We start from the raw sequence: 144179 nt of genomic DNA, 5'->3' as shown, positions 1-144179 counted from the left end.
ACAGACCAGTTTCATAGGAAACAGGGATTTCCCCCCTCCTTTTGAGGGTTATCAGGTGGTTATGCATCAAAAGTACCCAAAGTCTAGTAACTGCTGAATGCCTGCAAAACAAGTCAAGCTGACATCCTGGCTGCAGCAATGTGGTGACACTGTGGAAGTCTGCAGGTATTTATGAACAAAAGGAAAGAGGGAGGCGGCTGCTGCACGGCAGACAGGTGACAATTAAATCATTTTAAACACTAGCTTGATGTGCTAGGGGAAGGCTAGAAGGCATTTACCATGCTATTCCCACCATGCTAAATACTAATTAAAGACTTGGATCTCACATGGCTCTCTCATCCCGCAGCACTTTGGTGTTTTCAGTTTTTCAATAACAATTTAACACCCTCATGCCAAGCTGTGGAAAATTATCTTGCACTGCAGCATCTGCTCCCAAGCTCGCTCTGTGTTTGTGGTATTAAAGCCTTGCCTTTGTACTCTGCTTTGTTAGGCAGCTGAAGGACTGTGGGATCTCTCCTTTCCTCAAATGAGAGGTGTTTGGTTGAGATCAATGTGTGTTTGCATTATTTTAATGAAAGCTCCCAGGGTGACAGTCCTCCCTTAGCCTCGTACAGGGAACACCATTCTTTTCTGTGAGGAGGATGAAAACGTGCCCTCATTCTGAGAGGGAGGAACTTCAGGAAAAGAGGAGCAGTGACGTCCTTTTGCTTGTGGTTCCAATTTATTGTGTATATTCTGCTCTTCACGCACACTGATGTGAGAACATTTTGCTGAAGGTACTTTTTCAGTTAGAAAGAGCTGTAAAAAACCAGGGCTGTATGCTCCTCCTTAACTCGTTTTGAAGCCTGGAATATCATTTTCCCAAAGTAACTATATAATGTTAGGTGTCCATCTGTTGTAGTTTAAATTTAAGGGGGGCCCCCAGGGAGTGCCCCCCGGAGACCCCCGGGGTCTTCTGGGGTCGTGGTGTTCCCGTGCTGGCAGGCAAGGAGACTTCAGACGCCGGTGGGGTGCTGATGAGGTGAGGGTTTATTCACTGAGGGAGAGGGAAAGAGGGGAGGGGGAAGGGGGGGAGAGGAGAGAGGAGCGTCCGGACGCCTCCAGGGGTAGAGGGGCAAGAGGGACAGAGCCTTCTGCCTTGGCATTCTTATCACAGAGGTTCAAAGGGGCGCGGTAACATTCTCCAGCCAATGAGGTTACAGATACAGGATACTGCAGGGAGGATACAGACTTAGGACAAACCATACATTTTCCAAGGGTGAGCCAGAGCAAACCATTTCCATAAAATGCAATCCCACAAGTCACCCTTTTTTTCTTTAAAATGTGAGAAGAGAAATATGACATATGACAATTAACAATTTAAAAAATGAAACAGTAATTACAGTTTTGCAGCATGAAACTAAATACAATTGCAGTAAGGATTATGTTATAAGGTGAACAGTTGATCTGACCTTGTAATTGCAGTAGACGGGTTATGTGAGTTTATATTGCAAGATTTGAAACAAGTTAACAAATTTGTTTGAGCCTTTCCAGCGTGACTGGCCTAATAGTGTCTAGTCTTTTCCAACTGGCTTTTCAGACCACCACAGCCCCCAGCTTAGGCTGAGGCGCTGACTATGCTCCCACTCTAGGGACAGGAAAACACGTGGAGTTCCCCGGGCTCCACACACGGCTTCAGATTCTCCAGGTGGCCTGCTGCAGTTCCCCCATTGGGGCCGGGCAGGGGCAGTGAGGAATTTAAATCAACTCAAGCTGCCATTGATCTGTCACGGAATTCCCGTAAGGCTTGAACAGCAAGTCACCGACACTCACGGATCTGAGCCAAACCACTCCTTTCACTTTCCAACTGGTTCAACCAAAACAAAACACCCCCAGTTTTAGGTCATCAAAAGAAAAACAAAAGAAAAAACTACAAAAACCGTCAAATACTTTCTCAGACACCAATTTAGGTTATCAATCACCCTCAGAACTAACTGAGGACAGTATAAACCCAAAAGCGTTACAGATTCAATAGTCTACACTACTGAATCGCGCCTTACAAGAAGACAATTTAAAAACTGCTTCCCTTGGATCTACACTTGTGACCTGAAAAGGCCTCTGCTTTCTAAAACAGAAAACAGGGGAATCTGCAATATTTACACACACAAAACTAGAAAGGCATAATTGTAAAAACTACTTCATGGGGATGGGAAGGAAATGGAGGGGTTTGGGACACCCTGCTGTTTGGCCAGAACAGCAAGGTACAGGGGCAGAAAAACAGGGAAAGGGAATCAAAGTAGCATTAACAATTATACAAGGCTGTAAAACTGGTATTACAACTTCACTTTAGCTTTGGGGTTTGGTTTCTTAGCGTTTACCTTGTGGGACTTGGAAAGCAGAAGATGGGACTGAGAGCACGTGGCCATGGTGGCCATGGTGGCCATGCGGTCACAGCGCAGCACGTGGTGTTAGCTGTGCCGTGCCGGGTTTAGCAGGAAGGGGTTAACTCTCGGGGGTTTGTTAAGGGAAAGGGGGTTAGGGAGAAGGAGCAGCGAGGGGAGGAGGGAGTAAGGGTAAGGAAGGAGGTTACACAATTTACAAAACCGAGTTTTGGAAGGTGCGGGGCTTGGGCACAACTGAAGACTGCTTTTTCCTTCTCTGATGGCTGTCTGGCTGAGTTCCTTTCGCTGCTGTCCAGGGCTGCTTGTCCGCGCGGCTTCTCCCGGTGCTGGGGCCCGCGCGCGCTGCGGCGGGGCCGGGACCACGTGTTGGCTCCGCCGGGACTGCCCCGCGCCGCGGCCGCGCCGGGCCGGGGCCGCTCCTCCGCCGGGGCCGTGCCGTGCCGGGGCCGCTCCACTGCCGGTTCGCCGCCCGCGCCGCAGCTGCCGCGGGCCGGAGGGTGCCGCGCCGCTGCCGCGCAGCCCGCGCCGCCGAGCCGAGGCGGGCCGGGGCCGCGCCGCAGCCACGCGCCGCTGCAGCGGTCCCGCCACGCCAGGGCTCACGCCGGAGCCTCGCCGTGGCGGAGCCGCGCCGCCCGGGCCGCGCCGCCCGACGGGGCTGCGCAGCCCGCGCAGCGCCGAGGCGGGCCGGGACCCGGGCCCGCGCCGGGCTGGTCGGCGGTGGTGGGACAGCCGCGTGGTGGCTCACGAGGTCTCTGCGCGGTGGGGGAGGGGCCGCCCCGGGCCGCGATGGCCCAGAACGGCCGCTCCACCGGAGACGGCACCGAAGCGGTGTTACCATGGTCCATCTTGTCTCAGGGTCGCTGATGCTGTTGCCCGACGTTGGTGCGTCATCTGTTGTTGTTTAAATTTAAGGGGGGTCCCCGGGGAGTGCCCCCCGGAGACCCCCGGGGTCTTCTGGGGTCGTGGTGTTCCCGTGCTGGCAGGCAAGGAGACTTCAGACGCCGGTGGGGTGCTGATGAGGTGAGGGTTTATTCACTGAGGGAGAGGGAAAGGGGGGAGGGGGAAGGGGGGGAGAGGAGAGAGGAGCGTCCGGACGCCTCCAGGGGTAGAGGGGCAAGAGGGGCAGAGCCTTCTGCCTTAGCATTCTTATCACAGAGGTTCAAAGGGGCACGGTAACATTCTCCAGCCAATGAGGTTACAGATACAGGATACTGCAGGGAGGATACAGACTTAGGACAAACCATACATTTTCCAAGGGTGAGCCAGAGCAAACCATTTCCATAAAATGCAATCCCACATCCATCTGTTAGTGCCTTGAAAGAACATATTTTTCCAAGGCTAGAAAGTCAGGCTACATTGGGTTGGCAGAGTTCCTGATCCGCTGTTTTTTCTCAGAGCAAGCAAACAAACCAGAGGAGGCTGCACATGTGGCTCCCGACAAGCAAAACACACAGGAGTGCTGTCAGAACATCTATTTATCCTTGGATAAGGAGTCTCACACCAACAAAATGCTGAGCTGTGGCTTTCAGGTGAGATTAAAGGCCTTTTGTGTCCCCAGGGTGCACTCCAGGTCACATTTGCTTTCAGAGGCTCTCTTTAATAATTCATTATTTCTTCTGATCATAGAAGTCTTCTAATCAGAGAGATCTCTTTCTGAAAGAAAGCCTATCTTGATACATTTTGCTGTTAATTTCTGTAAATTTTACTATTTATGTCCTCCTGAAAGAAAACTGTTATGTGTGAGGGAAGTGTTTAATTAGGAGTGAATGAACTATTCCTGTGCTAACCAAGAGGCGCCCCAGGCAAGAGCAATGGCAAGAGTCAAAGCTTTTATGTCAGATTGCATCCGGATTTTGTGACTAAGAGGTGGGATGCCCTTTACAACAACTGTGGTGTTATGGTCAACATTCCACAGATTTAAATTTTTTAGCCTTTCTTAAACAAGGGTGGCAAAAAAACCCCCAACAAACTAATCTTCATAGAATTCTTTCTATTCAATATATATGAAATAGCTCCCAGAGATCCTATTCCTTCAAGAGAATGTCACGTGTAGATGATCTTGTAATGAACTGTGTCCCATTATGACGTTATTTTCTGTATCTCAAGTCATTAGTAAAACACAGCTCTAAACAGGTGTAACAAATTAAAGCTGTTTGTGCAAGCTTGAATGCATCAATGAGAGAATTTTAATTTTGCAAAAGAGAGATAAAAATCCTTAAGTATTTAAAACCAAAATACCTTGGTGAGTAGTGAGCAGCTGATGAACTGGAAACAAAACTTCTGGGAACACTGTCACTTGAAAAAAATTATCTCTTTTTGAGCTTTCTTTCATCAGTCCAGGAAGTTGATAATTTGTTTGTTTCTCAAAGGGTTGCATTTTGGTTTAAGATGTAACTCCAGAATTTTTCATCATCTTTAGTTTCAAGAGACCTCTTATGATTGGCTGATTTTCTTTACTCAGGATTTTATATAGTATTATTCATGTTGTTAAAAAAAATACTGAAAGCTGCTCCCCAAAATGATTCATCCCAAGATTTAGGGATGTTTAAAATATTCTCTACTTTTAAGTTCACTTTCAAGTTCATATAACTGTCCAATTATACTAATTTCATTTACATTATAACATTGTTCCTATGTTATGAAAACCTATTATTACATTTCACAATCTCATTTTAAAACTATTACATTTATCTTTGCATTTCTGTGTAACTACCACGAATACACTGCACCTACAGCCTGTGATTAGTTCTTTTATACTCCTCATCATATTAAGAAGTCAGTATAGAAATTTATATCACAAGAAACCTGCTGTCTCCAACATTCATTTGTTTTTATTTTTATGTTTATACATTTTTTTTTAATTTAATGCATTTAAATGCTTTGTAGTGACAAAATTCCCTTGTTTTTTGGGAATCCCACTAAGCTACGCAAAATTCTCTGAGTCTTTTGAGTCTGGTTTCAAAGTCCACCTTGGCTGTGAGGTTTCATAAAGCATCCAGAGCACACAGGGTGGGTGAGGACCTTGATGATCAGAAGACACAGCACCTATGGGAGAGCTGCAGCTCTCCCTGTACTCTGCTCAGGTGGTTTTCCCACCAGGAATTTTGGGAATACTGAGCACAGCCATGGGTAGCACAGGCCATGCAGGTGCAGTTTGTGTTCACCTGCTCATGGAGAGTGCTGGAGCTCTGGACATCCCAGGCACATAATTCCACAGCAAAGAGGGGTTTCAGTCAAAGGACACCAAGTGAAATATAGTCCTTATTTTCTTTTGTATTCCTTAGCTTCTTTTTATTCCTACTGGTTATATATTTTCTTTGGCGAGGACCTTTCTCATTGCTTATTAAACAGCCTGTGTTCCCTTCTTTTTTATTGAAATCTTCCTCCCCTCTCAATTGCCCTAAGCACTAAGCTTTTAAAGGACACAGCCTGACATTAGCATGATATTATTTTTAAACTGTTTTTTTCTGTGTGGCTTAGGATTTTGCAAGACAATGTGCTTGAGGGAGCTCATCTAAGCTGGACACTTCCATTTTTCTCTCATGCAATAACACCTTAGGAATGATTTTGCTCCATCTGACCTGGCTTCTCAAATTCATGATTTTTAAGACAGCCACTCAGCTCTCATGGGTAGAAAGCACATTGCTGGTGGCCAGCTCATCTTGTGCCAGGGGAAAAGGCAGATTCACAGATCAGGAGACTCCCCAGCTGGCCTGCAGGGGAACTTTTCCTCCTGTAAAGCAGCATTGCTTTGGCTCATCTGCAGCAACAGGTGTGTGTTGGTGACAGCAGCTACTAAAAAGTCTGAAGTACCCTGTTTATTTGATACTGAAGCGTGAAAAAAACAAGGTGTGTTATCTTTATCAACCCAGCCATGCAGCAAATGCAATGGAGGGATTTGTAGCAAGTCAGAGCATTTAACTATTGAAATTTCTTGGAATTGAAACTGATACAGACACTTGAAAGGTTAAAGATGCCAATAGCAAGGACATTTTGACAGGACTTGTATCTGAATTATCAGAAAGTCAAATGGTCATTTGCTTAGTGAGGCAAGTCTGATAAGGGTGGCAAGTAGAAAACTAATTAAGGCACTAATTAGGAAGAGGATTGAGAATGTCCTTAGTATTGGATATTGTTGCATATTTACATGATCACATCATGACACAATTTTTTATTCCTCGAACAGTGGTAGGAGGCCCTGAATGGCAGCAGAGTCCCCTGAGCTCAGTCCTGCCTGGAAAGGGCCTCGTGGAAGAGCTCCCACCCCAGGATTTGGAATTCAGCAGCAGGGGGGACTCTCCCAGTATTGTCTTCAGTTTCCTGGGAAGTCAGGCACACAGCAAGGAGGTGCCAAATTTCTGGGAGTTGGTTCCAGGGCAGTCAAATGCCAAAATGGGTGGTGATGTTGTTCTAAGGCTTGGGCCAAAGTGGGTGACTGCAGATCTCTGCAGCAGAGGCCAGGACTGATTGACACCTGCTGGGCCCCAATCTGGTGCACTAATGTGGCAATCATTTAGCCATTATTGTTTTATGTTTGCTGCCAAGAGGGGAGTTACTTCCCCCCCTGTATTTTTCCCTTCTCAGATGTTTGCATCACATTATATCCCCTTCACATTTTTTCCCATTTACAGTAAACAAATGTAAATGACAGATTCATCTCATAAATCTGAGTTGAACATTTCTACTGTCAAGCATTAATGCAAGTTCCCTTTCAGACACAATTCTCCAGGCTATAAGCAGAAAGAGAGATGGTGGAGGTTTCTCCTTTTAGTACACTATCATTATTCTGACAACTTAATTTAGTTTCTTATCATCTGTCTCTCTCTGTAGCACCAGCTCCTACATGCATAACTCATTTTTCTCCAGTAGACACCACTGTGGGGATCATAATTTCCTTTATCCTGCACCCAGGGGCACTTTCTTCACCCTGCTCTTGTCAGCCCTAGGCTCTGTTCTCACAATCTATCCAACAGCCCCAGGCAGGAAAAGCACAGCACTTGCCCCCAGCACTCAAAACCTTTTTGATTATGTCCCTCAACTGCCCTGCTCATGATGAAAGGATAAATAAATGAGCAGCCAGGCATATTTGTTTGACATCCTTGTAGCCCTGCAGACAGGGTTCTGGGCTCAGAGAGGCTCCCAGGCACAGGGAGGTCCTACTCTGGCAGGGACCCCACCACCCATCCCACCCTGCTGGAAGATGCTGTCCATCCTCCAGCTGAGTTAACCTGGGCTGCTCCTCAGCCAGCACCTCAGCTGAGGCTGCTTTCAGCTTCTGGCAGGATAAACTGAAATGAAAATACACTGCTGACTTTGGAACTTGCTGATTCTTCCCCCCATGGCTCTGTCAAAGCTTCCCTCACATGAAGACAATGTAGCACAGGGTTGCTATATTGCATTTATTAACTGCATTTATTTCTATTTATTTCTATTTAACATGAAACACAGTCTTACAATCATCACTCCTTAACCAACCTCATAGACATGGATTTTGTCAGATTAAAAGTATGCAGATCTGTAAAAATGTGATCCACAGGTACTCTTGACTGGTTTCACAGCTACAACGTGATTTTTAAGAAGAGAGATCATGTTTGTTTTGTACATCTGCTGTTTCTTTGCTGTTTGGGGCCACCAGAAGAGTCATCCCAGAACTACTTAGCAAACAGGAAATGTAGACACTCTTTAGAACTTCCTAACCCAGCAGCACTCAGCTCCCTATCCCCCTCCCACCCCCATTACCAGTTTATCCTCATTTATAGGTGCTCTGAGCAGACCCTTTATTAATTTACCAGATTACTGAACTGGTTTTTGTATGCCATCAGGGAGTTCTTCCACTTTGTAATGTAGGCCCAGTTCCCAGAAGGAACATTTCCAGGGGAGGGTTGTTAGTGCCAGGCACCCCCCACTGTTTGGGTCAAAGCTGCTGAGCCTGTTTAATTCTGCTTTTACAAAGTAGAAATGTTCCCAGGTCTTACTTAAGGGAGCATTCCCTTGCTGTGTCTGTGGTCTTTAATTCCTTCTCTCCATGCACAGCAGCTTTAGGGATGTGCAGCAAATGAAAAGGTGCAGATACAACATATCAAAAGTCAGAGATCTTGTAAAAACAAATAGAGGGCTCCATTAAGAGGATTGATGGGCTAAATTCAATATATGCACTGCAATATTACCTTTGTGCTTAAAGACCCTTCCAGTAATTTCTGACAGCTTTTGGGGCAGGATGTTTTGCAGCTGTTTAAAAACATGCCAGATACGTGTTCAGCTCCTCTTTTAGGGCAGAAAAAGGGGAATTCCTGGCACATCCTGCACACATTTCATATCACAGCTGCTGCACAGCAGAGGGAAGGTGGGTACAGAAAGATGAGCCATAATTACGTCCTACACTGCTGGACAGGGGCAGCACTAAGCAACCTACCAGAGATATTTCAGGCTCAAAAGGCTCTTAGACTGAAACTATTACCTCTACTAGGATGAGTAGTCTGAGAAACAACACCCTGAAGGCAGTGTGTAGATATGATACTGCACAAGAGGTTGTAAAAGGTTCCCTTTAACACAACTTGCATAAAAAGGGTGGCTTCTCTGAAAAAGCTGCTTACTAGTAACTCTTGCTTCTGCCACACATCCATTTACGAGGCTTTTAAAGAAAGCTTGTAGTTTATCACTCCCAGGCATGCTATTTATGTCAGCAGTGGGCAGATACAGCCAGTCCTCTCTATGCAGCTTGTTAAAAGCTTTTAAAAATACATGAAGAGCCAGGTGGAATAAAGGTCAAGTAAATAACAAGAGTGTACAAAATACTTTGCATTAAACATTTAAGCTAGTGGTTTTCCTGGTTTCTTTATTTCATGCTGTTCCTTCATAATAATTTAGGAATAACTTTGCCTGGTGTTCTTCTAAGGAACACATTGCAGATGGGCCAAGAGTGCCTAAGCAGAATGGGCACAGTGGAAACCTGGTGATCTGTCAGCTCACATTCCTCTTTTAAGCAGAATTTGTCATCTCCTGGTAACACAGCACTGCCACACACAAAGGCTGACACACTTTACCTATTAAGTGACACAAAAAACAAAACAAAACAAAACAAAAACAACAAACCAACCCAACAACAAAAAACAACAAACAAACAAAACCAAAAAAACAAGTGTTTTGCAACCAGAAAGGGAATTTCCAGAGGCCAAGCCTAAAAGACAGTTTGATTTCTCTTCATTTCTGGCTTTATTTTAGTGTTTATACTTTACAATTCCCATTAAAACATTGAATGGCAAATAAGGAAATCTTGAGCAAATAGGCCTTTGAATTCAATTATAGGGTTTATTATTGTTTCCTCTTGTCACTATGTAATGTCACTGAGTCATGGTGACCATCTTGCCAGTTATTTTCAAGGTAAAAAACATTTCCATTCAAATTTCATGGGGCAAAAAGCCAATTGTAATCTGAAAATTTTGACTGTCTTAATATCACCTCATGATCTGGATATCACAAATTTTGGTCGTTTCATGTGTGTATCAAATTTGGGCTCAGTACCCAGCATGGACAGAAATCTAGCACTGCACCAGGAAAAAAAGGAAGAAGTTACCAACTTGTGGCTCCTTTGTCTGACCTTATTCATGGCAGTGTGCATTTGGGGATCAGGCATTATGTTTGAATGGATACTTCAATATGTTGGTTCAAGAGAAGGAAAATTGTGTAAAAATTACATAACCAAATTTTGAGAAGTCTATCAAAAAAACCCCACCTTGTCTTTAGCCTGTCATCATCATTTTCAGGTAGGTTATTTTGCTTTTCCAGATCTGTATTTCCATATAGGAACTCTGACATCTAAATTTAATTACCCCAGCCAAAGGCTTATGTCACTAGATAATCAGGTACAGCTGTATTCAATCTAACTTCCTTGCTGGGTTTTGAAGTTATAAATATTATTGTCACAGGGAAAATGTCAAAAATCTACCATACAGGCCTCAAATGTTCAATACCCATGAGTTTCCCAAAATGATCTTTATTAGAAATAGCAAAATCAGAAAATATAATTTAATTGAATCCTGACTGAGCCCTTCAAAAATGACTAAAATTACTCAGTTTTGGGCCAAGCTCTTGAAATGCAGTTAGTTATACTTCTGGCATACCTTAAAAATGTATTTGAATAATATTAGGTATATTTATACCAGGATTATAGAACTTCAGCAGATAATAATTGCAGTACTGAAGAACGAAGTGGTCAGGTTAAACCCTTCCATGAGTGAGTATGGAAACAGGGCCCCAAATCCTATTTCATGATTTGTTTGGACATTCAAGTCACTGAGTCTCACTGAAAATTAGGAGGGACCTAGAATCCTTACAATGTTGAAATACACAGCAGTTGCTTCTGGGAAGAATGAAGGAGGAAAATTATTGTTAATATTTTTGAAGATGTTAGAAACAAACCAACCAAACAACCAAACAAAAATACTCCAAGCTTTCCTCACCAGAGAAACTGCAGTAAAACCACGAAAAGCAAATTGCTTGAAGTAATTATGGGTTATATCCCATGATTCTGTCATGGATAACATGCTGGGTTCGTCCTCACTGTGTGTGATGGTTGCTTCCAGATGTGCTGACATCAGTTACTCAACAGAATTTCAGAAAGTGGCCAAATTTTTCTCTTTGTGAAGACAAACTGCCTTTAATTTTCTTTTCCCAATCTGAAAGGTCACAGGGATCACAATTATGGATACATTAACTTTCTTGGCTCTAACAAATCTCTCTGAGCTTCTGTCAAGACTGTAATTAGATCTGAAACTTCTGCTAGACATTTAACCTTGGTTTTCCTTTTCTGCCCCTTTTTTTTTTTTCTGTTCTGTTTCTTCATGGTTGCACACCTGTGGGTGTGCAAGAGAAAAGCAAGATGCAGCCTCACACACAGCTTGTTCAGGTTGCCATTAAATTGTGCCAGCTCCCTGCCCAGCCCTCTTGGTGGAAGTTTCTTCAAGATAAAGTCAGCAGAAAGGAACAAAATGCTTCTGTAAACATCTTGGTATCCTCACATCTGGTACTGGCTTCTGACAAAATATTGAAATCTGCCCAGAAACTGTCTTGCTAAAGGTGCAGGTTCCTTTACTGGAAGGCTGGTAACCTCTGGCAGTGAGACTGGAGATAAAGCAGGATTACATTTTAAACCTCAGCACTAAGATTTACCAGGGCTCATCAGTCATTTTCCTTTCTTTTCATCTTTTCTTCCTGCACTGAATTGGAGGCTGGGAAAAAGGGGATTGCAAGTTTTATGCCAATAAATCCCATTCTTGTCTAACACAGCTGGATTAAATGCTCTTTGAGCTTTATGATCCGGAATTACTGTCTCCTATAGCTATAGCATATATGTCTTGATAATTATTCCACAAATTTCATAAGCCTCTGTCTAGCTGGGCCTCCAACCAGAATGGGAATTATAACCTCATCTGAAAAAAGGGATTATGACTACAACCTCCCCTGCCATCACAGAGAAGTTGCTCCCTGAGGACTCACAAGACAGAGCTCACAGATGCTTAATTTCATGAAAGCACTAAGTCACAGTGACACGAGTGCCAAAAGGAAGAATTACACCCGTTTTTTTAGCTGCCTGCAGAACATACTTGAAAACAGTTGAGTCCCAGTTACCAAAAGGGGATCCACAGAACAGTGTCAGGTTAAAAAGTCTTCCTTCACTGTCACAGGGCTCTCCCTGCCCTCCCTACCCCTGCAGACAACGACCAGCTCATGTCCCAGCTCATGGAGGCTCATTAGCTCATTCCTACATGCCTGAATTATTTTTCAAAAAGTAGAAAAAAAGCCTTTTCTGTGACTGTTAAGATGGTTACCCATAAATTTCTGGAGAGCCATGAAAACGCTCTGCAGGGACAAAATAATTGCTGATGATTCAGTCAGAAAAGAGACAGTAAAGGTTAATTTCCTAGAAAAGAATATTTCTCTAATTGACATGCAGTATGTGGAAACTAAGGTCAGAATTCTACAGTTTCAAAATTGAATCAGAGAACCTTCTGAAAAGGCCAATATAAACCGAAACCTATGTATTAAAATTTTTAGAAATAAAAGACTTCAAAGAGAAGTATCCCTTTTACTACAGCAGGTAAAACAAAAGACACTGGTTTATGGGGGTGGAAAAGGACTTCTTTAGTAAGAACCCTGGGACCTTTATGAATAAACATAAAGCCTTTTAAAAGGTGCTCTGTGCAAAATCCACCCAATTCTTCTTTTCATCTGAACAGACTGTCGCATTCAGAAGCAAGAATAATTTGGCCTGCAGCCTGCTTCTCTTTTGCTCTCTTTTTTCTCTTTCTCTTCCTCTCTTTGTCTCTTTTCCTTTAATTCATTTTTCCCTTTTTCATTAACCTCTCTAATTTCTCTTTCCCCTTCACCCTGCCCCTTTATCCAAAGCCCACTGGCCCTATAATAAGTCAGGAACAAACATGCCAAGTGTGTAATTTACTAATAAAACTCTCTGACTGTTTGCAGACCCTCTGAATTTTGCCATTCCTTTTGCCTAGTGAGCATTTACGAATCTTAAGTGCTTTACCTTAAAACAATACCTGTGACAAGGCCAGAGTGACCTGCAAGAATCTACGTACAGCTCTGACATTTCTGAGAAACCACTAGAAAACTGTCAAGACATGACAAGCCACCAGCTTCTGACACTCCCCAAATGAGACAATTGACAAAGGAAAGACTGGAAAGGCCTGGCAGCAACAAGATGCAGTGGAAATGCTGGAGAGAGAAGATGAACAGGAGGGTTCCAGAGCTGAGGAGAACCCAGAGCTTTGCAGTGAGGTGGCCCAGCAAGGTGCTCTGGGCTGCGAGGGTCTAAGCACTGGAGAAGCCATCCTGCCTCTGCAGAAAACCTGGGGACTGCTCTTGGCTCCTTGAACCCATCCCAGAGAAAGCTTCAGGAGACAGTGGAGATTAAATGACCAATATGCAAAGAACAGTGCCCAGGTTTGTATTTTGTGCACCTCAGAGAAAGCAGCAGTAGCACTGCAGGAGAAATGCCACACGTCTCAGGTCATCTACTTCTCTCTACTTTTTTTGTCTCTGAGCTGTCACATTCCAGGGGTTGTGTAAAATCCCCATGATTTCTTTCCTCCATGGAAATACTTAATTTAGAGTCCACTGTCCATGGAACATTAGGATTGCAGCCAAAATAGATCTTATGGGATTACAGGCTCTTCAAAGAGAACTGATAATTCCCCAAGGAGAGGTACTGACCAGAACTGCAACCATGTGCATCCCCTGTTCAGATTAAACCATAATTGCTAAAAACAAAAGGAACACCACACTGATATTGACACCTTTAACCTACTCATGACTCAAAATCAACAATCTGCAGGCAAGGATAAATTCCAATCACCAGTGGCACTGGAAGCAGGCACTGATGCTCTTTGCTGTCCCTCCCTACACATACATGTGAATTTTGAATACTACTTTTTCCTGCACAACACACAAAATGCTGCAGAATAATGGATAAATATCGAGGAATGGTTTGATAGAGCTAGAAGGCAGCAGACAAAGCAACAGTGAAGTGTGGTGACTGGGAAAGTAAAAAATATTAGAATAAGGAATTGCAAACTTCAGTAATATGGATGAAGTGAGAGATTTAGGTTAATTAAGGCCTAATAAACCCCAGCATTGGTAGTAGCTATTAGATTTCCAAAACTTTGATCATAATCAAATCTCTGGAAGCAAAGACATGGGCTCCTTATGTGAATCCTAGAAAAAAAATCCTTTTTTTTGATGTTGTCTCTTATATGAACATGTTTGAACACTGCTACTTATTGCCATTTAAAATTTATTACAGTTATTGACTTTAAATGCCTATATACATTCCCAACTTTGTTGACTAAAATGAAATATTGCATCTATGTCTTTAGTTGCTAGGCATAACCTCCATTAAATATAATGAAGACTTTCAGGATGAAGTAATATTTGCTGCTTAATAAAAGTGAAGTTGGCCAGTGATAATTTATGTACTTTGTAAGCAAGGACTGCCACAGAAAGAGATGCTTTGATGTGGCTCAAATGAGAAAAAAAGAGAAAGACTTCAAGTCAATTATATCAGCAGCTTCATTAAGGCACTAGAGGAACTGTGGACCTCATTAATTAAGTTTATTTATACTTCTCTCCTTTCTTCCCTCTCTTCTTCACCCTCCTGCCACCTTTGTCTCACAAACACTCCTATATCATGCCAACATTCTGTGTAGAGTTAAAAAATAACTTTTCATCCTTGGCCAAAAGGGGAAAAGTAATTTTCCTGCTCATTTTTGCTATCACAGTTTTGCTGTTATCACTTTGCAGTAAGGTGCTGGGCTTCCATCAACCTTGGCCAGCAGAGATTTCCAATCTTCCCAGTAAAAAGCAAAAAAAAATGAGAACAGCAAGTAGAAGCAAGTACAATTTGTGCAAGAGATTGGCATCCCACTCTTCTTTTGGTCTTCCCATGTTCAGACCCAAGGCTTTAATTTGAGCCTGTCTCTGTTTCTGGGTCCTGAGGGGCTTTCCATCCATGTGCTGCCTCCAGCCTTGTCTCTTTTCTGAGGGACAGCTGGTGTGGGACAGGGTGCAACAATTCTGGATGTTCACAAGGCTGGAGCTGCTCACCACCCTCTTCTGGGTCACATTCTGACACTGCCTGAAGGGCTGCACACAGAGGTGAATCTCTGACTGTAAAGATGGGACCTGCATTCAGGAACATCCTCCCTCCATGTGAGATTTCTCGAGAAAGCTTGGAGATCACATTTTGTAATAATGCTGAAATAGCAGCATAATTTCCAGAGGCTGGGGGAACCTTCTCTCTGTGCTGGCCAAAAGTAATGCTCAGTGAGATGCCTTACTTCAGTTTTGGTTTTAGTTTTTTAAGACCACAGTGCTCACCACTCTACCACAAATACTGTCCTTCACTGATAGCACCGCCCTGTGCTTTGTCTAGTCAACACCTGGACCTTCACTGGAATAACCAAACAGCTCAAAATCACAATTCTAATTAAAAAAAACGTTCCTGAATGTCTCTTCTTTTGGATCATGCATGTGGGTGCTGGAGTCACCTGTTCCATCTGCATTTTCCCTCGCAGCTGATCCACTGGAGCTAAGCAGCACAACATTAATCTAATTAACACGAGCCTTGAACCCCAGCACAGGCAACAGGGAGCACCTAACCCTCAGGAGAAGCAAATTCACTTTTATTGAGGAACAATTTCCAAGGAAGGGCCTGAGGTCAGGTGTCCAGAGCTGCCTGAGGGCTGGTTTCCAAAGAAACAGGGAAGTTTTCTCAGCAGCCCCTGCACTGCTTGAGCATCTCAAACACCACACCCTCCACCACACTCTGAACTCTGCCTGCACTTGTCTCTAACAGCAGCCAAAGACCCCAGGCCACAGCAACCCAAACTCCAGGACTGAAATACGGGGTTTAAAAAGTGACCCTGCTCTTGCCTGCCATTGAAGTTCCTGCATTTTCATTTCAGCAATACTTGGCTGTATAGAAAGCTCATACAAACACAGCATCTTTCACTTCCATTGTTCCACAGGGATTGTGTAATATCTGGAGGTTGAGGCTGCACTGTTGAGGTGTTAAGTTGATATTTTGAAGAGTTTCAACAATTAGCCCTGCCTGGTTAGTGCTGGCAGGGAGTCACCAACTTCAGTAGGAGCAAAGATGAGCTCAAAGTACCTTTAAATAAAGCTCACACTACTTATATTTCAATTCATTTCTGACAACCCCTCTGCAATCAGAATATTTTAACATTGATGCAGCACACATTCATCATTTTAGGGACTTTTTTTCACAGAATCAGCCAAAATGGGAGACTGAGAAAGCTCCACCTGAGTATTTGCTAATCCATGAAAGGACAAATTCTGTATAGACTTCATATTAAATATTAAAATATTGAGACACATGCTAGCATTAATGCTTTTTTTCTTACAGCAATATTTATACCAAGTAAGTCACTGATAAAAAGCCTACATACTACTTCTGTAAAAAAAAGTTGCATATGTTAGGATATAGAGTTTATTTAAGCTAGATAGACTTTGAGATTATTTAGGCTCTAATCTTTGATAATATCTCACTACAGATTTTATGTCCTGATCTTATACAGAAACCTCAGATTGCTTAAGTAGAAAAAGCCATAAAAAATCTTTATGGACTTGAACTGTTTCTGGTGTTTTCTATCCACAGAAATTGAGGAAGATGTTTTGTTTGTCCAAAAAAGGATTAAAATTTCATTGCAATTTCACTTGCTCTGTAAGCTTGGGGTGAAACTGGACACAGCTGTTTCACTTATATATTTGAGTCAATTTGTGTGATCATTTCAATCCTCAGAACAGGAGAGAATCTCACAGATAAATTAGAATTAGTGCAATATGTTTTCATGGATTTTTTTTCAGTCAGTTAAATTGGTTTATTTTTTATTCCATGTAGAATGAGTGGGTATGTTAAAAACCTACCATATTTTCCAAAGCAAATTACTATCTCAGACTAATACCAGACATTCACATTATTTGAATAAAATGTTCAATATTGATGGCAGGTGATTGTTTGTCTTTGCATAGTGTCCTGAACACAAACAAATCTGCTAATAAATCTTCTAAGAAAAGGTTTTCAGCAGAAACCGTCCAATCATCAAAGCCAAAGCATTTTAGAAAGGAGAAGAAATGAACAAAAACGTGGAAAATATATCTTCATACCAAACTTTCAATAATACCTTGTTTTAACATTTTTCTAATTAATCTTTTCAATTTTGTTTCCAAATTTCAGCATCTCTGACTTGTATATGGATTAAAATTGGGCAAAATGTGTGAATGGCTGTTAAATAACTCAGATTTGAAAAGAAACCTTTGGATTCTGGTAACGAAATCAGAGCATAAGCAGACAACTTTTGGGATTGGTGAGAAACAAGGATTAGAGGTGGGAATCAGGCAGAAATCTGCCCTCATATTACCTGTGCTCAACCACTCATTGTGACTGCAGAGTCCCAACAGGGGAGGCTGTTCATTTTTACACATTAAACACAGCTCCTTTTTTGTTAAAACGTGTTACCTGATACAAAAGATATCAACTTTTTGCTGCAAAAAAGGCTGCACTTTTTACAGTTTTTTATCAGTTTAAGGAATGTCTTTTTTCTTCTAGGCCTTTCTGTGTGTTCATTTGTCATTGTTTGCCTATGAAACACCTCATGAAGTCCATTTTTTGTGTGAAGGCTGTGTACTCCTTTCATCCCTGCTAGCTTAAGAAGAAAAAAGGCAAGAAGAAAGAGGTGGGGGGGAGAAAAAAGGCAACACCTTCCCACATATTCCACCAGGAACCTCATCTGGAAACTCCCAGAAGATCCACATTTGGCTCACCAGGAACAGGACAGAAATAGCGATAACGGCGTCTTTGACGTGCTGGAACTTTTGTGCCACCAACACAAAAGCTGCACAGCACAATTTCCCATTTTTGCATTGTATTTGCCTCCCACAGAATCCCGTGCCTCTGGAATCTGGGTTGGGGGGTGGTACCCTCTGAGTGGGGAGCAGGCTGAATAATAGGAGGAGGAGGAGGAGGAGGAGGAGGAGGAGGAGGAGGAGGAGGAGGAGGTGCCTCCCAACCCTTCCTCTCCTGTCCTGACACAGAGGGAACCCAAATCTGAATGCTGTGAATGCACAGTATTAATTAGGGCTTTGAGTTTTAATTCCATTTTGCACAATTCACTCCTCAGCAGCCTCAGGGGTCGATTCAGGTGTAAAACAGAGGTACCCTGTGCTGTTTTAGGGTTCCCCAGAATTCTACAAAAGGCTGCCAGACCCTGGAAGGAGCTGTAGAAGACACAAGTCTTCCTGGAGCTGCACGTGGAGGCCAGGCCCAGTGCACAAAAATGGAAATATCAATGTACAGCTGGGCATCAAAATCCCTCTTCTCTATTTAAAAAGGCAGACTAATGAACCCATTGAAATAAATTAATTTTCCTGGGTAGTCAGGCTGTTTTCTGCTACCTGTTGCTTGCTGTGCATCGGCAACTAAGTTTTCATCCAGACTTCCCACAGCACTTTTGGGAATTACTGCACCTGTGGGGTAGGGGGACAAAGGATGAAGCTGCAGCTTTTTAGATGTCACACAGTGGTGACGATGATAATATAATAGCTACAGATATTAATTATAGCATCATTTTAATACAGTAGCTAATGCCACAGTACAAGTAAATGAAATGTCAATATTTTCCATAACCATCAGATAATGCCCCCCAAAATCAAAAATACACATCTGCCCCTCCAACTTTTTTTGAGAGATGTACAAGCACAGGCTTAGCACTAATCCCAGTGTCCTCATCCCTGCAATACCTGCATTCCTTACTCCACACATTCCCTAGAATAATGAGGCCCATCAACTTTTGATGAGACTGTGGGAGTTGATATTCCCAAAATACAACATTACACTATCACATAATCACTACTACTTAATACTGCTCTGAGAAGGCTATTTCTGTGAAAGCTGCTGGGAATACAATAGCAACATAGGAAAGTCAATACAAGGCAGCATTTCTCTGATCCTGCAGGGATGAAAAAGACAGTTAGAAACAGTAAATAATTATAAATCTGCTTTTATGGGACTTCAGAAACCAACAGAGCTGGACTAGGACCAAGAGCCAAGCCAAAAAATGTCTTATCTTACCACATGTGCCCCAAAACCACCTGCTGGCAAGGGGACTCCATTTGGACAAGGATTGGCATCTGTGGACAAATTGGGCATTGCAGCAATATTAGAAAAACACTTGAGTATCTTCTAGCAGCACAGAAATGAGATCAACTCATTTGCTGAGAAAAGAGGTGGCTGGCAACAGACATGCAAAGAATCAAAAAGTACTCCTCCTTTCTTGAATTATCACAGTTATTTTTCTTTTTTATTTTCACCAGGAAAATATAATCAACAAGCAGCTTTAGAGATCTCTTGAAGAGGTAAAAATGTGATTCAGGTTCTCCTGGCAAGATTTTATTCAGCTTGTCACATACCATTACTGACCTAGGGTGATCTGCAGACAAACAGAGATGGAAAAAGATGCAAACAGAACCCTCCAAGCTTCCACTGGGAGAAGGAAGAGGATTCAGAGTTCACTGTGCTAATGCATTATGGAAAACAACTAAGCATGTTTAATTAAAACCTCATGAACTGCCAAGCTCTTAGGTTTTGATATAATCTTCTGGTATGAAGTTTAGGGAGGGTTTGTTTCTACTGCTTACAGCTAGAGAGAAATTCAGCAGCCAAAACAGACCCTCCAACTGCTCTAAACCTCTTGCAAATCCATTTCACTTTGATGAAAGGTTGATATTTATTTGGTAGATGTTGTGGCTTTGCAGAGACCCACGTGGTACAACATCTGTGTATGGAGGAGGTGGAAATACTTCCATGGCAGCAGAGTTGTAAGATTAATTTTAGGCTGAAAAAAACAAAAACCTGAGGAAAGGACCTGTTGAGCCCAGGGGGGGAGAAAGAGGAACAAAGAATTTTGGATTGATTTTTGTTATCCTATAAATTTTAGTTGTTACTCCACCTGAGCTCAATGAAAACAGATGCTTAAAAGGCATGGACAGTGGGAAGAGGTTTTGGGAGGGACTGGGGAGCAGCAAGGGCAGCAGAAAGTCTTGCTGCAGCTTCCAGCACTGATCCCAGCCACAGTTCTCATCATAGCTGGGCTGTCCAAAATGGCATCTCCCAGGGAACTTTAAGAATTCCAAGACCCCTTGTTTGGAGGGGTGGAAAAGGGAGATTCAGCCTTCTCAACAGGGTAATTCCTCAGTACTTGGTGTGCAAGGTCAAGCCTGGCCTCTTCAGTGGCTCAGACAGGCTCATTCAAGTAGAAAACAACAGGTGGAGGGGAGATGGATCTGGGACAGTTTTCACTGAACCCTCTGTGCCCTGTAGCCCAGCACAGACCCCTCTTCCACCCTCTGTCCCCGAGTTTGTGGCCTAACCATGGGTTAGTTATACATAAAATGAAGGAACCATCCCGAGCCTCCCATGTTCAGACAGCTTGCAGATTCTGGAAAATCAGGAAAAAAAATTGGACCTCCCTGCAGGACTCACATCTGTGATGTCAAGCAGCCCCCTCCAATTGCTTCCAAAGGGCAAAAGGATCAGGGCAGGAATCACAGGCAGCCTTTGAGCCTCATAACATGACAGCAGCAGAATCACAGACTATGGACCAGGGAAAATGGTGTAATCTTGCCTGTTCTCTCAAGCTCTGCACAGCACAGGGCCAAATGATTTGTTGAGGTTTTGTAGAGATTCAGTTTCAACGAAAGGCTGTTATTTAAAAACAGCAAAACACAATCTACTGTGAGTTCCAATGTGTTTCAGAAGCTTGCTGAATAACAGGCCTAATAGAATAGGCTGTGTCTAACACATGGAAGCAAAACTACAGGCACAACTAAATCCTATCAGGATTTAAGATCAGCTTTGATACAGTCTTAGTCTTGTCTGTTTATGTATTTACACAAATCCAGAAAGTATTTTTAGAAAATTTTAAACCATTGATAAAACTGTAAATTTCTTGTTGATTTTTAACTTTTTTGGGTTGGTTTTTTTTTTGGGGGGGGGAGGGAGGTGCCTTAAATTCCTTCAATATTTATACGTGTAGAAGGCATGGAGCTTTGAGCATCTTGGTTTTTCTCAAGTCTTTGAATGAAACTCATCTGACAAAGAAATCACTTTAATCTCACGGTAGAGCCTTAGATTACTCTAAATCTCTGCAATCTTGAGTTACTTGATAGATCAGGCAGTTGGGAAATTTTAAACCTATTGTCATAAATCCCTATAGCCTTGGAATATTCTTTCATATTTTGGATGGCATTTGCTTATTTATAAAGAAGGAAATCTACTTTTCTGCTTTCCAATTCAAATAAATCAACTTTCCTATTTAATGGTTGAATTACAAAATCCTTTTCTCAAACACACACACAAAAAAACGCCAATAATCCTTAGCCCTCTTTAGTCATTCTCTAGAAGAAGTGTAATGACTTATTGTTCCTACTTTATCTATAAACTCAGCATTTGACTTGGCCAAGGACATTAGACAGAAACTTTTGAAGAAGTCTGAGATTTCAAAGTGCTCATCTCCCTAAAGGCCATCTTTTCTTCTCTGTCTGTAGAAACCAGCTAGTGCAAGGTGTTTCACTTTAAGATACATTTATATTTTATTGCTGGTAATTCTATTGCTCATGGCTTGCCTCTGAAGTAGAGGAAATATTGCTTTCCAGGTAATTTCATTTCTAATGCTGACTATAAAAGGGCCATGACAAAGATTGTGCTGGGAAAATGTTCTGCTAAAAGCCAATGTCATTTAGAAAAGATCAAGTGCTTCAGGTGAAACTTAAAAGAAATGTGACTTAAGAGTCAGGCTAGTTCATGTAGAACACAATTTTTAAAATTATCTGTAGAGCAACTCTATTGAAATGGAGCAGAGAAGCTGTAAAGGTCACCGATTTCATTATTTAGGAACTATTTAGGAGATAACTCTTCTAAACAAAACACACACATTAATTTAAGGCCACTTTTTCCCCTCAGAAATGTTGGTTTTCATCCAGGCTGCAGGAAAGCAAAGAACAAGGAACCAAGGCATGCAGGATGATTTCCAAAGCCATCAGTGTGGTGGGAGCTGAGGACCACATTCATCTTTCAAGTAAATTGGTGCTTGTGATCCCAAGGAAGTGTATCCTAAAGGTGCATAAACGGGCTCTTCTGCCTTGGACAAGCTAAGGAGACATCCCTCAATGACCACTGGAAATTGCACCTGGAGGGAAAGAGGGACAATCCAGCTCTGCTTTGCAGCAGATGCTCTCACTGAACCCTTGGAATGCCTGTTTCTGAAGCTGCTGCTAGTGCAGTGCTGTTTGATGGCACTTAGTTATGCTCCTGTTAAGAGACAGGAGCTCCCTCATTTGTTTTGTGGGCAAGGGGAGGAAGATAACAGTGATGTATGGGTAGGACTTAAATAAAGGAGATAAAAAGACAATGAGCTGTAAACCAGCTAGATGAGGAAATGCAGGAGCGAGGAACTGCTCTTTCCAAGTAATTAATTGCTGTAATTGTTGTCTCCCTGCACAAACCCTCCCAGGTCAGTTTTATTATAAAACTAGTGCAATTTCACACCTTCGAGAAAACAGTTTTCTTCAGGGAAGAAGGTTTATTTATAGGTGAAGAAATATCAACTAATTATAAATTATTTTAACCAACATGTATCAGTGTGTTTGAGTACCCTTGTCATCCCAGAATGTAAAATGGTGGAATGTCCTCACTGCTGAGAAAATGGTGGATGTATCCAATGCTGTGTAAAATGGTGGAATGTCCTCGCTGCTGTGTAAAATGGTGGAATGTTCTCACTGCTGTCCTCCCGTTGCTTTGCCTTTCTCTGGCCATACTCAGGCTGTAAAACTGCCTTAGCTTGGGCTGGTATAAGTTTAGAGCCCTCCTGCACCACCAAGGCTGCACAAAACAAAGAGAGCTCTGGTAAATTGAGTATATTGGCTTTAAAGCATAATAAAAGGAACATGGAAATGATAACACTATGAGACTGAAGCAAAGCTTTAAGGAGGGGGACACAAGGACAATAATCAGGCTTTGCTTCAAGGTCAGCTTGTTAAGCCAAAGAAGTATCAAGGAGAATATTATTGCCTCTACCATTCCAGTGGTTTAAAAGCACTGGGGATGTATGGAAACCAAATGCTGCAGTCACAGCAACATGGATGAGATGTTTTGTCTTCCTATTTCTTTCCCATTTTGTCAGAAATACCAGTCTGAGGACCAACTGGCTTTGTACCTTACTGGGACTTCTTTCAAAATCAAATAAACAGGTCAACATCACAAGCCTGTGTCCACTGTTCAAGAATTCTTTTAGAAGCATTACATTCAGTATCTCTGTAATAGGTTACTGGTGAATAGGTGCTTATCTCTGAGTCTTCTCTTAGTCAGGGCCAGAACTCATTAAACCTTCATTTCAAAACCCGTGCTCTAAGCTCATACCAAGAGTATCAGAGATTAATTCTCTCCTTCATTTATTTTTAAAGCTTGCTAATAAATTTCAAAGGTAGGAGAGCTGACGCTTGAACATACTCTAAAAAGCAAGACAGCAAAAACACTCAAAACAAATCTGCGGAAAACACTGCTATCTAACACAAAATTATTGAGGAAAATCATCCCTGAATTTTTACCACAGATCACACACAAAGAAAGAGAAGTTAGTCTAAGTTGCACTTCTTAAAGGGAAGGTCTTAACTATTCATTTGAACGTTCCTTGCTGTAACACAATCCTGTTAATTTGCAAGTGTTCAATTCCAGTTAATATTATGATCCATGTATATGGTAGAAGAAAATCTGACTGCTGTGGTAGTTTCCTGCCAGTAGGTAAATGTTAAATTCTGTCCAATGTCCAGTGAGCAGCAGCAAGCTCCTGAAAAAACTGGTGCAGGCAGAAAGGAGGCTGGTGAATGATTGAAAAAGACCTCAAAGGACACTAAAGCCAGGGGTCAACCCAACACCACCACCGTGTTTGCCACTGAACTGTGTCCTCAAGAGCCACATCCAAATGGGGTTTTTTTTAACACTTCAGTAATGGTGCCTCAACAACTTCCCTTTTCCAGTGCTTGGCTGCCCTTTCAGTGAAGAAATTTTCTCTAATATCCAACCTGAGCCTCCCCTGGCACAGCCTGAGGCCATTTCCTCTCATCCTGTCCCTGTTCCCTGGGAGCAGAGCCCGACCCCTCCCAGCTGTCCCCTCCTGTCAGGAGTTGTGCAGAGCCACAAGGTCCCCCCTGAGCCTCCTTTTCTCCAGGCTGAGCCCCCACAGCTCCCTCAGCCCCTCCTGGTGCTCCAGCCCCTTCCCCAGCTCCGTTCCCTTCCCTGGACACGCTCCAGCCCCTCCATGTCCTTCCTGTCCCCAGGTTCCAGAAGTGCCCCAGGGTCTGAGGTGTGGCCCCAGCAGTGCCCAGCACAGGGGACAGTCCCTGCCCTGGCCCTGCTGCCACCCCATGGCTGGCACAGCCCAGGTGCCTTTGGCCTCTTGCCCACCTGGACACACCTGGGCTCATGTCCAGATGTTGTCAACCAGTAAACAACTGGTTCATATATTTTAGCTCTGTTAATTCAATCTGACTGAATTAAGTAGGACTCTAGTAACTGTTTGCAATAAGTACAGGTGGACTGCAGGTCTTCAAAAAACTTCTCTGCCATTTGTTTTAGGCATGGGAATTGAAATATGTTTTATTCCTCACTCAAACCCCACCATTTAATAAAAGAAGGAATGAAAAATAGGGCAGTCAACATTTGCCTGAGGGTTCTCACCTTGAGATTTTGTGTTAAAAAATGCTTAGTTCCCTCCAGTGCCTCAGCTTCAGAAAAAACTTAACAAAGAGCCTTTGCTATTTCCATTGCTTACCCTAAAATATCCTGGCCTCCTGCAGGTTTGGAGAGCAGGTGAGTATTTTACAAACATATGTTTTATGTCAGACAATATTTGAGTTAGCACAGGCTGTTAGTATCAGGCAGATGAAAAGATTTACCTTTGCAGGGAACAAGGAATAAAGCTTGTTCTTTTTAATTGGCAAAGTGTGCAATAAAATAGCAACACGGCTTTTGGAACAGTAAATCTTTTGACAATGCTGTTTTTGTATGGAGAAGGACTGAGATGGGCTTTAATGCATGAGGTTAACTGTCAGCCCTTTTTCTATCAAGAACTGCCTTACCATTATCAACCCCCCCTACCTCCTTGTCTTTCATAAGATACACAAAGGAAAAAAGGTTTCTGAGAAACTATTTCATATCTAAATTTCAAAAAGCCTTTCAGTGAGGATTTGCTGGGGTCCAAGGTATAATCTTTGAGTCAAGAGTAGGAGAGGACTAGCTCCCCTAGCTCAAGAATGTAACATTAAAGGCAGGTTTTTTCCATCTCTTTATTGTTTGGTTTTGGTCTTTTAGTAGTTCCTTCCCCCTTAAAACAGGGGGAGTTTTAAGCCAGCTCACTCAATAATTATTGTAGCCAAAAAACATATATACTTTTATTACTTGCAGAAAGGAAGTTTTAAGGTACTTTTTTTTTGGATTTTGGAGTTCTTGGTACCATCCATCCACGTGGGGTCAATGTGGGAGACTTCTGCAGTCCTTGACTGTCTGGCCACACATGAAATCACATTTCCTAAACTGGAAAAAACAAGATGATGCATTTCTTTCTGAGCTCAAAATCCTATCCTCAGGAGGAACATCAAATCTGAGCTGTCAGAGTCCACTTTAATTTCCTAATTATTTTCAACAACTATCTCAATGTCATATCACTGGACATTTTAAGGGGTGTTCATAAAATTAATTTCCAAACCTTCAGCTTCCAGAGCTCTGCTCTCAGATTGATTTTAAAATTGTAGTTCCTTGAATTGTTGATGTTATTTCAAGAGCATATCTGAAAGGGTCATATTGTAAGTCCAGAATGTTTTCCTATATATTTTCATGCAGGACTCCAAATGTGTAAAAGATAATTCTACTTCTTATTTGAAAGCCTCTTTGAAATTCCAAATCCTATCAAGGATTCATTTTTTGACTGTTACTCAATACTTAATTTCTATTTTACTGCTCTTCCACGGTTTTTCACAGGTTCAAGCCTTCCTCTGTGTGGCCATTCTTGCAGAAATGTTGTAGCTCAAAGGACACATGGTCCAGACTTGGAATGCACATGAAATTTGAGCTCTCCATCTTTCAAAATTTGTGAAATTTTTCCAGATTTTATCCAGGGCATGCTAATGAAGCCAGAAGAAACTTGTATTTGGTACCCCAATGCTTGGGACAGACCACCTGTGCCATGGTCCTGTTCCTCCCAGGATGACTTGGCAGAGCAGGGCAGAATTAACACTCCACTTATCAGTCCTCTACTCTCTGTTGGTAGACAGCCCGAGTCCAGGCACAGCAGGATCTACCAAGCAACAAGACTGGAGCCAATTGTCAAACTGCCAACAGAACAAGTCACTTGGAACTTTGGAGAAGTCCTTGTCACTGGTTTAATAGCCAGAAGTCTGTCTCAGCCTCAGGGTACTCTTCCTCAAGGCAGAGGTTTTCTTTCTTTTCCCAGGATGGGCACACTCACCACGGAACAGAGCAGTGGCACAGCAGTTCCTCAGACTGCCAAGGCAGTTCTCAGTTCCCTGTTGCCTTCCTTGAGCTCTGTCTGGACAAAATCCCAACAGGTTTATCTCCAGTAGCAGTAAAGCCTGTGGTGACAATAGCTTCAGTATTCTCTCATTAATAATCCACTGACAGATTAAGCTTTGCAAATTTGGCAGCCTCAAGCCTTCCTCAGCTTTCGGATATCACATAAATAGGCACACTGCTTTACTAAAATCAGGAAAATCAGCTCTGGTTCTTTGTTCTTACCAATTGTCCCATCCAGTCAGACCAGAGGTTCCTTCTCATCACCAGCAGGGACATTTGATGATGCTTTCCAGGGCAAAATACTCCAACAGCAATTACTGTGGAGCATTCCCCAAGGTGGAGTTTCACTCTGACCTCCCCCCAGCTCATGGCTGAGCCAATTTCTCACAGCTTGGTTGGTGTTCATGGATAGATGATTGAATTATAGAGGTACTTTGGTCTTGAAAACAGTTTATCTCTGTTTCTGCTAATTGTTTCCACACTCATTTTGTTCTGCTTTTAGGACTCAATAATTATTTCAGATGTGTCACACTTTATCTGGTTTGTATTTGTTAGACAATGATAGATTCTTGTTTCAGTACTCAAGGTTTCATATTAAAGGTTTCATCCAAAAGACATTGCTCTTTTCTTTTGAACACATCTAGGCAAAAACATTCACATTCATAATTAAACTACTATGCAAATATGCTCTTTTCCTAGAAAATGGTGCTTCCTTAATATCAATACCTGGAAAGTGAGTGCTATTTAATCCTTAACCTTACATTTCAATCCACGGAAGGAATACATCACTATTTACTAAATTGTTTTCAGGTACTTGCTTATCCAGCACAATCAAGATTTTTAAGACTTTAACCTGGAATCAGTTTCCTTTGGGCTTGTAGTTGCATTCAGGCAAAGCTTGACTGACTTTTTACTTGCTTCTCTTGGAACTGTATGCATTGTGTTTCCTTAGCACTGTGAGAGGTAGTTTTGGTTGGATTTTTTGTTGTTGTCAGTTTTGGTTTGGTTTTTTCCTCGTTTGTGATTTTTTTCTGTTGTTGTTTTGGGTGGGTTTTGTTTGTTGTAATTTTCTTGAAACTAGAGTTCAACTTGGACATGTAGAAATGGAGCAGTGTTATTTACATGAAAATATAAAAAAACATACAGATTTTAGACTCTGTGGCCCAGAATCAAATACAAATATATTCCTGTTCACTCTCCCCTACATGAAATGTTGCTGCAACAACCAAACCCATAACAAAACTATGATTCCTTACGTGCAAAAATCAAAGGCTGCAGGTCAGACTTGGAGTCCCAGTGCCAAAGAAGTTTCTAGTTTATATGAAATATTCATTCTGTGCTGTGAGCAATCCAGCTCAAGACCAGCTCTCTGGTAACATTCGGCAACTTTGACTCTGTACAAAGTTTCTCAAACTGATTTTACTGGTTTGTTTCCAGCCAGCTAACATAAATGAGATGGTCTAACTTTGTCAGCACCCACTGGTGGGTCTGGCTCTAACTCTCAATAAAGAAGTTATACTTGATGAAGTCAACGTTTTTTGAAAACCATAGATTTTCACGGATAGAAAGCAAAACATGTCAAAACTAAATTGTGGGTGAAAAAGGTTCACAGAAACCTTATTCAAGATGCAATAATTAGAGCAATCAATGCATTTTGATTAACTGATTACCAGCTTTCACCAGCTGTAGAAATGACCTTCTTCTATAAAATCAGAAGTGCATTCAGATTAAATTGGGAGCAGATGGAAAGTTGTGTTACTGGCATTTCAGTTCCTGAATACCCTTCAAAAATGTGTGGTACTGCTACACTGCAGTTTAATTTGAATAAAGCAACAAAATCAGTCTCTCTTCACTCCACAAATACAAAGATAACCATCCTAAAGGTCAGCCTGGCATACAACAAATATTGACAACAAGGAGTGCATTGCTTTCTAGATGTCATTTTGCAGTGTTCTCAGCACACGTAATTGTGACTGAATACAATTTCATTCAGAAAATGATACTTGGGAAGAAGAGACCTACAAGGAGTTTATATGAGACATCAAAGTGGAATCAGACTGTAACTCATGGATCCCAAATTAGTTTCAGCAGGCTTTCAGCTATGCTTTACAACATGATTTGGACCACAAACAAATCCTGAAGGAAAAGACAGCTCTCGTGAATTTATATTTGGGTAATTTGTTCTGGATAAATCATTCAGCCTTTAACGGCCTGAATTTGGATTTTGTACTTTTATTTGATGTTGACCTAATCTGTTTGCACTGAAATGGCAACCAGCATCCTTTTGCTTTAGGATATTAACATGAGCATTCCATGTATTGGTTTTAAGTGTTCCGTTTCTGACACACAGAGGAAGAAAATTGACACATCTTATAGAACTGCTTATGTTACTTGGAAAGAAAAGTTTTCAGCAGAACCAGCTGTTTCCCAGTTTCACAAACTTCTTAAAAGTCAAGCTGAGTTTTAAGTGGCTTTGAGCACACGGATTTGGATCTTGAGGACATCTGTTTTAACTGGTCCTTATTTAAAGTGTCTTCAGGCTTTTCCTTTAGAGCCAGAGCTCTAACTCTGCAAGGGATGTGTGTTGTTTCAGAGGCAGCTGCTGTGTGGATAGTTCACCCACAAAATTCACCAAAGGGAGCATCCTGAACTCTGTGCCACATTCAGTATAACAGCATAACTGTTAAAATGGTGATTCTGTACAGGATTTTGCATCCTAATAAACCCATGGAAGTATTTAGTATTAATTGTCAAAAGCTTTACAAAAAGGCTAAAATTCAGGGATTTAAAATGACAGAACTGTTTGTTATAGAGACATCCTGGGTGAATATTCTGTTTACTGGCACACAGTATCATTTAAGTCTGTGTAGTGTCACTTGGACTCAGCGATGAAAGTGGGGAAGGCAGAGATAATGTTACATTCTGAAAAAAACCTAGCCCTGAAGAATTGAGATGCAGTGCAGTCTTCAAAATGCTGCAGTGTAAAACAGTTTAACCAGAACTTTTGATTTTAAATAGTAAGAAAAATGTAGTTCAAATCTATATTTAAAATATAATTTGAAAAATTTTATAAAATACACTCCATTATAAAAATCCTCTGACCTGTAGTTTTTAAAATCTCTTGATTAATCCAAGACGATTGTTACTATTATCTGGGTTTGGGGAGTTCTTTCAGAGTCCTTTCATAACATGTTGCTTTAAGATGCTTTCTGTAATAAAGTCTCGAAAGGTAAATATTTAATCAAGGGATTGCTTTTCTTGTCAACCCTCTGATAATATTTATTAAATATATTACTTTGTCTGAGCAGCAAAACAGAGATTTTCCCTAAGCTCCCTTGCATCTATAACCTTGCTTTAAATGAATACAAACTCCTGCAGGGTTTGCTGTATAAGAACCAGGTACATTAATCAAACTGACAAACCATTTTCAGTGTTATTGTTCTGCACAGCACAACAGCAAACTGATATGAAAGATTTGCATTTATTAACATCCATTCACATCTTTTACATTCATTACTCCAGCACCCTGGCAGTAGTGCAGGACTGCAATACGTTTGCACAAGTATGGGTTTTTTTTAAACTTTTACATGTTTCAGTATCTGAGAGGTGAGAAACCCTGACTTGTGGTCATCCTGACCTTGTTTTGGAGAGTAAAGAGGGGAGAGAGAGAGCCAGGACACACATGGCAGGGCCAGACACACCCTCAAAGTGCCATGGATCAGCCACGTCCTCCAGCATTCCCAGAAAGTGCTGTAGAATTAAAGCTTAGCTTGGCTCAGTGTCAGGAGATGCTGCTGTGCTTATCTGGCGTTCAGAATAGCACTGGGCCTGGCTCGACGTTTGTTTCACACACAGAAAAATTCTGCAGGCTTTCAGAGGCTGAAACAAAACCTCAGGAGACCTAAAGGATGGCTTTGGTCTTCACATCCTAGGCTAGCAGGGGTGGCTGTCCCAGCTGGGACAACAAATACCAAACAATCCACTGTGGAGGTCTTATCCTTGTCCTAGAAGATAAGGAGGAAAGATTGCATAATTAGAGGGAACCTAAAGTTCTACTGCTCATAGCAGTTTCCAAGGGAAGCCTGTTAGGAGGGGCCATTTGAAAAAAGGGAGATTGGCTCCATCCTTGCAATAGCTCCCTTTACCTTTGCAGGATACAGAAGGGAGCTGTGCCAGAGTTTCTGCACTGCCCAGACCTGCCAGCACCTCCTGGGAGCCCATCCCCAGGCATCCTGCAGGGATGAGGAGCCAGGTTCCTCTCACCCTCCCCAAATCTCGGGCAGCGGGAATGAGAGGTGACAACAGAAGGCTCAGCCAGGCATCCTCCAGGTGAAGCTGGGCCTGCTCCAACACCCAGTGCCTTGTCCTGGAGAGGTTTGTGTGGAGCAACCGGGGAACCCCCACACTGCTGGGAGCTCCTGGAACACCAGGGAGGCAGGGGCTGGCTGTGATCCCTGTGGACACTCCCTGGGCTGGACAGCAAAGGCTCTGAGGCACAGGTGAATTTGGGACAAGGTGAAGGGCATTTCTGAACCAAGGCACCCCACACGTGGTGCACAGCCTGGTGCACAACAAGGTGCACCAAGCAAGGACTGAGGCAGAGCCTCAGGCTGTAGGACTGACATCAGGGCTCTGACAGGCTTGCAAGAGTTTTCCCTCTGGTTTACAGACTAACCAGTACTGTGGGACTGGAGCTGAGAATTAAATAGTTTAACAGCTTTAAATCTGAAGACTGCTTTTGCTCATTCTGCTAAAGCTCCCTATTAGGCACCATGGTAAAGTCAGCAAAAAATGCCAGGGAATCCCTTCCCACGGTGATCTGCACCAGTAACACCCATTAATTTCAATAAGAAATCATTGCACAGCAAACAGTAGTTATGATTCTGGTTTTAGATTGGGCAATTTGAAATTTTCCTCACTAGGTGTCAGAATAATTTGTTTTATATAAAAACCTAAAGAGGCAGGAGTGGAGATAGACTCGTTCACTACCAGAATACTGTTGGATTTTTTTTTTTTAAATTTCTACACCAGCCTCCTTTCTACAAAGCCATTTACAATTGACTGAAAATTTGCATACTCAGAAAAGCTATTAGTGAAAGCAATGTAATTTTTTCTTCTCCAGTGCCCTAGCAGAGTGCCTAATTCAGTGTTTTGAATAAATTGAACATTGGGTTGATTTATGAATCTAGAGAACATTTTTCTTTTATTAATCAACTACCATTAAACTGAATTGTCTGCCAAAGAATTTAAATTAAAATGACAACAGTCCTATTTAAATTTTATCCACACATAATTGTGTTGAATTAAATAAATATTGCATTTCATGGGATGAGTTTTTAAAGTGTCTAAAACAGAGACAAGTAGTAAAGACTGAATATAATTCAGTGATTTTTGCTATGAATACTGAAGTCTTTTTATAGAAAAAAAGATTCCTGGATGTACCTATAAATTGTTTTCCTTGTCTTCCCTCCTGAAGAAGAAAAAGAAAGAATTCCTGATGCCAGCAGATGAGATACCAAACTGCCACCTTCCCCAGGTCTTTTTTTGCCTACAGTTTTGGATAATGATATGTTGTAATTTAGATTTAGATACAGGTATAGTTAGAGACCTACAGACCACTTTCCCTTCACAGCAGATTGAACTTTGAATATGTGTTTGAATATGGGTGCCTGTACTTAAATTAAATTAAAATTTTAAAATTAAAATTATTAAATGAAATTAAATTAAAAATAAAGGAGCCCATTATGTCCCCCCCTTGCATCATAACAGGTTTTTTTATTGGAAAAAGAATGGTCACACTGTAGCCATATAATTATTTCTTTTTGAATTGGCTTGTGAACCTAAAGCTAAAATACTTTCCAAGCAGTTGAATCCTAGAGCAACTAATGATTATATTTGGGATTTTTGCCAGTTTTAGTTGTGGGTTTCCTAGGTGCATAAGGAATTTATATTCCGTGGGTGATATTCTCTTAGTATCCACTATTAACTATATGAACTGGTTACTTTGATTCACTTTTTTTCAGCCCTTCTGTAAAATCTTAAGGGCCAGGAACCTAAATAAATTTAAATATTAGGGCAGAGATAATAGGAAACAAAGTAGCTGAAGTTCATTATAAGCAGGCAGCATCTGTTTGAGACTTGCTGATTGAAGGTTACAAAAGTGACTTGGCAGAGCAATTATTGGGTTGTTCTCTGAAATGTTACAAAGGCTCCCTAAGAGTGGGACTTCTCCATGGCATTTGTACAGCACTTGACAAAACACTGTACAAAAATAGTGCTGCTTTAAACTGGGCAAGGGAAACAGACTGAGGTTCCAAACAACAAAAACATGGTGCACTACTTGAAACTCACATTACAGACTGAACACTGGGATGGGAAAACACAAGGCACCTAGAGAACAAGTCACAAGTCACTCATTTCATTCAAGTTACATTACTAGATCAGTTTTCCACTCTTCCCAGAGAAGCTATTTCCTATAATTTGCATATTATTTCTCAGAAAATGCTGCAGGAGTGGTTTTTTTTTTTCCTCTGGCTTTGTGCTGCTGTGAAGACAATGAAACCTACAGTTCAGAGATTAAAAGGTAGACAAGGACTACCCCCAGCTTGGCTGCACAAGCCTGTATGAAACCACATTCTAGATCAGCTCATCTACCTGAGAGTTATTTGGACTGAAATAAAGGTTTGGTGTGACTGGGCCAAAGGACTCACATAAGAAAAACAGGTTTGGTAAAAATTAAAATACAATGGTGCCAATCCTCCTTCCCCCACAGTTAACTTGTGACACAGGTGAGATGGTGATGGGAGAGGAAAAATCCTTCTCTTATTCTCTCCTCTGAGATGAGACACCGAAATGCTCTGTCCTTCAGCAGTGCAGAGCAGGTCTCTGCTGGATAGTGCCTCCCATCCCCCTGCCAAAACACAGCCAGGGCTCATAAACCAGCATGTTTTCACTGCAAAATGTGCTAAGTCACATTGCCTGAAGCCTCACATCACCCTAGAACATCTACGGTTTTTACTGCTGTCTTTCAGGGGTCATTTGACTTATGAATAATCAAATATTTCCTTCTGCTTCACTTGTCATCTGCCCCTGCCATACGAACTCTTTTATGGGTTGTAAAACTTCAGTTTTCTGCTGAGTGTCAATAAATAACCTCATGGTTATTTGTGATGGCATACAGGTGTACAACATAGAAGCAAAATGGCACATTAAGTGATACCTGATGTCACTAAGCACTGAATAAAGCCAAGTGGCCTGGTAGAGCCTGGTCAGTTCCCCCATGACTTCCCCTCCTTCTGTTCTCTACAGCATCATGTGCAGAACAATTTGTCACAGCGGTGTCTGTGAAAGAAAGAAGTTTGATTTTATCATTAGAAAATTCAGACTGTGATAGCCTTAACTACTAAAGAGAAATCTTTAAGCCTTTGAATGTAATAAGGGTGTTGAGGCATAAAAAGATTATGAAATAAAGCTTGCAGAAGTTTAAATGACTCTGGAAACAAAGTTTTCTCCTCACAGAAACCCAACTGAAGCAGGAATCAAATCAACAAAACTGCCTGTGATGACACAAAGATGAGGAGCTGTGAAGTTGATTCACATGGTTCTGTTTCTTTAGAATGCACTCTGTTTTTGCACTGTGACCCCTCAGATAATCCCGCAGCACATTCCAGGAATTCCATGACCTCTGCAAGCAGTGAGCACTGGGTAGCCAGCGAGTTCCTGAGGGCAGCTCACCTTTGATAAACCCCAGAGCCCGGGCTCCTCTTCCCCTGGCTGCTGTTGCTTATTTTCAGCCTCTCAAACACAACCCACAGCTATCTGAAATTCACTTGGCAGCAGTGCTGAAATATTTGATTTATTCTTTCCCGGGCCAAGCTGGAGAAGCGTTTTCACACAATGTAGTGTTCCCTTCAGATTGATTCCCGTGAGCACTTTTAAGAGCAGAGGAGAGGGTGGCAAGTTGTTTAAATACACCCTAAAAATGCAGGAGTGTGCACCTGTCCAGCAGGAACTCCCTTGTTATTCATGGCCTCCCACTCTCTTCAGGACCAGTGTCTGTATTTCCATCTCTGCAGAGGAGAGCTCTCTTACACCCTCTCCTCACAGCTCCTTCCCTTTATATAGCAAATGTCTACAAGTGATCTCCTTAAAGCATTAGGATAACTTCCTGATCAGAAGGTTAAGACACTTGCCTATGGTTCAGTCACCAGAATTTTGGTCCCTCACCAACTGAATATAATTATGGATATAAACTTTAGACCATGTAGTCTTTGTAGACTTTCAAGCTCTGACTGGTTGGATCTCCAAAGAGTTCTGACATTGTTTTGAGCAGGAGTTTGGACTAGAGTTCTCATGAGTTCTCCTTCACCCTGAATTATTCTAGGTTACAAGATCAGGAAAAGATTAAACTTTAAAGATAGGGTTTGTAGTTTGTTAGGGCATTCCATGCTGGGTTCTGTAAGCCTGAGTGTAATGCAGCTGAGCACAGCACAAGCTCTAGGCTGTGAAGCAGAGCTGTGGATAAACACTTGTATTGCTGCAGCATTTCTGTGAATATCACACTGGACATCTCACTCTGATGTTTTGGAAAGTATAGTTAAAAGCTTTTTTTTTTTTTTTTAATAATTTTCCAGCAATTTGCCAAATTTTCTCCCATCTCATCTGCTGAGGATGCTGAAGGACCATTTCCCTCTATTAGTGGTTAATAAAACATAAATTTTTCCATTTATTCCCCACACAAAGTTGCAAACAGTACCAGGAAGAAGGGGTTACTAATTTCCTTCTGTCCTGGAACTCTCCATGTTTGAGGACCACACTGTACACCTCATTCCTTTAGTATGAGAAGTCTCTAGTTGAACAAGAATTTTAAGACATTTACTTGGCACTTATTTCTGATCTCTGCAGGAAAAGAATCCTGTATTTCCCAGAGCTGAATGTTTATGTTCATAATATTTTAGAGGAGCTTATTTGAGGGAAAGAGCAATATCAAGAGGAAAGCTTTTCATCTAATGCTGCCTTTTCCAATTAAATATTGTGAATATCGTTCAGTCAAATGTCTTTTTTCAGTAACATACCTATGTAGGCTGGTAAAAGCAGAAGTGACTCTCACACATCTTCTTGAAATGGATGAAAAGAGACTGGGAGATAAGAAAAAAATCATTTTCCTGTAGGTGAAATAATTTTACAGATGAAACATGTCTGAAGTGAGTTTATCCTGCTTCTACTTTACATTGGGCACAAGATACAGTAGTCTTCAGAACGAACTATTCATCATTATTAACAACTTAAACCAGAGTTTAAAGGGTTTATCTTTAATCAATTATTCAAGAGTTTCATGGATTAACTGCTGAACTTCCTTTGCTTTCTCACCACGATAGTGGACCTCCCAGTCAGGTAAAAGAATATTACGAGCAAAGAGTTAACTACCAGAGCCCAATTGTTTTGGTGAAACCATGAAAGGTCAGCTTTCTAAAAACATGATGTTCTGCCAGATAAATAAGGGACAGAGAAGTAAAACTCAGAGAAATTGAAATTTGAGTTGTGTAACTCTACACAAATACACTAAAAGCAACAGGGGAAGAGAGCTGTTGTTGCATTGGAATTGAGAAAAAAAGAGAAAAATCTTAAATGTATAATCCTGAAAAGCTTCTTCCCATCTAAAAGCCCTTCACAACTTGTTTTCTGAAGCATGTATGAAGCAGCCATGAGACACAATCAAAGGGGAAGAAACTTGTAATTCATTTTTTTTCAGGAAACAATTAGACTTCAGAATTATTATAAAGGTATTGGAATATCTTAGTAAAATTAATTTTATGAGTCAGAAATTAAAAAGTAGCAGCAGGTTGCTCCAGTGAAAACAATATTAGACCTGGGGTTTTCCTACCTTCTTTTTCTGTGCAAGTTCATTACTGGCAAATATCAGTTAGGTGACAGCTACTGGAATTTTTACAGGCTGTATTCCACTTGGGGATAGGTATTTCTAACATCATACCAAATGGAAAAAGCACAAGTTTGAGGATGCTTTAATTCCTTTGCCTTGCTGGTGGCGGACTTCCCTGTGTGATATGTTCCTCCATTAGCACCTCTGCACAACCAACAGAAGAGAGAAGTTGTTTTTAATTGTTCTTGGCCCCCTCAGTCTGGCCTGAGGCTGGGGAATATTTCTTGCAGCATGTAAATACTTGGAGTAAATACTCTGGAGATTGCTCCTAGATCTACAGTCCTCATGTGCTTTTAGACCTCTGCAAGTGTGGGGTGAGAACCCAAGCCCAGCTGGACAGTGAAATCCCAGCAGGCATCTTCCCTATGCACAGGACTATTTTCCTTTTCTGTGGACTCCAAGGCATGCTGCACTGTTCAAAAAGAGAAACAGGAAAGTTAGGAAATATGGATTTTCTTAATTTACTGGAGCAGCCTGGCTTCACCACTCTAATCAAGATGCTGGGGATCATTTAAAGGCTTTAATTCAATTTCTTGCTTCCAATTAATAGAGAAAGAATTTAGAGTACTTATATATAGCAATTACACATTGAATTAATGACCTAGTAACAGGGAATGAGACATTTCCTTTAGTATAAAAAACTGGCAAATTTGTAGGTTATGAAACCTTTAAATCTCCTTTCCTTTCAGGCTGGCTATTGATGGCACAGAATATTATATAATATATGTGGACACAAATATTACTGTTTGCAGTGTAAGCCTCTCATACAGTACAGCTGTTGAACAAACTGCAGCAGACACTGGACTCCTGTTACCACCAAAATCATTTTGCAATCCTAAATCTTCTCCCCTTTTAAATGCAACATACTCCATTCCTTAAACCTCAGTTACTGCAAGGCAGGTAATCCAGTGGCTTTGTCAAGAGAAATTGTCATAGACATGAAGGAAGTGTTTTAGGTGGAGAAAAAGATGCCAAATATAGTGTTCAAAATTGTTCACAGCCAGGTATTTCATATGGGAAGGAATCAGCTGTTTCAAAGAGATGGTGCAAAATTAAGTTTGTGCGAAATATTAAGAAACACTTGTTTTTATTATCCAACACTACTAGAAAACTTCCTTGGGGTGAGCCACTGACACTGCAATGCAGGCTTCAGACGAATATCAAAAGGTAGATGTTTTAGTGCTTATGATTTCACTATTTGGAAAAACAAGTGTTTTGTAAAAAATCGAGTTTGCTGAATTTCATTGGAGCTATCTCTCTCAGAGTCTGTACAAAATCAGGTAGGCTGGTAGATAATATTTAGTAATCTGGTGAAAAACTTTGCCTTGGTAGGCAAGGAGATGGGAATTTTAAAATTATATCAATCTACTTAAACTCTGGAATTGAATGGCTTTGAAATTAAATAATCTAACTGCTTTGATTTACTATATGGACTAAAATTACTCTCATTATAAGGGTGATTGCTGTATAATAGTCAAGAAGCCACAGACAGGGATGCAAGATGATTCATTTAAACAAAATCCAATGAAACATTCACTTTTTAGCAAACTAAGACTGTTTTTCTAGACTTTGTCAGGGTTTGAACAGCTTTGATCCACGTTCTGTAACACTGGAAAATGCAATTCAGGGATACACCCAGAAGTACTGTATTTAACATTTATTTAACGTCTGAAGAATGATCCTGCTTAAATGAGCCACTCTATAGTATTTAAATCATTTATCTACAGCATGCTGTACATAAGTGCCAGGACCAAAAGGGGCTGCTCCCATGTGTGTACAGGAAAAAGGACACAGCACATTTAAGTAATAAGATCATGTAGGCATTATTCAATGCACTAATCGAATCAGGTGACTCTACATGGCTTGTAGCAGATGCACATCTCCTGCTAATATCTGTAAAAGCCTCATTTGTTTGATGAGAGAGTAATTCTAATAGGCAGAGCTGAAAGATAAACAGCAAAGAGCTGAGTGCCCTGTTTGTACCACATATCTTCAGACACAGCCTGTTTATTTTAACTTACCTGTTATGCAACAGAAAAGGATTGACTCTCTGTATTAATGGATAAGATACTGCCTTAAATTGATAATGTGACATTTGAGATCTGATTTACTGTGTTCTATTCCCTGCATGCACATACAGGGAGCAAACTAAGGGTTTTGAGTATATGAAAAAGGTCACAGATGAGAGCAGCATACACTGAAGATGAGATCAAGGCTCTTAGAATTTTCAGGAATTTTATCTGCCTCAAAGTCTGAATGCTTGAGTGGACAAGTCCTGTAAGAGGACTCTGCATACTGGAATTATGGTGGATATATGATGTAACCTGATGAACAAGAAATCTTAGGAGGAAAGAGTATCAGAAAGGCTCTAAGCTAGCAACACTGCACTAAAATGAGAAAAAGCCATTTGAAATACAAATATCTTTAGAATTATTTTTCAGATCACCTTTAAAAAATCAGTAAGATAGGGGGGAAAAATCTAAATATCCAGTAACATTTTTAAGGAATTGTAGAAGACTTAAAACTAGTCCAGAAAGATGGACAGTCCTTTTTTGAGTAAGGTCTTTCTACATTAACAATAAAATCACATTTAGCAGCAAACTGCCTAATAATCCACTTTAGTGTTTGCTTATGTGAACTTGCTTTAACTGCCACATACTTACCATACATACCATATCAGCTAAGATGTACCTAAGCCTTTTTTTTTTTTTTTTTTTGCCTTTTTCTTGGACAAACAAGTGAGGAGATCTGCAGCTGTTGATGATATTTAAACTTAGTAACTAAACAGAGAAATTGGAAGGGACAAACCTTCTCTTTAAAGGTACTCCAGCAAATTCTTGCAGCTGAGGCTTCCACTCCAGCACTTAAGGGCAAAAAAGGCACCACCACCCCTTTGTTGTTATTTTTTCATCTAATTGACAGTAATATTGGAAAACAACAAGAAGGAATTTGAGAGTTAATTCAATTTTAATTGAAAAAGCTGAAGAATTGTGGATCATTTTATCTGGGAAAAGAGAAACTGGTAAAACAGACAATGAGAGATTTTCAAGCAGGAAGGGAATCAGGACTAGGAAGGGTGCCTTTATGTTGGAAAGGTCACAGGCTTCAGAGACTTTGTTTTCAGACCTTGTGTGTTCACACAATCACTGAAAGTTAGAGAAGCACAATGAAATGATTCTTTTAAAAAGGGGAGTTCTCCAAGCAGTCCCACTCAGTTACTTCGATTTTGCATTTGTTTTGGATAGAAACCAGGTACACAGAGAGCTGTAAAGGGAGTTTCAGCAAACATTAGTGATTCATTGGATTTTTTAAACTTGTCTCTAACTGGGTTGAGGACAACCTTTTGCTTGGTCAGAAAAGTCACATTGTCCAGGTTAAACACAAGCATGGGTGAGGTCAATAAAAACCATATTTAGCAGAATTTCTCTGGATTTAGTAGATTTTTCACTGGTAACACCCATCTTCTGCACCAATGACAACACCAAAATGTCAATAAAGCTGAGATGAATCACCATGAGAGCTGATATGGCCATAGGCCAAGAGCTGTGGACAAACCTTCTCTGACATCCCACTTGAAACTGGTGTGTGAGCTCTGCAAACCTGGAGGAAATGGTGAAGTTTTGAATTTGTATCTCACTCAGAACAATTTTACCTCACTCTTGCTCAGGGCAAAGGTAACCTTGAAGTTTCACGTGGCACATCAGCTAAAAAAAAAAAAGTTATCTTGAGAGCACTCAGAAAGCTGCACTGGAAACAAAGAGATTTAATCCCCAACCAGAAAAAATGTTTTGAGCCCCATTGTGGAATGAGTGTAAGTGAAGCCAATGGTATTATGTTAGCAATTTACTCAGCCTCCATATCATCTCAGGTATCTGGAGCATCAAAAATAATGTACCATGGACTAGAATTACTGCACTTAGGCATCTTTGTTGCTGCAATAATGTACTAAAATTATCTGCAGCTCCACAATTAAAACCTAGGCTTCAGAGGCTCTGTGAATGTTAGTGTATCTTCAAAGCACTTTACAGATCAATCCTTTTCAGCATCACTCCAAAAGTGGAAAGAATTACCTTTATCTAATTGAGAAGCAAGCTGCAGCACAAAGACACAGTGAGTCATCTGCCAGTTAAGTGCCTGGATACCAGGGGGATGATACAAGAACAGAGAACAGAGTGTCCAGAGCACGTCACATCATCTGCAGCTGGTTTCCAGAACATTAATCTCATCTCCTTTCTATATTTAGTCTTCCATATACTTGTTCTGTAAACCATTTTCCATACCTGTGCTACACAGCTATTCAGCCACTTCCCAAAAGTGCCTTTTCCATCTGCTTCTCTTCTTTTTACATGACCCTTAGTTCCTCTTCTATCCATTGTTTCCCACTGCCAGTACCTGAAAGTTGCAACCATTTCCAGCTCCCTGCATGCCCCTGAATCCCCTTTTTCAGGGAATCCAGGCAGCCAGGCTCCCAGCAGCTCTTTGGAAGTCACAGTGCTAGTGGGCTGAACACTGAAAATGGGCCCTGCAATTCCTCTAATCCCAGAGAATGTTACTTTGTACTGAGCCTACAAAGGCACAGTCTGAAGCCTCTTTTCTTCATCAGCTTACATAAAGTTCTTCAAACCTTTCCCATATATTAGCAATATTCAAAATGTTTCTTTTGGGTAGCCAAGCAGTTGACATTTTCTAAGCACTCCTGCTGAAGTTACTGTTCATTTCAAATGACATTTTCCCCGAGCCACTGAAATTTACACCAATTATACACAAACCCAAATTTTGTAGTCACATACATCAAAGATGGCCTTTGTTTAATGGCACAGGGTGACACTGAATACCATCAAAATCAATGAGACCTTCACATGCAAACAACCATCAATATTTATTTCTGTTCTCAAGGATGCATCTCAGAGTCTAAATTTAGGCACTCAGGGAGGACACGGGACAAAGACAGAATCTTTCTCATAAAACACAGACAATATCCAGTGTTTCCCACTGCTTTACCAAGACTGATCTGCTTCAGCAACCTCAGCTGCCACCTATTCTACTCAGATCTAGCCCAGATTGCTGTGCTTAGGTTCAGGACAGTTTGGAAGATTATCAGGCAGATTCCCAAGCCATTTTCAGCCCATGCATGGTCTGTAAAAGCCCTTTTGTTCTGGTGGATAATCAGATCTAAAGCTTCACATATTTCCTACACAAAATACAGATTAAACAAAAATCTACTGCTTTCCACTACCCATTTCTTTACCTGTTTAAATCCTATTAAAGCACCTTCACAGCCCAAGGCTATGGGGATAAATATATACTGAATATTATTTTCTCCTCTTCAGATGCCTTAGTTCCTGGTCTGCAAAGTACTGTGATATCAGTAAGATCACAACAAATCTGTTGTCTAAAATTACTGTCTCCTTGTATCTTTTTTGAAGGGCTCTTCCTGCTGGATATCAAGTTCTGTAAAACTCTGCAAGACACTTTTTTTTTTTCTGGGGATAAGGTGACCCTGAAGTTTAATGGGCTAAAATGTTGCTGTAACTCATGGTTTTATCTAGCAGCTATTATCTAGACCTTTGATAATAGTCTAAAACCACTTCAAGCATATACTTTTAGTCCTGGTCAACTTCAGAAAAACAGGTATATGAAATGTTTATTAACATTCTGCAGGTGCTGTTCTTGTACACTTTTCCTAAGCCTCTGGCCCAGCTTTGTCTGGAACAATCCTACACCGACCTTTGCTGTGTCCTTGCTCTTAGGACAATTCCTTGGATTTGAGTCAGATTATAATCCAGACAGAGGAACAGATAAAAAACTAGGCTAGTCCCCTGTGCTGTTGGATATCTCAGTAAAAGTTAGCACAACAACATAAATTTAGATCAGGTCATGGAGTGTAAGATCTCTGAAGTCAACCCATCCAGGCAGAAATATGTCCTGGTAGCATAGCAGCATTATTCACTTGCTCCTAAACATTCTCTTAATCTTCAAAGGATGGCAGCAAAAGAGTTCCATATATGAGGAACAATTACAAATCCATTCAAAACCATGTATTGTACCACCATGAAAATGTCAAACATCCTGTGATATTAAAATATTTCCCTGCAGATTTACATTTCATTGTGTTGCAGTGAAGAAACCCCGTCCTGCAGGAACTGCAGTGGTTGTTGTGATGGAATTTGGACAGATGTTCTAAAGTTGCCTTGATTCTTAAATCTGGCTTCTGAGGCTACAAACAGCACATTGCAATAACCCTTACAGCCTCCCTCAGCACAGGAGCAGGGAGTTATAGGAAAATTAACAAAAATAAGTGGAAGTGAAATGGTTTTGGTCAGTGGTGGCTTCAGTCTTTAAGTGTTTGACTGCAGTTCCTGCAGAAGGCAGGTCTGGGATCCTCAGCCACTGATAAAAAAAATCATCAACAAGCACAAGAAAGGATTCAATCCCAAAAAGTTCCTGATTCAAGAATAACATTTTCTCCCTGGCTAAAGTTGTTAAAGACCATTTCCTTTCAGGATAAGCTAGCATATTGTCTCATCAGCATGAAAAAAAAGGTAGATTAATGCTGACACAGAAATGGAAACATGTCTTCTAAACCATGAGTATTTTCTCATGGAGCTGAATTACAGGTCACCAACCAACCTCTTCCTGCAGCATTAAACCAGTGATACCCTAACCTGTGTTTCTGGACTCCCCAGCAAGGGCACACAAACTCCTGGCCAGGCCTGTTCACCAGAGTCTCCAATGAGGAGCAGGGGGAAGCACCAGACTCAAAGCTGGCACGATTCCATTTGCTCAGCTGATGTAGCAGGAAGGCCGGGAGGAGGGAATTTGTTTTCACTGCTGTTACTGCACTATTTCAACATACTTTTAATTGTTCTAGCATTTCACCTACTGAGGGCAAGGTAAAGGCTTTCCACAGCTTGAGATGCTGAACGGCAGCTTCAGCCCAGCATTTGCTGAGTTTGATTTTACTCCCTGGGTTCAACGTTGTCATCCTTGCAGCCCTCTGAGAGGTTCAGGACAAGCCAGAGGTTTTCAGTTCCTCAGCCCCACTGCTGCACTCCTCTTCTCCCACTGTCTGCCTCAGACAAAGTTACCTCTTTCCACAGCCATCAACCTTGGCTCCCCAGCTGCCATGATAATCCAAAGGGGAACAGGGAGGTGCAGAGCAGACAGTGTGGGATGCAGATTTCATACACAGCCTGTCCTTCACAGCCTCACAGAGGCCACATGACCAATGCACCCCACACTTTTAACTGTCTGAAACTCAAAGCCTAAAGAAACTTTTACAATGGCCTGCCTTTATGCTCTGTTACACTCAGAGGGCATAATGAGTCCATGCTATGAGCTATCTTACTAGTGCAGCTGTCACAATAATGATTTTCCTTTTTTCATCTTCACAGCCAGGTGGTTCAATCCTGAGTCAGAAGAACCTGCTTGCAATTGATCTGGCTGTCATCAATTCACGGAGTAGTTCAGCCTAGAAAAAGGATTTAACATTTGCACCCTAGGTATAGAAATGATCCTGGATGCCCCAAGTAGTTCAATAAAACAATTTGCTTTTTCACAAGATAATTTGAATCAAAAATAATGCTTTTGCCTTAAATATCCTTTGTGCAGGCAAAGGATCAATTTAGACAGTAAATCATATTCAGAAACGTCCCTATACTGTAGGATGAGTTCTCAAAGCACAAAGTGAATCCTTTCCATCAACAAAGACAAAAAGATATTTAACAGAATAATTGTGCTAGCTTACAGTTCATGCAGATTTTCACTGTCACCTGCAAAGACAACTAACTCCCTTCAGCAAGTGGGGAGGTGCTGCTCTGATTTAGACAAGGCACAACACGGTGACAGGGCAAAGGTGCCCCTGTCCCATCACCCACAGATGTCCCTCCTCCTGCTCAGCTGGGTGGCACAAGGGGCTCACCTTCCTGCCTGACACCCTGCCAGAGGTCTGTGCAGACAAAGCACAAACTGCATCTGTCTGTGCATTCCTTTTCCTGTCCACTGAGCACTGCTCCTCTGGGAGCTAAAGCTGTGTAAGAGCTCACATTTGGCATTCTGAATATTCTCCTTTTACAAACTCTAACCTTTCAACACCTTCTGTTTTGTCAGGCTGGAAATTTGTCACTTCGCATGTCGATTTCTGTTGTTTTCTGAAGAGTACAGCTTAGACTAGCAGCAGTTTCTTAAATATACATAGAATAATTGTGTGGATTGGAAATACATTACAGTAGAAATCCCGTGGAAGTGGCAATTTACAAAGTTTTTTTTCTGAAAAGACAGAAGAATTTGAGATCGTGCAGATGGCATGCTGACAGAAAAATCTAGATTAATTTGCCAGTCAGATTAAAAAAAAATCAATCTACATACCAGCAACTTTTCTGTATATGCCTCAGAAGTTTTCTTTTTTGGCATGTATTATAGCTTCTATGAAAAGCCACTAAAATAACAACTTTTATTTTAATGCAAATTCCAAAATTCCTTCAGAAGGCTTCTCTTTGGCAATAACCACTGGCTGGAGCATTACACATTAAATAATTGCTGACAAACCCAAAACAGTTTGCCAGGTATTTAAGAATGAGCAATATTAGCATCTTTACTTAGAACAAAATGAGAGCTAAGCAATTTATACCTACAGGAATTTCTATAAATAGCATTACCTGCCAGCAAGTCAGTTGTCCCCACTGATGGGGCTGAAAAACAAATAATAATAAATTTACTCTTTTCCAGGCTCCACATATATTCAGGAGAACTGCAGCTCTGAATGAGCATGTGAGAGAACATTCCCTTGGATGCCATTTCTGTAACACACTCCAAAATAAAGTCCTTCTCCACCCTCACCCCACGAAAAGTGAGGTGTTGTATGTCCTCTGGAGTCACCTAAAGCTCCATTCCAACTCAAAATCAGATTAAGTCTCAAATGCAGGTTGAGCAGATAGAAACCATTTGGTAATCTCCCATCAGATTATCAGTTCATATGGTTTTAATTTTCCTGGCTAGAGCACTCTGTTTATCTTCTCCTTCTTGGCTGAAAGGGTTTATATTTGGTGCACGACCCCTTTCTACAGAGGAATTACAGGAGAGCTTTCCGAAGATTTTCAGATCCAGAATTGCAGCCTGTCGCTTTTTCTTCACACAGCTCCTAGCCCAGCTGTGAATTTGTGGGGGTGGATGTGTGGGGGAGTTGCAGTCTTCTTTCTTCTTCTTCTTCTTCTTGCTGATGGGAAACCATAGGCAGCAGGAAAAAAATCACATCAGGTTTACAATGCTGAGACAGAGAGAAAAGGCAGCTCTAGTATGCACAGCACCACGGAGAACAGCAACAGAGGGTGACAGCTCCAAGGGAGAGCTTGGACATCCCAATGACATCACTCAGGGGTTGTTACTCCTGCTGTCTACAATTCCATGTAATTTTAAAAACACCAGTGTTGATGAGTACAGGATATGTTTGTTTTTTAAACCAAGAAATGGGTCACAGCTCATCAGCTCATGTGAATTTTGACAATGGATCCAACCAGGAGCTCTGAAAGCAGAAGAGCTTCTCCCAAGCACACAATAGGAAGGAGAATTTTAAGCATAAACCTTTAAGTATACTTCAAGAAAGGCTGCTTGTTCAATGAACATAAATATGTAAGAGGCACTTCAAAAGACGCCTGTTTTTCAGGAATATATCTAAGGTAGTGAAATTGCACTAAGAAACTTACCTAAAACTTAACTAGACCTAGAAACTTAGCTAAAAAACCAGTTCATTTTCTCTGTGTTACGTATTCAGACTGCTGGTGCCCAAGACAAAAAAATCCATTTTCAACACTTATCTCTGACTCTGTAGTGCCAGGATCAGCTGAAGCCAACAGATAAAAACAGAGTTTGCCAAGGCCAATCTGCTCATAAAAACCCAGATTTTCTATTAGGGATTATGTACCCCCAAACAGCATTTTTCAAGTGCAAACCTGGATTAGTTCATAGGGGATAATTCTGAAAATATTGTCAACATTTATAATGGTACAAATTGACTAGATCATCTATAGACACAAGCAAACAATAAGTACTCTCCTAGAATCCATGCTTGTTCTAATGAGAAAGATCATGGCTGGATTTAGTGAACTAACAGCTAAATGAGAAAACAGTCCATCACTAAAAGCTGGCTCTGATTTTCTGAGCAATATCTTAGTATAAAGAGAATTTATACCAGGCTTGATACAGTCAGGAATCCTTAGAAAAATGTGTTATAGCCTTTGCTCTGTATAAAAGTGTCCCTTAAAAAAAGTCCAGATGAATGAAATCTTAGCATTGTTAAAAAAATAGGCTGATTGTTCACTATTCTTCTTCAGTGAGAAAGTAAAGGAAATACTTTAAAGCTCCACTCATGTCCAGAATTGGGTCAATCATCCAGAAAACCACTTCTTCCTTAAATCAAGTCTGCACCAAAACTACTCTCAGGCTGAATCCTTACGAAGGAAGCACCAAATCCACCCTTCTGAGTCCAAAAGGATATATTAATTTGATATTAACATAAGAATACCTGTCAAGAATAACACAGGACTTTATCTCCCCTGGAAACAAACTGCAAACTTGCAGGAAATACACTTCAAATGGCAGCTGATCACAATGGTCTGATAGAGGTGCTGTGCTGGGACTTGGGCAATCAAGGTTCACTTTCTGATTCTTCACAGGTCAGCTGGACTCTGTCCACAGTTCTTCCATAGGAAGGCTTAAAAATTCATCCTTCACCTGTCCTTTTGCCTTGTCCAAGAGACATTTCAGGACTCTGTTTAAGGTTTTGCTATTTACTTTTATTATGACAGCTCAAAAAACCCACAAACGTGGGAGACCTGGTCTTTCTGGGCTAAAGCAATAGGAGATGAACCTTCCATTCATTGCAAGGTGATATTTCCAAAGTTTGTTTTTTGGCTTTGTGTGCTCAGAGGTATGTGTGCAGACTGGAGTACTCCTATCACCTTGGAAACATTTTTGCACTGTTTTGAAGCATCCACCAAATGAAAATTCATATTCATAGCTAGCTTGACCTAACTTCAGCAGTTTCTTTTATGACATGCAATAGGAATGGAAAAGCCACCACAAGTCTGTCACAATGCAGTGTTAGTGCTGCTTTCATTAGAAGTTGAAACTATAAAATCAAAAGCCTCACTTCCAGCATGTAAAAACCCAGCATTTATTTGAGAGTCACTTTTTAAAGAAATACAGTCCCAACTGTCATTCCCAGCTATTTAATCACAAGAGGCTTCTTAGGAATATAAAGCAGGAAATGCTTAAGTTAAGTTAGAGTCAGTATCTACAAGCCTTCCCTTAAACAAGCAGTGTATATATATATATATATACATATACATATATTCCTGAGGGCTGTTCAAACATGGTATCTGAATAAATGAGACTGTTAATGGATGAAGAGCACAGTATGCACTTGTTATCCACATTGAACTAATCTATGACAAAAAGATCTAAAGAAAATTTGAAGACCACAAACAATAGCCTGCAGCAAAGGAAAATCTCAGAGTGAACTTTTAATACCTCACTTATTTTCCTAATTTTTTCATTATAATCTTGCAATTTAAGTGAAGACTCCAAGCTGTCATTTCACTTCTTCTCCTTTCCACCAAAATTTTCCCCTACCTCTTGAATAATTCCTACGTGTAATATTCTGCTTATACTGGATAAAACAATAGAGGAAGATGCTTTTTAAAACTAGATACTTGCAGTATTCTTGAAAATACTTGCAGTATTTTCTTTTCCAGACTCTGCTACATTCTCCGTAATTGTATGTATTGCACACCTTGTGATGGGGAGGTGTAGTTCTTTTTGGCTTCTGTGGGAGAAAAGAAGGTGCTCAGCAGCTTTTCCTTCAAACCCACCCCTCTTCTTCTTGAACAGGACAGACTTCTTCCAAATGTCTCAGAGTCTTCTCTTTCTTTTTATTGCTTTAAGTTTTGTCGGAGTCCATGTTTCCATGGATCCTCCACAGAGAGTGAAAAGTACAGAGATAGAATTAAAGCCTTTAGAAAAATTAGAATATATAAAAGCTTTAAATGCACAAAGTAGAAATCTAACCCTTAGCTTTAAGCTTTGCATGCCCTAAGTCCTAGTTCAGTGTAGAAGGACACAGCTTCAGGCCTAGTGATAGAGTAAAGACATAACAAAAATAGGGTAGACTGCTGTTTGTAACTCGTATAAACTTAAAGACATAACAAAAATAGGGTAGACTGCTGTTTGTAACTCGTATAAACTTTATGCAGGGAAGATAGAGTTTTTCATATATAATAGGATAGAGGTTTTTTACAATAACAAGATATAACTTGAGGCTAGCAAGATAGTGTTTTGCGTTAATAGATATGTTATGTGCGTAGGTTCTGATACTGTTTTTCGTAGTTTTACGAACTTTAGAATTGTACCTAGATTGGTTAGTGTGTAGATAAAAAATATGAATATGCATTTTGCAATTTTGGATAAAAAGCCTCAGGGTTGGAGGTGGAGGCATCGATTGATCGATCAATTCGATCCATCGATCCAACCTCCACTCTTTGCAACCTGAGGAACGATCCTTGACAGGGAGCCGAGACGGGATTTTAAGGTATTATACATCGCGGTCCCCGCTCTAAGGGACCTGGGCCCCGGGGTTCCCCCTTTTCCCCTGCAGCACTTGCTACCGGTGCGCTGGTTGGGACAGTCGGGGACTCTGTGTGGGGAGGGACCCCGGGGCCCCACTGCCCTCGCGATCCCGCGGACGGGAACCCTGCGCGGCTCGGACCCTCCATCTGCCCTCGCGATCCCGCGGACGGGAACCCTGCGCGGCTCGGGCCCTCCATCTGCCCTCGCGGTCCCCCGGACGGGAACCCTGCGCGGCTCGGACCCTCCATCTGTCCTCGCGGTCCCCCGGACGGGAACCCTGTTTGGCTCGGGCCCCCATTGCCCTCGGGAACCCTGCGTGGCTCGGGCCCCCACTGCCCTCGCGATCCCCCGGACGGGAGCTCTGTGCGGTTCGGGATTTCCCGTTGCGTCCGCGTCCCTGTGGTCGAGGGCTCTGTGTGGGTTTGGAATTTCGGGGTCCCTTTTGTTATTACGATCCCTGTGGCTGAAATCCCTGTCTGAAACTTGTGATCGATTCCTCTCTGTTAGTGTGATCCCAGCGATTGAAAATGCAGACAGTAATAAGAGGTTGCTTTACCCTGAGGCTATGAATTATTAGAGCTCTGTTTGTTAGGAATCTTATGCTTTGTTTGCTGTCTCATTTGAGTTGTATGTGTTAAGATTTCTATGCTTTAGTTATTGTCTTGTTCAGACTTTCTTTGCCTAGGTTTGTAACTGGTTATAGAATAAGGCCGCTCTTAGAACTCTCTGCCTTCAGATATGTGCTTTTGTATAAATAAATTACTCTATTTAGAAATCAAGATGTGGTAAGATCTTTAGAGACTTTATACCCGTACCCAGCCTAGGCAAAGTTTTGTGCAAGTCAAATGCTCAGTACACTCTTTTTCATGACATAAAACAGCATATGGTCCTGGGTACCTTGAGCATGCTCCTGAGAGAATCCCTGTTTTCAGAGGAGAGGGTTTGCTGCCAAACTGGCAGGCAGCTTTTTAGTTCCCAAGCCCAGTGACACTTACTCAGTATTTATGATCTTTTCTGTGACACAGAACTCGGGGATGCTTTCAGAGCCTCATCCCCAGCTTGCCTGTTGTATCTGACAGCTGGAGGACAGATGTGCAGAGAGGCTGGCAAGGCACAGCTGGCTTTGACACCAGACTGCCCCAGGTGAGCAAGCTGTGTGCTGGCAGCATGGCAGGAAGCCAGAGGTTTGGGGTCCTTCAGTTTTGGTTTTCAAAGTTGCAATATCAACTCTTACCTCTTTCTCACACAATTTCTGCAAGAGCTCTGTGTAAGTCACTACAATGTCCACATCACACTCTTCCCTGACAACAATGATTTTATCATTTCTCCTGATTTGAACAAAACCAAGACCCTGTCAGTGCTGCTTACCAAGTTTGTTAAGCATCCTCATCTGAAAGGCTGTGAATCACTCTGGGTAATTTAGGTCCCATGTCCTACTTCATAAAGGAAGTTCTTCAGCTTGAAATTTAGCACGTATCTCTCCAAATCAGAAGAGGTTCTAAAGAAGATAATTACATGCACAGAATAAGGAAACACAAAAGCTACAATTATATATTCAGCTACAGCTCTGGTTGTGATTATTATTCCGTGTAATCTCTTGGAAAACACCATCCCATTCTCCACTTCCAAGCAGGTTGCAGTGAGAGCCTCTCCAAAGTCTCCTCCTTCCTCTGTGGGGCAGATTCCCTCCCTCCTCTATCCAGCCAAGGTTCCTGGTTCCAAGTTTCTTCCCCCAGAAGTACATAAGTAATGTTCTTGATGTGCCACAAGAGGTTAGTTCTGTCTGAAAAAGAGGTGAAATCTCTCCAAGCCACAATTTTTTAGCCATGTAGGTTTGGCTGACTTTGCCTTACCCTCCATACATAGCATCCATGTCAGGACTCACCTGGCTTTCAGCAATGCATTAATGCCAAAAACTTAAATGTATTCTTAATTTGCATTTCTCCTTCTGCATGTCCAAGTTTATGGCCTGAGGACACCTTGATAGAGGAAGGTTGAGGCTCTGAAATGTTCTCACATATCAAACTTCCAAACAGAACTTCCTCACCATTTATGTTTTTAACCATAAAGCCTCCCAGAAGCTACAGTCTCTTGTGCTATCCTACCAGCATCCCCATCTTTCTGCTTTGAGATTAATTTCTCCCTGTCTTGTTAGACACATCCTATTTAGCTACTACTCCCTTTCTGTTAGGCCCCTTTGGCAATAGATCTTACACATTTGCTATCAAACAGAAATAAAATACTTATATTTTATTACAAATTTAGGGGAGTCAGACACATTTTCTGCTTTCTTTCATTTAAGAGATTGGTGGGAGAAGGTGTTTTGTTTTTTCAATACAAATATCCTCGGGGTATAAAGCAGCACAGACATCCTCTGCTCACCACTGCTGACAAGAAGACAATTGACAAATTAGCCAATCTTATCTGCACCTTACTTCAGAGGGCTGAAAAGGGACTTGGATTGTAAAGGGGAAGTAATTAGTAAAATTAGCATAAAGCAGACCTTGAGCTGGATTATTTAGTACTGTGGCAGGACAGGTATTCTTTGTTCTCACAGCCTCTCTGGTGGGGAGAAGGGTGGCAGTGAGGAGATAACTGCAGTGTGCTGGGGCAGGATTCATACAGAGCAGGGATCTCTGCAGCCAGGGCTGCCAAAACAACAGAGCAGGGCACTGAGCCTCCCCCACCTGCAAGGCCTTTGGCTGCTCAGGCCATTTTTAAAGCTTTTCCTTGGTGCATGGGGAGGGAAAAGTAGGCAGGGGAGTCCAAACCGTTTGTTTTCCTTCCTCTAATTCTGCTGAGCATCAAGGCATTTAGCTGCTGTGTTTAGAGATAAAGGCTTGCCCATCCTCTTTCCCATTTTCAACCTGCGAGGCAAATTTTAGGGGGAAGAAAATAAATCATAATTTTCCGAGCTTCTCTTTGTCTGAGGTAGGAGTAGGAAATGCTTTCCTTTCAGGGCAATTCTGAGCTCTCAGCAGCAAAGAAAGCAGGTCCTTGATAAGCAGAGGCAAAACTAAGTACAGGGTAATGAAAAGAATATGAATTGGTTGTGGCACGAGATTTGCTTGCATTTTTCGTTGCCCAAAATCTCAATGTTGCAATATTTACCTACAAACCCTCCTTCTGTATCCCTAGAGATAGGAATGAAGTCAGCTGGCCTGAAGCACAGCAGTGACAGGAAGCAGAATCAAATCGCTTCCACATCTGGAACTTGGTTAGGAGAGCAAGGTAGTAAAATATTTCCTTATTTTCTGTGAAAAAGGCCATGAGTGCAGGGGAATTGCTTGTAGCTAAACCATCTGAGTCAGAGTGAGCTGCTAGAGCTGCAGTTTCTCTGTGGAAGGGGAAGGGCGAGTACTTGAAGCAAAGCCTTGGTGGCCCTTGTGTTTGTTTTACATCTGACCCAAAGGATCAGTTCCTAATAAGCCTCTAGCAGGATGTAACAAGATAACAAAAGTGTTAAGATGCAGCATAGCTTGTGTTGATGCATGGGAGACAAAAATAATCAGTTTCAGGGAGCAGCTCTGAACACAACAGGAAAGTGATGTTCATAACCCCTTGCTGTCTTACCACAGAACAAACACACACAAAACTCAAAAAGAAAGTTTTCTACAGGAGTTAGTGTCTGCCCCAGACTCAAAGAGAACTGACAGACATGGGCTCACAAATGGTGCTGTGCAGGGCCAGGAGCTGGACTCAGTGATCCTTGATCCCTTCCAGCTCTGCTTATTCTGTGACCTCTTCCCTGTAGCTGCAGTTTGGCAAACACACCTTCAAGGCAGTAATCTTCTTAATTTAATCTGAAGGCAGGACAGGCACATACCTCAGGCTGCTCAGGATGAGTGCACACACCTAGACCGTGTTTGTTTGTATGAATACAAGGACACTCTTCCTTCTCAGAAGTCTGTTTCCATTTTTTGCTTTAGAGGATTCCCAGGAAATACATGAAAGCTGAGCACAGTGTTCAGCCATCGTAGCAAAGAGACATATGGAGAGAAGGAGTGTTACTTCAGAAGCTGCTTTTTTAACCAGGCAAATATGCCAGCTGCTTTTAAACTCTTCACAGGTTTTCAGTGCTGCAAATAATCTCGAGATGCAGCTCTTAAAGGGAGTGTAAGCAGGTGGTCAAAGTTCAGGAAAAACTCCACTTGATGCATGTATCATCTGCTTATTTCCATTGATGTGAATATTACAGCGTGTTCAGTATTATAAATAATTGGAAGTGCAACACATTTATAGATCTTCAGTGGTTGGGCTCTTGAAGGGTTTACGAATTAGGTTTGAATTACTCAAAAGAGGACAAATTTATACTATTTAGAAGAGTTCTGACGTGCAGAGAGCTTTTAGAAACAGAACAGAGTTCTGCAGAAAGAGAAATTTCCACATAACAGATGACATTATCACCTAATGTGCCTCTGCAAGGCACTTGGCTGAGGGATAGGGACATAAATAAAATGGGAACTGGGCACAGATAGATACAAAATCTGCTAGTACAGACAAACTAAGTCTATGGACAAGTGAGAAAAAAACCAAACAACTTCAGAGCCCAGAGTTCATCTCCACAGGTAGAGGAACCATTTGTGGTACATCAGAACTAGAGCCACACAAACTCCCCCCTCAGCTTTCTGGGAAACTCAAAAGCATATAGAACCTCAGAAGGAGGATTAAACACTCCAGAAAACTTTTAAATAATTCAGATAGCAAATCATAAAAATGTCCCAAACGCATTGATGTAGCTGTGTCCAAATATCCTTTTGAGAAAATGAGATCTGAAAATGATAGTCGCAATCACACAAAGTTTCTATTTAGACAGAACAAAGATAGTTTGCATGAAAAATCCTTAAGATCTAATTAGAAGAGAGCAGCTTCAGAAAAAAAATATTCAGATTACCAGATTGCAACTCATTAAAAACCATCCTTGTCACTTCCCATAATAAATCTTCCTTGGACCAGACCATACTTAAAGGAAACTTAATGAATTTTCTACTGCAGTAATTTGTATGAACAAGCTACTACATTACAGGTTACATATTTTATAAGTTATAATTGAGTTTCTGGGCTTTTTTTAGCTTTAATAAGTCATAAAACTGTTTGGTAAACAGTACTTTGAAAGTTTATGACATGCTGAACACTACCAGCTGGAACAAATGGACTTAGACACTGAGAACACTTTCCATGTAGCAAGGAGTAAAATCAGCCTTCCTGCCTTTTACATATTGGTTTAATTCATGCTCCTCAGCAGAAGGCACATTAACATGAAGTCAACAAAATTTGACTTCACAGAAATTTAAGCCATTGAAAGACAGGCTCACTAAACCAGCAAAAGGTCAAAGGATTCTGAAAAAGTAAATAAAATAAAATAAAATAAAATAAAAATTTGCATGTGGTTGGGAGAAGAAATTTAGAAATGGCGGCTACATGGGACAGAATTTGGTACCCATTTGAGGTATTTAGGATGTGTTTTGTATTTTAAGAAGATGGGTAATGGTGGGTCATGCATGGGCTGGGATGTTCATCATACCTGTAACCATCTGTCAAAAAAAAAATTGCATGTACTTAGTCCAAAATGTAGAAAGTCTGGAAGGAAACTCCTAATTTCTCAACCGAAAAACATTTTTCCTCAGAAAGAGGAAATAATACTTCAACTTCTCTGCCACCCCCTGAGAAAGAGATCAATTGTTTTGGTTGAAACATTCTGGGTCCTCATCTTTTCGTTCCCCTGCACATAAACTTAGTCCGGGTTGGTAATTTTGGCACAAACAGTCCAAATGTTTGAAGCTTTTGAGCAACTGGAAACAATATGTTAATGGAAAGACACCTTAAGCTCATACCCCCACCTGTATCAAAAGCATTTCACGTGTGCTCCAATGAAAGAATGAGCTCCCCACACACAGTGGCTGCTTCTGTTTGAGCTTCTTTTCATAAATATACAAATATGCACCCAGATATGTTCTCTCTCAGTGCACCACAGAGAGGCAGTTTCAGATTATAAAGAAGAGGAACAGAAACTGAGTGAGCTCCTATTTCTTTTGACTTCTAATTTGGTACATTTCTGGTAACTTGGGCAGTTTTATTCTCACTGAAATTAGATGTGCACTGGGTTAATGAAAGGAGCACTCCTCGGCTCTGCTCCAAGAACTTTCATTCCCATATTCTCACAGGGAACAATGAAACACTTGTGGAATTTTTTTTTAGATACATTTTTTTTCCCCTAAAATCCCACAGTTTTGTGTATGCAACCTGGATCACTGTGCATCTGTGTCTCTTGACATGAAGCATACCTGTGACCACAGTATTTGAAAACCTTGATAATTTTAAAATTAAGCACAGATGTTTATCTTGTTTAACCTGCTGCTGCATAAAGTCAGGAGTACCTACCTGTTTCCTCATATATGCTTTGCTTTTTCTGTTTTGGGGTTTGTTTTTTTTTTGTTCAGCTGCACTGTTATTCTTTAAGGCATTGAGTCAAGAGATGAAAAATCTCATTTTTTTCTTGAAAAGAGAAAAAAACGTATTGAAAGAGAAGCCTATTGGGAATGGTGTTTTCAGGCTCCTTGAAACCCGGGATCTTACTTTATTAAAGGTGCAAGCAGCAAGATCCAGAGAAGAGCTAATTAATCCTTTACGTTTTCTCAGAAGGTAACAAACCAAATGAAAGGGAACACTTCATTTCACAACAAACTCTGAGACATCATGTTCACCATGGGTTATTAATTGACTGCTAATGAGGTATAAAACAGTATTTTTATTTGTGTCACCACCCTGTTTAAGACATATCTGTGAGCAGAGCCTCTGCTGCAGATTGTTTCTATTATGATTTCTTTGATTTAGAATGCCATTTGACCAAAATCAATTTTTCAGCTGAGGCAAGTAGCTTTCCAAAGATGGGTGATTGCCCTTATAAGTAACACCAACAACAATAAAACATGACTCCAGTACAGACCTACCTGACTGATTATAAATTATGAAAAAAAAAAAAAAGATAAAGGTATTTGCCATTTGCATGGCTTTCTCCTAATGTAATTAAAAATAATCAGGAAATTGGTACTTCATATCTGTTGTTCTCATCACTTCATTTCCTCGCTGTGTGGTGCACAGTGATTATTTGGAGTGTGGCACTATTTTTAATGGGGCAAAGTGTAAACATTCCATCAAAGCTTCTGCCACAGATTAAGGGTTTCATGGCAGCTTTGCAGCCAGTGGTTACACGGATTTTTAGGAAAAAAAATTCTCCTGAGGGGTTAGGAATGTTGAAGACACAACATTCACCACTGCTGGCAGCTTTGTTTTCCTTCTTTGAAACCCTTTTGTCATTTTTGTTATGTTGTTTATGCCTTGGGAGCATCATGTGTTAAAAAGCAGAAGGGTGGCTCGGGCTCATGGGCTGCTGATATTTTAAAAGGCAACTTGAAGAACCAAGATTGCTTAGGAAATAAAAATGACAAAAACAACTTCCTGAGCTACAGGACAGCTCTTATTTCATAACATTGCCAGAAAAAGGTTATAAAGTCATAAAACTTGCAGCCATTCCTCCTTGGAAGTCATCTCTGTGATTATTCATTACCACAAGGCAGGTCAGAGACAACTACCAAAATTCCCAGAGTCTTGGAGAACATGACTGAAAGACCCTTAATAAAACAAGAAGAGAGAGGAAAAAAAAATCTAAGCCTGTTCTTCCTAACAGGATGAGATATGCCAAATCTAGCATTGGGCTAAAATCCACTGTTTAGATTTTTAGGAGCTTACCAAATTAGCCAAAATGGAATCAAAGGAGCAAGAAATGATCTAGAATTTAAATAGCTAAAGTTCTTGGGAAATTTCATCAGCATCTGAAACCATTTTTTGAGAAATACTAATTAAATTGCGATGCCTCATCCTGGAGAGAAATATAATTTTCCTTTTCTCTAAATGTATTTCCAAAGTTTAAAATTACTGTTTTTATCCTTTGCTCGGAAATCTGTTACTCTACAGACAACAACAGAAAATTGGTGCTTTGGCTGCTACTCACACTTAAGTGCATCCTAGACTTGTTACTGTGTTACAGATGGAATTTGATAAATTGTTCTTGGCAGCTGCAGAGAAAGACAAACTTGTTGAATTTATTTCTGACTTTCCTATTCCTCTTAGTCCATCCAATCTAGTGCAGTCAAAATACCTAGCAGGAGTAATAACTTGCTTTCATGTGGCACATTTGTCTTTCAAAGGCACAGCATTAAAAAAAAATATATATATATATGAAGAAAAAATTAGACTTTTTCACCATGGTCACAGTGGGAATAGCTGGCAGGCTAAGGAAAAGGATTTCTGAGTCTCAGAGCATCACACATTTTAGGGGAGAGATGGAAATCGTCAGTTCAAAAGAAAATATCAACCACCCAGTGCTTAAAGAGGCACTCCCAACAGTTTCTCATGTAGATTTGTTGAATCTCCCAGACTTTACATTTTGAGATATTTTCATTCACTTTTTATTTTGTCCACTATATTAATACATGTGTAATCTCAAAGGGATTAGTGATGGTGAAAGGTAAAGTTCATTAAGGCCATAAAATTCACCAGAGTCTCTAGGCATAAGCACAGTGTTAAAGTAATATTTTACAAACGAAGCAAAATGTACAATTCCCTTCAGATTTGTTTTTCATTACCTAGATTAATACTTCACTTCTCTGCCACCCCCTGGGAAAATCTCACAGATCTCAGACTTATTTGAAGGCCTTTGTCTGGGACAATTTGAGGATTGTAAGTAAAGTAAAGGAGAGTCTCAATTTTTTAGGAAGTGTCTAATATAGTTTAGGAGCTACTACAAGTAATACAAAAAAAGTGTATTGGATTTGCATGGCCTGGTTTTGGAAGTCCACTTCACAGAGAGCTGGTGCTGCTGAGATGGACTCACATCAGGGAAGTCCATGGAAAACCCGTGGAACAGGGGAATGACTCCTCCCCGAGCAGTGGGAGAAACTGCAGGTGATGAACTGACCAAAAGCTCCTTCCCTGTCTCCCTGCACCACTGGGGGAGGAGGTAGAGCTGGGAAGGAGGGAAGGGTGGAGGGAAGGTGTTGCTAAGGTTTTACTTTACTTCTCATTATTCTGTTCTAATTGTGTCAATGTAATAAATTCAGTTAATATCTCTACTTCAAGCCTGTTTTGCCCATGAGAGTATTTGATGAGGGATCTCTCTCCCAGGCCTTATCTCAACTCATGAACCCTTGGTTGTATTTCTTTCCCCTGCCCAGCTGTGGAGGGCAGTGAGAGAGGGGCTTTAGTGGGTGCCTGGGACCAGCACAGAGTCGACCCATGACAGAAGAGTTTTCAGCAGTTTGTAAGCCTTGTCTGTAAATTAAGACAAACTGTGCCATGGTTCTTTTATCTTCTGTTTAATTTTCTCTTTAACCTGACTGCTTCTGAGGGCAAAGACTGTTCCTTTTTCCTGCAGAGCACCTGACCCAACAGGGCTTTTGGATTCAGTCCAAGGCTTCATACTGGAACATTCCAATGGAACAATTTTCATGTTCCATTGGTTCCATCCATGGAAGTTTCAATGATTTATTGTGTCATAGTCCTGCAGTCCTATTCACAACATAGATTCCACTGCTCGTTCTTCTTACAAATGGCTGCTTTTCTTTAAAGTTTGTTTATTCTTGTAAAAAATTGCCAGTGCCAATAAACGCTGTAAATAAATGCAACTGATCTCGTGTGGGGCCTCCTGCAGTTCTCCAATGAATATGGAATTTCACACCTCTGATCCTTTGGAGTGGTTTAGGATGACAGACACATATTTACAGAAGAGGCTCTTGTAGACAATTAGCTTCATCTGGGCAGTGTTTCCAGGTAACTTGGCTGCTTGAAAAGGTCCCAGTTAAGGCTGAGTGTCGAAAGCAGGGACGGGCACTGGCAGTTCTTCACCCTGTCAGCAATTGATTTTTCTATTTTGTGTGGATGGATTCAAGGACAAATACATCAGAGTAATAAACTAAAGGACAAGATGACACTTGAATGTGTGTTTATACTTCACGGGCATACCTACATTTCTAAAGTTGGATTAATCTCAGCTCCTCTTGTGGTAGCAGTCTAAGCACCTTGTTTGGGAGAACACCTGTTTTGCCTTTGTTTTAGTGCTGTATTTCACACCAATTTCAGTAATACCATACCAAATCAAAGCTGTATGATAGAATTACCAGGGCTTACTTTCTCCTAGAAGCAATGTACACAGGGGTGTACACCAACAACATATTGCTCACTTTGGGGGATTTAATTCCCAGTGGCATCTGGGAAAGGAAAAATCAAGTTCTGCATGTAGGAGTAGGAAGGAAGAATCCCAGCCTCTTGCTAATGTGGGAGGCACCTTATCCAGAGTGAAAGTTTTGACTTCCTCTGTAGATTGAGCAATTCAGTCTGAGTTACCCTAAAGTAATCCAAATTTAGTTTCAGAAGCAGCATCACCAGAAATAGAAAATGCAGTTTAAACTTAGCCTCTTGGTCCTCCTGCATGTCCAGTCCTCCTCTCAACTCCTTCATTCACTCCTTAAAAATGGTGATGGAAGTAACTAAAAAATAAAGTGCACAAAATCAGGAAAAAAAAAAAAGTTAAATCCATAAATTAATAAAAATAAGGAGCTGAAAGGAAGGAGAGAACTGTATAGTGTCATTCTGAAGAGCTGCCAGGGACAATAAGAATAAAAGATTCTCAGTATCTGAGGAGAGAGGCATAAAGGAATAACAAAATACTCATTTTTAGTCACATTTGCTAGATGCTTATGAAAGTGATCTTGTAACAAACAAGAAAGGTGCTTTGAAGTGGAATTCCACATAAAAGGGATGGCAAAGATTGGCATACTTAGATATTGCTTCCGTTTTTGTCTTTGCTAATTGGCATATTGCACAGGGCTGAAACTATTTTGGGTTCCTGCAGTGCCAGCCATTGATCTAATAGCATTGATTCTTAAACTTTTTTATAACTCTACAGGGGAATCAAAAATTCTGCAAGACCCATGTGACTTGTTTTCTCTGACTTTGGGAAACAGTACAGAACCAATAACGAAACCAGGAGGCAGCTGGGAGCAAGCTGAAGATTCAAGACTTCAGGGCTGATACATTATCCTGGAATTGGAGGAGCAGGGTATCCCTGAAGACAAGCCAGTCATGGGGTGACACAGGTTTGGGATCAGTTTATTCCTGATTTGCACCAACACAGATTTTTCTTACACCACGAGTCTGAAAACCTGATCTCAGAACAGGTGAATATCACAAAAACAGAGAAGGATTTCATTCTTGACTGAAGTTTATTTGTGCTTCTTGCAGCTATGCTTGGATAGTCATGTCAGTTTTCTATCAAACATTAATTTCAATGGGTAACTGGAGATCTAAACAAGACAAAAATGCCTGGATTTTTTTTTGAGTTTGTCACAGGGAGAAACTTGTGAACGCATTGAACATTTTGTAACCCAGACATCACAGTATGAGAGTCCCATAAACACAGCTGCTCCATGGGAAAATCATTAGCAGCAGCTGGAAGTACTAGAGACTGAAGAAGCCAGGGGAAAAGCATGCTCTGGCAAACGAGAAAATGATCTTTAACATTTTCTATAAGCACATCATCTCATTAAGTTCTTTTAAAATAGATACACACAGACACTTCCCCACCATGTGAAGCCTCCACAGAAATCTTTTTGTGTAATTATGCCTCAACACATTTTTCTTAACATGTATCCAATTATGTGTAATACCTTCTACAACACAGTAGAGAAATATGAGACAATAAATGACTTGGGTAGTTTCAGTGCAGCCATTAAGCTGTCATTCAACTCAGAGTGTCCCTCAGCTGGAAATATGCACAAGGGGAAGGATCCTTTTGTAGGTATGGTACATATTGTTCATTTTAATTTAATTTTTGAATGAGTTAAACCCTTTTTATGAAGGAAGTTGTGAGGATTTGGGTAAAATTTGAATATTTTAAAGACAAGCTTTGCTATGAGATGTTGGGATTATTTTAAAAGCCTTAAGCTTGGGAGTTTGTCACATGGCCTGGTTGATTTAACAACATATTCAATGGGATAGCAATGGTTATCATATCTTCCCTTCTGAAGATAAGAGTCAGAGAAATTCTACAAAGCTTTTGAATCTTTGCTTTTGTAATGTTAATTTCCCTGATCAGCAAAGGTTTATAACAGTGGAATAAACCTAGAGTAAAATATGGAGATAAAGTCAAACATCATGAGAGAAGAGACTGGGAGGTGAGGAAGTGTCTGGGAGATGGTTAAAGTGGTCTGCATGGAGATCATACATTAACCCAGCTCAGATTTTCTGGCTTTTTATGGACCTCTCTGGGCAAGGAAGCAGCTCCATAATCTTTCAGATACAAGATTTTGCTGATAATTAATAATCTTACCTTGCTCATGTAGCTCTTTTCTCTTTCAGGTAGGATCATTATTAATGTTCTTTAAATATTTAACAATTTGCTTGGCCTGAGATGAGACAAACTGTTCTGTGCAGTTTGGAATTTGAATAGGTAGACTACATAAATCATGTACAAGGGGCAAGAAAATACCTGTGCTGGGGGAGGTCAGAATCCAGAGGTGAAGGGACCTTAGCCAGACTCAACACCAGAATGAGGAGAGGAGAGGAGAGGAGAGGAGAGGAGAGGAGAGGAGAGGAGAGGAGAGGAGAGGAGAGGAGAGGAGAGGAGAGGAGAGGAGAGGAGAGGAGAGGAGAGGAGAGGAGAGGAGAGGAGAGGAGAGGAGAGGAGAGGAGAGGAGAGGAGAGGAGAGGAGAGGAGAGGAGAGGAGAGGAGAGGAGAGGAGAGGAGAGGAGAGGAGAGGAGAGGAGAGGAGAGGAGAGGAGAGGAGAGATCACCCAACTGTATTATAAAGGCTTCCTTTGAAACCCAACACCATTCACACTGAGAACAACCAATCTAAATTCAGAAATAGAGCTGTCAGACTTCACTGGACTAAGTGATGACCAGAAGTAGATTCTAGCATCAAGTGGACATAGGATTCTGCTGAGACACCTGATGGTGACACTTCACCTGCTGGTTTTGTGCAGCTCCACGGTATTCCACAATTGCATTTTCCTCCTGTGGAACAGATCTGCCCACAGGTCTGGGAATTTCCACCTCGGTGCTCTCAGGTGCTCAGCCTGCTCTCTCCTCTGTCTTTGCTTCCTCCATCAGATCCTGATGGTTTTGGTTTGATCTTGTACGTGTTTGGTAGGTTTTATGGAATGTACTGCACCTTATCGTGTGTCCTATCTCAAAGCAAGCACATTCATTTTGAATTAGGCATTATTCAAATAAAACCCACTCCAGCAGCTTTGCTCCAAAGTAATCAGAAGAAGGAAAAGCAGCTGACAAAATGAAAACCACGGTATGTTCCCTGAAATGAGTAGATGGGGAACAGATGTCATTGCTGGAAATGAGAGGTTAACCTGACACAAGTAACACAAGGAAAGCAGTGGGGAGCCCAATCAAGGCTGAATCAATGCTCTGATCTTGCACAGTTGGACAAATCCTTCTTGCTATTTACGGCTTCATTTCTCCTTTGCTCTCTGGGATTGCAGGTGGCAATTGTGGGAGAAATTATCAGCCTTCTTTTTTCCCCTTTTTATCATCGTCCGGCTTGTGAAACCTGTTGGGAGTTGACACTGGATGAGGAGATACAGTCAGTCAGCTGAACAGAATGTCAACAGCTGCACAACTTGGGTTTTGCATTGTTTTGACATGTATATTCCCCATTCACTCCTAAAAAGGGCAAAAGGCCCATTTTGGAGGACAAGACTAGTATCATCCAGAAACTCTGTTCTGGCTGTTTAATAGATCTCCTCCTTGTGATTTCACTTCCATGTAAAAATAAGAAAACTGAATGCAGGCAAGGCTTTAATTTCTGTTTGTTTGTTTGTTAGTACTTGTGATGTAAAAATTCCATGCATATTCCATGTAAAAATTCCATGCATATTCACCTCAGAATCCAAACTGAGCTAAAAAATAAATTTAATGAAACCATCTAGTCCACCTTCCCACAAATGGGAGCTCAGACAAGGCCTTGCCTGACTCTATAAACAGAAAAGCAAAGCACAAATGACAAATTTTACCGAAAACAAAAAAGCCTTTTAGCATATCAGGCTAGAGAACAAAGTGTTTCCTCAGCCCTGTTTGGAGACAATGAATTTAATCATCATCCTCAAGGCACCTTTTTCCTCTCCTAGAAAGTATCTCCATGATTTTTTCCAGATCAGCCTCACTGACCCTCGGGGAAAATTCCTGGGATTCATTCAGGATCTCCAAGTGTCCCAATGCTTTCCCTGAACACACAGACATAGGCTCTGCACATACTTTTCAAGAAGGAATACACAGAAAGGGTGTCACTGCATCATCTCCACCTTTATGGAGTGGGACATTTATCACAAATAACTCAAAATTTTCCCCTGAATATGTCTATATTCCTAGCAGGAATATATCTTTTAAGGGGTAAGCACTTGTGTGCTACTTTCAGGGAACAGCAGTGAGCAGCAAAAGGTAAAAATTATAATGCAACAAACTGATTATGCTTTCAGGCTTCAGAACTGTTTTAGTTGCAGTTCTGAAAGTACAGAGGTAAGTAAAGCCTTCAAAGATCTGTGGGAGCCTGGAAGGAGGAGAGCAGGTGAGTGTGTTTGTGTGTTTGTGTATGTTCACTTGGAGGGGCATAGAAAGAAGGAAAGAAAGAAAGTTTTTCTTTCTCTATCAGAAAGAAAAATGAATTTGGCATGGAGGACTGAATAAGGCTCCTGTTCTATCTCTATGCCCAAACCTTTTACACCTGTAACTGCTCAGAGCAAAAAACATTTCCTATCTCTCACCAACTGCTGACCTTCAGCTCCTCCATGGGCACAAATCCTCTCCCTTAGTCTGGTTTATCTGAAAATACAACCATGATCAACTCCCTTACCGAGCCATACCACCAATGCAACAGATATTCTTCAATATTTTAAACAGATACTTCTGTGTGGCCCAAAAGTCCTGGCCCATTTTTAACATACTCCTTCCTCTTCCCCATCAGAGGTCTCAATAAAGTCTTAAGAAGGGGGTGTCCCCATGTGCACACTGGAGTTGTGTAATCCTGTGCACAGGATCTGTCTGTGTACAGAATTGCAGGCCTGTAGGAAAAAATTGGGCAGGGTATTCCTCATGGTATTCCCCTGTTTTTTCTCTATTTCCCAGATTTCCTTTCAAGTAATATCACATCAGATACCTTTGTTCTACAGTTCTCAGGAATTCCCCATCCACTCACTTTCTGACTCTCCTTGTGCTAGACTGCTTATGTAACACATTTTGCTTCACAAAAAAAAAAAAAAAAAAGAACTAAAAGCTTTGAAAGAACCTTTTTAAATACTGCTTACAACCCTTCTACAAATCACCATTTAAAACCAAGTCTAAAGCAAATTAGACTGAGAGAAAAATCAAAGCAGGACCTTTAAATTCTGATTGGAATGATCAAAATAACTGTGGGATGCTACTGAAGTGTGGGAAAAAGGAAAATCTAATTGCAGTCTGAGGTGAGTGAGATGGGTTAAAAGGAACATTGTGGAAACTGAGAGAAAGAATAGGACAAAAAAGCCCAAACTAGTAAATTGGGCTGAAAGGGAGGTGGGGATAGATGGAGAGCTAAAATGACTTGGCATGATATCAGGAAGAAAACTCAGAGTTCAGAGACATATGTAAACATTTTTTTGGGGGGCTGCTGAAACCTAAATATCTAAGCCTACTGAGTTAAATATTCTCACAGAATTTATGTTCTCTGTGTCATTGCAAGGGACACTTGGGGCAAACATGAGTTTCAAAGTTATAGCTCTTGTAAGCCTTTTAATCTTTGCATTATTAAAGGCAAAAAGGGGAAGCAGAAGGGCTGCCAGACCAGGAGCTCAGCTGTAGGTGGCATTTAAGCATCATGAGCCTCATGGGTAAGTGATGAGCATATTCTTGAACTGGCTGCTGAATGTGGTACAGGCTCTATTTCACACTGCTGTGACCATTTTTCCAGGGAGCTGCTGGTTTACTTCTCAGTAATGAGATTACTTCAGTATTTAGAAATTCAAATTGAATGGGGAAAGCCACAGGAACCTGATACGAGGTGTTTTTACAAAAGGAATTATCTCACATTTTATAAGTGGAAGATCAACGATTTTTGCTTTTACAGCTTTTGCATTGGAAGAATGGTTCTGTTTCTTTGCAGCAGGCTATCACTTCATATCCCATAAATCAATATTTTGCCATCAGGTAGATACTGAAAAAGCAACCTGAAAAAAAAAAATCCCCAAATGATCCTTGGTTGTTTTAACTTTCTAACAAATAAGTGAAAGAAATTTACTTTACCCAAGAAATAAACTATGGTCAAAAGGGAACACTGACTCAATTTCTGCCTCTACAGCTTCAGCCTTGACACAAACCAACAAAACCACCTGGAAGCACAAAATGATGCCCATGGATCCCCACTGGATACATCAGAAAATGCCAACAGATACCCCTGGTACTTTTGTTGTCATACTGGGGTGGGAATGATCTCTTGTCCTGACTCTGGGATAGAACACACAGACAGAGTCACGTGTGGAGCTGTGTATTGTGTCTGGACACTCATTTTCTGATCTCTTGGTGCCTCTGTTACGCACTGGATGTAAAGAGATGCTGTAATAAAGATGTTAGTGAAAATAACATCCATTACTGCATGATTTTGAGGTAATTTGCTGCAGGGAATTTACAATTAACCTACTGTATTTCTCATCTGTAGAAAATGAATTACATTTTCTTGATTCTCACAGGCTTTGTTGAGATTTAGTTCTGTAGGGATTGTGAAGTATTCAGGTAACCTTAAGAGAAAGCCCCATGGATATTCCAAGACAGGCTGCATTTGACACACTCCTGGTGCTTGCTGTGCAGAAAAAGCATCCATCCCTGGAATGATTCAAAGGCAGCTTGGATGGGGCTTGGAGCAACCTGGGATAGAGGAGGGTGTCCCTGCCCATGGCAGAGGGTGAGATTGGATGACCTCTGAGGTCACTCCCAACCCAACCCAGTTTGTGATTCTGGAACTCCAGGGATTCATTTGAAACTGCCTTGTGATTTTGTACAAGAGTTTTCAGTGGTTGCTGGGAGGGACAAGGACTGCACTGTCCTTCATGCAGCCCTGGTCCCTCTCAGTGCACTCTCCTGAGGATGAGGGTGTCACCACACATGGGGAATTTTGTCAGCACAGCAGCAAGGTCAACCTGCTGTCCCTGTGTCACAATATTTCTTACAAACAGCATCAACACAAGGTTTGGTTAAGGGGGTCTGCATCTGCCCGAACCATGCTGGAATCCTGTTCAGGACCGAGGTGCAGGAGGCAATTACAGAGCAAGCCCAGGGAACAGCATTCCCCAAAACACCATTACATCAGTGACTCAGGCAGCCAGGTCACAGGTGGTAACCACTAAAATGTGTTCAATGTGCTTTAATTTAAATCTCTGCTGGACACTCCTGAATATTTTATGAAGGGTGCTGAAAAGTTTTAATTATCTCTGAAATGCAACACTCACTTTCTGACTTTCTAACAGCTCCTGCAACAATGGACTCCTGACTCCTGGTGGCCTGAATTATCTGCTGGGTTTGTAAAACAGCTCAAACAGTTAACACTGCTACAGAAAGTCCTTAGAGATGTACCTGAAGGTTTAATATGGGTTTTGGCTAGGTAGGCCTCATCAGGAGTTAAACCAGAGCTCAGTTCTTATTGAATTCATCCATCCTGTGTGACACTGTGTGGTGGGCTAATGAGTGTGTGCAGGTTTGGAACCTGACCTCATCACTGACACACAGAGCTGACCCAGGCAGGAGAAATCAATGTCCCGAATCACAACAGGAACCTGAGAGGTCTGGGACAAGATCCACATGATACTGTTCAACATTTTTGTTGGTGACATGGACAGCAGGATCGAGGCACCCTCAGCAAGTCCACTGAGCTGTGGGGTGCAGTCACAGGCTGGAGGGGAGCGATGGATCCAGAGGGACCTGGGCAGAAAACCTCTGAGAGAAGAACTTGGGGTGATGATTGATGAAAACCACCCCATGAGCTGTGAGGACCTGTGAATTATCATCCTTTTCCCTCATAGCATCCCACAGCTTTTTAGATATTCCACTGCTACAGTGCTGTGGCCAAAACAAATGAAAAAGATTAATTTCTTTCTGAGCATATGAACGCCCTTTATTACCAGAATGCTGGGATTCACAAATGCTAATTGGACTTTACAAAACACCAGTGACATAAGAAAAAAATGGTTGGTTTGATTACTAAATTACAAAAAACAAAAAAATAAAGGCTGGGTAAAAAAAATCTTCTCAGGTTCACAGTGCACATCTGTGAGCTGGATCCTTTCCTGTGATCCACTCTCAGTGGCACAGGTAAATAACTGACCATGACAGCTCTTGGGTGCATCAAAACCCCTTGGTAAAAATCTCCTTGCCATGGATTTGACACATTACACAGGGGAAGGATGCCCTGATGCTGAGAGAGCCTTTATCATCCCTACAAATGTGCAGAAAAGAAGCATCATAGGGAAAGCTCCCTTATCTGTGATCTGGGGACACACCTGACACTGCAGCCAGTGCTGAAATACCAAGGGAAGGAAAGTCAGCCTTTTAAAACTGCATGAGGTGAAGTGATAAAGCAGCAGACTCAGATGTGCAGTCAGAAGTTTTCAGTGGGAAAAATTACTGTCTCCAAGCAGCTCCAGCCACCACCCAGGAGTGATTCAATCATTGCCACCTGCCACTGGCACTGCAGGACACTTGGGGACCTCTAGGAGCTCTTCCACTGGCCTTTACTCACTCTGCTTTTCTCTTTTCACTTCCAGAAATCCCAATATTTTGCATAGCAGCATCAAACCTAAATCCAACCATGATTCTCCTGTGATATGGAGGCACTCTGAACAAAGGATGAAATCACAATGCTGATGGCATTGGTGTAAGTATTTAAATTTCATTTCAGACAGGGTTTTATATCACTGTCTGGGACCTTGGCAAACTCCAAGTGAATAACTCCAAAAGTGAATAGTTAATTAATGGAATATACCTCCATGAGCAACATAGAAATTAAATGCAGGTGCTGAAAAAAGTTCTGTTATATCTGGAGGAATTAAAAAATTTCATTAAATAGCCTTCTCATTGGAAAAAAAGGTAAATATAATGATGTTTACGTGTCTTCTATATTAATTTTCCAGTTAAGCAAATGGCTTTGCTTTAATGCCAAGTATATTGAGTTCAAATTTTTAGGTAGTTTCCAACTATTATTCCACTGTCATGACGTTTTCAGTTCTAAAAAATTAAATTCACCTTGTTTTGTCTAGACTCACAAATAATCTAATTAGAGAAACACAAACGATCCCAGTGACTTCTATAACTTAGCAACCATCACCACAGCTGAAGCTCAACAATTCACAATGAATTACTCACAGGACATTCACATGGAAAAATTGTTTACTAGAAATATATAAATTATTTCAGACACCCAGTCTCAGCCCGTCATCCTCGGCTTGCAACAGAAGCAGGCACAATTAGACTAATTGTTCATTATAAATTATCCACCCATCTCTACACTTGCTAATCTACTGTGATGTTTATGTGTGAAAGAGGAAGAAACTTGGTAGACTGATTAGCTTTCAGACATTTTATAGTTGTGATATTTGATATTCACATCAGCAGTTGCCCGAACTATAAATTGAGAGGAATCCCCCCTTGCAGTCCCTGACGCCTGGAGGTGACACAGCTGTGACATGCCAGCTGAAGCTCCACACCTCAAACACTTCAAATAGCTAAGGAAAATGTGTATTAGTCTGTGAATTAAAAGATAAATTGTCTTCAAAGGATGTTCTCTCTCCTTCCTGCCAGTGATTAATGGCTACTTTTCTTTTTTTCCAGCAAGTTGCTGTTATTTTTTGTAATCTGATTTGAATTAAGCACTACCTCCCAGGAGATGAGGAGCGAAGCTGCCTTCTCCAGGCAGACAGTTCCTAGAGATCAAATAAAAAGCCTTGCAGGCTTTCAAAACAGAGGGGGAAACAACAGATCAGCTGGCAAGTACTGTGTGTAAATAAAGTGAGTGGGCTATTTGTTTTATTTGTGCATATAAACTAATATGCATATGGAAATGAAAACATTTGGTCGGATCCCTCTGCAACAGGAATTTCACAGACAAACAAACTGGGCTCTGTGAGTTGTGATTCCAGCCAGAGGTTTCCCTCACTTTTCCTCAGGATTTGGAAGGTGGTTATTAGAGACTGAGGCTTTGAGCTCCAGAGTTTTCTTGGAGCACACAAAACCCCATGAGCTGGCTTCATGAAAGAGCCCAGACTACCTCATGACATGACATTACCTGTGGCTGAGCTGGGGAGTGGAGGGCAGCCAGTAAGAGAATCCACACCCAAGTTCAAAGTAACCTGGGCAGCTAACAACAGAAAATGGGAAATGTCCTTAAAAAGTTTGATTTATCACCTTAATGGCTATTTCTCCATCTAGAAAATCACCCATTGCTCAGGAGGTTAACAACAGACAGAAACCATGGTTTGTTAAATAGAAAATATTCTTTAAAAATTTTGTTCCATTTGTTATCTCCCACAAACAGAGAGTGAAGCGAGCCTGGAGGGTGCTGATAAAAAGGACTGTGCTGGAGAAATGAATGGAAAGGTGCTCTGCCCAGCCTCCAAAACTTGTCACTCGGGCTAAGCAATTCATTGTGCAGATAAGCCATTTCTCTGGAGGCCATTGAAAGGGGCAATGCCTGAATAATCTTATTTTCAGCAAGTGTAGAGAAGAGAATTGAGGCATATTTGAGGAAGATGAGCATTGAATACAAGCTGTGTGGCCGGAAGTCAAGATAGTGTTTGTATCGCCACTAGTCCCCCTTTTTAGCACAGATCTCATTAAAAAATTAATGACTTTACAAGTCATCTCAGACTATTGTGTTTTATCACATGAGCCACCAGATCCTCAGCAGGGTAAGTCTGAGCCACCTATCACTAGAAAAGGATCTGACCAAAAATATTGGCTGGAACACCAGGAGTAAGTAATACTTACAACATCTATAAGATCCCTTTTAAATTCAGTCCCCCAGCAGATCCTTACAGACATTTTCATGGTGCTGAAGCTACCCAGGTTGTCTACAAAATAAAGGATTGTGCACATCCAGGCTATTAAGTGTCTCGTTCCTACGTATTTCATTATTTTCTCGGCCAGTCTGTTCTGAATCTGCAAGAACCATGACCACCTTCACTCAGCCCCTGCTATTTACAGATAACCAAACTGCAGCCTTGCTCAATCCCCTGGAAGTCAATTACAAAACACTGATTTTTTTTCTTGCTTGTCTTCAACAGTCTGGTGAGCATAATCAGGTTTTTTTCCCATTTGCTGTTAGCTGCACTTTCTGGTTAGTATGGATGAACTCCTGTATCCATTCTTATCATTTCTGTATGCTCAGAGAAATAAGTCTACTCCAGGAACCTGAACTGACTCAATTATGTTATTTCTTCTACATTTTCTTTTTGCTTCTAAACTCTCCAACACCAAAATATTTCAATTATTTTTTCCTGTGAAAAGCAAAAAACATCTAAATTTAGCTGTTGTAGTATCCTAATACTTGTTGTACACAATGACAAAGAATTCATTTTAGATGGTGAAAAGCAAATATACAGCGATATATTATGCAAACATTTATATATACACCAATATACAGCCATATTTTAGGGGTCCTACCATGAATTTATATGGGCACCTCCTAGTCTGTTCTCTGTGAGGAAAATGAACATTGATTCCTACTTCACAAGTAGGGATACAGGACCCAGAGGAGACAGAAAGTTGTTTGTATGATGGGGTTAGTCTTCCTAAATGCTCAGCACACAGACAGATTTTCTTCCACAAGGCAGAGAAACACTCAAGTTTAGGATCCTGTTCTGCACTACCACTGGAGAAACTTCTGTCTTTCCTCACTGATTGCATAAGAAAATTTCTGGTACGTAAACTGAGGCGTGGAGAATATAAAAATGCCAAAACCCACCAATGTCAGATCTGGCAAGTAAAAGATGAAACCAAGATTCCTTTCTGAGTCTCCTGTACATTCCTGGCTCCCTTCTAGGCAAGCTTATGAGACCTGGTTCATGTTCTGCAACAGCACAAATAATAAATAGTGGGCCTATCAATGCAGAAAATTATAGTTTTTAGAGAGGCAAGAGAGACGGATTTATCTAAGGATGCTGCAGCTATCTCAGACAGATTACCCCCAAGTGCAAGGTGATTTTCAAATGGAGAGATTTCTGAAAAACCAGGTGTGTCTCCTTTCTGACTTTATAGAATTTATTTCTTGTTGCTCCAGTGTTTCTGTCCCTACAGAATAATGCAGAAGCACGGAATCATTCCCATGTATCCTGAAGCCTCCCAGCCCTTTGGGAAGGCTCTAGATGGTGGACAGATGGTGGATGATGACAGCGAAAATGTTGAGAAAAAACATTTTCCAAGCTCTGCACACAAAGTACAAATACAGAAATGTTCTGCCTCAGAGGTTTGCAATGTTGTGATCATTTAAGAATAGCCATCCACTTTCAGGAAATTATACCAATCATTGTATTATTTAGTGTGCACTTTGCAGTGATTACATCCCTGTTTGTAAGAAAATGTCTAAATGACAAAAAATGTCTCTGCAGGGCATTTTGCATGAAAGTCTGTGCACAGACAGAACCCATAGTCAGCCTTCTAATCTCATGAGCAACTTCAGTCTTTCAATTATTTCACTGCTAAACAGGAAATTAATTTTCAGAGCCTAAGTAATTTTATCTTCAAGAAGTGTGGCTGAATTGGCATTTTCTCAACTTAAAATAATACATTAATACTATTGTGCATCATGGAACACCGGGGTTTGGATTTTTTTTGTACTGGCATGACTCTACTAAGGAATTTTCATGTGAATGTGTGTTGAATGCCTTAAAGTGGATGAATTAGAAACCCTGCAGCATCCAAGTCTGTGGGATAAATGACTGCTTGAGAAAATGAAAATTGGGGTAAAAAGCTGAAGAAATACTGAGATTTTTCTAACACGGGTCTACATAAGCTATGATAACTCACACACCAGGGGCTAAATGAGGGTACTCTACATAAAAGATAGCAGAAGGAGCTTATGTTTAAAGGGCTTCTCATGAAGAATTTCACTGGTGGCTCCTCAGTGGGTCACCCACGGGCAGGCACAAAAGATTTTTGTGGCTATATGACACATTCTGTAACTTGCACAGTTTTTGACAGCAGCAAAGTGTTTCCTCCCAAGGATAAAGCAAATCCTCTGAAGACTATTCTAGAAGTTTCTCCCCCAGGATCAAAATGCTGCTCCCACCCTCCCTTCCCACACAGAATACTTTTCCTAGAGAAGGAGGCACACAAGCTACTGCCTTTCCAGACTGAGGGAAGGGAATATCAAAATCATTTGGTTTCTGGCAGAACAAGGTGTCGCTTTACATTGTGCTGTGTGTGACAGGCTGGGCCAGACTGAAATGCTGCTGCCTGAATGCCAAAATGCAAAGCAGAACCATCCAAACTAAGGGGGGTTTTGCAGGTTTTTCAGAACTGAGACAAATCTTGAAACCAAGTGAAGAACCTCTGCAGGTTAAAGATGAGGGACTTTGTTATACCTGGCAAGATGCAGAGGAGTAAAGAAAATCAGAAATCTGGTAGCTGCACTGTGCCTTTTGAAAAGTCCCTACTTCTCCTTTCTTTGAAGGGCTCTTCCCTCCTGTGGCCTCAAGCAGGACAGCCAATCTCCCTGTCTCTGAACCAGAGGGGTTTTCTATGCCAGTGCTTCATTCATCCCCATCCATATGAAGACAATTCCAAGAAATGCCAAGCCAAGCAGCCCTTTCACACCCATAGATGCTGAACAGTGTCCAGAGTGCATAATTCCTTCTCACTCCCTCACTTTCCAGGCTAGAGCCAGGCATGACCCACCCTCTGACAATTTCTGAACGTGTTCCCCTACCCCAATATCAGATAACTATTTAAGTGTTGAATCACATTGCTGATTTTACTCTACATATTTTCGTTTTTGCTTCTCTGGCCAAACTGCTGGTCACTGCTTGCAAAGAAAAGCAATTGAAATCTGAGAGGAAATGGCCTTTGAACATACCATACCTGACCTGAAATCACCTGTGCTCTGTTCTTTCTGGCTGGTTGCATAAGAGAAGACAGACAGAAAACACCTGAGCTGAGTTTCTTCTTTCTCTTTGTTGCAAATTAAAAGAAACAAAGCCTACATTTCTGGTAGTTGGGCAGGGACTGTATAAATGGGTCTGGAAAACTGAAGTGCTTTGTGGGAAGTCCATGAGGTTTTAGGCCCTGGCTGTGCCTAAAATGGACACATCGTTAGAGGAACATTAGATATTTAGCTGACTTTCAGATGAAAGAGGGTGGGGATCCAAACTTCATTATCCACTCAGCATGCAGCGCTACTGCGTCATTATTTTTACATTTGAGAGCACAGCATTGAATGGAAAAGGCTAAATTTCAGTAGCTAATGGACATGACTAAGAGGCATTTCTTTGGTGGGTTTTTCTGCCTCATATTTGCTCTGCTTTTTCACCATGTTGTGGGAGAATGTGTTTTTTTGGCATTTGTAAGCATAATTTAAAAATTCTCTTTCTTATAATTCAGTATCAGAGGACATGATTCAGTTTCTTCATTGTAATACATCTCCATCTAACTGACAAGCCTGGCAGGAATATGTGGTACTTCTCTGTTCTAAACAAAGTGGATGATTTGGAGCTCACCTGTCCTCATTGTTTTCGTATTATTATTCATCTATATTATCAAGAGGACAAGGTTCAGAAAAAAGCAATTTCAAGATCTTAAGATACCTCTCACATAAAAAACAATTTAATCCATCTGCAAACCATGGCTCAATTTCCCCAGTATTCTGTCTTCCTGACTGATAATTAGAAAGTCAATCCCTTAATATTTTTACCTGATTGTGCCCTTGGTCTGTCAGGACACACTGAGCACTAGGGGTTAAACAGTGCTGTGTTTAAAACTGATATTCCTGCTCCTCCCTCCTCCTCCTCACTGACAGGAGGTCAGGGCCTGGCTCAAGAATGTTTGAGATCTCTCTACCAGGGATGAGTGTGAGTCCAGCCTGGGCAGAGCTGCTGCAGAGAGCAGAGGGGTCTATTAAAGACAACCAGCTTTAGAGTTTGGGGGTACCACATGAACCCAAGTGCCAGCAGTGGGAGATGTTCACCTTAAAGCAAAGAGAATACGAGCTCCTCTGTAAGACTAACATAATTCTATGTGTAACTCTGAGGATCTAGAAGAGGGAAAAAACCAAACCCCTTTGTTCTTTCTCCTCCAGGATTATGTATTTATTTATTTTGTGCTAAGGAAGGAATTACTTTCCTGGCAAATCATAGAATGTGAAGTTGAAAGTGATCTCAAGGATCATGGAATTGTGGAATGGTTTGGGTTGGAAGAGACTTTAATGTTCATTCTCTCCTTCTCTCTGCCATGGGCAGGGACACCTTCCACTATCCCAGCTTTCTCTGAGCCCCATCCAGCCTGGCCTGGAACATTTCCAGGGATGGGGCAGCCACAGCTTCTCTGGGAAACCTGTGCCAGGGCCTCATTGCCCTCACAGGGAACAATTTCTTTCCAGTATCCCATCTAACCCTGCCCTTTTTAATTTTGAAGCTGCTACCTCTTGTCCTGTCACCCTTGTCAAGGGTCTCTCCCTCTTTCCTGTGGGCTCCCTTTAGGTCCTGGAATGTCACAATGAGGTCACCCAGACCATGGACCATTGTGAAGACAGTAACACACCAGCTTGTCTGGGAGGAGGCTGGGAGAAACCATACTGAAAGTTTTGGAGAAACCCAGGTAGACAATGCCCACATCAGCTGAGCAGGATACATTGTGATGGGTGGCAACTCGGTTTGTCAAGCATGATTTGCCTTTGTGCTGCCTTTTCCTTCAGTCAATATGTGACAGCCTCTGGGAGAATTCCTTTCATGATTTCCCCACAAAATGAAGCAAGACTGATGGGCCTCTAATTTCCTGGATTCTCCTTTAGGAGGTCCTTTTACACCATGGGAGTGACATTAGCCAGCTCTGGGATGTCCCCTGACCTCCTCAGTTTCTTCCTTAAGATCATGGGGAGAGGCCTCACAATGATGTCCCACAGCTCTCATACCCTCTGTGAGGATGTCAAGGCCTATCGATATTTTCTGCAAGGAATGACACTTCAAGTGAGCTATGAACTATTTTGCCCCAAAATCTTGGGGCTCAAGCATCTGTAATGCTTCATATGCCAGCTATTCCTTCACTGGTGTTGGGTTTGTGTTTGCTTCAACCTGGATTTTTGTTCCCCAGATCAGGCCCCTCCAGCTCAGATACTGGCCATGGTTTTGTTCAGCTCTGATTTTAGCACTTCATGTCTGTGAATTGCTGCCCTGAGAGCAAGGAGAGGTAGTAACCTAATATTGACACTTAGATCCAGGCACTCTGCTTCCCAGAATCAAGGCTTTATCACATATTAGGTTACAATGGTGGGGTTTTGTCAGAATTATGATTGCTAAAAATGCATTAAGTTTATTAAAAGCCATATCCTGATGTCTGTGAGGAATGTGGTGAGACAATCTGCTGCTCATGCTACACTCACTACAGCCAAGGTGGTCCTCATCTTAAGGCAGGGATGCAACCTTGTGGGAGAAAAGGAACAGGCACTAATTTCAGTTCTTAGCCACAGGTGGCTGAAAAATGAATTTAATATAAAGCTCCTCTCTCTGTGTTTGCTCCTTGGCCGTAGCAATAATTTTATTTCATTTCTACAAAATATGCTGGCTGACATTGTTTAGAAGGGATTTTTATGTGATCATATTCTTGCCCATAACTTTCTCATTAACTGCCTCAGGCTGGAGCTGCTTTTGTCATTCTTTACATATAATTTGCTGTTTATACAGTACTATTACCATCTTAAATCCCAGGGTATTCATTTGTTTGTCTCCACCGTCCAATCCCACTTAAAAGGGCAAGAAAAAGGACTTGAGTAAGTTTTATAGATGGGAAAATTCATGCAAACAGAGTCATCTGAGAATTCACAACACTTTCAGGGCAAACACATATTGGCATGATTCATTTGAAGTTTTTAAATTAATGTTATTGCTAAAAAAATATGCAGCTTGCATGAATATTCATGGCAGGAAATAAACTTTCAAACACTGAACTAAACTAATTTCATTAGAATGTATTTCATAATGGCATTTTGAAGTAGTCTCACAGCTCTTACTTGAATTATTTAATTTTTTAAGCATTGCTAGTTCCTTCCCCATCTGCTTGTACAATGATCTATCACTGGTACTCTGAATAATACTGAATAAAGTTAAGTTACCATAACAACTCCTAAAATACATATAAATAGGAGACCTGCATATATTCTACAAGATTAGGTATAGATAAGAGAATCACAGAATGATGAAGGTTGCAAGAAACCTTCCAGATCATCGAGTCAACCTAGAAACCTTTTTCTCCAAGTGATTATTTGACCAAAATAAAACTACAAAACAGCCTGCAAAAGGGGTAAGATCCTGCTTGCTTTAATTCTTATTCAATTGGATTTCTACAGCATTTGGAGGAACGTAATTACAAAAAGTTACTTCTGCAAGTTAGTAGCCAAACATATTGATTACTCAGAAAGATGAAATGGTGAATCATTTAACCAAGACAAAACTGAAGCTGTTGAAGAACTTCTCCCTTTACACCAAAGTTTTGTTTGTGAGGTATGAACTGGTTGACTGAGGCAAACCAGCTGACTGTTCTTCAGCATTTTTGAGAGCAGTCACACTCTTCTCTGCCAGCAGATCCATGGGATGGCAGCTTCAAAAAGACAAAAACTCCATCTGGGAGCTCCTGCCTCCACCAGCACATCTGAATCCAGAGGACAATATTTGCTAAGAGGCTGAGATGCTTTCCAGTGGAGATGTGAATTAGGGCTGGAGCTAATTCAACAGTTTAGGCAGAGAATTCACAGAATCACAGAGTAGCTGGGCTTGGAAGGGACATCTGGAGATCACCAGACCATGGCAGGGCCACCCAGAGCAGGTGGCACAGGAACATGTCCAGGTAAGTTTGGAATGTCCCCAGAGAGGGAGACTCCATTCCCTCCCTGGGCAGCTGTTCCAGTGCTCTGCAGCCCTCTATGGAAAGAATTTCTTCTTCATGTTGAGATTAAACTTGAGATTAAACTCCTCCTCCTGTCGCTGGCCACTAGTGAAAAGAGTCTGGCATCCTTTTAAAACCCTTTTTGAGATATTTCTCTGCAGGAAAAGTTCTCCAAGTCAGATGGGTCACTCTGTTCAGTCCTGACCAAGCTTAGAAATAAAATACTTGGCTGATTCACACAAAAGTTATTTTCACTTAATTTCAGGACTTTTTGAGCTGGTATAAATGCACCCCCTAACCATGTGGATGAGACAGCCAGTATCAGTCTTGAACTCTTTCTGTAGTGACCTGTGATTCCCTCTCTGTTCCTCTCTTTACTTCCCCCTTGTTGGCTTGGCTCCCTTGAGCACCGTGTTCTTCTCTGCTGTTGACTCCAGATTTGAAACTGTGCCACTCTTTAGTGCTTCCTTATTCCTTACCCTCTGAAAAATATATTTCTGACTATCCTGAGTCCTTTTATTCACTAAAAACTCATTGAAGTGAATAGAGTCAAATAATTCTAGAAATAAATATGAATGATACTATGGAAGAATAAGGTGAGATGGCTTTCCTCTTCAGTGGTCTACTCCACACTTTAAACCAAGTATCTGGCTGAAATATCTTTGACTTTTTTTTCAGTGTGAGCTGTCATATTATTTAATCAGGCAGAAATGCAGTTCTGACAGTGAACTTGATAAAAAAAACATCCTAGATTTCCATTTATGTTGTGGTTCCAGTTCATGTGTGCTGTTTGGAAATGTCTTATTACAGCTATCTTTTTGAAACTTGAATGTGGAAGTCAAGCTATTCTCTCCCCTCATTTATCTTCATCAGTTAATGGTTGTGCAAGCCACCTTTGGAATCTCTTTGTTGTCTTCTCCTGCGTGATGTCTCTATTATCATCAACTGTGTTCATCAGCTTCCTCTTTTTCTGAACTGCCTTTGCCAATGTACCTGCCCAGACCAATCTGGTGTTTCTCCTCACAGCCTAACAGCCCTTCAGAGACAGGCTCAGTGTGGTATTTTTGGTATTTTCACACTGGGGGTTTGCAAGAGAGAGAAGTCAGTGCTTGCCAACCCTGCTGCTCCAGCACGGAATAAATGCTGGCTTAGGTGAGTTGGGGAAATGCACCAGCAAATATCAGAAGAGAATTCTTCTGCAGCTGGGAGCAAAAACAGTACAAACCTGAAAAAATGATTCCTCTTTGCAGCCATCTAGATGCAAATAACAAGTGGAGAGTGCCTGCATATTATTGAAGTGACAGGTGAAATATTTATGATGTAGCAGTGACATTTCCACCCATGTCAGTTGGACAGTTTCATCCACTGCAGTGATTCCATGGTTTTTCTCCTGTTATAAGTTTAACACATTTTGACCTCGCCAAAAAAAAAAATTAAAAAAAAATTAAAAAAAAAAAAAAAATCTATATTCCAGTCATTAGAAGAATTCTGCCTGAATTGCTCACTGCTTCCTGACATAGAATTGCCATTAGATTTTCAAATACCTATGGTCTAACTTTGTTGAAACTATAAAACAAGTGTAGAAAACACTACTGCTCAAGAAACAAATTTAAGAATTCTAATAAGACTTTTTCATTCCAAGGAGGCCTTTGAAAAACTGCAAAAATCACTTCTTTCTTCAAGTTAGCATATTCATAATGCAAAAACTTTGCCTGCTTCAAAGTTCAGTCTCTATGACTGAGAATTTAATTTTTTTTTAAGTAATCCTGTTTATTTTTCAGTGCTTGCTCTGGGGGCACACAGTATAGGGAATTCTTTACCCAATATGTTCCACTGAAAATTCAATCAAGAAAATATAATGTGCTACATCATTCAACCTAAACATTGTAAACATCCTCTGCTTTCTGTGACCACAACAAAAACTGAGAATATGCTGTGTCCCCCATTAGCTAATTGGTGTCTTTCTCTGAGCCAAAAGAAACAAACACTCTGCAGTGGACTTTAATTGACATAAAATGTCAGATGAGTTGCTGCCCTAGGCAGCCTGCTCCACGCTGAGTAGGGTGGGTGGGCCAGGCAGTCTCTCAGGTCCCTTCCAACCTCAACTTCTCTGTCAGCTTGTGAAAAAAATTTCCCAATTACTCCCTGGGAAGGCCTCATGGAGTGGCTGGCACTCCTTGAATGAAGGCTCCAGTCCTGAGGGTTTAGAGGAAAGCACAAGGGAGATGTCTCCTGATGAGCTCCTCTCAAATCAATTTGTTTCCTGCTTTCCTTCGGGGCTGTAAAGCCCAAGCTGCTGTTTGCTTTAGGCTGTCCTACTGTTTATTCACATTCAATGGTCTGTGCATTGCTGACTGATTATAGTCTCAGGGCTCCACTTCCCACAGGCTCCTGCTGGCTGCAATAACTGCTTTGGGGAAGTTAATGTGAATTCAGAGCAAGGAAATCCAGTTTCTTTGTCTTGCTGGCTAAATAAGGTGTTAGATTTCAAAAAGCATGTACTGACTTGGAAGAAAAAAAAATAAGTGCACCAAGGAGAATTTGCCAGCTGTCCTGACTATTCAGGTATTATACCCTTTTCAGAAGCTGAGAGCATTTAACCTCCCTTCAATACCAGTATTTTCTAATAATATGAGCCACTCATCTGTTTTTCAATTGAAGCAAACTATTTCTTGCTCTTCTACTCCAAATCCTGAAACCTATTATTGTCTTTCCTTTACAACAGCCTCTTGCATATCTCAGATCCCATCATGTCCTTTCCTCTGAACCTTGTTCAGGTTACCTGATCTCATTCACACTTTCTCTGCAAACCACCCTTTCCAACTGCTGGTTGATCAAATTGCTCTGTACTAGACTCTCCTCTGTGAAACTACATTTTCTTGAAGTATCATGTACAGAAGTGGACACTTTTTCATGTGGAACCTGCCTAGTTGTGAACAAAAGCAAACACTTCACCTATTTCTCAGGCTCTAGTTTTGTTCCTGCAACACCAGACCATATTTGCCCCCTTCTGAATAACTTCATCTCCTCAATGGAGCTCCAGCTCCCAGACCTGCAGCCCCCAGATCCTCTTTTGCACAGTTGCTTCATACTAGAATTTTCCCAACCTAAATTTCTGAGGGTCATTGTTTCTGCCCAACTACAATACCTTGCATTTCTCCTTCCTATCTTTCTTATCACACTTGACCAACTCTTGCTTTTTACTATTGATAGGTGTGGAGTATCAGGCATGTGGAGTCTAAAGCCAGGAAAAAAAGCAAGAATTATAAAGGAAATTTGTGACTGTACAAGTTGTGATGCTACTCTGTAATGAATCAGGACTTTAAAAAACCAGAGCTATTTAATTCAGGTTGGAATGGCATTGAAAGCTTTGAAACAGGCCATGTCATGTGAAAAAAATCTTTTGATAATGACTTTGCAGGGACTGTATTATCCTGGGGGTTACTGATACTTGTAGCTGTGAGAAATAATTGTGAATTCCAGCCAAGCCACTAAGAACCCAAAAGTCCTTGGACAGGGAGAACCAAACCTACCAAGCACCCTATTAAGTTTTCTTTAAACAATCTTCCACTTGGGGGATGGCTTCTCACTCCAGTGGCATTTCCCACTTGAAATTTATGAGTCTATGGGGGGTTTATTCTGTTTCTACTGCTCTTTCCTCCACCAAGCCCACTTTGCTGACTCTACTCTTCTCCCTAGTTTGCCTCAGAGATGAATCAAGGGACTCCAGTAGTTTTACTTTGTGCAGAACCTGACATAACAGGGCTCATCTGCTTGGCATGTAGGCATTGTGGGATTAAAATGTTAAATAAAGGGCTGAGACCTTCCTCAGACTCACAAACACTATGAGAAAGTATTTAAAAATGTGGCTGCTGTAAATCTCTTTTATATCTCTAACACAAGCAAAATGAACCTGCTTGTCAATAAAAGTATTGCAAAGTAGCAGAAGAAATCTGAGAGGGATGAACAAGTTATTTTTAAAAGGAAAATAAATCACAGCCCATAAAATGCTGTGATAAAAACATGCCAAAAGCAAGGAGGAATCTGATGAAATATGTTCAGGATGCAGGTGAAGTCTATCAAGGGGGAAGGAAGACTGAATCAGGATTGTTTATCAACATCATCTGAGCATCTATTTTACAGGAAAATCGCCAGTTGTCATTTCAAAATAAGGCAATTAATTTCAATGCATACCTATAAATCATTATAAAAGAAGTCATCTTGCTTTCAGATATGCAACAAATCAGGAGATGGACTCCATTGTTTCTTAAACAAAGATTGCCTCCCTTGCTGTCATTCAGTACTTTTCACCCCAAGGCTTTAAGATCTGACTGACATTGCTGTCTCACATGACAGAGGTGTTAAGGGACAGCAGAGACATCTCCGGGGGATTTTAAACTTCCACAGAACTTTTTGGTGTCTTTACAGAGCAGAATTGCTGATTCTGAGGATACCTTCCTGTTGGTAGAAATACAAGATACCAAACCAGAGGACAGAGCTCCAGGAATAATAATTGATGAAGACCAGAAGGACCAAAAAAACCCAATCTCCCCCAAAACCCCAAAAAGCTAAGAAAAGCATGGAAAAGCTCATTTATTTTAAGTAGAAATGAGATTCTAAAGTCTCATTTCCTAGACTTGAGGAAACAGGAAGATGTTTCCAGCTTTTTGTCCCAGTGATAGTATCTGTCCTTGGGCAGGCATGAGGAGCTCTGATATTTTTTAGCTCTCTGATTACAGCTACATGTAAGAAATTGCATGAGATTAATGATCTTGATTTCTTGAACACTAATGGGCGAAATCCTGTGCATAAGGTCAATGGGAAATTCATTCCAACTTCCCTAAACCATCTTTTTACATTATGCCTTCCAACCATGTGGCTCTGCCAGCTGTTGGAGGAACTTCCCAGCCACATTTCCTACACAATTTCCCTGACCCCACATCCATTTATGTCCACTTCAGCTTTGAAAAGACTTTTTCCTCCAAATCTTTAGATCCCATAATGACTAACAGAAAAATTAGGATACGAGTGTAATTTCTTCTGTCCATAATAAACTAAAATAGGAAGAGGTGGTAAAGATTACAGTATGTTCTAGTAAGGATTTCTTTGATTTATAAGATGTGGCAGGACAGAACAGTTTAAAATTTATTTAGGAGTTTTCTCTCTATTGGTGATTAGGTTTCCCCATGCAGTATGTTTAAATAAAAGATAAACACATTTAAAAAAAACATAAAACAAGGTCATTTTCAGTCTTATCTATATGAGCTAGAGAGTGGTGGCAGGTCTCACACCTCAAGAGAAATTTAGACTGTTATCTTAAAAGTCAAATATTTCCAGTGTGACAAATTAGCTGTATATTCCAGAAATGTACACACATGTATTTTATAGTCAGTGGCTTGCAGAAATGTATGCACCAACACTTTTGAACAGCAAGAAAAATTTAAAAAACTTTTGAGATTCACCTTCCAAATTCCTACTGTTCTGTTTATGCAGCAAATTCTTCTGTTCTGAAGGTATTACTGATTTCTCTAAGAAGCAAAAATAAAGGGAGGTGGTGAGGAACATTAATTAGGCTGCTGCTTCATAACAATCCTATTTGTTATGAAATCATGTTTGAAGAATGAAGCTTGTTACTGAATAGCATTTATTAATTGTAGAGCACAGAGTTGAACTCTTTTCTAACTGGGGCAGTCTGGAAAATGAAGGCTAGAAGGGAGCCAGTGCATTTAAACTTTTTGCATTAAACCCTAACAAAATAAAGCCAGTTACTCTGGGATCCTAAAGAAACATTAGAAAATCAAACTATATTCAGGCTCAGCTTGTTCTTTGTAGAAATTCAGTACACAAATGCTTGATAATACCTAACATTAAAAAGAGGCCCATGCTGTAATATTTTAGGAAGGCCAGGGACTGCCCAGGGAGGCTCTTCTGCTTCCCACACATCTTTGCTCTGGGGATCCTCACCTTAGTGAAGACAACATAAGAGTTCTTGTCATTAAAAGCTGGGAACAGAACATTACACAGAAGCCCTAGTCATATTATAGGTCTCTGCAAGTCTGATTTATGGTGATATAAGTCAAAAGAGGAGAGATCAGAGCCAATTTCTGTATGCTGGAGTACCGTGTTTTCTGAGGACTGGGTCTCTGGGGTAGACAAAAGATGACTTAAATTGTGAGTGCTGACAGGCAGCTGATAATGGTCTGTACGTGAGAGAATTTCTAAAACTGAACTTTTGCACTCCCAGGCACAAGCCTGCTACTGGCTGGCAGCAACCAGGAAGGTCTGGTTGTAAATTTTGACAACATCTGGACAAAACAAAGGTGACACATCCTGAATCCTTTGACTTATATTGCTGGTGAAAGTACCAGGAGCAAGCAAAGCTCCAATCAGCCCGAGGCCCAAGGGAGCAAGGCTGTCCCTGAGCCAGCAGTGTGTCCTGGGGGCAAGGAGACAAATGGGATCCTGGGGGACATCAGGAACAGCAGTGCCAGCAGCTCAGGGAGTGATTCTCTGCCCAGCCCTGTGAGGCACATCTGGAGAGCTGTGTCCAGCTCTGGGATCACCAGGACAGGAGGGACAGGGGGCTCCTGCAGCAGGGCCAGCAGAGGCTGCAGAGATGATTCAGGGCCTGGAGCATCTCTGACAGGGAAAGGCTGAGGGAGCTGGGGCTGTCCAGCCTGGAGAGGAGCCCCAGCTGAGAGGGGCCCTCATCCCTGGGTGTCCCTGTGTGCAGGGAGGGCTCCGAGCAGGGCCCAGGCTCTGCTCCCTGGGGCCCAGCAATGGCACCAGAGGAACGGGCAGGGACTGATGCCCAGGAGGTTCCACCTGGACATGAGGCAGAACTTCTTCCCTGGGCAGGGACCGAGCCCAGAACAGATTGTCCAGAGAGGGAGTGGAGTCTCCTCCCTGGGGATATTCCAGACCCCTCTGGACACAATCCTGTGCCCTGTGCTCTGGGATGGCCCTGCTGGAGCAGGGAGGTGGGACCAGATGACACCACTGTGGTCCCTTCCAGCCTGAGGTGTCCTGGGATTCTGTGATATCATTTCCAAGGCTACAAAATCATGACAATTACCCACAACCTTTCACACAAAGTCTCTGGAAATAAAAAAAGTCTGCTTTGCTGGCTAAAATGGAAGGGAAAGATGCAGCAATCTCTGCTTCCCTGCAGAAGAGCAGGAAAACTCATGGATAAACTCACCTCCCACCAAGAAGACACAAAGTAATGCTTCCTCATACCACCTCAGGATGCTTAAAGGAACTAACTCACTAGAAATGAAATGAAATGAAATGATGAAATCTTGCTACTGCATCTGAATTATTTTACCTTTTGTTGTTGGACACTTTCTTAAGGATAGATCTGATCCATTCTTCCAGATTAGAATTTCCTCTGATAACTTATTGCTTGTGCAAAGATGCAGATGTGTATTTCTTACTGTCACTGGGCTTAATGCTGCCTCATTTTATCAAGGCTCATAGTTCAGCTGGCAAGCAGACACTGCCTCAGTGGCACATGGTGTTCTTCCTCCTCATTTTCATCTGGCTCAAGTAACATGACCATCCTTGCCTTTAGAGCACCAAGACAGTGAAATTATAAGGAAAACCAAAGGCACATTCCTAAATGTATTTAACTGACAAAAATGCTGGAGTTCTGGCACTTTTTGCTGCTCACTCTTCATAAGCGGCATTTTGCCAGTTGAAATATTAAATACACCACTCACAAAGATGTAAGATCAAAAGGACAATTGTCAGTATGCAGAAAGATGTCTAGCTGTTTTTTTAATCTTCACAGATCCAGTCAGCATCAATCTTTTGAAAAAGAAAAATCTCTTCTGCCAATAGGTCTATAGTTTAATTTGATACACAAATAATTAATTTTAAGGATCAGAGTTTGGGTCATAGAAACTTGGCGGTGACATCTTTGGGAAGAACAAGTTTTCTTACAGATTTATTTTAAAAATTTATTAAAGAATCCCTGACATCTGTGTTGGTGAAGTGATAAAATGGATTGCAAGAATGAGAGTGTTTAAAAAACCTGTCCTAAGGACACCCTAGGGCAGGGCAATGACAGCGTAATACACTTACTGTCACTGGAAACATCTGAGTAGGATGTTAATTCCTTGAAACATTGTGTACTTAATTAGTTCCCTGGGTCTTCAGGAACTGGCTTTTGTCTGTAAGTCTGCAAGCTACTGCACAAACAAAGTGAATTGAACAGTTCATTACAGCTCTAATTAGCAGATTCTATACATAAACTAGGATTATGATCCTGACAGATGACAAATAAGCACAGACCAACCATGTCATCTCCCAGGCTGGGTTCTTTTCCTTGGAGATTTCCAAGCATCCTCTCAGCCCTGGGGCACTGACAGTCATAAGGCTACAACAAAACTAAACTGGCAATTTTAATGAATTTATTTTAGAAAGCTGGTGAGGCCCTGGCACAGGCTGCTCAAAGAAGCTGTGGCTGCCTCATCCCTGGAAACGCTTCAAGTCAGGCTGGATGGGGCTTGGAGCAACCTGGGATAGAGGAAGGTGTCCCTGCCCATGGCAGAGGTGGGATGAGAAGGGCTTTAATGTCCCTTCCAACCCAAACCATTCCACAATTCAAAATCAAGCACAGGGTGTGCCTCTGAGCATGCAAGCTCTGTTCAGATGCAGTAAATAAAAACACATAAAAACATCTCTGCACCAAAATTTACAGCCGTCTTGAGAAAATTCAATGCTCTATATAAAATAATTTCCAGTGTACAGGAAGAAGAAAGCAAACATATTGATACTTCTGAAATATAAGGCATGGAAGAAATAAACACTATAGAGATGAAATAGAGTTTTTATAACGTGAATTATAGAGTTTTTTAAATGTGAATTGATGGAATTTGTATTTCAGTTCTCCTGATTTAATATCAGTTTGAAATAGAGATGATGTGAATTGATCTGAACCTATTTTGGTTCTACAATAACTATACCGACTTTAATTATTTTTTTTCTAATTGTTTTTCAGCATAACTTTTGCCAGTCCCATGCACAGCAGGAAAAACATGCACATGGGCTTACATTTGATGGTGAATGTTCTGGGCAACACTTTCTGAGACTGTAAAGCCTTTTTATCTTTCAAAGTCTCACAGCAATGCTGGAAAGACAGCAGTGAACTGGAGGAGAACTGAAGAAGAGAAATCAACATGCAGTGGTTACATTTCAGAGAATTACCTGTGTTATTTAGGTACTATTAAAAGTATTGTCCAAAGAAAAGCAAGTTTATGAGTCATATCATATAGTTTGTTGAACTTTTGGTATTTGATTAAATACTCTGTGTAATCCAAAGGAATTGCACACTTTCTTTGGAGACCACAAAATAATTTACCCTTTGCATTATACATCTATGCTGTGTTCATATACTGAAACATTTTACAGAAGTACAGTTAATCTTGTATTTAGAATTATTTGAATGAACAATTTGGTTGATATGAAATCTGAAATACCTCCAATTGTGCTTAAATTCTTAAATGCTGTTTGATTTTGAGAGTTTATTCTTGGGAGTTGCTATGACTTCATAGAAAATGAACAAAGTGGGCAAAAAAATACTGTAGAGCTGGTAACTAATGCTTAGTGCTATTCTGCTAATTAGCTGGAAGCTTAGAGGGTGGAATTAAGCAATTAATTTCCTCCACAATAATGTCAGAACTTCCAGTGGACAGTGATGTACCATGCAATCTACTTATGTCAGGAAGGGAGAAGATAATAACCTTCCACCCTCAAATATTTGTATTTATATTGTAATTTAAGGCAGTTAATGAGATGGGGAGTCAGGTTAATACAACAACAGTTATAAGAAGATAGGAAAAGGTTCCTGCGTTAATTTTTATCCTTCCAATTAAAGCCTGATCCACAGGCTGAAAATACTGAAAGATTTGCTGCTGTCTACAGTCCAGGGAAACTTCTGCCAACAAAAACCCTTCCTTGGTTATACCTCAGGGTAAAGCATCTACAGTCACACCCTGTTGTGGCTGGGCACCAGAGGGGTCCTCCAAGGCTCAGCACTGGGGCCAGTCCTATTTATTGTCTTTATCTTTGATCTGGACAAGGGGATGGAGGGCACACCCAGTCAGTTCTCAGACAACACCCAGCTGGGTGGGAGTGTGGCTCTGCTGGAGGGCAGGAAGGCTCTGCAGAGGGATCTGCACAGGGATCCATGAGGATCCAGAGTGATCCATGGGCCAGGCCAGTGGTCTGAGGGTCAGCAAGGCCAGGTCCTGGCTCCTGCCCTTGGCTCACTCAAGCCCTGCAGCTCCAGGCTGGGCAGAGGGGCTGCAAAGCTGGGAAAGGCCCTGGGGGTGCTGGGGACAGCGGCTGGACAGGAGCCCAGGTGGGCAAGAGGCCAAAGGCACCTGGGCTGTGCCAGCCATGGGGTGGCAGCAGGGCCAGGGCAGGGACTGTCCCCTGTGCTGGGCACTGCTGGGGCCACACCTCAGACCCTGGGACACTTCTGGAACCTGGGGACAGGAAGGACATGGAGGGGCTGGAGCATGTCCAGGGAAGGGAACGGAGCTGGGGAAGGGGCTGGAGCACCAGGAGGGGCTGAGAGAGCTGTGGGGGCTCAGCCTGGAGAAAAGAAGGCTCAGGGGGGACCTTGTGGCTCTGCACAGCTTCTGACAGGAGGGGACAGCTGGGAGGGGTCAGGCTCTGCTCCCAGGGAACAGGGACAGGATGAGAGGAAACGGTCTCAGGCTGTGCCAGGGGAGGCTCAGGTTGGACATCAGGAGGAATTTCTTCATGGAAAGGGTGCTCAGGCACTGGAAGGGGCTGCACAGGGAGGTGGTTGAGTCTCCAGCCCTGGAGGAATTGAGGGAGTGACTGGATGTGCACTCAGTGCTCTTGGATGGATGACAAGATGGGGATTGATCGGTCTCAGGGTGGACTTGGTGATCTTGGAGGGATTTTTCAGCCCAGTGGTTCTGTGATTCTATGCCCTTGAGAGAAATGAGGCTCAGTAAAATTCAGTGCATTTCATTAAACTGTTAAAAGCATTGCTGAGTTTTATCTCCTGATGACCCGGAACACGCCAAATTAACTTCATGTTTATGGTGGTTCATGTTTGTGACAGTAAGAATTTTGTAATTACAAAGGTTGACAGCAAAAGGCTTGATAGCTGAATAGTTCTGTCATGTTCTTTCATTTCAGTCTTTTCCTTAGAGTTATTAGGATTGCCCCAAATCAAGTTGCCTCTTAAAATCTCCTCTGCAAAACACTTGATTTTCTTCTGCTGAACCCCTTCAGAACAAAAGGATTTATGTGCATTCACTACTTACTGTGACATCCACTAAAGCCATATAAACTCCAAGAATGAAGCATAGCACTTATAATTTGCCATGCACAGGTATTTTGATGGATAGGGAAAAAATGGGAGAGGCAGTTTTGCTTTCAGCTTGATGAAGCTTAGCCAGAAACAATTACTTTCATGATTCAGAATAAATGTGTAAAAAAGGTAGCAGCTAAATGGCATCGATCTCATTCAGTTGCTGAATCTCTCAATTTATGGCAAACAATTGAAAAGCTCATGGCATTATTCACTGATACTGTTCAAAGAAAAAACTTTAATGTTAAACAGTGTAGTGGATTTGCTAAGGGGATCCAGTGCCTTATGGCACCAATATGGGTAGTTTTTGCCTTTAATTCATCCATATAAATTATTTTATGGAAAGCTAAATTGTGCAGTGAGAACTTATAAGTCAAATTATCCTGCAATAACTCTGTGCTTAATGATGTCACACAGTAGATGTCAAACTCATTCAGTTTAGATGTTCCAAAGTGCTTTATGGCAAACTACTAACCCTCTTTCCTTTCTGTGTGATAATACTCTTGATTTGTCTCTGCATTTAAATGGAATAGTTTACAGTTCTATGATTCAGCTGCAGAGGAACTTTGCAGTTTAGGCTAATGCTCAGCCTCTCTTTTACAGAGGAACAAAACAGCATATGCTCAAAACTACAGATTCTTTTCTTTCAGTAAAAAATCAGTTTTATGAGAATTGAAAACTGAACTGAGTTATTTAAAGGTGACTACTAAAATGTTTCATCTATGAAAATAAAAAGTCTTTTCTAGAATCATCTTATGAGGTAAGGACAGATTTTGCACAGCTAAAGATCAGTGGTGGTCTTAGGTAATACTTGTGCTGAAATACTGTCAGGATTATGAGGATTTTTTAAATGGTTTTCTTAACTGAAAATGTTTCCTTCAGCTGGACTTAATGCACTATGTTTTAAATACAGCTCAAGATTTTTCTCTTAAAAACAAACAAACCCAGGGCACTTCTTGCTCCCACTAGTGCCATGAGAAGACAAAAAAAAAAAAAAGTTCAGTTGATTCTGAGTTAAATTCCATTAAAATTGAAGTAGATACAACTTTTCAATGAATTAATTAATGCTAGTATAATCTGACTTAACAGCAGTGTGATTTATTAGCCAGTGTTCAAATTTGTGCTTAATGAACAGGAAAATCATATAATTATGATATGGGTGAACTTCTCCTAATCTATCATTTCCTTACCTTTCAATTAATCTATTTTGTTTTTCAAAATTGTTCTTACAGTACCGTGGCAATAACTCACTTCCTAGATCTGTGAAGAAAATGCAGGATGCCCACACCAGCCCTTCAAATTACCTTCAGGGGTGGCTGTTTAATTCTAATAAGGACAGACTCATCATTCTGATTTTCACGCAGTTTTTACAGTAGCACAGCACTGAGCACTGTGGATAAAGTCATGGAGCAGGCAAGTCATCAAGCTTTCAAGGTGTGCTAAATTATTTGGACACAATTGCCACACCTGTGAAATGAATTTGGGAAACAGTCTCACTCATGAATACTTAGAATTCTTTCTATCTCTCACTCCAAGGTTTTGGTATGTTTGTTTCTTGTGCCGTGTGTTTTCTATAAATAATGTTATTTTTTAGTGAAATTATTTTGTGTTATGAGATGAATCACAGAGAATGTCTGGCAGACTGGGGCTCCCAGCAATGCTGTGGTCTAAAGATAAAACCGCAGTCAGGTGTCTCAGGGGACTCAAAATCTAGATATAAAGGACAGATGGATGAATATTAAGGACAGGAGAAGAAAAAAGACTTCTGTGGGTGGCCACTCTTTAACATCTGTCTGTAATATCCGTTTTCTTTTCTGGCATCGAAATCATACTTGGGTATTCAGCCAGAGGCTGGAGTGGTAGGACTCGAGCACACACAAGTGCCTTCATGAAACTTTAGGGGTTGCAACATCTTTGGAGTCTCCTCTTTGTCGCCTGTGATGGAAAATGGCCAAGGAAATTCCTGAGGTGTCAGGCAAAGGGAACAGAGCTGTGCAAACTTCATTTTCTTAGGAAATCCACTTGGTGAAAAGGCAAAGGACTCCCTTCATCTCTGCCAGCAAACCAACAGCATCTCCACGAGGTTTTGCCGGTGTCATCTCTTGCCCAGTTCCATGTCCTTTCCTGCAGAGCTCTGTGGTAGAAGGCCAAAGTCATAATCTGACCCTTACTTTTCAAGTTCTACTGTTTGTTTTCTCTCGATTAGAGCAACATAATCATTTTTTACAAGGTCTGGTACCCTCATTATTCCTCATCAAGCTGCTTTCTGAATTTGATGTCCCTTGGAACTGTGAAGTTTCTTTTTTACTCTCATTTGTCATCTATTAATTGACTGAATTGATTCTTCTTTCTCTTGCTTTCTCATTCTGCCTTTCATCATCCTTTTTCATCCCATTCACTTTATTTAACATCACTTTGAAGGAATGAAGGTGATGCAGCAGTGCTAGTGTGAATGGTCAAAAGAACAGGGGAAACAATCATTATATAAGGGACAGAATATGGAATACGTGGTTTCTGTGTTTATTACTTGGCCTGTCAATATTCAGATAGGCTGAAATCAACTGAGGGGCACTGATTTTTCTTTCTATCTGATTTCAGGCACTCCCAAATAACAGCTGCCACCAGGATGGGATGGAATGAAACTGAACCCACCCCAAATAATGCGATGAACAGAATGTGAAGGTTGCTTCTCCACATTTACTTTTATTGTGGATTTCACATCTGTAAAAGTGTTGTCAAATCAAGATCTTTGAAACCATTTAATGACAGTGTTTTGCTCTGTGGGAGTGATTGAGAGTCACAGGTGTCAGGTGTGAGATCACAGAGGCTCTGACTAATGACTCAGAGTCATCAGTGCTTTGGTGGGCAGATTTGAGTGCAATCACAAATCCAGCCCTTTAAATCAACCTCACATAAACAACCTTTTCAGGCATGTTCCATCTCAGTATTGAACAAGTGCAGGTTTTTTTACACAAAGTGGAGGGGCTAAATGGATCATAAGGAAAGAAAACTCTAATACAACAAGCAAGAAGGAAAGTTCATCAGTTGCAAGTTGGTAGTTATTATCACCAGAGTACTCTGACCTTTCAAAGCCTTTCCCAGCTCTGTGAGGCTGTCCTCACACTTAACAGACAAAACAGAGAATATTATATCCTCAGCCTGCAAATATTTGCATCAGTTATTAGTTCTGATTTTCTGTGACACAGAGCCTGATTACATCTGAATATCTTCTCATAAGAGAAGTTACTGATACCATGGCAAAACCACCGCTCTGCTCTGATTACATTTGGATATTTTTTCAGGTTCCCCTTTCCTCCCCCCACCCTCTCCCCTTTCTTCTGTACAACACTTACACAGCACTCTTGAGAATCTTTTCTTTCATTGCTTATGGCAATCTGCTCATCAGGGAGTTGTAAATTATGTGAATAACAAAAGCAGAAAACTCTGCTCATGAGGACAATTTATCAAAACCGTGTTACGCAGAATATCCTGAGCTTGATCCCACAAGGATCATCCAGTCCATCTCCTCTCCCTGCACAGACACCCCAACAATCCCACCCTGTGCATCCCTGAGAGCTCTGTCCAAACTCTCCTGGAGCTCTGGCAGCCTTGGGGCTGTGACCATTCCCTGGGGAGCCTGGGCAGTGCCCCACACCCTCTGGGGAAGAACCTTTGCCTGATATTTACCCTAATCCTCCCCTGACACAGCTCCAGCCATTCCCTTGGGTCCTGTCCCTGGTGAAACAGAGCAGAGATCAGGGCCTGCCCCTGTGCTTCTGGCTTATTGCACTGTAAAAAGGAAACTTCCCTTAGTTAATATTTGTTCAGATTTTTTAGGATGATAAGAACCATGAAGTTGCTGTGCTATAAAAGATCTGTGACCACTCAACAAATCTTGACTGCCTTTTGATAATCCTGTGGTACCCTGGAGCTTTGCACCGTGCCCAGACAAAGCTGGGAAAGAGGAACAAACCCAGCTATTCCTGTGTAAGGAAAAGTGCAGGAAGGCATTAGCAGTGTGCTAATGGCCACTGCTGATCTGACTTCAGACAGGACAGTTTTCTTGTCTGCACCTCTGCTTCCTGTCTACAAAGAGGTAATGGAGCTTAGGGGTGTTACCAGTGCTTACAAGAAGCATGGAATTCAGGTTCAGAGCAGATAGTGGCAGATAAATACCTAAAATATACTGTGGTTTCCAGTGAATGCTGGACCATGTCACCTCACTACAGGTGTAGATGGTGGCCTTGCTGCAGCTGCTCTGTTGTGCAGCACATCTTCTCCACATGCAGATACTTGGAGGTGTTCCTCCCTAAGACACAACCACAGCAGCTCGAGGCAGAAGCTGTCCACAGCAAAGTTGGAGTATAAGATGACTTTGGGGTTCAAAGTGTAAGGAGCTTTGTCAGGACTAGGCTGAGCCTACAAAGTGGGTGTTGGCAAAATCCACGAACCTCTGAAGGCAGTGCAGGCACAGCAATCCCTCCTGCTCAGAAGCACAAGCCTTTTAAGGAGGTCTGAAGATTGACTGTTCCATAAATTTGGATCAGGGAGGAAGTGCCTGTTTATGCTGCTCTAATTATTCGGTTTGCTGCAGCAGCTGCTGATTTGATGTCTCACAAGTCAATACAAATAGTGGGAATGTTGCTGAGGGAAGAGAAATCAACAAAATTTGATGGCTGGAGCTGAAGAAGACATTGCAGAGAGAAACTTGGGCTACCTGAATGGTAAGACCTCTTGCAAAATGTCTTTTTATTTCCTTGTGAAACACCTCAAAGATTTGGATGCAATGCAACATTAGGCATTTCACCTCAAGTTTCTTTGTGTCCTTCTATTCAGTTAGATAGAAATATAACTTTCCTTTTTTTTTTTTTTTTAATTTGCCACCAGCACAAAGAATAAATGCCATTTTCCTGTGCTCAGGCATCTGATATGCCCTTTTGGCCCCCATGTACTCTGCTCCACACACATCCTCTCTGCTCCCCCAGTGCTGTGCTGCTGCCTGACATGAAAACAAGGAGGGACTGGGGACTGAACCCAAAGCCTGACACTGTGCAGAGGGAATCGATTAGCAGCTAACACCTCCAGTAACTGATGCACACGGAATTTGTCTTGTGCTGGCTCCAAAGGGTCTGAGCGACAGTAATGACTTCTGTGGCTGGACCTGCCCAAAGCTTTCAATTGCGGTTATTGGAGAGTTACACACGTAGCAGTGGTGGAGGGGGGCCTGTAGAAATTGTCAAAGTTCTTGGGGTTGCTTATTTTCCTAAGAATCTGTGTTTTTCTAATCTCTGCCAATTTGCTTCACTGGAAGAAATACCAAACCCCGGCTCTGACTCAACAGTAAACTGAATAAATTAACAATAAATGGCATCCTTATCACCAAGATGCAGGAAGAGTGCAGAAACACACTAGGAGAAGCACAAACTTCTCACATACAATGTTTTCTTTTTGGGTGATACTGGAAGCAAAAATATTTAAAGAAAATACAATCCTTTGTTTAAAGTGAAGGAAGGTTAACAAGGTTTTTAAGCATATTAGGGTACTAAAGGAACTATTTAGCAGACCAGTTTCCTAAGGCAGAAATACACACCTACAAATAAATATGTAACAATATATGGAGGTATGAATAAGTACTGTTGGTACTCAACCTAAAATCTTTTTTATCTCTGCCAAAAGAAAAATAATTGTGGAAGGTTTGCACTTAAGCATATATTTAAGCAGAAAGATTTCCACTTTGGAGCATAAAGTCATTCTAGGAAAGTGATTGCCATAAGAATGTGTCTGAGACATATTGTGCAGTGGAGTTTTTCTTTATAAACAAACAAACAAGTAAATATTTATAGGATACAGGAGCTCTTGTAAACTACCAGAAAACTGTGTAATAGAGCAATAAGTTGATAGTGCTCCAGAGCTCAATCAGATTAGTTTTCTTCATTATACAGCCACATTGATACTTCTGTTTTTTCTGTTTGTTTCAGAAGGATTTCAAAATCAGCTGTCAAAGAGAAGATCTTAAATTAAGGCTGAATCTGAAATTAGAACCCAAGGCAAAGTCTCCAAGTGAAGCCAGCTCACAATCACGGGCTTACCTTTTTCCCTCATTTAACTGAACTGACAGGAAATAGCATTAAAGTTAATGTTAAGCACAATCTCCACGGCCTGGCTCCCAGAGAATAAAAACACTCTGAAAAACACAAGATGACCCTAAATATTTCCTCCAAGGAGATGAGACCATGTAGTGAGCACTGGTGGCTGCAGCTGCCCATGGTCTCAGCTACCCAGGTGATCAGGGCTGAGAGAGTTTTGAAAGGATAAGCTGAAAATTAAGTGAACACATACTTTCTTCCATTTGTCTGTTCAAATTTGGGATCTTATCTCTTTACAAGAAGAATCCCAGTGCTTGCTACACACTGGGTGATGCTCAGTGGTGGTGGTAGGAGGGTTGTTTGTAGACTGGAAAGGTGCCTTATCCTACTGCTCAGCTGCTGCCTTTTTTTCACCCCCATTTTCTTAGCTGCTGCTTCTTCCCTTAAGCTAAGGTATTTTTCTCCCATTTCTCAGGGCTGTACTTTTTCTCTGAAGACCAGTGAATTGTGGGGAACAAGTTTTCAAGAACTTTGCTATTCTCCCATGACTAAATTGAGTATCATTAGGAAAACCAGCATGTGTCAAGCTCTGGGGCACACATTTATGTTTCCACAAGGAACTGGTAACCAGTGTAAGAGGTCAGGACTGGGCCCTTGCACTGGGAGTATGTGGCACAGTGGGATTGTAGTCACAGGTGCAACAGCCTCTTCTTTGACTACACTTCTGTGGGACCTTGGGAAAATCACCTTGTCCCCAAGTCTTGAAGGTTCTTGGGCCTTCATTACTGCTATGCTTTTATTGAATACTGACCCTGAGTTAGAGCCTCTGCAGGAGATGTGAAAACAACTTAATTACTTGATCTCTAAGCAACGGCAAAACAAAGACCCAGGAGTTAGGGATGAAATGCAGAAGGCATCTTTTATCTCTGATCAGAATCCTAACTTACTAGTGGGGCCCTGGAGAGTTCTTTCACTGTTATTAAATGAGCAGAGAGAGAAAGAAAGAGGGTGGTCTCTTCTATGCTTTGTGGAGGTTTTTGTATAAATAGAAGAAATACAGATATTGGGCTGAATTTTGAGATTTTTATTGAGATCCAAAAGATGAATTAGGCATTGGTAGGGCAAGTAGGTGCCTAACTACCACTTCATCTTTGTCTTGTTCATAAAATAGCAATATTAGTCTCAGAATTGAGCATTCCTCAGATCTCAGCCAGGATCTTTCACTGTACCCCTCTTATTCTTTAGCTTGAGTTCTTTCTAGCATGGGAAGGAAACAGCTGCTAGAAGCAAGGCAGAATATGTGCTGGAGGCTAGAAATGTGGTCAAGAAAGATATTGTAGATTGGTACCTTTGAGATAAAGCAGAGACATCCACCTCCTCAGCTTTACAGCATCTAAGATTAAAGCTGGTTCCGAGCAGGGGCTTTTGGTGCCTGGCTGCAGAAGGATTTACCAAGACTGTGTTAAGAGAGGAAGTTCCTTGTGTAAGGGCTCAGCAGAATGAAGCAAGTGCATGCCCAGGATTCAGGGTAGGCAGCACATTCTGTGACAGGCCCTGCAGAAAACTACTGGGCACCACCTTCAAGAGGGACATCTGTAAAACCTTTTCTCTCAGATACGGGCACAGAAGAATAATATCCACAGATAAGTACCTGGGTAAGGGCAAGATGCACAACGTATCATTTTCTCCAGTGCCTCTCACTTTTCCTTTGAGTGCTGATAAAGGGTTTGACCTTTCTTTGAAGGCACAGAGTCTGGGTGCAGCTCCATCACACTGTGGATGAAGCACTCACTCAGGAAGTGCAGGACCTGTATTCCTGCTCTTTTTCCAGTTTACAAGACTTAGTTGTTATTCCACTTTCCATAACTTTACTGCCAGGCTGAAAAATGATAGCAGGATTGCAAGGAAACACTAGACTAGAAGGACTTTTAGGGTCTCCTGTGAAAGCCCATAGATAAAACACCCCTCACATGAGCATAGGGGATCAGATCCTGTGGCCCCCTACATTCCCCTGTGGCCAAGCTCTGATCCTCCTTGTGCTGGAGCTGATGGTACCACAGCAATCAACCCTCCAAGCATGACTTAGGCAATAACATTGGAAAAGGGATACAGACTCATTCCTTTGAATTTAAAGTATTTTGTTTAAAACTCACAGCAAGAAATATCAAAACAAGCTTTTGAGGCATAGTTTTTGAGCCTCGCTGTTTTCTTTAGCCAAATTGTGTTTGAGTGCTTTCCCTCCAGAGTGTTCTGATGACCCTTCGTGTGACTGATCAGAGGCTTATGTCTGCAGTTCTAATTTCACTTCTTTGTGCAGCTTTTTAGAAAGAGTTTATGGAAATAGGTATCTGCCTGATCCTTCACTTTTTTCATTATTTTGTTCTGAAAGAAGGACTTTATTCAGAAAAGCAGCACAGTTTATTGTCTCTAACAGAGGGAGGAAATTCCCTAAATACACTCAGGTATTGCAAGGACTGTGCTTGAGCAGCTTTATGAAAAAGTTGGAAGCTGAGATACAATCCAGAGGTTTAGCTATAAGCTCAATTTTTCTTGGACTGCTAGCAGACTTGCCAAGTTCTCTAGAAATATTTCTGTGCTTTGAACAAAATCCTTGATGAAGGTGATCGTGCTTGGCGTTGTGAGGAAAAGGGTAAAACTGGAAGGATGTGGAGGACGATTGTAGGTTTGCTGAATGACCTTACAGCTGGGAATGCCAAGACCTGGAGAATGAGAGTGTGAGAAACTCCATCCATAGTGATGATTGCTGTTCATACTCTGGCTGCTTTGAGAAGCAGAACCTCTGTGTAGACCTAATGTAAGTGTTTGGTGAGGCTTAGAGGCTCTCTCACAGACATACCTGAGCTCTCTGTTTAAGGAGAGAGGGGATCAAAGCTCAGAGCTCATGAAAAGAACACAGAGGTCACAGCATAGTGGATAACAACTCATCCTTGGAAAATGGGTGCCAACAGCTGGGATGGACTGAGCCCGACCATGCCAGCATTCCCACTTGTGTGCCTCCACTCAGGTGCTGCTCTGGGACTCTCTGGTGACAGAAGTAATGAAATAAATTTGCATTTGAGCCACAGTTTTGCAATTGTTCTGGCTCCCTGCCTGCATAGCCTCACATGCTTGGGTAGTACTTGCAGCTCACAGATAACCAGAAGTTCCAGTTGTCCCCTTAGATCCCACTGGAGCCTCTCAAAATCTTGCCTCCTTGGTTCTTCTGCTCCAAGAAGAGAAGGACCCACCAAGACCCTGGTGGCAAGGAAGGAAGGATCATATGGAGAGGAGCAGCTGGCACTGTGAGCTCTGTAAACATCTGTAGAGTACAACTGCAGAGGCTCAAGACAGATTTTCCTCCCCAGGTACAGCTGCCTGGCTGTACAAATGCTGTCATGGCTCCCATGCAGCCAGGGCTGGCAGTGACTGCAGTAATCATTCTAAATTAGTGGCCACTTTTCTGATGCTTTTGACAATAAAGACTTGATTTACTAACAGAAATAGTAATTTCTAGGTGGTGGAGGTCCTGCTGAAAGTTTTCGGTGTCTCCCTCTACTTGCTTGTGCTCAAATCAGATGCAGAGCACCTGCTCTGGGTCCAACCTCCCGACTCCTGTGTGAGTGAAGAGCTGGCTTTGATCTCTCACCAATAAACAAATACAAGAAAGGCTTTTTCAGTGGATGGGAGCAGTCCTGTTTCCAGGTAACCATGTCCTTTCCTCATGAATCACTATGGAAACCTAATTCCCTCCTTCTGTTTCCTCTAAATGAGAAAGCATGTTTCCCTGCTAGCAGAGAGGGGAACTCTTTGATTTCCTATTCCAGTCCTTGACTCCACAATAGCAGAGGGTCACTTTTAATTCTAATGTGAGGCACTGAAATTTCAGCAATGTTGAAACAGACACCCCAGGCAGTCTCACAGCTACTTCAAAATAACCTGCTCAAAATGCCTTGAAAAGAAATGAAAGCCTTTTTTTCTTTTTTTCTCTGAGAATGGTGTTGTTATGTGCAAACAAAGGTGCAGAACACAACTCAGCTCCTGTATTTCCACCAGCCTCTCCTGGATGTTAAGGTGCTTCCACCTACACATTAATTGCCATCATGCTTAGCTGACACACAGGAGTTTCAGACGTGTCAGTCATGAACTTGAACAGGTCTAAGGTCAGGATGAAGCTTTCTGAGAACATGGTCCCCATCTTAAAGAGTGCTTTCCAAGCTGCCTCCTTGTTCAGGTGTTCCCCTTACCAATTTGTGAGCTCATACTGGTTGGCATGGAGAAGTGGCATTATGAAAACCGACATACTGAACCTTGGTTTTGGTCAAAACCCTACCAGGCAGTACTGATCCCACCTATGCTCCCATCTTCACTTGGAATGCTCCCATTACAGCAAAACATTAAGGCAATAGTGTGTTCCTGAGCCTTGAAAATGATCAGGTGCTCAACTTTTGTTGAGATGCTTTTGACCACAGACAGCAGATTTTTTTGTTCGTTGGTTTCCAAAGGTTTCAAGAATTCTGTCACTTGATGGTATTGAAGCCCTCCAATATTCAGTGGTTTTGATACCAAAGATCTGTGGTTTTCTTTCTTGGTAATCTCACCATGTGCACAGAGTTTTTAAAATTTAAGTTGGTGTGTCCTACCAGCACCTCAGATGGGTTTATCAGCATGATCCCCTTCCCAGCTTGCAAACTGAGATCTTGCCATCTCCCACATTTCCACATGTTTATTGATGTGTCCTTATAGTGGGAGCTTTGCAACTCTACAGCCATGAATGATGTTATCCATTCACCCTCAAATTATCATTATTGCTTCCTTTAGAGCAATAAAGATATCTGTAGGAATCTTGTTTCAGACAACCAAGTAAAACAAAAAAACCCTTTCCTGTTCCTAGCCTCCATGGCAATCAGAGATTAAGTTTCCACTCTAATAGACTACCCAAAAAATTTCTTTTTTTTTTTTTAATTGCTGCCACTGAAGTTGAGGTGAGGAAAACCATGGGCAGGCAGTATTTTGCACCTCTCTTTCATGTTGTATTAACATGTTTTTTCATATTGAAACTCCTAACTTCAAGACAAGAAGAGTCTTCCAGTGGAAAAGCCTGTACTGAGAGCAAAGAGTTTCAGTAATTTTGCATAAAATTATGAAAATTTTATAGCTTGTTCTGGCTGGAAATTTCCTTTTTTAATTTTTGAGTGATCTTAATAATAATAATAATAATAATAATAATATTAATAATAATAATAATAATAATAATAATAATGGATTCTTTTACCTCTGGGTATTTTTAAGACCACTTTTTATGCCCCTTCAAAGATGCTGCAGTTCAAATTGTCAGAGACCAGTCATCCATTTTATGTGCAGTATTGATCCAATTCTGTTTGCAGATATGCCCAAGGAGAAGCAGAAGCAAAAAAACCTCAGAGAGATGTACCTAAAAGATTCTTTGTTCCTAAAAGGCTTTGCAGGTCTTGGGAGAGTTACCTGTGGGACAGATTTGTTATGGATTTCAAAGGGCCAGGATTTCACTGGAGATGAAAACCTTGGAGAAGAGCCTCATTTTGGCCACTGCATCAAAGGAGTGATGTCATGCAAAAGCTAAAAGCCCCTTTCCTGGTACAGAGGATAATTTCTTCCATCAGAGGCACCACATAAACCATCATACAGCCTCATTCCAGATCCCTCACTTGCCTTTCATGGATGCCCATCCCAGACTAAAAAGAGAAAACTCTGCTCTTTGAAATTACTTACTGCATCACTTGTCTCTTCTCAGCACAATAGTCTAGTCCTCAGAATTGTACAAGATTACAACTAACAGTACAGAACAAAAAAATGCTTTTGTCTTGCATACCTTCACAGAGTACATAAAGCAAGTCTAAAAAGATATTCTAGAATTATACTGTCAGATGCTGATTGCTTTGCATCATTGGAAGAGCTTTTGCTGCAGTAACCCAAGTATTTCATGTATTATAATAATTAACTATGTGAAAAAAATACTGTATGCTCCCAACTTCCATTAACTGTCCTTTTTGATGTGCAGTTAAATTCTCCTTTGTGATAAATCCACCAGCCAGCTGGATAAGAAATACAAGAGGGGTTTCTAAGTCCTTTATGAAGCCCTGGAGCAGGGAGGTGGGACCAGAAGACCTCCTGTGGTGCCTTCCAACCTGAACCATTCTGTAGTCTTGGAGAGTTCTTGTTCCATGTTCAGCCTTGGAAGGATGTCAGAAATCCCCTTCGTGACTTTTTAAACTTTCTCTCAACATTCTAATTGTAATGTTCCAGTGCTTTTGAGAAAAGACAAAATAGGAAGAGCAGCAGCAAATTAATTTCTGTTTCTTTCAAGAAACATAAACCAAAAAGCATCCTATTAAAGAATCCTTGCACTCTCATAAATGATTTTGATTACAAATATAAGCATTTGGAATAGAAAATAAGTTTGTAGAACCAAAATATATTTTAACAAAGCCACACAAATGACTTAAAAATATTTTTAAAATCCATTTTCTCATCAGTTCTTTGTGAAATAACTGACTGTTTTGGCCAGCTCTGGAAGATGTTCTAGTGATCTGTGCAACAGAAAGAGAATAATAGAAATGATTGCATCAACAGTATGGCTTAGCTTGTTAGTGTTGCAAAGCAGAACTGAGAATATTAGATGGAAACGCTATAGAAATAAAAAAAATACAGCATAAATCCTGGAGAAAACTCATTCTATAATAGGGCTAAATTTAACCTGACTGATATGAAGTACAAAGCTTTTCCAAAAACCAAAGCACAAACAAAATCAAAACAAATCAGCAAAATATTAAAGAACCACTGTAAAGTAGGGTACTGTATAAACCTCAAAGGGCTCCCTTTGACTCTTGGCTGTTGTTGCCTTCATAGACACTTAGTGGCACTGCTTGCAGTGTTCAGAAGTGCCTAACTCACCTGGATGCCCTGAAAATGTTATCCATGGGCCACCTCCCCATTTTTTGTAAAGTTATTATTCATTGGAAAATAGGTCAGTGACTAAGCTCATCTTAATCAGCCAGTACCAGAGACTTCAGAGGAGATTAATACCAGAGCAGGTCCTGCTATTAATTAACAGGTGCCTCCATTTGTTCCCTTGAAAAAGGTCAGTTTGTAGCCCAGCACACAAATTTCCAGCAGGGAATGGGACAGACAAGTCTTGAGTTTTAAGCCACATAACCCCCAAAATGTACTGAAAATTTCTGCCATTACGACAGAAGCTAAATTGTGGATCCTGGAGGGAAATGCATGATACAAAGGAGGCAGTTTCTCCAACCAGCCTCTTGTTGCAGTGTCATTTCCCACTGTTCCAGCAGGTAGAGCCATGGCTTCAAATATTTTCCAGGAAAGCAGCTGGTCCAATCATTTGGGTTGAACACTCTCCCCAGGTGCACAACTCTGTTTTAGATAGAGATCTGGAAATAAATCCAAAACAAAGCTCAACCATTCCTCTTACCCCTTCATAACTGGGAGGAAGCTAAAACTCGGTTTCCATCAGCTGGACAAAACTTAATCACACTGTGACAACTGTAAGACTGCCCACAAATAAATATTTAGTTCTATGGGCTGAGAAACTGAATTAAAAGTCTGGCTGTCCCAATGGAGGGGGTGCCCTGGGAGGCAGCAGGAGATGATACAACTTTCTGGCATAAACACAGTGATGGAACATGCACTCTTTTGACCTCCTGAAGCACCACTAGCAAAGCCAAAACCACTGATTTTCCCACTTCTCCCTGCCAAGCATGGACAGAGAGGAATCTTCAAGATGAATGGTAATACTCTGGATTGATGTTGGGTCTTGTTTGACTTTTTGTTTTGGTTTGGTTTTTTTAGCTAAGACTTCAAGCATACAGTGACTTTGGAAAAACTTTCATTTTTTTTAAGTCATAGTTTATTTAAGCAGTATTTAAATATTTTTATCCCCTAGGATGTCTGTATATTTCCTGGGTAAGTCAGAACTGGCTGGTTTAGATAAAGTACATAGCCATGTTGCTGTTTATGGATTATCAGGCATAGTTAATAACCTCCAAATATGAAATTTCTTGACTGAGCTTTTCTGAACCCAGATGGGGCCTGTAGTGAATTTAGACAGACTGGCTGGAGGAACATAGATCTCTTGTTCTGTTTCAGTTTCTGATGAGCAGCTCTTTGTACAAAAGAGAGAAAAACCCCTCTTCACATGGGAGAGCACTCCCTGAACAGGAAAACTGAATCTCCAGGCATTGTCTCTGCAGCCCAGCCCTGAGATGTGGCTCCAGACAAGTGCAGGGGTGGTTTTTGTATCGAGTGTGTCTTTGCAAGAAGGTACACACTGCCTGAGTCACATCTTTGTAAGCTGAATCAATAAAAGAGCTTGGGATAATAAATTAACCTCTAAACACAACAAGACAATGATTTGCATTTTACTACCCTTTCTGGATCTAATTGATAGCCTTATCATAATTCATTTATTCCTTTTGAAAAATATCAGTCCCACCCAAGGCATAATAGCTCTGCAGCAAAACTGTAATTATTGAGCTGTTTGAAAATAGCTTACAAGTCACAGTGAGAGGCCGTGCAGGCAAATACGAATATTGGTTATTATAAAGAGAAAGAATGCCATTCAGAGTGTCTCCAGTTCTAGGGTAATGAGAAATTGAATTAATGTTTTCTGGTATCAATGGACAGTGGTATTTTCAGTGCAGGCAATGTTAATTACGTTGCTTTTCAAGGAATTACTGCGACAAGAGCAATTTGTTTGGGCTGAGTTCTCAAACAGGGGAAATTAGTGTAGTTCCAACAAAATCAATGAGACTGTGTTTGCAGAGGATCAGAGAAGTAGCATTTTGCTTTTTATTTCCCTGCAGCCTGCTGATATTATATAATCTCTTGTTACTGACACCAGTTGATGATAGTTTTTAGCAAGCCTCTGTGGTTCACACACAGCAGAGCTGCACATGCTGGCTTCAGCTAGACCAGAGATCCAGACTCCCCTCAGCAGCACGTCTTCCTTAATCCAATATTAGGACTGTGATGGAAACCTCTTAGCAACGTGGAGGATGAAAATGGAATGAGAAAAGGAAAGACGCAGTCAACTCAAATGACACTTCTAGGGCCAGAAAAATCAAAACATGGAAACTTACTAGCTTTGGGAAAACACTAGAAACTGAACTAAAAAGGGTTTTTTTGAGATTCCTGGCTGGATTATCTCCTCATGTCTTTCATATCCTTCTGGTTTTTGTGTGAGTAACCAAAATGGCCCAGCTGTTGTGACACCTGTCCTGAGCACTGTGTTACACACAGTTGCCCAAGCCCTTGCAAAGATTTGATTTTGCTTGCTGAGGAAGGACAGAAAGTTCTGGTGCTTTGGAAGCAGCTCATTCCTGGTCTGTGGTTGGCCACACAACCTGGGTTCAGCTACCCAGCCTATCTTTTGGTTTTACAACAACCAGTTTTACCAGAAGCTCAGCTTCAGGTCTTGAGCCTTTTTTATTTTAATGGTGGGAATTCCACTCTCAAATTCTGCATTATCCTATCCAACACACTGAACAGTGAGCAATACACATTTATTCAGTTATTGACAAATTCCCCCTCTGTGGTTTGCTGGATTTTTGCTGCACAGGTAAGATGTAAAAGATGATAAATGACACTGGATAGCTGGACTTGCACGTGTTGAAGGTACCTACAACACAGGTGCAGATAAACCTCACCTCTGCACGAATCAGCTTCAGTCTTGGAACCATGGAGCCAAAAAGATGAGCTGGTGGAACAAAGAGTTTTGGCTAGAACTCAGGTAAGATGAGAGTTTATCACCTCTGGAAGAAGGGACAGCCAATTCAGGAGGACTAAAAGTGTGTTGTGATATTATGCATGAAGAAAATTAGAAGGGCCAAAGCCGTGCCAGAACTTAATCTGGCTGCTGCTGTAAAAGATAACAAAAAGAAGTTTTTATAGAGCAGCAACAAAAGGAGATCTGAGGGAAATCTCCACCCTTTATTGAATGTATGAGGAAACAAAGTGGTAAAGGATGAGAGAAAGGCTGAGGTACTTAATGCTTTCTCTGCTTCAGTCTTTCATTGAGACCAGTTATCCTCAGGATATCCATCTGGGTAATGTGGAAGAGAGAGATGAGGAGCAGAAGAAGGCTCCCTAATCCAAAGGGAGATAGTCAGTGACTGCCACACCACTGAGACACCCCAGGGCCAGAAGGGATCCACCCAAGGGGACTGAGGGAGCTGCAGGAAATGCTCACTGAGCCACCTTCCACCATTTGGAGGTCCCAGACAGCTCGAGTTTAGCTAATGTGACACCCACTCACAAGAAGGGCCAGAAGGAGGATCTGAGGAGCTACAGCCTGGCCTCTGTGCCAGAGAAGGTCGTGGAACAGATCATCTTGGATATGATCACCTGTGCAGAACACCCAAGGGATCGGGCCCATCAGGCACGGGCTTAGGCCGTGCTTGACACACCCGAGCAAGGACAAGTGACACCAACAGGCAACATGGACCCTCTGCCCACAGCTGTGTCAGGAGGAGTTCTGGAATCTGGACATCACTGTGACCCAAGGGCAGGAGCCAGGACCTGGCCTTGCGGAACCTCGGACCATTGGCCTCAGTCCATGGATCCAGCCTGTCCAGACCCCTCTGCAGAGCCTTCCTGCCCTCCAGCAGAGCCACATTCCCACCCAGCTGGGTGTCCTCTGAGAAATGACTGAGTGTGTACTCAATCCCCTCGTGCAGGTCACTGGTAAATATATTAGACAGGACTGGCCTTGCCCAGCTCTGGGAAGGGACTGGCACATTTAAGAAGTCACCATTTCCAAGATCTTCACTGATAAGGACTCCAGCAGCCAAACTGAGCTCCCATCCAATCATTAGTAACGTGGGTGTTAATATCCCGTTCCACCTCGCCATAAGAAACACCTCCTTTGTCCATCTACATCACCAGTTTTCAAGTCAAGGGATGGAGGACACTCTTGGGGTTTTTTTTGTTTGTTTGTTTGTTTTCTGGTGTTTGTTGTTGTTGTTGTTTTTGGTTTTTTTTGGTTATTTTGTGGTTTTTTGTGTGTTTTTTTGGGGTTTTTTTTGTTGTTGTTTTTGTTTTTCTTTCTTCTTTTTTTTTTTTTTTTTTTTTTTTTTTGGACACTTCCATGGGCACTGGAAAGCACAGCTCATTCCTGGGATCACTGGAGCATATATTCCACCCGCTCACTTTGCAGCTGGCGAAATGGCACCTCAGTCTCCACCTGTGAAAGGGAACACAAATGCCAGCCCTAAATACTCAGGCCTTTCACAAACACCCTGCACAAAACTTAATGGCTTCTGCTGTGCCAGAAAGTCTCACTGTGAATTCTGACCATTCCTCTGAAATAGACTTCTGGTAGGGACACTACTGAGTTACCTCTCATCAGGTAAGGCAGGGGTAACAGCCTTTCCACCCAGCTACTACATGTGCAAATAAACTTGGATGTGTCCTTCTTCCAGCTGAATTTCAGAGGCCCAGTGTTCAGTGTTGTCTGAGAAACCAGGAGCTGATTTTCAGCCCTACTGTTAAAAATCCCTCTAACTCCATTTCAGCAGCATACACACACATCACCCTCCCCAGGTCTTCACTGAGTGCACGTACAGGGCACACAGAGCAGCTTCTCCTGTATGATCTTTGAAAAGCTTGTTTAGCAGCCACTAAAAGTAGGCTATGTAAATGACTCAGGAATTAGGGTTTTTAAAGGACTGACAGCTGACATAATGAATTACTGTATAAATAAGTTCCACTTTGACAGGAATTCACAAAGGAGACTCATATAGTGGTTAGTGTTGCCTTCAGCAAGGCCAATATAAATGCTACATAAATGCCTGAGACGAGCCAAACTAATCATTGTTCATAGATGTCAGATGTCTAAATGCAATGCTGGAAATCACAACAAAGTGCTTTCTTTACTGCAAACAAGGAAAACACATTTTATAGGTCTTGTTTAGACTGAGAGACTTTGGGTTTCATTTTCAGGGAAGGTCAAGTAAGATAGTCCACATCCTAAAAGCAGAAGAAGAGAGGAGGAGAACTTCCACAAAAGTCTTAAGGAAAAATTCAGCTAAAGCTGTCCATGAAATTATTTAAATGTGGAATTAAAATGGTAGTTCTGCAACTGTTAACCTATGACAACAGCTGGATTATGAGTCAGCACAAATCAGCAATGATTCTGGTTATGTGCGGTAACAGGAATTCAGTACTCTTTGTGATGAAAATAACAGTTTTGGATGTATCTTTTCACACAATGCTTTAAGAAACTGTGTATAGAAACAAGCACTTCAGGAGTGAAATATCAGAAAAAAACCACAGGATGGAACAACAGCAGAATGGAGAATTTCATTCAGCCAAAGCTGGAACTCAAGCCCTACATTGTTTGAGAATGCAGGGAAAAGCAGCTGAGCCCCAAAACTGACCAAAACTTTCCTGGAGCTGGAAAATTTTATGAAATTTGAATGACGTGCCCCAGAGGGTCAATATGTAAAAGCAGAGCTGAAAGCAAGGGCTGAGAAATTCCTAAACGCACTTATACTCTCTCTTTTACATATCTCTGGAACTGAATTTGACGAACAGGAAAGCATTTAAAGCCCAGCTTGTTTGCATTGTTATTAGAGACCAAAAATGAAGTCACTTCCAAGAAAATCAGAGTGTGGAAAAGAAGGTTAAAACAAAAGCAAAAGGAATGGAATTTGAAGCATTCCTGATTTCTAAATGCTTCTAATGTCACTTTATTTATATCAGTATGTTCTCCATCTGGTTAAAAGAATATTTCATAGAAATGGGCTCTTGAACCAAAAACATGACATTGTTTCTATTAGTTTACATTTGCTTTCCATTTCTAACTGCTCAAAACATTTGAATGTAACAAGAAAAATGTACCTAAAGCACACTTGCACACCAGGGAGATTGTCTGTTGAGGGAATCTGGGCAGGGAAGATACCACTGGCAATTCTTCTCCCAGCACTCTCAACACTGTCAGGTGTAAAGCACAGCCCTGACACACTCTGAAGGGCTTCTCCACTGGTGGGACAATCACTGTGTTGAAAAGTATAAACAATAAAAGGCAGGGTAACCTGTAGGCTCAGTGTTCACTTTGATCTCATCTGTGGCTTCCTGAACATAGGAACCGGCAATTCTGGTCCCTGCTGCTCCATTTGTAACTAGAGAGTTTGGCACGAGGATTTTAAAATGGTCCCCCATCATGGATTCTATTTAAAAAGCAAGGCAGTGTAGCAAACAACAAGGTGCCTCATTAGTTCTGCAGAGATGCTCAGCAGGAGAGACCCTTTCCTGCTCTAGAATAGCAGGAATTTGAGCATAACAGAAAAAAGGGGCTTTCTCTTTAAACAAAATCCAATTACTTCCTTTCTATCACCACCATTTGTCATTTCAGGTCTCTTTGCTCCTCTCAGGAGCATGTCCTTTTACTTCCCTAATCTTCTTAGCTATCTTTTGAAAATGTGATAGAAAGTATAAATAATTTTGTTTAATCTTTAGCTTTAAAATGACCGGACATCCAGGGAGAGAGCTGACATAGCCCTGCTCTTACACCTCAGTAAATTCAGCACAAAGTTCCTGGGTAAAAAGGTATATATATAAAAAAAAAAATATAATACATATTAAAATATACATTATATATAAAAATATATATTTCATATATTTATAACTGGAGAGCCTTGTCTGCTACAGGCTCACACCACAAAATTGTACCTGTTTCTACAATGTGACAATACAGAGTAGCAGAGTTACATTACCTGGTGTAGAAAAACTTAATAAAAGCAAATAGTTGTCTTATTTTTACAGGAAATAAGAATTATTTTATCCTCTATCAAATAAGTATTTATTTTAGATTTACAGCTGATTCCATCTTTTAAATTTGCCTCTTGGTAAATCCACCAGAGAAGTGTGTGAGTGACTGGTTTCATGCTAAATCTCTTGTGCACCACTCCTGTTACAGGGGTAGCACAAAGGGACAAGTGACCACATTCCCCTGCTGTGTTAAGCAGTATTCACAAAAGAAAAAGAAATTGTGACAGATGCTTAGCAATGGATTTTATACACACGCTCATTATGACGCTGAGAAACTTTTTAGATATTGCACTTTCTTAAAAACATTTGGTCCAAACAGAAAGGAAAGAGAAAAAGCCTATTTTTTGGTGTCTTTAAAAAATCCTCATGAATTTTGAATAATTCCAGTAAAATAGACTACAAGAAATGCATTATTACCATCTGCTAATCCCTTTCAGCTCAATATTGCAGAGAATAAACCTTTCCTCATTTAACAGTTAAATCATGCTGCTGTGTGATCCTTGTCCCCAGCACAGGACCAGCAGGATGTTTCTCCCTACAGCACATTTATTGAGTTATTGCTATGCATGCAGATCTCACCTCCTGAGTTCCTGCTGCCCAGAAATGCTCTGGAGGAGCTCCTGGAGTGTTTGGTTTTCCAGGGCACATGTATCAAACAGGGAAAGGGAACTATCAACATCAGAATTAATATTTTTGAGTAAAGGAGACAAATGGATGCTCCTCCCTTCACCTCCAATTTGACATTTTCTGGTTAAAGCAAATGCCAAGGGTTAGCATTGATTATTTCAGCTGAATGCAACCAAAATCACTGAGGAAAATGCTGACACTTAGATGAAAAGACTGAGAATAGGAGTGGGTAGAAAAGGGGAACCAAAACTAAAGCCTATGTCTGCAGCCTCTCTATTATCTCTTGGTGTGGTCCTCTTACTGTGCAGCTTCACCATAAAATACAATCCCTGCTGGACTTCAGCTAATACTTGCAGATGTTTTCAGCTCCTGAGGAAAACAGATTTATTTAGTAAATAAGAAACTATAACGCATACCTACGTGTACCTGACTAAAATAAATCTTTAAGCATATATCTCCCCTTCCCGTGGCAGGCGTGACACAAATCAGTGCCAGCTTTGGCCATGAGAGTTTTGCTTTATAGCTAACAGAAAATTGTCAAAATTGGTGAATTAGCATTTGCTAAGCTCCACATTATGCACTCTGCACCTGAGCTTTCTCATTTAAAGTTACCCCAGACGTGTCTATGCAGACAGATTGCTGTGCATTTATCATATTGTCTGACTAATACTGTGACATTTTCAGCAGTCTAATTTGCTCCCATGCGACCTCCTGCAAAATGAATTGTCACTATTAGGAAGAGTAAGAGAGACAGGTCAAACATGGAATAACTGGATGCACGTACAGCAGTCATTAAATTAGCAACATATGGGAAAAAAGGGTTGGCAGCAATCAGCTGTTGTCCTTTCTACTCTCATGAACGTGAGAAAACATTTTGAGAAGGTAGCCTGCTGATCTGCTTGAATGCCTCACACACTTAGGGAACAAACAGACATGCCAAGTCTCACCATCCATCTCCCTTTTTTTGGAGCTTCTTTCCCAAGGGTAAATTTCAGTTCTTAGCTGAACTAAGCCTGAAAATGAAATTCTTATTTGACGAGAACTGAAGAGTGTTTTTATTCAGCTGGTTTATACTCTCAAGTGGATCAAAAGGTTTTTATTGCTAATTGTGCCCAAACAAACTAACTTTGAGATCAAGATTTCTAAATGGGATTTTCAAAAAGGGCAGTAAGCAAAGCCTTGGCATCTGGATCTTGCTAAAAAATATTCTCTCTGCTCTTCTGAGCAGCTTATCCTTTACACTGTGGAAGTGTTTTGTGGGATGATTGTCTATCCTGTTGTTGCTGTTAGAACTCTAAATAGAAAATTGAGATTATTTGGCACCTTCCAGTCCATCTATAGAATCAGTATGTGGAACAACATAACATCCATTATTTTTTGTTAATCCATCCATTTTCCTGAAGAAACAGCTACGTTTAGCTACGTTAAACAGATTAAGAGGAAAATCTTATCAAAGGAATCTTATCAAAATGAACTTATCAGTGTGCATTAAAGAGCCAGCATGAATGAGGACCTTATTGTTTTCTAATACTTCACTCACTAGGGTACTTCTGGAGATTGTTTTTGGTTCAGAGTGATTAATACAGAGACAAATATTACCAAAATTACCTTTTCTGCCTTCTGGTCTGCATCTCTCTCAAGAGCACTGTGTGATTTCTTGCTCCCACCCTGTGCTGACTCCAAAATGACACCTGGGTCTCTGCCTTACTAGTGGAATCATTAGGAAAACCTAGGAGGAATCATATAAAGGACTTGAATTAAGTCCTAGCCAGGTGGGTTACAGGACTTTTGGGGCAGATTCAGTCTTTGGGAGTTCCTTGATGTCCTTTGATGATGATAAAGTCTGAGTATCGTTTACAATATGCACAGGCATTTACAGAAATAATACACATATCAAAAAGTGAAATCCAGAATTTCTCAAAGTCAATGAGAAAGCCCATTTTAATTGTGCTGGAGCCAGGTTTTTAGCCTGTGAAGCCTATAATTGGAAAGTAGCTGACTGAAAAATTAATGCACTACTGAGATATTTGAAGATCCTCACTAACTTTGTAATTCTGCTAATCTTTTATAAGTCTAAACATATTTACACTTTGTTAACTGTACCTCCAAGAAAACAAGACTGAGATTCAAAAGCTAACTGGGTCCCCCTCTGCCAGCATCTCTTGTCTCACCAGCAATGCATTTGCAGCAATGCAAGTTCTGTTAATTCATAACTCTCATTCTTGCTTTAAGACAGAATTGAGCACTGTCCTATCTTGCTACAGCTTAATTGACAACTCTGTTGATAGACAAACTATAAATGAGCATCTGTAGATTTGCAAGGGAAAAATAAGCATTTAAGAAGTTGGAGAAGCACACTTGCATGATTACAGTAAGTTATGTTTAGAACTGGATGTGGAAAAATCCAATTTTAAGAGTAAGATTTCTCTTATGTAGAATTTCACTTATGTAGAATTAAATCAAGCCAAATGCTGGAGGGATGCTCTGGGATCTAACTCACGTCTTTTCCCCTTCTCTGTGGAAGAAGTGAGATGAACTGGCCCACTCCTCAGTACCTGTTTATGTCTTCCTTTCCTGTGACTGCCCTAAAGTTGCTTTCTCAGCTCACTTTCCAGTGCTCAGTCTGAAAGGCAGCAGTTTAATGGTCATAAACTTTTTCACTTGACACAGAGTTTAGGCAGGTGAGCATTGCAGCTTTTCTTTGCTTTGGAGCAGGAATGCAGCTTTTCATAGCTTGTCTCAAAGGTCACTCCACCTTTTTCTGCTCCCTGTTAGAAAAAGGAGCTTTGAACTCAGGTAACACTGAAAGACATATTTGCAGGGGAAGGTGTTTACCTTCAACTGTTCTGACCATCTCACCTCAATAAAATAGAGGTGTTCTTGAGTGATTTTGACCTCCCATTTTCTATCAGTCAACTCACCAAAGGCACACAGAGGAACTGATTTCCACCTGCAACTCCTTCAGGATTCCCTGTCACAGAAGGAAAGGTGACAAGAGGAATGATCATGCAGCCATAAGAAGGCAGGCACAGTGAGTGGCTCATGCAAATGCTTTTCTTTAGATGCTGCCTTTCATCATCTTTAACTCTTTGTCTAAAGTTGAGTACCTCTGTTGTAGTCTGATACCAAAATTTCAAGGGGAAAAGGAATGTAAAGCTGTCTTATATTAAAAAAAATGTGAACAACTGCCTGAACTTCATTGACATGGAGAACCCAAAGCAGGAATTCCTTGCTCATGTTTCCAATCCCTGTCACCTGTACAAAAGGTTTATGTGGTGACTGGATCTGTTACATCTCCTTTTGAGGAGCACTGTACAGGAAAGAAGAGCTGCTGATACCACTGCTTCCACAGCTCTGCTCCTGTTTTGTCAGAAAAGAAAGCAAGTAGGATGCAGAGGGTATTTTTTCAATGATGTGAGTAGCACAGCTAACAAATAGGAACTTTCCCTGAAGATGGGTGGGTTTTGTGCCACAAGATGAAAACAGAATCAAAGGCAGGAATACTTTCTTAGTGAAAAAGATTGATACAACCATCCTGAGGCAAACTGTCATTGGTGGAATCAGAAGGAGCAGCTGTCAGAGAATAGGAATAGTCATCAATTGCTTGACAGAACACGACAGCTTGGTTCATAAATAGCTTCTTCTGTGAAAACAGATCCTAACCACAGAGGCAAAAACATATTGTAAAGAGAATCAACTATCTGCTGTGCTAGCCTCATTCTAATTAACATGCCAGTCCTGAGGCAAAAGAAGCCCTCTTCTACCACCCACGCTGCAGATTCCTAGTGTTTTGTATCTTTTAAAACAAAAAAAAAGACCCATTTTTTTTGATGGGACTCATCTACCAAATCAATATAGTTAAAATTACTACATGAGGCCACTCTGGCTCTGCCCAAGACTGAGCATGGACTTCAGTGGAGGCTAGTTTTCCTCTCCACTTACTGTTTTTTTAAAAGATTGGTATAACAAGCAAGGATATTTCTGAGAAGTGCAAGACACCATTCGGAACAAGGTCTATAAAAAGGAAGTATGAATAAAAAATTGCACTGTATTAAAATTAATATGCACATGTAACATGAATGTATCCATTTTTTATGATGCTTTTTATAACTGTCAGTGGAGGGGAAGATTACGTATTTCTCATTCTGAGAGTGATAATAGGAAATTATATTTTCTTCAAACAAGATCATGCTTATAGAGCGGGCATATGCCCCAGACAGAGTTAATCCAGAGCACTCAGTGCTCACAGTGCAGAAAAACACTGCAAGTTCATAAGAGCTGTGTAAAGAAAGTCACTAATCATTTAAGGAGAAATGGTTTCTTTTGTCCATGCCAGGCTATGTTGTCACAACTGAGGCATTGTACCTTCAGCTTTTCATAGAGCTGTGGCCTCTAAAATGACACAGTCACATTCCAGTCCATTTAATCCTAATTTTACTTTAGTTTCACTGCAGGTGAAATGCAAGAAAATAATACCTAAAATTCCTGCAGTGTTAAGTAACAGACCCAAGTTATTTTGACATTTTATTCAACAGAGATAACAATTCAAAAGAATTATTCCAGCAATTTGTTGCTCCAATAACTTGCTGTGTTTTTGCTGACAGCTTTGTCTTTGATCATGTCAAATTTAGTAGCAAGCTTTAAGATTGTAGTGTATCTAAGACTCCAAAAGCCTATCCTGCTTTTAATTTGCCTGCCTGAATCCATATGTACGTCTTTATTCCACCAGAAAGAAATCTAATTTAAGGCACATCTTGATGCAATTTAGATCTTTATTCTTAATCACAGAATCACAGGATCATTTAGGTTCGAAAGGAACTGCAAGATCGAGTCCAACTTGTGACTGATCCCCACCTTGTCACCAAGTGCCACATCCAGTCCTTCTGTTGACACCTCCAGCAGTGGGGACTCCACCACCTCCCCAACCAGCCCCTTTCAATGCTTAGAAACCATTTCCATGAAGAAATTCCTCCTGATGTCCAACCCGAGCCTCCCCTGGCACATCCCAAGGCTTTTTCCTTGTGTCCTGGGAGAAGAGCCTGAACTTCCCCAGGCTGTAACCTCCTCGTTGCTTCACCATGGAGTACCTTGAGGCCCCTCTCAGCGCTTGGCCCCAGGATTTTTGGGACAGCTCCAAAGAATTCTTGGAGGGGTGAAGAGGGGTTAACCCCATGGCTGCAGGAAAAGTGTGTGAGCAGCTCAGGGGAGGGCAGGGAAGGGACAGGACACTGCCCAGAGAGGGGGGTGACCCTGGCCCTGGTGGCCTGTGGGACCAACAGGTCCCAACAGGGGGAACCCAGTCCTGTTTGCCCCAGCACTGAACGGGGGATCCTGGGGAGGGCAGCTGGGGCTCCCCCAGGGATGGGAGGAGGGGATGTTCTCTGTGTGAGGAGATGCTGGAGACAGCCCAGTGCAGGAAAGCTGTAAGGTTTTTGTGTGAAGTTGTTTAATGATACTTTTAATCATGAATGCCCAGAGTGTGGTCTGGGCAGGGTGGTTCTGGGCAGACCAGTGCCTATCCCACCCCAGCAGCCACAAAGAGCAGCTGAACCACTGCTCTCCTGGATTTTGCAGGGCAAACATCTCCTGAAATCGCAAACTGAACTATCTTCACCTCAAGTGAAGTTTTTAAGGTTTAAAACAGTTTACCTCTAGCTATCAGCTCTATCTGGCTGTTTTACAGAAACTGTGGCCTGTTCTGATGCAGGGCACGAGCAGAGATGCCAAAATAGAGCTGCTCAGGTGTCATCTGTGGGCTCAGCTCTTTGGTAAATATTTATTCTCAAGATAAACTGACAAGCTTATATGCAGGAACCTCTAATTTATCTAATTTTACAATCTTTCAAAAATTTTGGCTAGAGGCTCTTCTTTCTTTCCGTTTTTTCTCTTTAACACTGCAAGTCCAGTGCAAAGAGACACATCTGCTTTCTCCATACTTCTTTAAGTTGTTGTGTAAGTACATTTTAGACAGAATCTGTGCTAGTGTTGCTTGGCATGGCAGAAGGACTCTTTGGGTGTGTTGAATGTTAAGGACCTGGTGCATGCTCAGCTGCATGGCACAGACAAACTGTCAAGGATTTTCTTTTAAATCAGGATTCAAAAGAAACCCAGGGCCAGGACTGCAGGACTTTTTCACGGTTTAACTTCTTGTTTTCTCTGTGACTTAGTTTTCTGTATGCAGCTCAGCTCATGGGAGACCTTTGGGGTCATTTCTCTTCAGTCTCTGCCTTGAGAGGCTCCTACTCTTTGTTAGAGTAGGAGAGAAGATTGTCAGTGATAATGGTCATGACTGGGGTAGGAAAGATTTTGGTTTACTTAAAAGGTGTTGTCAAATAAAAGAGCGAGAGAAATTAATGATTTTCAAATTTAGTAATACTCGAAGCAGTCTAATTAAAATCTGAATTTTGGTTGTTTGGTTTGTTGTTTTTTTTTAATAGGGGAAAAACCTGGAAGCTTGGGAGTAGCAATTATAAAGATGAATAACTGCATAATAAATACCAATCTGGGCCTCAGTAATTAGACCCCGCAGCGCTTTGATTTTTTAAATGAGACTCTAGTGCTGAATGGATTGCAAGAAAGGCAAGCAAAGTATCACAGTTGTAAAGAAATAGTTTGCAGTCATATTTGTACCAGACTGGTGTAGGTGTGGTATGCCCCAGCACAGAATTCACTCTGTGTTTTGCCACAGAGGGAACTTGATAATTTGTACTCAGCTATAACCTAAAGACCCAAATACGACAGGTAGGGCCAGGATGTGACAGTCTCAAATGTGGTCTAGATAAGCAAAGTGTGGCCTAAATAGAACAGAATGGAACTTCAAAACTGGGCAAAAAAGTTTCATCCCTCAAGTCACGCTGTGTATTGTGCAGTAAACTGCAGGACTTGCCATTTCACATGGCTAGTAATGCTATTTTCTATTAGATATTGCACCAGATTAATCTACCCAATAGAATTCTTGTTAGATTTTTTTTAAGCACAATTTTAATTTTCTAGACTAAAGCTGATTCACAGTCTAATGCTTAAAGAACCACATACCCATCTGAATCTCTTTAATTCTTAATCCTAGAATTTCAGGACTAAGTATAGGAATTCACTGAAGTATAAAATGATTACTCTCTATTATACTGCTTGTAGTACAGATATGTGAGAGAATATTCTCTGAGTGATCTGTTGAAGATTATTAGAAATAAACTTCCTCCAGCTGGTTGTTCACATAATAGCACCTGAGTTGATTAAATGAACCTCAGCAAATGACTGCCTGGAGGATAAGAAAAATCCACAAACCCAAGTTAAATTCTGCATGGAAGATTTTCTGTGCAGTATGGATAGCTCCATTTTCACAGCCTTTATTGAAATCAATTACTCTCTCAAGAAAAAACAATTGTAATGAGGAATTTAATTTACTGGTATGTGATATGCATTTAAAGAAAAGATTTAAAGACAGAAAAAAACAATGAAGAAGAAGAAAAAAACCCACCTAAACTGTTTCCTGTTCTGAAGTGATGCCCAGAAATTCAATTTAGTTCAGGGGTTTAAAACTGCTTAAGCCTCCACTTGTCCAACCTATGATGTTTTACCCCCATTTAATACAGTGCAATTTTACAGCAATTGAACAACATATAGAAGTATAAATGAACTTATTTGACCTTATTTTATATATATTTTTTTAATTTCAGTTTATGTTTGCTTTCTTCTTTCAAATTAGGATGAAGGTCCCTCTTCTGTGTACAGAAGCCAGCCCCAGATATTTCAGTATTTGTGTCTTTCCTTTGACCTCAAGCAAATCAGGCATCACTGATAAACTGCGTGCAGCGACTGCTGCAGCACTGAATCTTTATTTTCTTGTACTTTTCCCACTGTAGCCATGTGCAGAGACTTGATTTGCACTAGAAATCTGTTTGGCAGGACAGTCTGGTGCTTGCATTGTCCCTTGAAGGTTGGAGATCCTATCCTCTGCAAACTGCTGTGGGACAAATTCCACTGCATGTGTTAAACCTTTGTTCAGTTAAGAGGAAAGGCCTGAATAGGGCTAGATGTATGGCTTGGTTGAGAATTAAATGCTCTTAAAATTTAAGAGCATTGAAGTTTTCTCTCAGTCTCTTCTCTAATAAAGTTCTACTCAGACCTGAATATTGGACAGGCTTATGGTGGTTGTGTTTGGTTTGAATTTTGCAACCCTTGTTTTGGTGAGGGCCTTGTTGACTCATGGAAATTTGCTCATTTAAATGGCTACACTTCATGCTTCTAGATTCAGGAAAAAATCAGTTTATGCCAGTTCTGATTCATCATCTGATTTTTATCAATTGTATTTCCGTTCCCTATCTGAAAGGAGAACGCTGTGATTACAAGTTCAACCTTGTTTTGTTTTGTTTTGTTTTGTTTTGGCTCCTGTTTCCTGCAACAGGTAACAGCTTCAGAAAGAAGAGTTCCTCTGTTTCTGAGCTACTCCTTTACCTATGTTTGGTGCCCCTTCCTCTTGACTTTCTGCTCCCACCACTTTCCTCCCTTCAGACCATGTCCTCTTGGGTTGATACAGATTTTTCTCCTCAGACAGGGAGTCTCCAAGTTTCCAGACCTTAAATTCCTCTGTACTCTCTGCCTACTCCAATGTCCTTGAAGTACCATAAATTTCTGATCCCAGATGTCCAATCTTCATTTCTCTCTGGCTCTGTTCATTGAAGCTTGTCAGAATTCGTTTTAGCAAACTTGATGTTTCAGTGATTTAATGATCAAACAACAATAAGATTTTATGAAGAAACTCAACTAGTGCGGGATAAAAGTGGGCACAGCTTACAATTAATTAAAAGAACTAATTAAAATTAGTTATGAAAATTAAATAATTTACAGCCATAGTGAAGTTGGAAGGAGAAAGAGAGGGGTGGAGATATGGGACAGACCTCACTTCACTTTTTGGATCTGAAAATATAACTAGTAATGGTTGATAACAGAGAAAGCAGTGTAATAACTTGCTCTGTTCTCTACCATCTCTGTTGGTTCTTCAGTTTTGGTTACTTAATTAAATTTATTAATTGGGAACCAACCAGGCAGACCTAATAGATCCTTTTTTCCCTTTTAAAGCTTAGAGCCTGAATTGACTTTGATGGATAATGCAACTGAAAGCGTAAGAACAGAAAATTAAATCCTGGGGATAGTCAAAATATTTATTAAAGCAATGGAGCTATTTAAACCAGTAAAATTTAATAAGATAATTGGAATGCATTTATTTGCATTTATATCTGACTCTGTTCTTCCGGCTTTAGCATTGCCAACTATGTTTTGCATGACTTTTTATTATGATCTGGTAACACAAACATTTAAATCTAGACACTTTACCCTGTTCTCTCACATCCCATCCTTTCATCCTGGCATTTCTTGTAGGCCTTTTGGCCATAATCATTTAAGCATCCAGCAATTTCCTGGTGTATATTCTTTCAGGTTTATAAGCTGAACCAATAGGTTTGCTCATTTTTTGACTACAATACTGAATTACTGTCAAATTAAGCTGATTTATTTGCACTCACCTAATGTTGCATCAACCAGTAGTATAAGATAACTAACTGGCATGTGAGCAAGATTATGGGGTTTTAGTTGTAGGATAATGAAGTTTTATGGAGTAATCAGATGCTTTGGAATGTTACAGAGTTGTAAAAATATATTAAAAGATGCTTTGCTGTCTTCAGACTAAAGGGATGGTAAGAAAAAATAAGAAATGACAGACCAGGAGGTGATTACTTGTTATAGGGGGTTCCCTGTAGCTAAACACATATCTGAAAAAGGTCTCTCTATTTTTCAAGCTCTCTTCTATTGTTTCCAGGAGAAGAATAGGACTTGGCAGCATTCCTCTGGAAATCAATCATTTCAGGCTGGATCCAAAGCCACAGGAAATAGATAAAAATTTCTTTCACTGCAAAAGGAGATAAATCCCTGAGCGTGGTGTGTCATCGTGGTGATAAAACATGTTTCTTTGCTAAGCTTTCTTTAAACACTGCTGTCATACTTGGGCTAGAAGCTTCAGAGCTGTAATCATGAGCAAACAGACCTGTACTGCAGCAAGGCTCTCCTGAAGCATAATTAATTTGGGTATTTGTTTCATAGGTTGTTGCTTCTCCATCTCCTTCACTGCTTATGACTTCTTCCTTTGTTACCCTTCTTTCATAATCAGTGTTTTTTTCTTTCTGGTCTTTTATTTTGTTCCCACAGATTTGCTTGAAGGCTTGTAGGAATCCTAGGAAACTCTGCCTTCATGTGGGGAAGTGCTTTGTTAAAACATCTTTATCAAAAAAAATCACTGCAAACTTTTGCCAACAGCTTAAGTCCCCTGCCTTTCATTGAGGGTCATGTAATGTGCAATAACCCTTGTGCATTTCAGAAAGCAGTGCTGGTATATTTTAAATGGAATGAAATGCTGTGATTTCCACTTTGAAGCTGCACAGCTACAGCTCTGTTAGCCCAGACAAAAAGTTTAAAGAGTTAATCCATTTTTTCTCTCTTTAAATATATGTATTCTCTCCACCAGAATCAGAAATAACCTGACAAATTGTGAGTTCCACTGCTTTGAACAGTTTTACTCCAGTTCAACCAGTTCTGCTGACAGCCCCGTAAAGCTGTGTGGATACTGGAAGTTGTTGCTGGTGGCTCTGGGGGTATTTTGGCACAGAATGCAGCATTCCTGAGAGTGTGCACCCCAAGTAGTAGATTGGTAAGAATTCATACTGAATTGGCATAGCGAGGATAAGAAAGTGTTTATCAGAATATTACATGAATAAACCAATTCATGATGAGGCCTTCCTTAGTTTAGAAGTAGAAGTGTTCAGATAACCCACATAATTTCAGTTAAATTCAGAAACAGAAAATGGATAGTATATTTAGCCAAAGGGAAAGTTCCTGATTATTTTAACTTGTATCTGGTAGTGAAAACCATGTTTTTTCCATGACTAGAACAACAAAGACCTTAAATACATATTTTCTTCTCTCATATTTCCAATCTAAGATAGACTTGTGCAGAAGAAGCTGATGCTTCTCAGCTGATTAAGTTATCAGCTCTCACCTAATAATATATTTAATTCCAAGAAAGTCAGACATGAAATCTCATCTCTGTCCAAAGATAGATAAAGCTGTTTGAGTCCCATGAGGCATTCTTGGTCTATGAAGGTATTGACATCTGTTATCTTGTGAACATTAGGTTCAGACAGAGCAGATTCTTCCTGTGAAAGTGAGGTGTCCAAACTCCCAGTGAGGCCTAGCCTTTATATCATGACCTGAAAGTTACTATTTTCAGCTGAGTATGAGGTGGAAATTACAGTCACAGAAATGGACTGATGCCTCCATAGGTATTATTTGCATGCTTCAGTGTGGATTGTCAACCCTGGGAGGGCCAGGGAGAAGCTTTATATAGGAATATACATGAATTTGGCTGAATTTGGCAAAGCTGCTCTTTAAGACAACTCACCCAAGCCATATGAAGATATTGTTGCCATCCAGACAGCAAGCAACTGTTTACTGAGGAGATTTCCAATGTCAATATTGCTGTTTGCAAAAGATCCCAGTAAATGAGGGTTTTTAGCAAGCACTCTGTGTCTGTACAACACTAGGGAAAAGTTCTGTCGTGATATGAAGCTGTATGAAAATTTGAGGGCTTTCTCTCAAATCGAGAAATGATCAGAGGGCTGGGGCACCTCTGCTGTGAAGACAGGATAAGAGTTGGGGTTGGTCAGCCTGGAGAAGACTGAAGTCCAGGGAGACCTTAGGGTGGCTTTCCAGCATCTAAAGATGGAGTGTAAGAAAGATGGGAACAGACTTTTTAGCAGTGTCTGTGGTGATAAGGCAAGGGGTAATGGTTTTAAACTAAAAAATGATAGATGCAAACTGGACTTAAGGAAGAATTTTTTTATGATGAGGGTGCTGAGGCACAGGAACAGGCTGCCCTGCCAAGGTGGTGGATGCCCCATCCATGGAAATATTCAAGGTCAGGTCATACAGGGCTTTGAGCAACCTGATCTAGTGGAAGAGGTCTCTGCTCATTGCAGGGAGGTTGGACTAGATGACCTGGAAAGGTCCTTTCCACCCCAAACTATTTGGTGATTCTAGGCTGAATTCCCAAGCATTCATCACTGACACTTGTCTCTAGTTCATCTCCTCTTAAATTTTGAGATAGGTGAGGTTCAAGCCTTGGCATAGTACAAGATTTTATACTAAAAAGAGATGAGCTGTGGTGACTAGCTCACGTTCCTGCTAGCAAATAACCTTTTCAGAGTCACGCCACCAGCTTGTACAGGGTAGTGAAGAAAAGGTGCTCAGGAACACATCACTGACTTTATGGAACCACAGAGTCACCAAATGTCTGAGACTGGAAGGGATCTCTACAGGTCCTCTGGTCCAGGTCCCCTGCTCAAGCAGGAATGCCTGGATCCCATTGCCTTGGGCTATGTCCAAGGATGGAGACACCCCAGCCTCTCTGGGCAACCTGCTCCAGGGCTCAGTCACCCACATAAAACAAGTGTTTCCTGATGGTCAGATAGACCCTGCTCTGATTTACTTTGTGCCCCTTTCTTCTGTCACCAGTGAAAAAGGCCCAACTCCACCTTTTTGGGTATTTATGTCTGTTGATGAGATTCCCCCTGACTCTTCTCCAGGCTGAACAGCCCCAGTTCTCTCAGCCCTCCCTCACATGAGATGCTCCAGTCCCTTCATCATGAGTGGTGTTTTGCTGGGCTCTCTCCAGTAGTTCCAGATTCCTCCTTCACTGGGGAGACCAGAAGTGAACATAATACTTAGATGAACATAATACTTAGACCTCAGTTCTGCCTAGAGAACTCCTGGATCTTCTGGGGACAAGGCTCAGAATTATCAGGGAACTCCTGGGCAGGAATGTCCCAAAGGGCAGCCAAGAGAGGTGCCAGACTCTGTATTGAGTTTAGGGAACTCTTCTTTCAGGATAAAAGCAACTTTTAACTACTTAACTAAACTTGGAAGGAGGAAAATATCTATCAGTGTGTTTTGCTGGGATCTTTCCTGGCAGATGGGGCCTTTTTGTCTAATACATTTATTCCTGTTTTCTGGGAGAGGACAGTGGCCGTAGAAAACTGCTCCAGTGAAGGACCTTAAACAGGATCAAGGCAGGAACAGTAGCTCTGTCAGGAACAGACTCATGGACAGACAGACAAACCAAGAGTAGGTTTACAGGCATGGAAATTTGTTGCCTACTCTTCTTGGCCCAAGGTTTAAAAGCAGCTCAGCTGCTTCTGTACTAGCAGACATTGAACATATGATATTTACTCATCAGTTTTCTGTGCTATCACTCAAGTTTTCTTGCTGCAGGCACTGAGTAGTTTCACCACAAGTTCTGCTGCTTCTCTAGCACTTCTGGGTGTCAGGTGAAGCTCATGACTTTGTTTTTCACATGGGCACTGACAGTGTCAGTGACTCACAGAGGGTATTCTGAAGAATTGTTCACAAAATATGGCTGGAAGGGCTTTTGTGTATTTTTAATGATGTTTTCCAAAAACATGGTGTCCTTTATATTTCTGCACCTAATTAGGTATTTTTTTCATATGGTTTTGTTTTTTCCTCAGACAACCAACTTTTTTGCTTGTTCTCAGTTCGAAGGTTTTGATTGTTCTATATTAGTGTATATTTCTGAAACTCTTTACACACTGTATTAAAAAAAGCAGATTTAAATAGCTGCTATTACACCTTACAAGAAAACATCTCAGTAATGTGCATGTTAGCTCCTGTGCTGGCTGTGAGCAGGCAGTCAAACCTTAGGGGTGTGAATTACTCACAATGAGACCAAACAAAGGCTCTAACTACCAAAGTCCAGATGTAAAAAATTCAGTAAAATAATTGGACCAGTGGAAAAAAAAAAAGGTGAGTAAATTCTACCCACTTATCTTGTCAGGCAGCAGCATCATGGGCATGGCAGGCAAGTTTTAAATCTAATAAGGCAGCTGCCTAAAAACCATGTGGGAGAGGATCATTTTGTTGAAAAACCACAGCAGTTAAGGAACCTCAAATGTTATGACTCAGCAATCATTAAATTCAACAATAAATCTTGTTGATCACCACAGCCAAATAGGATCACAAAGTATTTCGCTCTTTGGTCTTCCAACAGTCAGCAGCTCAGAGACTTCCAGAAGTGCTTTCTTTCTGTTTAATAGTTACTGACTTTAAGGCCTCACCACATCTGCAACTGTGTCCTTTCTCAGTAGGTGCTGTATAAAGCCTTATCCTGAAAAATCTTTCTTGAAGCTTAAAACCCTCAGTTGCACTTTTTGAGCCAGGAAACCCTTCAAAGTCACAAATGCTCAAGGGCTTGGAGAGTCAGGGCACTTTTATTTGAATTCCAGCCTTGTGCTGAGCATCCTTGCCTGAAAGTTTGGATGTAAACCTTAATGTCAGTGAGTAAAGACAAAGGAATCTGCCTGGTTTAATGGTCTGCAGCAGTATAACCCCACTGAGGGAAATACTCTGAGCTCCTCCTCCTAAGCTCCATTACGTGGTAGAGTAGAAAGGCTGAGTTTCTTTCATGAAGTGCCTGAAGCTTAAAATCATGGGGAGCCTGTCACCCATGATTAAATAGCAATGTAAATCTGCTACAGGAATAATTGGAAAATGTATGTAGGTAACAAGGTTCCATTGTTTACACCTCATGTTTCTCATATTAGCCATAAACACAGAGCTTGCTTTCAGATACAGCACTCCTGTCATGCCTGCTGCTTCTAAAAGAAAACCTAGATTTTTTTTTCTAAATAAGCAGTAATGGGAATCATATCAGTTATATGGAGTTACTTCTTTCTGCCAATACTTTTATTTGTAACGTTTATTTGTAAAGGTTTGGTTTTTTTGTTTTTTTTTAAATTCTAAACCATTTTTTATTTCCCCCATCAGTGCAAGTACTGTAATATAATAAAATGCAATGACAGAAGCTTTTGAAATAACCTTTTCAAGAAACTAATGCAAAGGAAGGAGAAAAAGGGAATATGTAACCTTTTTGGAACAGTGTTATCACTCCTGAATAATTGCTAAGCAATGCACTCTGAGACAGCACAAATGTAGAAGTGACTGAGTGGAAGTCAGTGCCCCTTTTGTGCCTGTTTTTTTGTTAGGAGGACACCCAGCTTGGATGGAGTTGTGATTTCACATTAAGAGGACATGACTAAGCTGCTAAAAGGCTTCTCAGTATTCTGAATTGTTTCCCCTGTAATGCACCGAGTCCCAGCCAACCCTGAACACAAATCTGATGAAGATTCAAGAATCATTTGATGAGTGTTCGGAGGAATAAGCTATTCACCAACCCTGTAAACATTTATCAGGCTGCACCCTAAACACACCAGGGTCTGCTTTGCCACATATGTAAGGGAGCAGGAGAACCAAAAGTCAAAGGGGAACCTAAAGAAGGGTGCTTTACACCTTCACGGTTTTTACAGGTAAAGTACTTTACAAAAGCCAGGCTGATTTTATTTATTTTGAACTCACCTGACCCCACAGACCTTCCAAAGTACAGGGTCTGTTGAAGAACCAAGAGAAGCCACTGTGGTGTGTAAGTTCCTCTGAAGATATTGTCCAGTTTTTATCTGTTTGATCAGATTTTTGGCCAAATAACAAACAAACTCCAGGGTTTCCATACATCTTGATTCCAGTTTGGACTGTTTTTAAAAACAGAATCCCCACGGAAAACCTGGTACCACAGACATTTAAAGTGGGAGCTGCCTGGAGGATGGACAGTTGTTAGTGGCAGGTTGGGTCATTACAGAAGCAGACTTTCACTTTGACATTGTTCTGACTCATTTGGTGCCGGTGCCAGCTGCCTTTGTAAGCCCAAAGGCCAAGACTTGCTTCATTACCATTGAGGGAATTTCAGGTATCTAATTAGCAGGTGCTGTGTTGGCTTGGTAACCATTGAAGAACTAAATTAAGAATCAGTAGAAAATTGAATTATTCAGATGTATTATGATTACAAGCAATGCTTTTCTCACCTGTCAATTGCAATCTGTTCCACTGGCAAAACCCAAGTTTGCTGGCAGAAGAGTGCAACCCTTGCTGTAAACTGTTAGATGACTTTGCAGGAATTTTTTGGAAAGGGCACCAAATAGAGAAGTCTGCCCCTTGTTTGTTTTTCATGTCACCCCAGTGTGTGTATTAGCAGCAGTGTACTAATTGCAGCTCTCAAGAACAGGGTTATGCTGTGCTATTTCAGCTCCCTGTTAACACTTTCATGCTCTGGTTATTTGCTGCATAACGATTTCGGTGATAGGAACTGCTGAGTGCTCAGCCTGTTGAGGCTGTGTAGATCAACACTTCCATATTTACTGAGATATTTGTTTAGATACCCTTCATCAATGAAGCACACAGGTGGAATTCTGCCCCACTTGGATTTCTGGGTACTGCATGAAGAAAGTGAGAGCTGTATGTAAAGCATGCAGAGCAGCATGGCCTTAGCAGCAGTGTTCTATGCAATTCCTCTGTCCATTGAGGTTTACTCCGTTTGTGATAATTTCTGTTGTATTGTATCAATGCTCAGGCGAAGAGAGGCATCAGAAAAGGGACTGGTAAAGCAGTGCCTGTCTCTGCTGCCTGTCCCATGTAATTGTCAGCTCATGGGGTTCTGCTGCTGGGCTGTCCCCTGATGTGCACACACTGGCAGTGGCTGCAGGTGTCACCAGAACAAGCCAAATGGCCTTCACTGCAGGGAGAGGTGTGTCCTAGTTTAGGACAAAATTCCACTCCCTCCCCCACCACCGGGTTCGGGAGGAATTTCCTCAGAGGAGAAGGTGGAAAAAACTTGTTTATTGAGAAACAATGAAAAAAACTCTCCCCAACACAAGGAAAACAGTCCGAGATGACAACAAATGTTTTCACCTGTCTAAGAGAGGGTGAGCAGTCTCTGCTGGGGAGGGTGCCAAAGCTTCTCTCAGGTGCAGACTCCGGGTGGTTTTCCCTTGATGTTCCCGAATCAGGGCCCAAAGCAGGTCCGATGTCTTCAGGGAAGGGAGGAAGGAAAGAAGGGGAAACACAAAAGCAGAAAAAGATGGCAAAAAAGCAAGCAAAAAGCAGAAAGCAAAGAGCAAAGCCAGCAAAAGCAGCCTAAAGCTAGCAGCAAGCCAGAAGCAAGCAGCCAGGGGAGGGGCTCAGCCACAGACAAAACAAACTGGGCACACGGGAACAGGGAAAAAAAAAAAACCAACCACGATTTGGGATACAAAGCATGAAAATGTCCTGTCACCCCAGGACAAGGTGGTGGCTCAAGAAGGTTCAGCATTTGTGCTGGCACCACATAACACCGTGCTGTATGAGAATCTTGGTCTGCTTGAGGGTAGGAAGGGATCTGCACAGGCTGGACCCATGGGCCAGGCCAGTGGTCTGAGGGTCAGCAAGGCCAGGTCCTGGCTCCTGCCCTTGGCTCACTCAAGCCCTGCAGCTCCAGGCTGGGGCAGAGGGGCTGCAAAGCTGGGAAAGGCCCTGGGGGTGCTGGGGACAGCGAAACCAGGGCAGTGACTGTCCCCCTGTGCTGGACATTGGTCTGGTATCTTTACTGTTCTGGACCCCTTTACCAGTTCTGGACCCCTTAGGGCAAAACATTGAGGGGCTGGAGCGTGTCCAGGGAAGGGAACGGAGCTGGGGAAGGGGCTGGAGCACCAGGAGGGGCTGAGGGAGCTGTGGGGGCTCAGCCTGGAGAAAAGGAGGCTCAGGGGGGACCTTGTGGCTCTGCACAACTCCTGACAGGAGGGGACAGCCCAGGGGTCAGGCTCTGTTCCCAGGGAACAGGGACAGGATTAGAGGGAACAGCCTCAGGCTGTGCTAGGCGAGGTTTAGATTGATAATCAGGGACAATTTCTTCAGCAAAAAGATTGTTAAACCATAGAACAGGCTGACCAGGGCAGTGTTTGAGTCATCATCCCTGGAGGGATTTGAAAGATGTGTAGGTGTTGTGCTTAGGGAGGTGGTTTGGTGGTGGACTTGACAGTGATGGGAGAACTGTTGGACTTGATCTTAAAAGTCTTTTCCAACCTCAGTGATTCTACAATTCTAACAGAAATCTCATCTCTGTTTTTCAAAGACTGACTCTGTTTGGATTGGGCCAGCTTTGGGACTTAGTACTTCTAATGACCTTTTTTTTCTTCCTTCAGGAAGGGAAAATTGGATTAAAAACAAACTCAGATTAAAGTAAACAGTCTGAACAACAAACTGAATTGCTCTAACACATAATGTGAATGTTTTGCTGTAGTTCTGAAAATAACTGGTTGGAAAATGAAGGATATGGTTCACATAGCAGATACCTAACTCTTAAAAAGGTCTCAGGTATTCTTGTGCAAGTAATTACACTTAGACAAGTAAAATCCTAGTAATGAGCTCAGTACAGACAGCTCTGTGTATATAAACAGGTGAATTTTCTGTGTATACACAGATGAATGTACAGACATGAGGCAGGTCCTTGTGCTTTCTTCTTCAAAATTTGTCAGTGGGGGAGAACAAAGAACTCTGCAACTTCAGTCAAAATTTCCCTGTGGAAATTATTTTCCAGAGTAAATAGTATCTACATGAGCTTTGCACAACAAGTCAATAACCTTTTGCCAAAGGACAGGGAAAGCAGTGGGACACTGGAAGGTTTCTGTGGCTCTGCCTGGGTTCAGTCCACAGCCTGCACTTCCTCTTTGCCCATTAAAATTCTTCTTTTCACTTCTTGAGGTCTGATAGTGTTGGGTGTTCTCGGGAGTTTGTGTAAGTTGCAGGCAGTTTGTCAACGAGAAAATGCTGTTGTTTCTACCTGCTCAGGACCCAAGCAAAGCATAATATCCCTTCTACATAACTTTTACACAGGAGTGAGGTTTTTTATAGAACTGCTGTGCCTGGCAGCAAAGTTGGCTTTGGAGTTGAAGGAAAAGCACTTGTGATCTGCAGGACAGAAATCCCTTGGAGAGAAGCTGTTTTCAATAATTCAGGAGGCTTTTGTTGCATTGGGCTAGGGAAATGTGAACAGAAATTTTGACTCAGAGTGATGTGAGAGAAATCTCTCATTACTCAGATGCTTGGTTTTGACTGGATGTGGACCTCAGCCTTGCTGCATGGATTCCATCCAAGTCCCTGCTGCTCACAGGTGGGACCTGCTGTGCTTTAGTTTTTGGTTCTTGGGGAAAGTCATTCCCTACTGTGGTCCTGTCTAGCCTCAATTTATTCATCTAAGGCTGAAGCTAGTTGCATTTCATAAATAAATTTAGCACAGCAGCTCTTTTAGGATTAATTTCTTAATCTCTTTTGTCTTTAGCCATAGATTTCTATGGGGGAAACAGAGGTAGAGCTTCTGTTACTAATTCATTATACTCACACTCATATTTATAATAATAATAATAATAATCTCTCAGAGTGAGAAAATACATTCTACTGAAGGAGACAAAAAAAAAAGCTGGAATTTCAGAAATTTAATAAATGGAATCATGGGATATATTTTGAAAGGTTAAGATGTCTTCCTTATAATTTGCTTTTTCTTACAGTAAGACTCATATTTAGATGAGAGCCACTCTACCATGAAATAAATGAATCTACTTGTCAAAAAAATTACTATTGGTAGTCTGACTCGGATATGTAGATATGAAACGTGATGTTTAATCAACATGGATTTTAATCTTTACCTTTAACATGTGGCTTAAGAAAAAGGTGAAGAAAACCTCAGGTCATTCAGGATCCTGGCTTATTCTGAATTTGCTTTGAATCAGTGCTGAATCAGTGCTCTTAATTCCACTGAAACTTGTCACAAAACCTTGTTAAAAAAAGTCTTTGTTCCTTTTCAGGTTTGGAATCAGTGTTTGACTGGGATAGAGCAACAAACGTCCCAGTCAAAATGAAGTGGGTTTTGGTTTTTCTGTTTAAAAGGAAGATAAGGACATTGTGATGGCTTTTATAAATACAAAGAAAATGCAACTCACATCAGCTGAGCAGAGTGGCAAGAACAAGGCTTTAATGACAACCTTAATGACAAGAAATTTTCTTGTTTGTGTTTGAGGCCACTGTACTCTCATACACCAAGTGCCAAGATGAGCCAAGAAGGTTTAATTTTGTTTCTTTGCAATTTAACTAGAAAGGAACAATTTCTTCAGTGCTCTCCATTGTAGCAAAAACTATTACATTACAAATGGTAAGAGTGAATTAGACTTGAGTCTATCCTGTTGTTGTTACTCATAGCACATCCTGCTCTAAATGTATTTGCTGCTGTGCTGCAGTTAGATCCAGAAGTTATTTTACAGCTCCATATTACATATGAATAAAAACCTTTTTACTGTATATAGCCTTAAACTGACTCCTCAGGTGTCCAAAATTACCAAGAGAACAAAGCACTGATATTTCCCTGGTTTTGAATTTTCAATGATTACTTCATTATAAAATTGTTAAAATGTAGATTGCTTTGGTTTTGTTTGTTTTACCACATTTAAGTGAGAGTTATAAAACACCCCAAACTAGAAATAGAAATAGAATTTGTGTAGCCACCCTACATTGTATTTTGGGTCCATGTAACAGGTTCTGTAATCTTAATTTCATTATAAAAATAACACAAAACTCTTTGTCAGGATCTTGCATTTTCATGGAACTTCCCACACAAGAAAGTAAAGATGTGTGAAGTTTAAGGAACTCAAGCTTAGTAGAAGTAAAATTATAGGCAATTATACTGCAACTTTCCTATGCATTAAAAAAAAAATAAAATTAATGACTATCTATGAAATCTTCACCAACCAAACAACCTTAAGGGAAAATCTGCAACAGCAGAGATGCTGTCCAAAGTAAAGCCCACCTTGCTCAGAAAAAAAAAAAGGCATGAAGTTCATGTTTTGACATTCCCATAAAAAAAAATTTATGGACAAATTTCATGTAGATTCTGGGGAGAGGGTCATTGTTATGTTTAGAAATTTGCATTCAGCAAAAACTGATTTGAAACATTAAAAGAAAGAATATCTGGAATATCTAAAACCACGTACACCAAATGTGAAAATAGAGAAATATTCCAGTTTTGGTAAACCACTCTCCTTTAAAAGCAGTTGGAAAGGCAATAAATGAGTTGCACTCACTCCCCTTGATACTCATGTTCAGTCTAATGAAGTTTGATTTTTTTTTCCCAAACTGTAGTAGAGCAAAATTACAATTAATGCTCAACCAGTAAGTGAATTGAATTCTACTTGCAATTACATCACCTTGCTAATTCAGAATGATTCTGCACAAGACTGATTTTGCATTTCAAATGGATTTTTCCATGGGAAAAATCACTCCTTATCAAAAAATGTGTTGAGGAAAATTCTGTATGGCTGCCTTGGGCATAATGAGCACTTTAGAGCAGCCAGGTTCACATTCAGCTCTGGCATTGCTTCAGTGTGTGTGACTTGGAAGAGTTGTTTGGCTTCTTTATCATTTGACTTTCTGAAAAGTGAAATGATGGATTTCATGTTCTGGGGGCTCAGAAAGCAAATCAAGATTTGTTTTTCTTAAATGTGGCAGTGACTGGCAGCCTATGCCATGCTACTGGGACTTGTTCTACAAAGAAATAACATTTGCAGAGCAGGTTTTATTTCCTAGAAAATTAAAGCCTTTAAAGTTGTCCCTGTCTCTACCATCTTTTGATAATCTCGGTCTGTACAGCTACTTCTCATATTTGCAATCCACAGTCTCTAAATGAACATTTTTTGTTGCCGCAGGTCATGTAAAATTCACTGCTGGTATTTGAGGCTTTCATCTTCTGAAACAGCTTGCAAAGGTGTCTGGTGGAAAAGTCACACAGATAATTTCACAGTTTTCTTCAGTTTGCTTGTAGAATATATTTTAAATTGGGTTTGAGAAAAAATTATAGTTGCCATAGTTTGCAGTAAAACTTTTGGTGGAAAAAAAATAATCTTGAAATCCTAAAGCAAACATCTCAAAGAATTGTGCCTGGGGTTTCTCATGGAAACAAGAATGCTGTTGCATGCTTTACTTAGAAAAAGCTCCCAGGTGTCCAGGCTAAGAGATGTTGTTAAAGGCAGGTGTTTCTTCCTCCAGTAATTATGCACTAATTACAAATTGGTTTCTTCTGTGATGTGAGTCCAGAAGATTTATTCTAAGCCAGCACAGTAACAATGAATCAGAAGTTGTCCATAACACGCACTCAGAAAAATGAATCTTGAGGTGATTTTGGCTTTTAAGGAATTAAAATTGTGGTGTTGATAGCCTTCACTTACACTCTAAACCACAGAGTAATGGCTGACATTTTCAGCAGAGACCTATAGATTAAGTCCATAAAATTTTCCTGCCTTTAGTGGAAACAGTTCACTCAAACTCATATTCTCTTTGTCCATAAGGAATGAAGAGGGACTTAACCTCTCAGAAATAATTCCAGCTATTATGATCCAGTATTTAACTGAACTCACTGAAATGCAATAATCTCCGTCAGTCTTAAAAATAAAAACCTTTGCAAGTTTTCTTCACTTTAAAATAAAGGGGCTTTGCTAGGCATATAGCACTGAGTGTTTCAGGAGTACAGCAAATACTGGTACAGCCAAATCCCAGATGTTCACGTTTTCCTTTGAGAAATCTACTGAACAAAAAATAAAAAATTACTTCAAGTTACACAACTTTCAAAGCTCGATCTCATGCTATGATTTTGTGACAGCTGTGAACACCCAGAGGACTCCCCCTCCTCTCTGATTCTGTGCTATCCTTGTGAGTTGTGAGTGAATTTTTAACAGGAGGTGAAGAAACAGGCTGGGATTGGAACAGCATCCCCTCTGAAGGAGGATGGGAACCCTCCAGCTGAGTGCAGCAGGAATGGAAAGTTTAGAGAGGTTTTGCATAAAGCACAGAGTGCAGGGAGGCTGTGGAGAACTGCTGGGGTTTCATGGGGACCTGAGGGCCACCACATTTTTTCCTTGTCTCCCTCTATTTTTCTTTGTTCAGAGGTAAGGTTACCTTTGTCTCTTTACATGAAATTGTTTCTTGGATAAAAACTTATCCTTTGAGCTTTCTATGATCATTTTAGGTTGTGATACTGTAAATAGACAAAGAGTTGGAAAGAATAAATGTTGCATTTCTGTACTGCTGCAGTTCCCTCAACCAGTACCTGTGCAGGGAGAGACTCAATTACCAGCCAAGCACAGGCATTTAGGAGCTCTTTTTTCAAGGTCTGGACAAATAACTGGGGTTTTTAATGATAAGAGTGATAGGAAGTGAGAGTCTTTAGGCTACACTCTGCTGCTATTGTACTTTATAAAGAAACTCAATTATGAGATGATCTCACCAACACAGGATGGAGAACAAGCCTTGTTAATGCTACACAGGAAATACAACCCTGCCTAATATATTTAATCTACAGTTAATTTTGCAAATGAAAGAGGATATTTGATTTGATACTAACCAATTGAGATTTTAAATTAGATAAATAATTATAGTTATGTGAAAATCTCCTTGAGCATTTCCTGAACACATCCCAATACTTATTATATAAATGCAAAAATCAGTCACTGAGACAAATAGTGATATGACACTTCACATACCATAAAATATTATCCTGATTTACATGCTTTGAATGCCAATTTCATTTGTAAAAATTTAGATTTCTGTTTACTGGAGCTGACCTTGAGTTAGCATTTTGCCTGTTTTCAGAGCTAAGATTATGAACTGGAAGTATTTGGCCAAGTCTGCTAGTCTTTTATTGCCACTTCATGTAGTGTTGTTGCAATTCAAGCTATTGTTGGAAAGAGTGTATTGCAATAATTTTCCTTAAATTACTGTTCAGTCATTTCACAGAACTTTTCTTTTATCTGACCACTCTGTTATTTCCTATGGTAGAAAAACACTGAGTCCACAAACAAAGCAAGGGAGTGTTTAAATGTAAAGAAGATTTATCCAAGTGTGAGCAGTGATGCTACAAAGAGCTGTGTAACAAGTCTGTGCCATCATGTCAGGGAAATGCTTCCTGACAGCTTTGCCTCAGCTTCCCACCTTTGGGACACCAACCTCTGACCTTCAAAACACGGTGCTGACTGCAGAGCTGGCTTTCTTAGGGCCATTCTGCACCAGGGTGCCCTTCTAAGTACAACAGAAACAATTTCTTCTGTGTGAGGCCTGCTGGTGCAGCCCTGCTGACTCAAGGATCATGCTGCTTCCAGAGCAAAATGGGCTGCAGCTGCTGACAAATGTGACAAAGAGCTCCAAATTATCACCTTCTCCTCAGATCACCAGGGAAAAGGTTCACTCCTGGCATTTCAGTGCCACTGGGAACCCTGCTTCTGAAAGGAAAAGAAGTTTGAGGGTTTTTTCTTCTCTTTACAAATTGATATTTATGAAGTAACGCTTTTGTCTGCGAGGTTTTGTTGAGCTCAGCTTGAATGCTGAACCTTTCAATGACGTGAGGTGGCTTTCCATTGCTTAAAGACTTAAAACCTTGGTTTGGTGTGCCAACCTCAAGATAAATTCATGTCATATGGGAATTGTGTCATAATGGTAAAAGCATTCAGGATTTTGTCCAAATTTTGGCTGTGTCACATCTCTCTGAACCAGGGTCTCAGGAATAAGGATGAAAACTGAAGCACGTACAGATTTCTGCAGTGCCTCATCAATCCTCTGAGGTAACTGCCTTTTAAAATCCCACCTCTGTGAGGTTTTCACTTGATTCTGTGGCTTCTTTTGGGTCATGTCAAGTGAAATAGTACTGGGAGTGTTTTGTTTTATTTTGCCATGTATTACCTGTAAAATATGGAGACTGAGCTAGGAAAAGAACAAAGCCATCGTATTTTTAGTCTTATCACTGACAGTTCTTTTGTTAAAAACTTATTGTGGATAGTCCAACTTAGAGTAGAGAAATTAGTATTATCAGTGCAAGGTTTTCAAACTAAAGTCTGGCACATTAATTACACTTAATAAATGGTCTGGTCTCAATGTAAAATCTTCAACAGTGATATCCAGCAAACCATGCACAAATAATGAGCACAGTCAGTTAAACCTTGGTTATAAATGAGCGTTTCATGGTGTTTTCCTCAGCCTGGAGGTGTTTTTCTGAGCCTCAGCACTGTCTGACAAGCACAGATGTTCTTGAAGAAAATTCCTCTGATTCTGAAATTGGAGTTATTCTCTTCCATTCTCTCCCCTACAAATTTACTCTCCTATCTACCTAATGGATATTCTGTGATGTTTTAATAGCTGCTTTTGTGCCTTCCTATCAACCCTTGATGTTTGTGTAAGTCTGGTATTAGAAAGGCACAGGAATGTACAGGAACTGTAAGGGACAGTTGCTTCTTATAAATATATTAATAATGTTGTGAAAAGCAAAACATGTAATTGTACAGTGCCCAAAGGATAGGGACAGACTATCAGTGATTATACACTCTTTTTTTTTAATCATATACAATTCTTCTGAGAAGACACTTCATTTTGAGGGTTTGGTGGGGGCTTTTTCATGTTTTTCCCTTTTTATTTCTTCCTGAAGTCACACTTACTGTCTTGGCCTTTTTGTTCAGAGAAATAAAAAAGAAAAATTTTTGCTTTCCTTTTATAGCTTGGTGTTCTTACTGTAGAAAAATCATATTCTTAATACACTTAGTGCTGTAAAATACAAAGTGCTTGTAGGGCAAATGTATCCACTGCCAGTTAAGTGGGATAATGTGCAATTGACCTTCCCTGGATTTTTCAATTGGCACTGAACACTGGAAATACTTACAGTTACTTTTTCATTTTCACTGCTTTATGCCTGCCCTGTGTATTTTTTTCCTGGTGATGGCCCAGATTTAACAATGCTTTTACTGCATTTTTTTGTTGTTGTTGTTGCACTGCTCTGGCATCATCAGATCCCAGGGATTCCCAGTGCTGGATGTTTTCTGGATCACTGAAAAGCACATCTCTAAATGAGTCTTTAATATTAAACAGTTTCTTAGTGAGAATTGTGACCTGTCTTTAATAAAGCATGAGTGTCCTCTAGCACGAATTTTCTGCTCATCTGCTAATTGAGTAAACGTGTTTAATGCATAAACACAAAGTCTGTCATTCTGTGGCAATATCCACAGGGGTAACTCATAACTTCAAAGGTGGGCACGACTCTGCAGTGGTACCTGAGACTTGGGAACTTGGAAAGTCTCTGGGAATGAAGTGAACAGGAGAGAATGGCCATGAGCACCTGCTCTGCCTGAAAAGCCCCTCTAGATATAGCACCAGCACTGCTGGGGGCAGCAGGGCAATCTGTGATCAGTGTGAAGAAAAAATCCAGAAATCCATAGTGAAAATACAGGATTTGTTATTCCATTGTATGGAAAGCACCCACAATCTTGGGCAAGAGTAGCAAACACCAGAACCATCCTGGCTGGAACAAAAGTTTGAATTGGGCGCTTGGGTAGCAGAGCTTGCAGGCCACAGGAGGAGGATGAACTAAGGGTGTTATCCTGCCTGGACCTGAGGAATTTCCAGCCAGGAGCTTGGGAATGCTTACTGGTGGATTTATGGAGGAGCAGTTCTGCTCTCTGCCCTTGTTTTTGATGGAAGAAGATTAGCACTCGCACACTTGTTCTGCTTGTGTTTGTAGCACAAGTAACTCAGTAGTTAATCTTCTTTATGCTGCTTTTCAACACACTTAAGCTTTGCACAGGGACAGGGTGCTGGGGGAGAAGGTCTGATCCAGTCTGAAAATTCGCATCTCTCCATTGGTATGGCACTATCCTACCACACCAGTCATTTATCAATCATTCAAGAACTTAACCTGAATGACATCTGGAAACGGACTGGGAAGAAAACCCTATTAAATTCAATATATTCTCTAAAACTGCTCAACTTCTACTGTCTAGTGAGCCTTCTGAACTTCTTATTCTGATTTTATTGTATTTTCTAGTGATTTTAAACATTTATCTTAAACATAGTTTTCCCTCCACTCAGAGTTCTTTTGAAAGCTTTGGGGTCGTTGGCCTTCACAGATATTTTCCTCCAAACCTCTCCCTTCCAGCTCTGCTCAGCTAACTGCATAATCATAGCTTGGACCTGTGAAAGGATTTCGGTCTGTTTGAACCCACAGACAGGGATGGTATTTTTTTCCTCAGTAAGCCCTGTTCCAGAGAGAAAATAATTTTTCTGGCAAACATCTTTTGATCCCTGCTTAAGATCAAGAGCAGAAACTGAGAAGTGTGATTCATGGGGCAGCATCCACCTGGAGGAGAGGGAAGGGTCTTTGCTCCTCATAAGAGAGAGGTACAGCTGCATGGCAGAAGGAAGCAAATTATTTAAAACTGCTCAGGGAGACCATGGGGCATTGTGGTCTGCTCAATTTGCAATCATTTTAAAGCTTGCATGAAAAAGAAATTAAAGATGTATTTGCCAATATTGAAGGCTGAGAGCTGAGGTAAAATCTCATGAGTTGTCAGGCATTTAAAAAACAAACAAATCAGCACAGCACACCATCCCTGTGGTTTTCCTCCTTTTACGGTCCATGATTATGCTTTATGGTCCATAGTTCTTTCCTGGGACAATCCTGATTTTTCTACCTAATATTTTCTACCTGGTAATTGCCACAAATTGCTTTCCCCTCCTTCATTCATGCCCTTTACTGTTTAACACCTAGTTATACTCACCTTATATTGGTGACCTGGATGACCCAAGAAGTTCAAGCATAGCAAATGTGAATAAGCACATTTTTATTTGTAATGAGTGTAGGAAATTCTGCAGAATGACAGCAGTGTTTTATAGTGACAATGAATGGTGTGCGGGGTCAGGCAGGTTGGCCACACCTGATTTAAGTATTGGAAACTGTGCAACATAATGGTTTGCTAAGTCTAAATTGGAGTTTTTCACCTTGGGCACTGAAAAAATGAAGTTCTCAGTAATTCCTTTGCCCCATTTAGGTGCAAAGAGAATTTTCATTAAAAATAACCGTTTATCTTGGTGGAGGAGAGACTTCAACGGGAAACTTTCATTCTAATCACAGTGTTTTATTGAATGTTTAAAGAAAGAAATGCTTTGTTTCTTTCATTTAATTTATCTGTGAATTATATGCATAGTCGGAAAGCAGCTGATGCAAGAAGAAATGATGGATGTCATTCCTTCCATGCCATCTATTCTGACAGCTGGATGTGGGAGGAAGATGCATTGTCTGTTTCCCTTTGCTTGTTAGCTTCGTTTTATAAATAAGGAATGAGGAGCAGCCTTCCTTCTTTTGATGTATGTTATAGACATTTCTGAAAGTGTGTGTTTTTGTCTCTTTTGATTGCTCTACTATAATGATGAAATCACTCTCAAAACTTCCAAGGCAAAACTAGGAGACAAGAACACAGGCCACATGTATGCTAGTTTCTCTTTCATTTAGCTGGCAAACAACTCATAAATCCTTAACTACCCCTGCAGTAACTACAACCAACTGTAGTTTGCAGTGAAAAATAAGAGTCTCTCTGTCAGTGTACCCTACTATCAAAAGAACTTCTCCCCTATATTTTTCCAAGCCACAAAAATGTCTGTGCAGTAGGAGTGAGAATTTCTGAAGCAGAAATTATACTGAAAAGCCCATCCTCCACCAAAAACCGTCATGAACTGAAAATGTATGGCCTGTCCAGTCCTTTGTGTACTCTAATAAAAGTGCCTTTGAGTTTTACTCATGTAGGCAATCATTCAGGGATCTCTGCATAATAAATCAGTGACTGATTGAAAAGGGAGTTTCCTAGAAAGGGCCTTTGACAATACAGAAAACAAAGATTCTTTCCACTAAATTGCAGCTATGCAATCTCAAAATGAAAAATGATTTAGATGAGATGGTCAACTGCACACCCAGCCAGTTCATGGACAGCACCCTGGGAGTGTGGCTCTGCTGGTGGGCAGGAAGGCTCTGCAGAGGGATCTGCACAGGCTGGACCCATGGGCCAGGCCAGTGGTCTGAGGGTCAGCAAGGCCAGGTCCTGGCTCCTGCCCTTGGCTCACTCAAGCCCTGCAGCTCCAGGCTGGGGCAGAGGGGCTGCAAAGCTGGGAAAGGCCCTGGGGGTGCTGGGGACAGCGGCTGGACAGGAGCCCAGGTGGGCAAGAGGCCAAAGGCACCTGGGCTGTGCCAGCCATGGGGTGGCAGCAGGGCCAGGGCAGGGACTGTCCCCTGTGCTGGGCACTGCTGGGGCCACACCTCAGACCCTGGGGCACTTCTGGAACCTGGGGACAGGAAGGACATGGAGGGGCTGGAGCATGTCCAGGGAAGGGAACGGAGCTGGGAAAGGGGCTGGAGCACCAGGAGGGGCTGAGGGAGCTGTGGGGGCTCAGCCTGGAGAAAAGGAGGCTCAGGGGGGACCTTGTGGCTCTGCACAACTCCTGACAGGAGGGGACAGCCAGGGGGGCAGAGGGTTCTGTTTCCAGGGAACAGGGACAGGATGAGAGGAAATGGCCTCAGTCTGTGCCAGGGGAGGCTCAGGTTGTATATAAGAAGGAATTTCTTCATGGACAGCTTGGTCAGGCACTGGAAGGAGCTGCCCAGGGAGGTGAGGTTCCTATTCCTGGAGGTGTTCAAGGAATGACTGGATGTAGCACTCAGTGCTCTGGTCTGGTTTACAAGGTGCGGATTGGTCACAGGTTGGACTTGGCAATCTTGCAGGTCTTTTCCAGCCTTAATAATCCTATGATTCTATTTAAATATACACACTTCTGCATTACTCCATGCTTAGAAAATATTATTCACCTTTCACCTTCCTGTCAAGTTTAAAGCAGAAGTGTCTTATCTGATCTAGAATGAGAACAGCTGTAGCTGAAGAATCCATTGTGTTGCATCATTTTCAGTCCCTGCTCTCAAGGCTGCACACCAGAAATGCTCTCAGGACAGAGAAGCTGCCTTAACCAGCTCTGGTGCGTGTGCTAGAGCCTGTCTGTGTTGTCCCCTTGTGTTATGGCAATGACAGTGGGCCTGTCACAAAATGTCAAGCATTTTTATAACTCTTTTCAGTAATGTACACGAAGTGAAAGAAGTGCAGAAGACAGGTCTTCATTCTGTCAAATGAACAAAGCCACCTGGAAGGGGTTTTTTATACTTTAAAGTAGTTTAATTCACTTTTCCCCAAGTTATCAGAAAGTTTTGGTAGTTGACTCTCAGAAAGAAAAGAAATGGGTTTGCCTGGCAGTGAACAGGATGCCATGAAGTCAATTAGATTATGAAGTCAATTAAATCTCCCCCTGTAGCCTAAGCTGGCCTGCCCTGAGTGAGCAGAGGAAAGAGGCTTCTGAACCAGTACTGTCTCAAGAGATCAGAGAGGGACTGCAGGCACAATTTTAAGCCATTAATTTAATTGCTGGAGTGGAGAATCAATCTGAAATCCCCCCTGCTCAAGGGACAAGTGCTGATCTAACTGAGTCCTCCAAAATATTTCTTTGGTTTGCTGTAGAGGGAATGTTTCTCTGTCGAAGTCAAGTCACAGCCCAGGAGTTCACCTTACCAAGTAATGATGTTGCAAATAAAAATTCTTTTCTTATATTTAAAATTAAATATTGTCAACTAAAACCTTGGTATTTTCACTAGGCACTTCACCTGTCCTTCCACTGCAAAGACAGAGGGATTGCATAGTAAAGCCATTGCAGGCCAAGATGAGTTTATTATTTGGAGCTCTTTATTTGAGAGGTGCTATGATGTAGAAGAAGGATGGTTCTTTTCTGGGTGCAACTGAAGAGAATAACAACTGCTGCAGAGTCACTAAGAGCTCAAATGTTCCTAGAAAAGAAGAAAAGAAGAGACTAAAACAAAGATAGAATTACAAAAAAGTGGAATGTGATAACTTATGCCAATTATGAAAGTTGACTGGGTTTTATATAAATCTTTTTTATATAACCATTTCTTCTTGGCTGAAAAATTAGGAAGGCATTGATTTCTGCTTCCAGTTTTACCTTCTCAGTTTAATTCAGTATTTGTATCACATTTAGATTTCTTTTTATAGAGCAAAACATTTTATTTCTGGGTTAATTTAAATAATTCTTCTTATTTGCAATGTTTTACTCAAAGTGTTTCAGTTGAATTAAAGAGGATTTCATGAGAGAAGAAAGAATGTTTTTTGACTCATTTATTTGACATGAGCTGATTTTTTTACAGAATTTTCCTCTTATTTCTTTCCCCATTACTCATTGTTTCCCATTCATCTTCCCGCCTCTCTGTGCTCCCTCTCTCCCATTCCTTTATTATAGACCTATGAAACTTTTCTTCCTCAGAAGCTTGGAAAAAAAATGATCAGGTTGCTCTTGCCATCACCTGTGTCACACAGAGCAGTCATTTTCTACCCTCTCAGATTACCCTTTCTGGGTTTCTCGGGATCCTCAGCCATGACCATGCTGCAGCTCACTGTCACCACCTCGTGACACCAAACCTGTGCTGTCTAATCACGCTGCTGCCCCTTTTTGCACCCAGCAGCCACATTTCAGCTGCAGCACTTCTTAAAAAAGGAACGTCTCACAAAATGAATATTCAAAGCATCTGCTGGTTTTTGAAAGCTCCTGAAAATTATTTTTTTCAGCTTGAGCCCTCTTCATGCTTGACTTCCTTTACCTGAAGTTACGGTGTGGAAAAGAAGGAGGGGAAAGAAAAAGTGAACAAAGCACACTGAAATAAGCACACAAAATCTCTTTTCGTTAAAGTCAGGCTTTTGATGATTTTTGTCCAACAACTAAAGAAACAAGGGGGAAAAATACATGGAAAGGGGTTTTTGAAAGATGATTTCTCTGAGCGGTGTGAGATTGGGGAAGGAATAAACTAATCTAAACTCACCTATACATTTCTACCCTTTATTTTTGCTGTCATGGGCTGGTTTGCAGTTGCCAGTCTAGACAATGACAGCTCGTTATTTCAAGCCTTAGGGTGTTCTCTCTGCCTCCTCAGCCAGGCTGAGGTGCTGCCAGGGAGGTGTGGTGGCAGGGCCATCTCCTTGTCTTCTGTTCCAACCAGGATCTGAGAGGATACAGAATTCCATTATTTACGGGAGGCATCCAGAAATGGGGGTGAATTAATCAGCAGGGCAGTGTTCCCACCCTGAGCCCCCTCCAGTTGTGCACTGGGGGTGAAGATTTCCCCATCACTTTGCAAAGATCTGTTGTTGCCTGCTATGGAGAGGAAGAAAATTGCGGTGACAAATGATAATGTTGACTCCCTGGTAAGGATGTGGAAGCTTTATTACTCCACAGTCAAACAAACAACTTCCTTTGCATCTAATGAACAGCTTCAGCCCCAAGTCAAATAACTGCAGATAAACCCTGCTTAATATATCAAAGCTGAAAGCAATTAAACTCTCCAGACTCCATCAGTTCTTTCTTTGTGACCTTTGCTGCACAAATTGCAAGAAGAAAAATGATATGGAAAAAAATCTCATAATATATTGGATCATGATGCTTCATGAACTCTGAATATTAATAATGAGAACATCAATTCTGGGGTTGCTTTGGGAGTGCAGCTTTATTTCACACCAAATTTCTAATGTAAGGTGCATCTATTATTTTTTATTTATTTATTTGCTTGGGATAGGGGAAATTATCAGGGCATCCTCTCACTTGATTTGAGGAAGACTCATTGAGGAACAACTGTGTGGATATACCAACTTTTCTACCATTTCTAGCACTGAGAGACCTGTACCAATGCTATCATTGATGCAAGCATTTTCCCCAAAGACTAATAGGAGAAAACATTAAAGTTTCAATACTGGTTTGAAGAAGATTTGGATCTATTATTTTACTGTTTTCCTCATCCATGACTGTAATGGTTGGTTGTGCATCTATGGGTTTTCAGTGTGAATGAACAATTATATTGCATGCCTCAGGCAACTTAATTTCTCATTACCACATTAAATACTAAAGGCTGTTTTTCTGCATCAGATCCACAACATCTGTCAGCACTTGCCTAAAAATCTTTGCCTGCTGTGGAGGTCACAGTGGTGTCAGTATGAGTTTTACCAGCAAGCTAAAATTTAGGATATGGCTCTAACATTCCTGATTACACTTGCAATAAGGTAGGATATATGGCTTTTATGAGAAAAATCTATGGTTTCCCTACTTCACGGAAAACAAGGCATAATTAAGAGCAGCTAAATAACAGTATTAGCAGTGATTAAATATCATACCCTCACTCAGTGACACTTCGCTTATCTCAAACTAGAAATTGTTCAAGTGATATTTCAGAATTAACTGTTGTCCTCCACTTCCTTCTGTAAGATGAGTGTTAGTCAGTTTTCAAGGAGCTGTTCAAAGTATCATTGTACAATTAATTTAATCTAATGTGATTCCCTAATCACCTACTGCATGAAGGTGGATACAGGAAAGTGCATGTATCCCTGAAGATATTATTCTATAACCTGTGGTAGTTATCTAATGATTCTAGTGGAGAATTTGATAGCTGAGCATCTGAACAGGGGACAAGAGAGCTCTGATTTTGGTCACATGTCTGGGTGACAATTCCAACTTTTCCCTCTCTTCCTGGTGAGCTGTGTTCTTTAACCTTTCATGTACTAATTGGCTGGGTAACCAGTAAGTAAAATCACTTCTCAATTGTCTCATGGTTTTCCAAACAGTCCTCTAGTGTACAGGGAGTGGAAATCCAAGGAATCAATGTCTCTTCTTCCTGCCATTTCTGCCTGCTCTTCTTTGCCAATGCAGTGTCACCTCTGCATCAGTCCTTCCTCTGTGTTGTGTATCTGTCTTAAAAGCCTTGATTTCAAAGGCTGTCAAGCTTCCTTACAGCCTCGTGTTTGCACACCCAGCTTGTCACTGGGATGAATGAGAAAGCCTGAAAAACAGGAAAGAAACACCAAGAAACTCTGATACTTTTGTGGATATTTTTTTCTTCCCAGTTGATTCCTGCAGCAGCAGGTGCCAGGCATTTGTGTGACCATGAATCAATCCCTCAGTAGAGACTGTTAACAAAAGCTTCTCCAAGTTTTGCATATTACTAGTTTAACTTAATGACTTCATGGACATATGAGTTATTATTCCACAGATGCCAGCGTGATGATTTTGCTTCCCTCAGATTTATATTCTATAAAATAAATCTTGAATCCAATGACTTCCTGTTAATAAAAAAGTATTAGGCTGTTGGTTAAGATAAGGAATAGATTAACTGGATAAGTTCCACATGTTCTTCAGCTCTGTTTTAGTGGAACTGAAATGCTTCTCACCTTTGCTTTTTTGGGCTGTGCTCCAAAAGGAAAAGAGAAGCCCCTTGGGGGTCTGAGAAAATTCTACCTAAAGGGGCAAATAGAAAGTTAAGGAAGGAAGTCTGAACTTTGGATTTCTGAATTAACTGGTTATTCACTTCTGGACTGACTGTACCTAAGATACAGGGACATCTGCTTAAAACAAAAAAATAAAACAACAAAACGATAGGGACACCTGTGTTTTCTGGCTAGGGTCAAAGATTAGTATGTTCAAAAGCCTCAGAAGAGTTGCTTGGTCAAACAGGCTGCAACTACTTTTAATCCTCTTTGACCAGGAGAGAGGGCAAAGATGAGTCTTTTGGGGCATTTTTTTAACCCATTTTATTTCCCCTAAATTTTCCCCGCATTGAGCTGCTTGTTAAATGTCGGACTTAAAGTTGAGAAAAAGATATTTCCAGAAGCAAGACTGGAGTTTGCTGTACACAAATATTTCTACTATAAACCAGATTTTCAAGGGTAGTAGTATTGATTCAGCCAGAAGCATTGCTAAGGGAATTGGTATCCAGTGACAACATCCAGTAAACTTGGCACTTGAAATACCAGGCACATGTAATGAACTCACTTGAGGACAATCTCCATAGATAAATAGCTATAAAATGAATGGTGCTGGCTAGTAAATAAATATGAAGGCATTATGTCCCTGGTGAACAGATAAAGGCTTAAACGGTTTACAAACGACTCGCTGTAGACTCCTAGCCTGGTTCTCCATGGAAATAAAGATCCTCATGAAGTATGCAGCCCATGGTTGCAGACTGATGGTGTTTGGATGAAGCAGATGAAAGGGATAATTACTAAAATTAGTAATAAACATTTCTAAAATGCATGCAAGCTATAAACGTTTCTGAAACTTGCCTATCACTCTTTGCTA

Source organism: Prinia subflava, chromosome 4 (assembly GCF_021018805.1).
Source record: "Prinia subflava isolate CZ2003 ecotype Zambia chromosome 4, Cam_Psub_1.2, whole genome shotgun sequence".
Classification (NCBI taxonomy): Eukaryota; Metazoa; Chordata; class Aves; order Passeriformes; family Cisticolidae; genus Prinia; species Prinia subflava.
The sequence above is the reverse complement of the archived record's forward strand: the minus strand, read 5'-3'. Positions refer to the sequence as shown.